The sequence below is a fragment of the Mauremys mutica genome, chromosome 2 (assembly GCF_020497125.1).
Source record: "Mauremys mutica isolate MM-2020 ecotype Southern chromosome 2, ASM2049712v1, whole genome shotgun sequence".
In the NCBI taxonomy this organism is placed as follows: Eukaryota; Metazoa; Chordata; order Testudines; family Geoemydidae; genus Mauremys; species Mauremys mutica.
The window spans coordinates 265619503-265741398 of NC_059073.1; the positions used below are offsets into that span (position 1 = coordinate 265619503).

The 121896-nt window shown below is 43.1% G+C and overlaps 1 protein-coding gene across 4 annotated transcripts; it reads right to left on the bottom strand.

The window, feature by feature from the left end:
• Window positions 1-22546: 22546 nt before the first annotated feature.
• Window positions 22547-119445, bottom strand: ZNF438 (zinc finger protein 438). 4 transcript variants are annotated; one of them, XM_045006921.1, is made up of 6 exons: window positions 119431-119445; window positions 116230-116314; window positions 115658-115726; window positions 51868-51924; window positions 28351-30223; window positions 22547-25435 (listed from the first exon to the last, which is right to left on the bottom strand). In XM_045006921.1, the coding sequence occupies exons 4-6, from the start codon at window positions 51893-51895 to the stop codon at window positions 24826-24828; spliced, it is 2511 nt and encodes an 836-aa protein (XP_044862856.1). In that variant the 5' UTR covers window positions 51896-51924; window positions 115658-115726; window positions 116230-116314; window positions 119431-119445; the 3' UTR covers window positions 22547-24825. The 4 variants fall into 4 exon arrangements, with proteins under 4 accessions (XP_044862856.1, XP_044862855.1, XP_044862857.1 ...); XM_045006920.1 differs by lacking the exon at window positions 119431-119445 and adding an exon at window positions 118664-118803; XM_045006922.1 differs by lacking the exons at window positions 115658-115726; window positions 116230-116314; window positions 119431-119445 and adding an exon at window positions 52847-53018.
• Window positions 119446-121896: the final 2451 nt, after the last annotated feature.

The window sequence follows — 121896 nt, forward strand, 5'->3', positions numbered from 1 at the left end:
CCCCCACAACCCAGACAGGCTGGGTGGTCTGCTGAGGTGAGTCAGGGAGGAGGTGGTGCTCCCTCCCTGGACCCCACTGTGTGGAGTTGGCACGAGCCCCACCAGTCCTTGAGTCCCCAAAATAGAAGTCAAACTACGCGTATGCCCAACAGTCACCCCCCAACCCCCAGCCTGGAGCCCCGAGTTTCCCACCCACCCCCGCTGGGCACTGGAGTTTTTATAGAATGTTGAGGGGGGCCTCAACAAGAACAAGGTTGAGAACCCCTGGTCTCTTGGATCTCAACTGCCTCTGCAGAGATACCAGCGTGGCCATCTCCTCTGATTCATCCGAGTCCAGAAACTGCTGCACTGGTAGCGACAGTGCCATCGGCACTGGGGCACCCCCGCCAGATGCTTGGAGGTGAGATGGCTTCCGGGACAGTGATGTAGACTCCTCCTCTGGAGTAGGACATCCCTCAGGAAGGGCAGGCTGGAAAGAAGCGTAGACTATGGATAAGGAAGGAATATATCCGCCGGTGTTACATAAGTCTCAGTATGACCTGGTATCCAAGGGATTCCCACAATTAAGTCTGATGGATCTGGTGCATCTACAGTGACCAGACAGTCTTTAGATAGATGAGGCAATATCAACAATGAGACCAGACCAGCACTCGTAGATGGAACCAGCGAACATCTATCCTGATGCTTCAGTACCGAGGTAACCGTTAGAATCAGCAGATCTTTCTTTTTAAGCATCTTGCCCTCTGATTTGGGGATCTTTATCAGAACCAGTTCCTTAGGTTCCATAGGCAAGATCTCACCCTACCAGGACAGACTCAAGAAGGAAGTCTGTTTCTTATGGACAGTCCTCAGTGGGATTTGTCCTGCCCATAAGAGTGTCCCCTACTCCCATGGGGAGTCCTAGAAGAACAGGGCTTAGATGCGGAGGGCTCCACTCCAAAGCATGTGCTTGGAGGGGCACTGCTGGTCAGCTGGAGCTAATGTACAGGGGGTACCCTGGCCCAGATTGGAGAGAGGCCTGATAGCCTTCTCCATCAGATGCTTCTGCAGGCAAATCGCCTGGGTTTCTCAAGTTCTAAGTGGGAAGGAGCCACAGATATTGCACTTTGCAGAGAGATGTGCCTCATCCACACAGTACAGGCCGTGTTGATTTTCATCACTGGTGGAGGATTGAGGGCAGACTTCTGTGAGGCATTTGACATGGTACTACATGACATTTTGATTAAAAAATGAGAATGATATGCAATCAACATAAGACAAGGTGGGTGAGGTAATATCTTTTATTGGACCAGCTACTGTTAGTGAAAGAGACATGCTTTCAAGCTGCACAGAGCTCTTCTTCAGGTCTGGGAAAGGTACTCAGAATGTCACAGTTAAATACTAGGTGGAACAGGTTGTTTACCATAAATAGTTAACACATATTGTAAGAGGCCATTCAAGGTGAAGTGGCCAGTTAATACCGCTGCAGTCACAGGGCAAAAAAGGGGGGTTAGTGGGTTACAGATTTCTGTAATAATGAAGACACTGGATTTGTGGTTTAAGATCACGATTTTCACTATCTAGCAAAGTTATGACTTTGTGATCCCAGGCTTGTCTTTTGAAGGTGTTATGCAGATTTTCTTTGAGGACAGATATAGAGTGATTGTTTGTGAAAAGTGTTTGCCCACGGGTGATATGATGTTCTTGTCTTTTATCATTTTTCTCTGTGTTCATTAGAGACCACATTGATAGTCTGGTTCTACCCATATAGTTGTTATTGGGGCATCTAGTGCATTGGATAACATGGCACATATTAAATGGATTAAAAAGTGGCTAATTGATAGGTCTCAAAATATAATTGTAAATGGAGAATCATCAGCGTGCATTTCCAGTGTGGTCCCACAGGGATCTGTTCTTGGCCCTAAGCTATTTAACATTTTTATCAATGAACTGAAAGAAAACTGATCAAAGTTTGCAGATGACACAAAAATTGGGGGAATGGTAAGTAATGAAGAGGACACGTCACTGGTATAGAGCTGTCTTGATCACTCGGTAAGCTGGGCTCAAACAAACAATATGCATTTTAGTATGGTTAAACGAAACATACATCTAGGAACAAAGAACGTAGGCTATACTTACAGGATGGGGGACTCTATTCTGGGAAGCAGTGACTGTGAAAAAGATTAATGAACGAGGGTGGATAATCAGCTGAACATGAGTTTCTAGCATAATGTTATGGCCAAAAAGGCTAATGAAATCCTGGGATGCATAAAGAGGAGTATCTTGAATAGGAGTGAAACCGTTACTTACAGTAAACTGTGGTTCTTCGAGATGTAATGCAGATGTATATTCCAAGTGGGTAGTGGAATACACATCTGCAGCTACTCGAAGAAGAAACAGAGATTATATTAACTCTATAGTTGGCACTGATGCGACTGCTGCTGGAATATTGTTCCATAATTCAAGAAGGATGTTGAAAAATTGGACAGGATTCAGAGATGAGCCACAACAATGATTAAAGGATTAGAAAACATGATATAGTGATAGACTCAAAGTGCTCAATCTAGTTAGCTTAACAAGAAGAAGGTTAAGGAATGACTTGATTACAGTCTAGACGTAGCTACATGGGGAGCAAATATTTGATAATGGGCTATTCAGTCTAGTGGAGAAAGGTATAAAATGATCCAATGGCTGGAAGTTGAAGCTAGCCAAATTCAGCCTGGAAATAAGGTGTAAGTTTTTAAAAGGGGAATTAACCATTGGAACAATTTAACAAGTGTCACGGTGGACTCTCCTTCATTGCAGTTTTAAAATCATGATTAGATGTTTTTCTACAAGATATGCTCTAGGAATTATTTTGGGTAAATTCTCTGGCCTATATTACACAGGAAGTCAGACTAGACGATCACAATGGGTCCTTCTGGCCTTGAAAACTTCCGATCTGCAATAGTGTCACTGGTAGCCAAAAGCTCCTCAGATCCTGAAGGAATTGCCCTGGGCCAACCTAGCAATAGCTCAGCCCCAGTGTATAAGACACTTAACTGGAGCCATTTTATGCCCAACAGCAGAACTGCTGGTTTCCTTTGAACTCCCAGGGGCAGACTTCCTGTAGCACTCGCACAGCTGGAGCCAGTTGTTCCCTGGAAGGTGGAGCACTCCTCTCAGCAGTTCCACTTCCAGAAGAGACAACTGCTTTCACGAGTACTGAGGCAGCACCAACTGGACTCCTCTACACATGGAACAGACTGACTCAGGTCCTCCCCTTCAGGAGTGGGTAAGTACATTACACAAGGAAAACAAGAAGCACCTCTGTAACCTCTTGAATTCTAATTCCTGCCACTGACTCATGTACTCCTTCTGAGGTAATTACCTTACTGGAATCATTAGTGAATTCCATCTGTTATCATGTTGTCCAAAGTCTTTGCTAACCTTTGTAATTTTGTGCCATCTGCAATTGTTGCTATCTCACTGTTCTACCCTTTCTCCAGATTATAAATATATTAAATGCCAGTTCTAACACCTGTCTTAACGGCATCTAACTATTAACTTCTTTCCCTGTTGAAAATTAAGTATTCATTCTTACTCTTTTTTTCCTATCTTAAGTTAATGGTTCATAATAGAACTTCACCTCTCTTCATACAACTACTTAGTTTCCTATAAAGTTCACTGGTTTCTCAGAAATTCCCCTTGTTCATTTGGTGTTGTAAACTCTTGAGTGGCACAGCTGTGTTGTGTAAATAGTTGCTATGTTCCAGAGGTAGATTAATTTCAGGAGTGAGCGAGAGATTCCATTATATTCCATTGATTTACACTGGACTACTCACAGTGCACAAAGTGAATCAGGGCCATACTTTGTAAAGTGCTCCAAATTTCCAGTTCAGGAGTGCACCTCTAACTAGGACAGCACTTATATGTGCTTAATTTTCAATAAATGGGACTGAAAAACCAGTACAATAGTCACATGGTAATGACTCCATCAGTACCCTACTGCATGAGTTGTGGTGTTGAGGCATATCAGCCCTCAGCAGCCTATTAAAACTATATGTTTTAGAAACAATGTTAAATGTTCTACTAGTAGAGCTGTACTCTAGTTGCATATTCTACCATCCAGTTAGTATTCTGGTACTTAGTATAGTGAGATATGAAAATTGGGAAGTTTAAAAACAGGAAATGTTGCTTTTACTTTATTTCTTAAAGTTTGGTACTTAAAAATAAACTTGGACAACTAATCACTTCAATTTGAAAGTCAACTAAGTACTGCTATTTGCTAAAGTTTCTGCAAGTCTTTGGAAGGATTTGGATACATTTCAAGATTTATTAAAACATTGACGTACTTTGCCTATTACAAAGATAGAGGACGAATGGTAGAAGGCTGTGCAGAACTGATACCAGAGAGTATTAAATCTAACCCTTGATATCCTGAATGGCAGGTAACCTGAAAGGTGAATGACAAGCTACTTAAGACTTCATTATAACTGCAACATTCATATTTTTTGACTTGATACCTCTGTCACTGTAAACTGCAGATTCAACTGCTTTGTAGACTTAACAGTGATTAAAATTCTAGCATCTATTTTCCACATCAAAGCCGTACTATCATATTAGGTCAGGAAAATATGCAAAAAACAAACTCTGCATATAGAATAAATGACAATTCCAGATGACAAAATTCACGCTGCTCTCTTTTCCTTCTCTTTCTACCAATGAGAACAGATCTTTTTAAATTTTCAAAAGCAAAACAATATTCCTCCAACTATTATAAAAACCATTTTGATAGCTCTTAATTATACTGTAGATACTTTGTTAGAGCTGCAGAATTATGAAAATCTAAATCAGGCACAATCACAGAGCATCACTTTTATCTGGAGGAAGTGGTCTACACTCACATAACTTGTAGGTATGAGAGAGGTTTTTTTTTTAAAGAGATTTCTTTATGTAGTGCTCACAGTTCACTAAGTTTTTATTTGGAATTGTACTCACTCTGGGATTCCTCAAAACATTGATTATATATTTTAGACACTCGCAGAAGATTTTGACCGTAGAAAAAACATCTATATTTTCTTTCTTTATATATTTATAATTTGAGTGCAGTAAACCTGAATTCCCATAACTTTGAGCTAGAAAGCTTTAAACATAAGAAGAGCTTTCCCATAACTTGTAACAGATCATCTTCAAAAGGACAAAACCCCATCCAATGCTGAGTAAACTAAACAGTAATACACTTTAAAAAAACCCTTTAAATCTAGCTTGTGGATTTACCATCTTACTTTCCTTGTATGCAACTGTAAAAAGGGAATTATTTTTCATAGCTGACAGTGGGTATGCTGAGCCGAGGAGGCATATAGCTCAAGAGACGTGACAGCATGCTTGAACTGTGCCTGAAAAATGTGACTCATCTAAATGTTGCACAGAAAGAGAGAGAGAGGATGAGTTTAATTGGTTCTGACTACAGAAGTCAGATCTCAGTTTTCTCTAGAGATGTGCATTGCAGGAAACACTTCCTGAACCTGGATCTTTTATAAAAGGCCTAATTTAATCATGCCTCAAGATCATTTTATAATGCAAAAATGTAGGACACTATTAGGAGATTTAATTATAATATTTTGTAACTAGTAAAAATTATGAAATGTTCATTATTAGAGGCCACAGAGTGAATTATTTGGGAGAACAACATTATGCAATGGCAAAACACAAAAGCAAAGTGGGTCCTTTACATTATACATTATACTATTATGCTCAAAATGAAAACATGGGAGAAAAATGCATTGAATAAAGTCTATTTACAATGAAGACTTGGAAAAAGACGGTTACTCACCGTAGTAACTGTTGTTCTTCGAGATGTGTTGCTCCTATCCATTCCAGTCAGGTGTGCGCGCCGCGCGTGCACGGCTCTTCGGAACTTTTTTACCCTAGCAACTCCGGCGGGCCGGCTGGCGCCCCCTGGAGTGGCGCCGCTATGGCGCCTGTTATATACCCAGCCGGCCCGTCCGCTCCTCAGTTCCTTCTTGCTGGCTACTCCGACAGTGGGGAAGGAGGGCGGGTCTGGAATGGATAGGAGCAACACATCTCGAAGAACAACAGTTACTACGGTGAGTAACCGTCTTTTCTTCTTCGAGTGATTGCTCCTATGCATTCCAGTCAGGTGATTCCCAAGCCTTACCTAGGCAGTGGGGTCGGAGTGAGACGTGGCGGAGTGTAACACCGCGGAGCCGAAGGCTGCGTCGTCTCGAGACTGCTGCACCAACGCGTAGTGGGAGGCGAAGGTGTGGACCGAAGACCAGGTGGCCGCTCGACAGATGTCCTGGATGGGGACATGGGCCAGGAAGGCGGCCGACGAGGCGTGCGCTCTCGTGGAGTGAGCGGTGAGGCGGCATGGTGGCACGCGAGCCAGCTCGTAGCAGGTCCGGATACACGCTGTGACCCAGGAGGAAATCCGTTGGGAGGAGATCGGCTCGCCCTTCATGCGGTCAGCAACCGCTACGAACAGCTGGGGCGAACACCGGAAGGGCTTCGTCCACTCGATGTAAAAAGCGAGCGCCCTGCGGACGTCGAGGGTGTGCAGCTGTTGCTCCCGAGGCGAGGCATGCGGCTTCGGGAAGAAGACCGGGAGGAAGATCTCCTGGTTGAGGTGGAAGGCCGACACCACCTTTGGGAGGAAGGCCGGATGTGGTTGAAGCTGCACCTTGTCCCCGTGGAAGATGGTGTATGGCGGACTAACCGTTAGAGCATGGAGCTCAGAGACTCGCCTCGCTGATGTAATGGCGACGAGGAAGGCTGCCTTCCAGGAGAGGTAGAGCAGGGAGCACGTGGCCAAGGGCTCGAAGGGGGGACCCATCAGCTTGGCCAGCACAAGGTTCAAATCCCAGGTCGGGGCAGGACGCCGCACCGGCGGGTACAAGCGGTCCAGGCCTTTAAGGAAGCGGGAAACCATCGGGTTGGAGAAGATGGACCGACCTTCCACGGATGGACAAAAGGCGGACACTGCTGCCAGGTGAACTCTCAAGGAGGAGACCGCAAGACCTTGCTCCTTAAGGTACCAGAGGTAGTCCAGGATGGTAGGGACAGGGACTACGAAGGGATTGAGGCCTCGTTGGTCACACCAGAGCGCGAACCGCTTCCATTTCGCCAGATAGGTGGAGCGAGTGGAAGGCTTTCTGCTTTCCAGCAGGACGTGCTGAACAGCTGCCGAACAGTCCCTCTCTGCGTGGGTCAACCACGCAGGTACCAAGCTGTAAGATGGAGGGACTGCAGGTTCGGATGGCGGAGTCTGCCGAAGTCCTGCGTGATGAGGTCCGGCCACAACGGAAGGGGGATAGGATCCCGAACGGAGAGCTCGAGCAGCAGGGAGTACCAATGTTGCCTCGGCCAGGCCGGAGCTACGAGTATGACGGTAGCTCTGTCCCTCCGAAGCTTCTGTAACACTCGGTGGACGAGCGGGAACGGAGGGAAGGCATAGAGAAGGTGATCCTTCCAGGAATACAGGAAGGCATCCGACAGGGAGCCCGGCGCGTGACCCCGGAACGAGCAGAACAGGTGGCACTTTCTGTTCGCCTTGGAGGCGAATAGGTCTATCTGGGGAAACCCCGACCTGCGGAAGATTGTGTGCATGACGTTGGGACGGAGAGACCACTCGTGGGAGAGGAACGACCTGCTGAGATGGTCGGCCAGCGTGTTCTGTACTCCCGGAAGGACGCTTCTAGGTGAATGGAGTGGGTCACGCAGAAGTCCCACAGGAGCATCGCCTCCTTGCAGAGGAGGGAGGAGCGGGCTCCGCCCTGTTTGTTCACGTAGAACATTGCTGATGTATTGTCCGTGAACACTGTCACACAGCGGCCTTGGAGGTGGGTGCAGAAGGTGCGACAGGCCAAACGGATCGCTCACAGCTCGCGGACATTGATGTGCAGAGCGAGCTCCTGGGGCGACCACAGGCCCTGGGTGTGAAGGTCGCCCAGGTGAGCTCCCCAACCGAGTGCTGAGGCATCCGTAGTCAGAGTGGCAGACGGGCGAGGAGGATGGAACGGGACTCCCGCACAGACGACCTCCGGGTCTAGCCACCAGTTGAGGGACTCGAGGGTTGGCCTGGAGACTGTGACCACCATATCGATGGGATCTCGATGCGGCCGGTACACCGACGCGAGCCAAGACTGGAATGGGCGGAGGTGGAGCCGCGCATACGCTATGACGTACGTGCATGATGCCATGTGGCCCAGGAGGCGGAGGCAGGAGCGCACCGTTGTGGTTGGGAAGGTGATGAGGTCCCGGATGAGGGAGACCATCGTCTGATGGCGAGAGCGCGGTAGGCAGGCCCGGGCCAACGAGGAGTCGAGGACCGCTCCAATGAACTCCACCCGCTGCGACGGGATCAAGGTGGACTTCTCGGTGTTGATGAGAAGACCGAGTCGCCGGAAGAGGGACAGTATGTCTGTCAACTGGCCCATTACCAGCCGTCGAGACTGTCCGCGAACCAGCCAGTCGTCGAGATACGGGTAGACATGTATCCGACGACGGCGGAGGGCTGCGGCAACCACTGCCATGCATTTGGTAAACACCCTCGGTGCGGTGGAGAGCCCGAACGGTAACACGGCGAACTGGTAGTGGGCGTTGTTGACCACAAACCGGAGGTAACGTCAATGGGGAGGATAGATCGCGACATGGAAGTAGGCGTCCTTCATGTCGAGGGCGGCAAACCAGTCTCCCGGATCCAGAGAGGGAATGATGGTCCCCAGGGTGACCATGCGAAACTTGGGCTTGAGCAGGTACTTGTTCAGCTCGCGAAGGTCCAGGATAGGACGTAACCCTCCTTTCGCTTTGGGGATGAGAAAATAACGGGAATAGAATCCCCTGCCCCGCCTGTCTTGAGGCACTGCTTCTATGGCACCCACGCTCAACAGAGTCTGGACCTCTTGTAAGAGGACTTGCTCGTGAGAGGGGTCCCTGAAGATGGACAGGGAGGGTGGGTGGGAAGGCGGGGGCGAAACAAATTGAAGGCGGTATCCCGACTAGACTGTTTGAAGTACCCAGTTTGTCCGTTGTTAATTGGGACCACGCCGAAAAGAAATGGGAAAGGCGGTTGTAAAATAAAGGGGTAGGATCCGGTAGGGAGAGTGATGGGCCGTCCTCGTGCGTCCCATCAAAAGGCCTGCTTGGACCCCTGAGGGGCCTTGGAAGAGGCCTGGCCCTGGCTACGCCTATTGCCGGAAGGACGACGGTGATTTGGAGCCGGTCGCCGGCTATTGTACGGGCGGTAGCGTTGTTGGTGGAAGGGCTGGGGGGGGTTGCTGCCGGAAGGACCTGCGCTGTGGAGCCGGCGTGTGCATCCCTAGGGTGCGGATGGCAATGCGACCGTCCTTCAGGGTCTAGATCCGGGAATCAGTCTTCTCGGAGAAGAGACCCTGAGTGTCAAATGGCAGGTCCTGTAATGTATACTGCACCTCCAGCGGCAGGGTGGAGGACTGCAGCCAGGAGATGCGCCGCATCGTCACGCCGGAGGCTAAGGTCCGAGCTCCAGAGTCCGCGGCGTCTAGGGCGGCCGTGATGGAGGACCTGGACGATTTCTTTCCCTCGTCCAACATTGCCAAGAACTCCTGGCGGGACGCTGTTGGCAGGAGCTCTGTAAACTTTGCCAGGGACGTCATGATGTCAAAGACGTACCTGGCGAGGAGGAGCATCTGGTTGGCGATGCGCATCTGCAGGCCGCCCGCCGAGTAGATCTTGCGGCCTAACAGGTCCATTCGCCACGCGTCCTTCGACTTAGGCGCAGGGGCAAGTTGACCGTGCCTCTCCCTGTCGTTGACCGACTGGACGACCAACGAGTCCGGGGTTGGGTGAGTATAGAGATACTCGTAGCCCGTGGGGGGGACTGAATATTTGCGCTCGACCCCACGAGCCGTAGGAGGGATGGACGCAGGCGTCTGCCAAAGTGTGGTGGCGTTCTTCTGTATTGTCCGTACAAACGGTAACGCCACTCGCACGGGAGCCTCTGCTCCGACGACGTTAGTGATAGGGTCCTCGTCCTCCTGAACCTCCGCCACCGGAAGAGCCATTGCCGTCGCCACGCGGCGAAGCAGGTCCTGGTGAGCCTTCAGGTCTATAGGCGGAGGCTCCTTGGTAGAAGCTCCGGCCACCGCCTCGTCTGGTGAGGATGACGAGGACAAGCCCTGGACAGCGACCTCCGTCGAAGGACCTGCGGACTGTTCGTCGGCTGGGTCGGGCTGTGTAGCCCCCTCGCGGTCAGGCTCCCGTGGAGGAGAAGGGGGCGGTCAGCTAACCGCCGCTTCTGGCACCCTGCGCTCGGAAGCAGGGGCTCTTGGGGACAACAGCACCCCCTGAGTCTCGTACTGGGCCCATGGCACCCAGAATCCCCACTGCTGTGCCCCCTGAGGTTGACCGTGTGGGGTAGGCGGTAGGTGAGCATTGCTGTCCACCGCGGAGGCGACCGACGCAGAGCGGGATGGCCATGGCGGTGCCGAGGCGCTGATGGATTGCGCCGTTGACTGAGGCAGTCCGGCCCCGGATGGTGCCGAGGATCGGTGCCGGTCTTCACGGTACCGGGACGGTGACCGAGACCAACGCCTGCCGCGGTGCCGGGAGCTCGACCGGTGCCGGGAGCTCGACCGGGATTCGGACCTGCGGTGCCGGGAGCGGCTGCGCGGGGAACGGTGCCGGGAACGGTGCCGGGACGGAGACCTCTGTCGGTGCCGACGCGACGGCGATCGGGACCTGGTGCGACGCCGGGAGTGCGACCGGTACCGTGATGACGAGCGGTACCGGGACTGCGACCGACGTCGAGACGGCGACCGGAACCGCGATGGCGAGCGGTGCCGAGATCGCGATCGATGGGACGGTGACCTGCGGCGGGACCGGGAACGTGACCGGGACCGGGAGCGTCGTCCGAGCCGTCTGTCCGGAGAGGGTGGCCGGAGCATCATGGCCGGTTTTCCTGCCGACACGACAGCCCGCGCCGACGGTGCCGGGGGCCGGAGGCTCGGTGCCTCTATGAGCTGTATTAGCTCGCGCGCCGAGCAGAATGTCTCCGGCGTAGATGGCAGCCGGGGCTCGACCACGGTCGGTGCCGGGGAGCGTGGCGGTGCCGGACTCGACGGCCCTTGCGGCGCCGGAGTCAATGGCCCGGTGCACGTCTTGTGCATGGCCACCGCAGGGGCTGCAGGTGGCGCAATCATCTTCGCTGAGTCCTCAGTGCGGGCCTTAGCAAGTGGCTTCGCCAGTTTGTGTTTTTTAGCAGGCGAGACCGAGCGGTGCCGGGTCTTCGGAGCCGCTGGCTGAGGCTGTGGGGCCGCGGTGCCGGAGCGGCTTGGGGCCGCCGGTGCGCTCTGCACCGATGAAGTTCTCGGTGCCGGCGCGGACGGTGCCGGGGGCTGGAGCGACGCCTCCATTAGGAGTTGTTTTAATCGAATGTCCCGCTCCTTACGAGTTCGCGGCTTGAAGGCGGAACAGAAAGAACACTTATCTGTTCGGTGACCTTCGCCCAGGCAATGGAGGCAGGCGTCGTGCAGGTCCCCGATTGGCATAGGCCTCTGGCACGATGCGCAGGGCTTAAAGCCCGGTGCCTTGGGCATGAGCCCGCACCGGGGGAGGAAAGGGAGGGGAAACCCCCCTTAACCTTATCCTAAAACCTAACTAACTAACTATCAAAAACTATCTACACTAAGTACTATATACAGAGAACAGTAGCGAGAGCTAGGGCAGTGGAGGACAGAGAGCACTCCACAGTTCCAACTGGCCGTCACGGGCGGTAAGAAGGAACTGAGGAGCGGACGGGCCGGCTGGGTATATAACAGGCGCCATAGCGGCGCCACTCCAGGGGGCGCCAGCCGGCCCGCCGGAGTTGCTAGGGTAAAAAAGTTCCGAAGAGCCATGCATGCGCGGCGCGCACACCTGACTGGAATGCATAGGAGCAATCACTCGAAGAAGAACAAATTCTTCTTAGGCAACGGGTGACAAGAGTTCAGTGGTTAAAATATTTTCTTGCTCAGTGAATAATGTTAAACATTTCAAAGTGCAAACAATTAGATACAATTAGCAGTCCTTGTTCAACAAAGCCCATAGAACTGCAAGCTAAGGAGCTTACATTATCCTCCCATTATAGGGTTAGACTGGAAGCATAGTTCATGGTTGATATGAATTGGTATAGAAACAGTATGAAATTTGTCCTGTACTCTTTTATCCAGCTACAGATTGCAGATAGATACACTAAGGGCTTCAGGCTTCTAATGTTTTCAATCTCTCAACTTACATAAAGACCTAATTTATCAAAAAGAAATAAAGGGGAAAAATCCATTCAGTGTTGAAATAGACCGACTGCCACCTGGATTGCTTCCTAACATAAGCAAATCCCAGTGGTAAAATTTAATACCAGATTTTTGTGCTGTACTAATATATCACTATCAGAAATTTGGAGTCCTATATGTGTTGTTAACCAGCCACCTTAATATGCTTTATAAGAAACTCAAACAATTCAATAATTAATCCAGTTTCCTGGAGGAACTCAGATGGTCATTGTCTGTTTCACGTTTTAGAGCAGCCATAAATATATTGGTACTATGGTAAGCACAGCTTTACATCACTTTAATAAGAAGTAAAGAAAAATAACTGTCCTGGAATACACTGTGTGTAGTTTGACATATACATTATTTTTACTAACACGGGGAGGTTTAAAAAATGCCATACATTTAATCCTTTTACAGTGGATATTTTTTCTTGATATAAAGACCTGGGAAATTCTGCCCTTGACAGGCATTAGAATACTTACCTGTGCAGAAATGGTAGTTTGTCTCCTGGTGTGCTGGTATCCCAACCATTTATCAGACTAGCTGTCTCACAAGGTAAAAATAAAATGGTGCTTGAATTTAACAGAATGCAATCAATTTACAAAGCATGGGCTTTAGTTTGGTCTAGTCAGAAGAGATAAGAAAAGTGAACTGGAAGAGCATCATGTAAAATAACACAGGAAATAAAGACTTTTCTTCCCTATAATTTTTTTTCATTTCTGAAAAATCAAAATACAGATTAAAATGAAGGCACCTCTGGAAAAAAACAAAACTTTTTTCTGCTTTATAGTTTACTGCAGTGATGCAATTCATCTTATTTAATATGCCTAACTGAAATGGTCTTCTGGAGACTGCTATATTTAAAATATCTTCTCACAAACTTTGATTAACTTGACAGAAAATATGGCAGATGACTTTTAATGGCAGGAAGGTGGATTTATTGGCAACAATGTCAGGGTTGCACTTAGCAAGAAATTGGCAGATAGTAGAAAATGGTTTGGACGGGATTCAGACTCCAACAGATGCAAGAGCTAAGGATTGTAAAAGGATTTATTTTAATAGATAAATAGGGTAGAAAATATTTACTTTAGTTAAAAATAATAAGTGCTTTAAATTAAAACATGTAGAAACTAACTTACAGTGAAAACAGACTGCACTGCTCCTGACATGTGATCAGATAGGCTCCCAAAGAGAAACACATTACCTTTAGCCCTGATCAGGTCATTTATTGCTTCTAGCTTATTGCTTTCCTTGATCAGTTATATATTGAAGGAGTCATATTAAAGGTGAAGCAGAGTAACATTATTTAACATACAGTAAAAGGTACTTCATTTTTATCCTAATTGGCTTAAACGACATTCAGGGCATTCATTATTCCTGAACTGTGACAGGATGGGCACCTTAGAGTCAGAAATTGCAGAAAAAGTACAGAACAGTCAGTGGCAGCACAAGCAATTGTACACCAACTGTGCCTTGGAAAAACCACTGGTTCAGGCCTTGTTTTTACCCACTAGGGTGGCTTTTTGCCAAAAATTTCTCATTGTTGCAGTTCCACCAGTTGTAGCCATGGCAGTTTTGCCAACTCTTGTGGTTTTATTGCCAAATGTTGTGATGTTTAATATTTTTAACCACCCCAGGTCATAAAACATCAGAATATCTACTTTCATTAAAAAAAAAAAAAGATTCTAGCTCTCATGGTTGCAAAGAAAACCTGAATGCTTAAAAACCAGAAAGCAAATAAAAGAGAACCCAAACTTCTTATTAAAAAACTGTATATTTTAAGCCAATCTCATGTTTTTGAGGGGCCTGACTCATGATTTTTGAGCAATTGGGGCTGCCACTACTTAGCAAAAGTGAGAGTGCTAATGTAGACAAAGTTCCAGCTAATGTCAGCATTTAAACCACCATTTCATATAGATCTGGTGGTAACTGCAGAATTAGATTTGGTGCTTAAAACATCATATGCTGCAATGGAGCCCTGACTCCATTAGAGCTGCCACTACTGGAGCTCAGTTGGTGATAATAACTTTGGATATTTTTACCAAGAAGCCTAGGATGGCCCATCCCCTAGTGCAAGTAGCTTACATACCTATACGGGCCTACACTAAAACCACAAACAAGGGAGCCATTCGTGATGTCCACTTTGCTGAGGCAGACATTTGATACTTAATAACTAAATATTTCATGTTTCAGAGTAGCAGCCGTGTTAGTCTGTATCCGCAAAAAGAACAGGTGTACTTGTGGCACCTTAAAGACTAACAAATTTATTTTAGCTATGCATCCGAAGAAGTGAGCTGCAGCTCACGAAAGCTCATGCTAAAATAAATTTGTTAGTCTTTAAGGTGCCACAAGTACTCCTAAATATTTCATGTAGGCCACAGAACAGGCAATGGGCCCTGTTTTAAAATTCTGTCAGAGTGGATCTGAACTACTGCATTGTACCCTCACATCTATGTTCCTGAGACAGCTCTAGAGAAATTTAGGATTGTACAGTCCAGCCTGCTTTAAAGGCACACAAAGATTACAGGATCCCAGCTAATTACTGTACCTCCCTCTGTCATAGCTATAGTTCATTTGTGACTCCTCAACTCGTGTTTCCAACTATTTCTCGCTATTTTACTTCCAGGAGACTTTGAAGGAGCTATTCCAATAATTTGCTACACATAAAAGTAACATTTTACCTTGACAGCAAGAATTAAAAGGTATTTTCCTCAATAAGGGTAAAAATTATAGTTCTCAAAAACCTGTACCAATATGAAAGGCTAGACTGTGTGAAGTGGGAAGGTTTAGTTGGAAGGTGCAGGGAACCTCCACCTCCACAGTCTCAGGACTGTGTACAATAGAACTAGTATAATTTATGCCAATCTTCACTCCGACTACTTTATTTCCATGTTCCTCCTCCTATCAGCAATTTTGCACCTTTGACTCAGCTCTTTGGAGCAATGACCATCTCTTCCTATATGTTTTTCTAGCACTAGCACAGTGAGTCCCTAATCTGGATTGGCTGCTACCACAATACAAATATTAATCAACACTCACATAAGAGAAAAACTAAGGGGGATCTGCATTCTGTGTTGGGCTACCAGAAAACTTAAATCTAGCACCAGATATGGAACTATTAGCTGAACACTGATCATGTGACTGAGGTGTGTGTATTTGGAAACCCCATGCACAGCCAGCACTGCAGAGTGACATGCCAGCCAGCAGTATTTGGTTTGATTTCCACTGCCCTGTTCATGCAGGGTAGATCACTCACATGCCCCACACAGAAGAATTTTGTCCCAAGTAGTGTAGACCTGGAAATATTTACTACAAATTAATGTGTTATTTTGACTATTTATTTTTAAAACAGTGACAAGTAATTTATAGCAATTGAAGCAATTTTTAATCTCTGTCATCCCAGTATAAACCTGGAGTATCTCCAAGGTAACTTCATGATAATTTCTCTAGATTTACCCCAGGTAAGAGAAATCACAATCACAACCCATTATTTCTAGGAAAAGTGAAGTGACAACACCCACCTGGAAAAGTTGGCCAGAAAAGTAAATGTGCATAGTCAGCCTCTTTCATGCTAAAGTAAACAGTGCTACACCATATCAATTTTCAGAGACTGAAGTCTAAACTAATAAAATTGTCACAGAGGTAAAAAAGCATATTATTGGTATTTACTGCAATTTTTGAAAACAAATATCAGCAAACTATTAGCAGCTTACTTAAATTTCTGAAAATTTTCTTAGTTTAACCACCAAAACCTTGCAATTTAGACTTTGGAACCTAGCAGAAGAGTCAGCCATACACAGGCAGTCACATGCTAAGGCCCCAATCCTGCATGTTGCTCTATGCAGGCAGATACTCATGTAGCGTCTCACCGAATACTACGTGTCTCTATGCAGATGTGTGTGTGTGTAGGACAGTGGGGTTTGCCCATGAAGACCAGCTTGCAGGATCAGGCCCCATTCATTATTACTAATCAAGAAAAAATGAGAACAGTTTAAGAAACAGAGGGGAAACCCCCAAACTGTGATGAATCAGCTGCAAAACTGTGCATTAAAATGAGAACAATCAACCTTTGCCACTCTTTTTAAGCTATCAAATATACTTTTCTCTAAGAGATCACAATTTTTCTTGTGTCATATTCAGTGCACAGACATTTTCACACTTCAGAGCTATAAGGAATTTGACAAGTAAACCTATTAAAGTTATAGCATTTTAATCTTTATGTTTGATAAACACAAACCAAAGTTGTACAGGTTTGATAATGGTAAATTCAACATTAGTTGAATTTATAGTTATAAATGTCCTTCCAAAACAAATGTATATATAGGTGGATGTATTGTAGAAATATAATAAACTACATGGTTGGGCCTAGATAAACCGGTGAGTCTCAAACATCAGCACCATCTGCATAAAGTTAAAACTTAAATCTACTCTCCTGAATTCCTGTTCATCCTTTTTATGACACTTTTTCCAAAAGCGCAGTGAATGGTAGATAAAATAAGTATCTAACAAGGCATGACAGTAGCTCAGATGGAGCTAAAACAGCAGAGATCTAAATTCTAATAAATAAATGAAGTTTAGCAATTATTGCCAGCAATCATGTCAAGCAGGCCATAGGAAACTGTAGTGGTGCAGCTGGAGAAGGGCAAGATTCTCCAAGCCAGGGAAGGGAATGGAACTCATCCAGCTTTGATTATTTATGGCGTGCTGATGAAGGAACAACCTTCCATATGAGGAACAGCTTTAAAGTTGAACAGTGAAGCTGAAACAGTTTTAGAAAGGAAGAAAACAAACAAAAAACAGAGTACAAAAAACTACAGCTACAAAAACAATGACATTCATTTCAATAATTTAAAAAATCGTTTATGTGCAAAAACAGATGTTAGCTTGTCCAACTTTGAGGTAAACAGCAAACTGTATTCATGACAACCACTTTGTTTAGCAGTAAATATGCTCTATTTAATGGTGCTATAAATTGGTTTCCACATATTGCTTCCGAATATTATCATATTGGGTACAAATTCAAAGCAAAAGCACATGTAAAGCAAAGTATATATCTGTAATTAATACTGAACTATTTTCAAATACCCAAAACTTTGTATTTCCTTGCACAGGCTATCATAATCATAAAAACCTGAAATTTATAAAATATGTCTCAACCTTTTTGTTTTAGTGTCTGATTATAAGCACTCAAGAGGACACTGAGGCCTGGTCTACACTAGGACTTTAAATCGAATTTAGCAGCGTTAATTCGAATTAACCGCTCAACCGTCCACACCAGGAAGCCGTTTAATTCGACCTAGAGGGCTCTTTAGTTCGAATTCGGTACTCCACCCCGACGAGGGGAGTAGCGCTAAATTCAACATGGCTATCTCGAATTAGGCTATGTGTGGATGCAAATCGAACTTAGTAGCTCCAGGAGCTATCCCACAGTGCACCACTCTGTTGACGCTCTGGACAGCAGTCCAAGCTTGGATTCTCTGACCAGCCACACAGGAAATGACCCGGGAAAATTTGAATTCCTTTTCCTGTCTGGGCACTTTGAATCTCATGTCCTGGTTGGACATCGGGGCGAGCTCAGCAGCACCTGCAACGATGCAGAGCTCTCCAGCAGAGGAGTCCATGCAATCCCAGAATAGAAAGAGGTCCCCAGCATGGACAGACCGTGAAGTCCTGGATCTGATCGCTGTGTGGGGCGATGAGTCTGTGCTTTCGGAGCTGCGCTCCAACAAACGGAATGCAAAGACCTACAAGAAGGTCTCCAAAGCCATGGCACTCAGAGGATACAGCTGGGATACAACGCAGTGCCGCGTGAAAATCAAGGACCTGAGACAAGGCTACCAAAAAGTCAGAGTGGCAAACGGACGCTCCGGAGCCCAGCCCCAGACATGCCGCTTCTACGAGGCACTGCATGCCATTCTAGGTGGGTCTGCCACCACTGCCCCACCAGTGACCGTGGACTCTGAGGATGGGATAGTGTCGACGGGCAGTTCCTCGGCGATGTTCGCCGATGGGGAAGATGAGGAAGGGTTTGTGGAGGACGACGCAGGCGACAGCGCTTACAATACCGCTTTCCCCGACAGCCAGGATCTCTTCATCACCCTCACAGAGATCCCCTACCAACCCTCCCCGGCCGTTAACCCGGACTCAGAATCAGGGGAAGGATCAGTCGGTAAGTGCTATAAACATGGAAACATTTATTTTTTAAAAAACAGGAATAAAAACTATATAAAAACTATATAAAAACTTTTCCATATAAAACTATATAAAAAGAAGGTCCACACATATAGGGATGGAACAGAAATCCTCCTGGGACACTTCCACGAAGCTCTCGTACAGGAGCTCGAAAAGCCTCTGCAGGAGGTTCCTTGGGAGAGGTGCCTTATTTGGTGCTCCGTGGAAGCACACTCTTCCGCGCCAGGCCATCCTAACGTACAGCGGAATCATTGCCTCCACCAGCATGGCAGCATACGGTCCTGGTCTGTGCAGGGATTCTAGCAGCATCCTCTCTCTCTCTCTCTCTGAGTGACCCGCCTCAGGGTAATCTCGTTCGGCGACTGCTGCATCTAATTAGGGCAATTAGTGTACTGTTACTATTGTGAATGCTTGACTTTTACTTTGCATAGCAATGACCTTCGTTTAACAGCCACGTGTTGGAGGCCGCAGAGGAAAAGCATACAGTGATCTTTCCCGGGCATAGCCGCGAGGGGCTGGAACAGGGTCAGACTTTATGCTTTCCAGATTGCCTTCAGCGGGAGGGCACAGCTATCCATTAACTGTTAAGCAGCCTATAGTGTAGTGCTTACCAGGCCTGGCTGCTACACGGATTCAGCTGTACCGCCCCGCTTGTCCGATCTCCTGTGCAAGACCGCAGCCAATGAAAGCGTATTCCGAAATCTCGAACTTGTCCTGAGAGCTCGTGAGACTAGGTGCCCTGTATGGTCTTGTTCACAGAAACTGAGTAGACTGTGTTTAGTGTTCGCAAACATGTATCTTTTCAAGGAAATCACTTCCTTTTTCCCATCACACAGCTGCGGCTCTTTCACGAACTGCCCCGGCATCCCCCTCACAGAGGCTGGCGCAGATTAGGTGGCGAAAGAAAAAGACTAGGGACGACATGTTCTCGGAACTGATGGCCTGCTCCAGAGCCGAGGCGGCCGAGCAGAGACAGTGGAGGGAGACCCTATGTCAGCACCAGCGCTCACACAGCGAACGGGAGGACAGGTGGCGGCAGGAAGACCAGCAGGCGACTCAAACGCTGCTTGGGCTAATGAGGGAGCAAACGGACACGCTCCGGCGCCTTGTAGATGTTCTGCAGGACCGCAGGCAGGAGCAGAGAGCCCCCCTGAACTGTATCTGCAACCGCCTTCCCCCGCCACAAAGTCCTGTCCCCCCCTCACCCAAAATCACAAGAAGGAGGGGCGCTAGGGGCTGTGAAAACTGTCACTCCACCCCAGCAGAGCGCCCATGTACCAAACAGCTCTCATGCCATAAATTTTGAGAAGTGCTTCCCTTCCTGGATCACCCAGTCCCAAATCCAAGTTTCATCCCCCCACTGTGTAGTTGAGTATTAAGAGTAGTTTGTTGTTATTCACTGTTTCCGTCACGTTTTCCTTGTCAGAAGACTTTGTGTGAAGGGGGGGAGGGGTTTTTTAATTGCATAGGACAGCCTCCATTACCAGGGTACAGACTTGGGGGCAGGATCAACAGCAGGACACACACAGACTGCAGTCACTAGGCACCAGGGTCAGTCTGTGAGGTGAATGCTGCCCCGGGTCAGTCTGTGAGGTGTATGCTGCCCCAGGGTCCTAGCGCCCGCCATCCACAAATGGCAAGGCAGGCTGCCCTTACCATGCCCTTCCACCCTAGCCACGAGCCTCTCCGATGCCCTGAGCCCCAGCAAGAGCCCTCATCCACGGACACATACTCACCCTTCCCACACACCCCTCACCCCTTCCTACGCCCCAACCCCCAGCCCAGAGCCTGCATCCAAACTCCGTCCCAAAGACGGCACCCCTCACCCCTTCCTGCAAACCCACCCCTTCCTGCACACCCACCTGCAACCGTCCTCCCCCCATAGACCGCTGTAGGAGCAGGAGTCTGTCATTCCTCTAGTGTAGAAGCGGTCTGTACATCAGTGCACACCGTACCCACCACAGTCTGCGTCCATGTTTCAACCCTTGAACAGGAATTCATAATTAAAGAAAACTTTATTAATAATCAGTGTTCCATTAAATTTATTTTAAAACGTGTGTTGGAAGGGGGGAAACCTGGAGAACGGGGTATGTAACCGCAGATCGAAGTCAACAGTCACTGAAACAGGCTCAGGTTCAGCTTCTCTGTAAATCAACTGGAGAGTCATAGGTTACCCTGCTCTCTGAGGAACCTAGCTTTCAAAGCCTCCCGGATGCACAGCGCTTCCCGCTGGGATCTTCTATCGGCACGGCTGTCTGGCTGAGCGTAATCAGCAGCCAGGCGATTTGCCTCAACCTCCCATCCCGCCATAAAGGTCTCCCCCTTGCTCTCACAGAGATTGTGGAGCACACAGCAAGCAGCAATAACAACGGGGATATTTTTTTCGCTGATGTCCGAGCGAGTCAGTAAGCTCTGCCATCTCCCCTTGAGACGTCCGAAAGCGCACTCCACCACCATTCTGCACTTGCTCAGCCGGTAGTTGAAGAGTTCCTTCTCACTGTCCAAGGCGCCTGTATAGGGCTTCATGAGCCAGGGCATTAGCGGGTAGGCTGGGTCCCCGAGGATCACTGTAGGCATCTGCACATCCCCAACCGTTATTTTGTGGTCCGGGAAGAAACTACCTGCCTGGAGGCATTTAAACAGACCAGAGTTCCTGAACACACGCGCGTCATGAACCTTGCCCGCCCACCCCACGTAGATGTTGGTAAAACGTCCCCTATGGTCCACCAGTGCTTGCAGCACCATAGAAAAGTAGCCCTTTCGGTTAATGTACTCGCTGGCCTGGTGGGCCGGTCCCAGGATAGGGATGTGAGTCCCATCTATAGCCCCACCGCAGTTTGGGAATCCCATCGCGCCGAAGCCATCTATGACGACCTGGACGTTTCCCAGGGTCACTACCTTTGAGAGCAGTTGCTCAACGATTGCGTGGGCTACTTGAATCACAGCAAGCCCTACGGTAGATTTGCCCACGCCAAAGTGGTTCGCTACTGACCGGTAGCTGTCTGGCGTTGCAAGTTTCCAGAGGGCTATGGCCACTCGCTTCTGCACAGTCAGGGCTGCTCGCATCCGGGTGTCCTGGTGCTTCAGGGCAGGGGACAGCAAGTCACAGAGTTCAAGGAAAGTGCCCTTACGCATCCTGAAGTTTCGCAGCCACTGTGATTCATCCCAGACCTGCAGCACTATGCAGTCCCACCAGTCCGTGCTTGTTTCCCGGGCCCAGAATCGCCGTTCCACACCATGAACTTGACCCATTGCCACCATGATCTCCACTGCGCGGCGTACCCTGCTTTGTGAGAGGTCTGCGCCACTCTGTGACGTCCTGTCCTCACCGCGCTGACGGAGCCTCCTCGCCCGATTTCTCAGCAGCTGACTGTGGAAGAGGTGGACGATAAGGTGCGAGGAGTTGACAACGGCCATAAATGCAGCGATGATCGCAGCGGGCTCCATGCTCGCAGTGCTGTGGCGTCCGCGCTGTAACCGACCAGAGAAGGGCGCGAACAGATTTCCCGCCGGCGCTTTCAGGGAGGGAGGGCGTGATTGACGGTTCAATGATGACAGTTACCCAAAACCACCCTCGACACATTTTTTCCCCCAGCAGGCATTGGGGGCTCTACCCAGCATTCCAATGGGCAGCGGGGACTGCGGGAACTGTGGGATAGCTTCCCACAGTGCACCGCTTCCAAAGTCGACGCTGGCCCTGTTACTGTGGACTCAGACGGTCGAATTAGTGTACTTAGTGTGGATACACAAATTCGACTTCATAAGGTCGATTCCACAAATTCAAGTTAAGTAGATTCGAAATAGTCTTGTAGTGTAGACGTACCCTGAGAAGTAGCTTAGAACCATGGTCTCATCTACCTTTAAACTGATGAAATATGAGGATCTTTTATGCCTCTCTGGCTTTTACCCAGTGTCAAGGGGCTGAATGAAGAGGGAGTGAGGATCTCATGGCTTGTGACGAATTCTAATTCTTACTTTAAAAGAAAAATCACCACAGATACTAATTTTATTATATAAATAAATATAATAAAATTAGTATCTGTGGTGATTTTTCTTTTAAAGTAAGAATATATAATTAGTGTTTGTAACTGTTTGGTGAACAAAAAAAAGGGTAAATGTGTGTGCTTGCCCTTCCATCTTGCTGGCTCTGTTGCAGCAGCATTTTGTCAAGTATTTTCTTAAGGTTTTTCCAAGAACTGCTCTCACATCACTGATGCTACTCCTGAACACAAGGAAGAGAACAATAAAGCTGTATCTATTTAAGCTCCTTTAAAAATACATTGGAAGGAAAGGGGATTTTTGGGGGGAGGGGGGAAATTAATATTTGCAATAAAAAAACATGAGCAGAACAGAAAGGAAGATTTTTTTATTTGCAAGGTTTTGGCTAGATCTTAAAACAAAGGGAGGACAAAAAAATTAAAACCCACGTCCTTTTAAACATGACATGGTTGTAACATCTTTAAATTATTATTTAATGAAAACAGAAAGTGATTGTTACACAATTTCCTTTGATGTGTTTTAACTATATAACTAGAGGAGGAATTATTCTTATATTCTGGAATTTAGTCTCAAAGACACCGGTCTAAGCAGTTTGAATTTGAAAATTAGCAAAGGCTAATTCAGAAGCGTCCTTCTCAGTGAAAACATGCTAATTCAGGAAAGAATACTTCTTAGTGTAAATACACTGTACTAAATGAAATATACTCCTTGTTTGAAAAGAAACACTCAACTTTAAAAGTATTCCTTTCTACATGTTCTGCACATGTTTACTTCACCTATTCAGTAAGAATACATGTGAAAGGTACAATATGGATACACGTTAGCATCAGAGTATGAACAGTTTTTATATCTCCACGCAGTAGAGATTTACAAGTCATCAAAACAACCCACCAGAACATAAAATAAAGTATTTCAGAACTAGTTTGGCACATGAATATAGTATCTTTCTGATAACAGTTAAAGTAATGAAACAACCAAGCATTTGAATCAATGGGAATTTTGGAGAGAAGTTGTCAAATTCTACAGGGACTTTTCCCCCTCGTCAAACAACTGCAGTTTCTGTGAGATTTTCCCTTTTTCTTTTCTATTTTATTTGGCTCCAGTCTCATACTTAAACACCAAACAGCATTATAGGACAAGGAATGTCATTCTAAGATATCGGCTTATCAAACTTTTACTGATGTTACAGAAAACACAGAAGAATCGTGTAATATCTTCCAGGATCTCACTATGAGAATCCAACACTTTTTAGGCCCTATCTTCCTATGTTCCCATAACCAGGCTAAAGTCTTGGACTTTTCAGAGTTTTAGCATGAGTATGTGCCTATCTCAGACTTTCTATGGATAATTCTTCCATGACTGCACTACCACAGGTACAGCTTGACAGATGGTAGAAATGGAGGAAGCAATAGGGTAAAAGGAGCACCAGCATTTTCATCATTGTGTCATCTTACCTCCTTCGAGCACTGTTAGACAACACAGCGGTGAGTACCTACGCCATTCTACATTAGTGTCCCCCAAAAAATCTAGGTGTAGATAAGGTTTTAGCTCATAGTAGCATAACTTTTAGGCAGTGTCTACATTGGCTGGCCAAACAATATGGGAAACCCATTTGGTCACAACAGACTTTAAACAAGGCTTATAGCCTTGATTGTTAGTGCAGAAGGAATCAAAGATCCAGCAGTGTGAAGGTTATCTTTACAATCAGAATATCTTTTTTTTTTTTTTTTAAAGAAAGTGTAAGTTCTGAAGACTTCTAGAGAAATCCATAGGAACTCCTTGGAGTTCATTAATACTTTTTCTTGTGGTTTTCTATTGTACCAGTTTACAACTGTGCTCCATATTTATAAGCATAAAAAAGCATGTACATTAAATCTTAACGTGCATCCAGAGAACTGAATGCATTTCCCATAAAATATGGAGGCACTGTTAAGACTGAAAATTATATTTTCAATCTGGTTTGTCATTCTGTACAAGAACATTTGTACACCATTACTTTACAAAGGGCAACATTAATGTCTCTGAGTACAGCATAATATAATATCAGTTCCTCCCTTTTTCTTCTTAATTTCAACCTCTAACATTCTGCATACTTGTTTCTGTGAAGGTCCTTGTGCATCAATATTAAGTATGGCATTATATAACAGGCTTGTGTGTATTATATATTATATATATGAAAAGGCCTATGGTGAGAATTAAGAGTTTTGTATTCAGCAAACAAACCTCAACTACATGTAAAACCACTGCAACTGATCACCAAAGAGAATGAGTGAAATAATTGTAAATTTTTGTGACACTGCAAATCAAACACAAATAAATCGGTAACCTTGGAAATGGAATACTTTTCTAGCTGAATTTTGCCACTGCTTCATTTTTCAGCATTATTAGAAAGTTCAATAACTCCCTGTTTGGAGAATGAATTAAAAATAGTCCAAAGAACACAGGGGTCTTCACAATTATGATGATTCTGCCAATGACTGAAAAGCCCCTCTTTTCTTCCAAATACCTGCTTGCATAAAATGCAGTTATAATCAGCTTTACACCAAATTTGAATTTTTTTATTTTGTGTGGCACAGCCAAAATTTTGCAACTCCTTTCCTGGTTCACTGTTACCTGATGGAATAATCTCACTTTTAGTTAAAGTATCAAAATTATTTTGATGAAGATATATTTGCCTTTTCAGTTTTGGAAAAGCATAAAACTCTTCCTCACAAGTGCCACGTTTGACTGGATTTCGTCTCTCTTTGCGCTGCTTCCAGAAATGAGCTGCATGTTTGATCAGTTCTTCCTGAGCTCCTTTGCCTCCCTGTAGAATTCCTTCTTTTACTCTTCCTGGGAGCTCCTCGCCATGAAAACACAACAAATGAAACTTCATCTCAGCAAAAGACTGTGCAGTAAACTGGCATCTGCCACATTTGATCTGTAATTTGACTTCTGCTTGACTCTGAAATAAATCTTCAAAATTGCATTTATTTCCCCTAAAACAGGAAGAAAAAAAAAGGAATATGTATGCTACTTCAATACTAGCCATGTTTGGAATTAGAATGGAAATTTCTAATCTTCTAAATTTTAAGAAGTGGAAAAGGAGGAGGAATTTATGGAACATTATATTTACTTTATTAAAACCAGGCATTTTTACTGCAATTAATAAAATATCTGGTTATAAGGACTGAGAAGAAAATAAAGTGATAAAATAGTAGGCAGTATGGGGTGAACAAAACAAATTATATGAAATTATACAAAAATTGAAGCAATCAGGAAAATAATTGTCTCCAAAAGCAGGTTTTGTAAAACTTTTACCAACTCCTAGATGAATATAAATGAAATGTTAAAACACAACAAAAACCATATGCCCAGCATATTTTGGTAACCCAAATATTGCAGCACTGTGCTAGTAAGAAGGAAGTGAAAATTACTAGACATTGACTTTCAAAAGAGAAATTCATTAGTCTATTTTCATTTATTGACATGAGAAAAATCCAAGTTCTTTTTTTTTTAAAAGGCAGAAATAGGAAAAATAGAATAGAATTTTAAAGTATTTTCGATTTTAACTCCTGAGGGCATTCTGTGCCAAAAAAATTAAAATTCTGCACAAAATATTTTAAAATTCTGCAAATTTTATTTGTCAAATAAATGTGGAGGCTCCAGCATAGCATTGGGGAGCACAGGCTACTGGCTGCACAGAGGTGGGAGATCACTGTGCAGCGCCCCTGGGACATGGACTTAGCAGTGAGGCTGCACCGAACTCTGACACAGCGAAAGGTCCCGGCTTGCCCCTCTGGGTGGGCAGGCAGGCTCAGCAAGGCAGGATCCAAGTGTGGAGGAGCTTACTGTGGGGGGAACCAGGTGTGGGTTGAGAGGGTTCTGTGTGAGGCAATCTGGGTGTGGGCGGCTCAGTGGGGATCCGGGTGCAAAGTGGATGCAAAGGGGTTTGTTGGGGGTTCTGGGTGCAACAGTATGGGACTCTGCAGTGGGGTCCAGGTGAAGTTGGTTGGGGCTCAGCGCGGGGAGGGGGGGGGGGGAAGTATCAGTGTGTGTGTGGGGGACAGAGCTCAGCAGGAAGGTCTGGGTGTGGGGGGTCCAGATGCTAGGGGAGTAGGGTTCAGTGGGCTGGGGATCCAGGTGCAGCTGATTGGGGCTTGGTGGGGTGGGGTGGGGGTGGTTCGCCAGGGTGGTCCAGGTGCAGGGGGAGTGGGGTTCATCGGGGGATAGGGGTTTCTGAGTGCGGGGGAGGGCGAGGCTCAGCAGAAGGGTCTGGGTATAAGGGGGTCTGGATGCCCAGGGGTTGGCAGATGGGGGAGCAGCTCCCTGTACAGGGACCCCCTCCCCATGTAGCTGAGGAGCGATGGGTGCAGGAAGCGGGGGAGTTTGCAGAGCTTCCTGCAGCCACGGTAGAAATCTGTGGGTGGGTCCGACCTGGCCCCGGATGCCATGCAGGAGAAGAGAAAGTCCCATCCCCCACAGCCCATCTATGACTAACAGCTGAGCCTGGAGTAGGGTAGGAGCCACCAGCCGGGTCTTCATCCATCCTGCCTCCTGTCCCACCTTTCCCTGGCTGCTCTGGGCACCCGAAACATACTGCTGGGGAGGCTCGCATGACCACACCTGCGGCTTCCCTTTGCTTCCCTGTCAGAAAGTCATTTTTCTGCAGGGAAACAAAGACATCTGTGGGGGACATAAATTCTGCACATGCGCAGTGGCGTAGAATTACCCCAGGAGTAGTCTATGAAACTGTTGATTATATAGGTAAAATATTTTAAAAATATATATTTTATAACCAGACAGTTAATATCCTTTTAATTTCTTTCGGTAATGGGATATCAAACATGAAAGATAAAGGAAACAGATGTACAGACAGACAGCATTTCTTTGATTTGAATAAGGTTTTTGACAGGGCTCCACACAACACTTTCCCATTGTAGCTAGAGAAATACGGATTAGATGGAATTTCTATGCAGTGATACAAAACTGACTAAAAAATTCAAACTAACAGGGTAACTATAAATGATTCATCGTAAGCTGGACAGTGAAAATGAATGAGGTGTTGCAGTGTCCACTTAGGTCCAATGCTATTAAAATTTTAATTAACAGTTCAGAGGATAGAGAAGTTACTAATCAAACTCACAATGGTATAAAGGAGAGAGGGGTCAAATTAAAACACAGTATAGTACTGACACAGTAGAGAAACAAAATGAACTTAATAAACTACATTTTAATAAATACAAATGCATAGTAATACAAACTAAAAAGTCAGCATTTATCCGACCATGGAAAGATTAGTTCACCACAAGATCATAAGGTAGGAGCAGGAGCATTTTCTACCTTCTATGACAGATAGTAGAAAGCAGTAATCAAATGCATGAATATGGACTAGGTAGCAGTACCTCTGAGAAGAACAGGGTAACAATACATAACATGGTAAATAGAGTACAAGTAAACAATGCAACACCATCTGATGTCTTGAAATGTGTCCAGTTTTGAATACCATTCTTCTTAAAAACACAAACTGGAAAGAATACAGATGAGAACAAGACTAAAAAGTAAGACTAAATATTAGGAAATACTTTTTAACTGTAAGAAGTCAAGGAATGAAAAAAAATCCCAGCTCCACTATCGGTTCTGGTATTATTTTAACAGGAGATATTCAGGACTAGACTAGACACCAATCGGTCAATGATAATTTAGGATTAATAAATCCTGATGGACTATAGGAGGAAAGGGATGGATTAGACGACTGATTAGAGAGATCTAACAAAATTTGCAAGCAGCTCTGAATCTCACCTTGGAAGAAAAAGTTAATAAAAATAATTTTTTTTGTAGTAATAGAAGTCCATAAATGACACAAATAATGAAATCATTTTCTTATTGACATTTAACTTGTATATGCACTCACCTCTCTATTGTTTCTTCTGCTCCTTTTATATTTATGTCTCTATTCTTTAAAGCATCTTGCAGTTGCTGTTCGCCTGTGGAGGGCTCGGTGCTGATAACAACCCTGTGTACTTCCTTCAGATGGCCAAAGTATACTCTTGCATGGCCAAATACTTTGGCACAAAACTCACAACACACAACTTTCTTGAGTCTGCCTTCGTTGTGATGAAGCTTCATGTGAGTGCTTAGGCTTCCTGAATGAACATATGTTTTCTGGCAAATTCGACAGCTATATGGCCGTCTATTTGTGTGTGTGTTCATGTGGTCCTGAAGATGGTGTTTAAATTGAAAGTTGTGGTTACAGACATGGCACTTATGCCATGGCTTAGGTACAGTAGAAAATAAATTTCTACACAGATCACTTTGTTTAGCAGAAGTGCCATCACTCTGCTTATAGCTTAAATATTTATTTGGAAGTGTATCATTTAAGAAAATGTCTTGTTCTATGCAGTCAGGAGTCTGAGTCTCTATTATAGCCGCAGAAGTCAGTGGAGCTAAAGCCTGCATAACTACAGGTTTTGGTCTGATACTACGGTATTTTTTAACTGACTCAGCCCTACTGCCTTTTGATTCATGGGGATCAACTTTTACTCTCTCTTTACCCTCTCTAAATTTATTAATGATGCACTTTCTTCTTTTGGTCTGAAATGCCAATATCTCATCTGGGGTTCTTCGTTTTCTGCCTCTTCTCTTAGAGGCTATACCATTCAATTTCTTTAGATTATCAACATCCAGTTTAGTGGCTGGACTGAAGGTATTTTCACGGGGGGCTTGTTTGGAGATTTGTGCAAAAGATATCGCTAGTAGTTTATCATAAACTCTGGTAGAAACATTAAAGGTTTTTACCAAAGGTGGTATCTTTTCACATTCAGGTCTTCGCCCAGGAGTAGATGCAGCCACAGTGTTAGAATTTTGTTTAGATTTACAGAACATTGCATTTTTCATTCTTGAATATGGCAAAATAGGAAGCTTTCCTTTTGGTGCGGACTGCGTCAATTGAACTTCACTGCCAAATATTGCTGGTGACAGGACAGTGACAGAATTTGCAGAATTCACCAGTTTTTCTTTAAGTTTCTCAGATGTTATGAATGAGCCTTTTGTGGCTTCAATAGTTGATTTCATGGAATGTAGATTCATTTTCACAGGATTACTTGGATTCATTGGCTTGAACAAACATTCCTTAATGACAGATGGTCCCGAAATACTATCTTCAGCAGTTTCTGTTTTGTTTAATAAAGGAGATCCAGATTCTACACAGTTGTTTTCACTGAGTAAAGTACCAACTGTAATTTCAGTAGAACCATGATCAATTAAAATAACTTGTTCAGATGAATCTGTAGTAGAATGAGCTTCAGGAAGGTCTCCAGTTGAAGTAGTCATTGCTGGTGTCTGTGATGAAATTTGTACCTTGCTGGGAATCTTGTTATGTGCACTTGAAGAAGAGGTTTGAATTGTTTTTTTGTCAATCAACAATTTATTTTTTACAGATTGATACCTAGGAATGGGTAGCTTGAGGTTTTCAGGAGGGGACACATTTGATTGTTGGATTCGTTGTGCTGCCAGTGCAGGGGTGATATGTGGTAAAGCTACAAGAGAAAAAGTTCCCTCACGACCAGCAACTTGCATTAGAGTATAGTTTTGTGTTGGCATTATAAGTGGTTTAGCGCTTGCAGATGAAATAGGATTAGTTTGTTCAGGAAGAACAGGTGGAAGACAAGACACCACCCCTGATGTTATAACTTTAGGTACCATCTTTGGTGCAATTGTCCTAAACTGACTTTTATTTTGAAAACCTTTTCCATTTCTTATTATCCCAGAAGAGGATTTCCATTTATCTGAAATAATGAAATAAAACACACAAACATGTAATATGATGTATAACAACTTTTCTTTTTTAGATTACTTTATCAAAAAATAACTTGTTTAGGAGGGATTCCATTTCACAAAAACTTACTAGAAATATCTGGGTATGTAAACCACCACTCACTTATGTATGGAACTGTTCACTTCTCATAGACAAACTGAAAGGCTAATAAACCTGAGAAGATTCAAGTAATGTGTTTGGCTATACTTAAGCCCATTCATTTTCAGTTTTAAAAGATTTTTACCGAAAAATTCCTGGGTTTTATAAAAAGTATTATTCATTTTTTTCTGATTTTTACCCTACTTTTGTATCACTCAAATATATTAAAAATAACTTGTTTTATTAGGAAAATACAATACATTGCATGAAATATATGTATTACGATAATACATTAGTCTGCGTGTATATGCAAAGCTGCCTGTTGAAGTAAGGCTACGTATTAATCTAGAAAATACAAACAAACAAACAGGCATGCAAGCTCTGAAGTGCATGTGCATCTGAGAGTGCTGACAAATCTCATGCCCACCACGTACGCATTTCAAGCTGTTAGCAGATAATGATATAAAGATTTGACACACTAAAATGGGAAAAAAATGAAAATCTATATCAGAATACGTTTCAGAACACAAGGAACAAAACAGGAGAAAGGATGAAGTTGACTGTATGCACTATGAATGGTGTTGCCCAATTATTAAATGTAAATATTTCTAAGTGTAAGTCTACAATAGTAAACTGTTTATTCAAATGAAAAATTTTATTTGGGGATTAAGGATATAATAAACTGATACATTCCAAGGAAAAAATTAACTAAAAGAACAACTGAAAATGAAGGGCCCTAGCTATACTTAACACCTGCAAACAAAAATGTTAGTTTCTCTTCATCTGATCAATAATTCTAAAACATTTTCCACTCTACATCATACACTCTCTTTATTTCCAGCACTTATCTTCATCAGCCTCTTCTACACTAGAAAAAATGGTATTAATATTCCAGCAATAATACTGCTGCACTGGTATTAGGAATGTTGTAAATGCTTGTGTAGACAGGGCTCAGGTGTTTTTGGTACCGTTGCATGAAAATCTGCTCAGAGCCGTTCCAATTGTTGTGGACTCTGTCTACAATAAGAGTAAAAAAAATTGTAATGCAAACACACCCTTTTTACCTGTCATGCTATCTTGCAATTCCTTTTTAACACTTCTTTAACAGAAACTCATCTGATATTTCAAAATTTATGGCTACAAAACTGTAAATGTAACTTGGGATAAAATGTTCTGCCAGCAAAAATTTATAATCACTCTTATTTCTGCCTGTTGAAATGATATGCACTTTGGCTGCATAGCACCATAGTTCCATTTAAAGCTATGGTTGTAGTTCTAGTCCCTTGTGGGACTCTTTTTAAAAAAGCTTTCCTCAGACTTTTGTAATGTTTTTACATGTTTTTACAATTAAATCACAGACATTTTAAAAGTGAGTCAACTCCTTTTTTAAAGTGTTAATAGGGGAAGAAAGAAAAACATGTTGATAAAGAATAAAGCTAATAAACAACAGAAGAAAGTTAAAATATACAAAAGGCAATGGACATGGATCAGCAGAGGCATAAGCCTACCTTTCAGGTAGTATATGGAAAGACATTAAACGTGCATTGCACTGCATCACTGCCATTTTCACATTGCAGCCTCATTGCCTATCAATAAATAAACTCATCTTCTGACACCTCAAATTAGCACAGCCTGAGGTTATTGCAGAAAAACTACTCTCACTTTCTAGGCAGGAGGATGAACCACATGTTGCTCTAGATTTCCTGCTTGCTGATTTAAGTCACTTTTGTTTAAATTAATCCGTCCTGTAACTTGGGATAGTTCTTGTCCAGATCACTAGATGCTCAGGTTCCAGAAATACAATCTGGTCAGGTCCATCACCTATAAGGTCCTAGGCCTTCAAGTAATATTGGGAAAAGAGCAAGGTGTGGTATTAGGAAAATTCAGTCTTAAACAGAAGGACGTCAAACAGAAAATGTAAAAAATAAAGTAATACTGAAGGCTACATGACACCAAAAATGTTCACAGTGAATTACCATGAAGTTGTTTAGTAGAGAAGTTTCTGTTATATGTACATCATTACAAATGTGCAAAGACTGAGGGTACATCCATACTACCCGCCCGGGTTGGCGGGTAGCGATCGACTTCTCGGAGTTCGATATATCGCGTTTCATCTAGACGCGATATATCGAACTCCGAACGCGCTCCCATTGACTCCGGAACTCCACCACCGCGAACGGCAGTGGCGGAGTCGACGGGGGAGCCGCGGACTTCAATCCCGCGCCGTCAGGACGGGGAAGTAGTTCGAACTAAGGTAGTTCGAGTTCAGCTACGCTATTCGCGTAGCTGAACTTGCGTACCTTAGTTCAAACCCCCCCCGCCAGTGTAGACCAAGCCTGAATGTACCTTTCTTCTAATACTGACAACTCTAACACTTTTATCCTTAGATAGCATATTCACCACATACACCTCTACCTTGATATAATGCTGTCCTCAGGAGCCAAAAAATCTTACCGTGTTATAGGTGAAACCGCGTTATATTGAACTTCCTTTGATCCACCGGAATACTGCTTTATCGCGTTATATCTGAATTCGTGTTATATCGGGTCACGTTATATCGAGGTAGAGGTGTATGTTGAACACCTTACCAATTCATATTAAAAGTTACACACATTATTTTTAAAAATACATTTCATTTTAATCTCCCCCTAAAGGCAGTAATACAGAGGGATTTTCACTAGAACCCACTATTTCCAGAGTCCCTGGGCACAGAATCAAAGTAAAAAACCTATTCTTAGCTCTTAAACCCTAAGCTCTCAGCTGTTAATATTATTGGTAGTATTCAGGCTTTTTGCTTCTTACATACAATTGTTGTTTTTAAGGTAAGATTTTATGTGGGTTTTGAGAAGAACTACAACATGACTATTTGGATTAATGTAATCATTAGCCCAGGCACATAATTCTGAGCTGTAGGCTAGATTCTGAATTTGAAAGTTAACAGTGTAGGTCAAAATGCCTATTTTATTTAATGACAGGAGATTAAAGGACAACTATATTTTTCTTTTAGGGGACAGAATCTGCTCTTATTTACTACGTTACCTTCACCATGTATAACAAGGAGTCTGGTGGCATTTTAAAGACTAATGGATTTATTTGGGCATAAGCTTTCGTGGGTAAAAAAACCTCACTTCTTCAGATGCATCAACAACAAGGCTATAGCAACACTGATGCATCTGAAGAAATGAGGTTTTTTACCCACGAAAGCTTATGCCCAAATAAATCCATTAGTCTTTAAAGTGCCACTGGACTCCTTGTTGTTTTTGTGGATACAGACTAACACGGCTACCCCCTGATACTTTTCACCATGTATGGATGTCGAAGAGTTTCTATACAACAGGCAGTTTTTGAGTTTATTACAGTATTCCACGAGATGGTTTCCATTCTCCTTCAATTCTGGCTTCCTCTGTGGACTCCGTCTTATTATCCCAAAGTCCCATTCAATGAAGTGCACATTCTGAGACGGATGACAACTAGCTTTTTGTTTGCAGTGATGCTATAGGCTCATTGGTCCCAGGTTATTAGAGAGAGAAGGTGGGAAGCCAATATCTTTTATTGGACCAACTTATGTTGGTGAAAGAGACAAGTTTTGAGCTTATACAGAGCTCTACCAAATAAGTACTTTCCCTTTGACTAAAGAAGATGACATATCAGAGACAAAAATCCCAATAACTCCTTGTGACAGACTGACAATATCCTGAACAAACTTCGTTGAATCAAGTTAAACTTTACTGAATTAAGTTTAGCATCTTTGGAGTTCACTGTATTACAAATGCAAATATTTATGAACTACTGTGGGATTGTATGGAACCTCTTTAGTAGGTAGTCAAGATTAATGCACTCTCCAGAAAGGACTGTATCTTCAGAGTGATGTGAATGTGAATTTTTAAGATTAAGGGGGTTTCTCTTGGAGGGGGTATATGCTAATATAATTCCTCTTTTTATCAACCCTTTGAAGCCTCCCCCTGGGGAGCGAGAGACCCACTGCACACTAATTATCTGCTTCTAGGAACTCCAGATCAAAGAGCTTTGATCTGTGTAAAAGGGTGGACTAAACTTATCATTTGAGTCTGTTTGTTCTGAGCTGAAGCTCTGATGAACTTATAATCACAAGGAAGCCCTTAAGGTGGGGTGCTGAAAGAATGTTCTGGCCAGAGCTCATGTGAGAGTTAGGAAGAACTCTGGTAAGCTTATTAGGATGCGTGTACGTTTAAAAATTTTTTTAATATGTTTTCTCTGTAATGCTTTTTACCTTAAGAATAAAGTAGGCTTGCCTAGAAAACTCCAAGTGGTAACTTATATCTGTAGGAATCACTCTATTATCAGTCTCTGAAGGAAAAGCAAGCGGATCTGTTTAGGCAGATGGCCTTTGTTGGGAAAAAGAACAGGAGTACTTGTGGCACCTTAGGGACTAACAAATTTATTTGAGTATAAGCTTTCGTGGGCTACAGTCCACTTCTTCGGATGCATTTGTTGGGAAATACACAATGAAGGCAACCTGGACACACCCTGGTTTGAAGGGAGTGAGATGAGGCTCTCCAACCAGAAAGGCAACGGCTGGAGATCTGGAAGCTGAATTGGGTGCTGTTGCTGGATCACTGAGGGGAAATACAGGTGGAGTGGCCCTGAACAGTCTAGGACCCAGGAGTCCAGAAATGTCAGGCACCACAAGAACTATTAATTTTGGGGTATGAGGCACCATTTGTGGAAACAGATGCATTAGATAGTGGGTATTTTTACATATTGTCCTTTTGTGAAACTCATGTATTTTCTTTATTGCAAACTTAGAAGACAGTAAAATGGTATTTATTAAAAGGAATTCTCTATACACTTCATCATTCTGAAGTGACAGTCTCATGAAGTTCTTAGCCAATAGAATAATAACTCATGAAACGGCCTTTAAAATAATGGATTTTTTTAATCAACTTTTCATATTACACAGTATATTGTAATGTTAAGCAATGATTTAGCTGAGTTTGAGACAGAGTTTCTATACAAACACTTTTTTCAACTGGTCATAATTTTATCATAAATATTCCTTCCAAGCTGAACCATCCCATGTTTGGTCTCAGTACTGAGTGCTGATTTTTTTTGCCAAGCTTGCATTAGATAGTCTAGTGAATAAGTGTGGGTTGCAGTCTCTTTGGTATTGTAATAGAGCCTTCAGAGAATCACACACTTATATCGCCTCCAGTGGGAATGTCTTTCAGTCCAGTTCCCCACCCGAGGATGGGTTTAGCTTCACCTCAGGTTTGCAATGTCTTTGCCCCTTTTGTTATCAGAGTGGGAGTGGGATTGGAACGAGGCTTATGCCTCTCCTGCAGCTGGACCAGTTGGTATGGGAACCTGGGTCCTCCGATGCCACCAGACACTGATCCAAGGCACGGCACCCTGGAGTGCCCTTGCAACCTTCCCTGGGTCACTTCCTATTATCTGTCCCTGCCCAGGGCTCCAAGTCCAAGTCCCTTACCCAGGAGCCCTCAGGATATGTCCGTCTTCCTCCCCAGCTTCCCCTTCTGAACTGAGTGGCCCCCATTTAAGCTTCCTCTCCAGTTGGAGCATACATTGCAGATCTGGAGGGGAGAGACTACCTGGGCCCAGTGCTGCACTCCTTTGGGCCCAGTGTGGGGTCTGCACAGATATGCAGAGGATACCCAGCTTTAGATTTCGCTCTCATGCAGCAGCTAGTGTAATTAAGATTCTTATCTAATAATAGAGAAACTGGAGCATCAAAGCCTGTCTCAGGTAGCCACAGCAGCAAATGGGACAACAGGGGGAGCTATAGGTAGCCTGCTAGAGAACAGATGTGACCCACTGCCAGGGGAGCTGCTGCTTTTCCATGGCTCCCATCATGGGCCATTTTACCTCTTCCAGGTAAAAGGGGGAACGCTGGACGCTCTGTCTCCTCCCTTGGCCTCCTCCCCTTCTTCCTCCTTTTCAGTTAGCGCTGGTGGTAGTGGCAGCAACAGAAAGATGGAATGGCAAGGGGATGGCTAGGGAGACACACAGGTGACACCAGTGGGAACTGTTCATAGGTAGTGCTGTGGGTGGAGACTATATGAATACCACAACTTATTCTTTTTTTTGTAATTTAACCAAGAAGTTCCTGAAACTTGCTATTTTACGTATGGCAGAAAGCGTCAAGCTGACAGAAACACAATTTATTGACAAATGTTAATTTTTAATGGCAACAACTGTATTATGGAAGTATTATATAAGAGGTAGGTATATGTAGATTGACAGGTAACGCAAAGAGCATAGCTCTCAATGTGTCAGGTGTGATAAGTTTTTTTTAATTGCATTTAGTGATAAAGAAAGCATGGCAAGCACTGTGGCCACACAGAGAGGTTCTGAATGACGGAGGAGTTCTGTGGAGAAAATAGTATGTGATCGTGTAATTAAAGGCTGTATCATAATGGATATGCACTAGGGGGCTGAATTAAATTGTATAAGCAGCCTTAATTCTAGCAATTCCTAACTTTCATGTGCTTGACTTTGCAATCTAAATAACGTTTTTAACTTTTAAATATATTTGTATTATAGTTGTGTCTGAAGATCCTGAGGGGGCCTCATTGTACTAGGCACTATACAAACACAAGAAAATACAGTCCTTGCATTGACTTGCTTACAGCTTTAAAAAAAAAGCCACATATCACACTTAGATACAGTACATAAGGGTGTGGATTCAAAACTGTGTGACAGTATGCATGTTAGAGGCAACTATGTCAGGTAAGGTACTATAGGAGTCCGTATTAGAAGCCATAATGTTCACTATTCTCATTAAGGAATTAGAGGAAGGCTTAAAATCAATACAGAATACACTTGATCCACACCAAAAGCAGAGGCACAGCAAACACACAAGAGGACAGCGCTAAGTGCTAAAGTGATCTGGAGAGATTAGCACAATGGATACATAGAATTAAATAAGATTTAAGGTTTATAAACATAATGTCATCTACTTGGAAAAAAGATGCAAACAGATACTAATTGGAAGAGAAATCATATAGACAGCAGGAAAACAGAAATAATTAAGGGTGACAATAAGTAAGAAATTGCAAGGAATTGTCCTTGAAAAAAATAAATCTAATATTTTTTATTCATATGTACTAAACAGATATATTGTATAATGCTATAATAAAGTGATAATGCTTCTATCGGTAGCTCTGTCACAAATCACCAATATCTAAAATACTGGGTGCTATTCTGGTCCTCAAAGTTTATGAAGGATATTGAAAAGCTAGAGAAAATACAGAGAAAAACAAATATATAAGAGCTAGCTATTATTATGTACATGTATAAAGATTAGAAGATAACATACAAGGAAAGAAAGCAATGTATACAATATTTAAAAACTCAAGGGGGACATGATTGCTGTATATAGACACACTAAAGGAAATAAGATGTGAAAAAAGATTATTCACAAAAAGGTAGTACAAGGAGGAAAGGGCTAAAATTAAAAAAAAAAAAAAAACTTTTAGACTATCATTTGGTATGGTTTTTTTGTAAAGCTTGAGAAATTGGGCATTGACATTTTTCTCAGGGTTCAATCATAAGCCCTCTTCCATAGCCACACGAAGAGTAAGGGGATTTAGGACTCTCTTCTGTATGGGCTATAAAGGAGGAGGAGAAAAGAGATCACCACTGTCAATGGGCTGCTTAGGTTCCAGCTCATGCAAATCGGACTTCCCCCATGAAACAAGGAGGAAGCATCAGACCATGACTCAGAGTAAATTTGATCCAGGACTTGTTACCTCTTACTAAAGTCGTAATAGAACAATCCTGTCCTGTCCCTACCTAGCTACTTGGTAGGCCATGAGTGCTGATAATGTAGGCCAACATCCAGGAAACTGGATGACTCAAGGTGGTCTCTTCTGGCCCTACTATCTATAAATTTTACAGAAGAATATGAGTTTTTGATGTCTGCATGAAATCAAGGCAGCAAAATAAAAAATATGTAGATATGCCTCTCTCATAGAACTGGAAGAGACCTTGAAAAGTCATTGAGTCCAACCCCCTGCCTTCACTGATTTTGCCACAGATCCCTAAGTGGTCCCCTCAAGGATTGAACTCACAACCCTGGGTTTAGCAGGCCAATGCTCAAACCACTGAGCTAAAAAGATTTGAGAGTTGGAGAAAATGTTTTACAGGAGATTTAAAGAGCTCAATCTGTTTAGTTTATCAAAAAGAAGATTGAGAGATGACTTGGTTACAATGCAGAAGTATCTTCAAGGGGAGAAAATACCAGGTACTAAAAGGACCCTTTCTTCTAGCACAAGAACCAATAGCTTGAAAATGAAGGACGTCAAATTCAAATGAGGAATCAGTGGTAGATTCTGCATCTCTTGATGACTTTAAATCAAGACTTGATGCCTTTTTTGGACGATATACTTAATACATATAAATTATGCTTTAGCAAAACAGAAGTTACTACCGTATTTTCCGGCGTATAAGACGACTTTTTATACTAAAAAACAACCCCCAAAAATCGGGGGTCGTCTTATACGCCAGGTATAAACAGCGGGCAGCCCAGAGCCCTCTGATTCCCGGCCGCGGCTGGGATTTAAAAGGCTCTGGGCTCCCCGCCGCAGCGGGCAGCCCAGAGCCCTCTGACTCCCCGCTGCGGCTGGGATTTAAAGGGCTCTGGGCTCCCCGCGGTTTCAGGCAGCCCAGAGCCCTCTGACTCCCCGCCGCGGCTGGGATTTAAAAGGCTCTGGGCTCCCTGCCGCAGCGGGCAGCCCAGAGCCCTCTGATTCCCCGCCGCGGCTGGGATTTAAAAGGCTCTGGGCTCCCCGCCGCAGCGGGCAGCCCAGAGCCCTCTGATTCCCGGCCGCGGCTGGGATTTAAAAGGCTCTGGGCTCCCCCCCTCGGAAGGGGGGGTAGTCTTATACGGCGAGTATAGGCCAAAACCTATGTTTTAACTGTAAAATTAGGGGGTCGTCTTATACGCCCAGTCGCCTTATACGCCAGAAAATACGGTAGGTTTTATACAGAGATAACTGGATAAAATGAAATGGCATGTGATATACAGGCTAAAGTAGGGTACAAAATATGTAGGAATGACAGTAGGTCATGGTGGTGGGGGAGTGGCACTTTATGTGAAAGAAAGCATAGAGTCAAACAGAGTAAAAATCTTAAATGAATCCAATTGTACCATAGAATCACTATGAAGAGAAATTCCATGATTGAATAGTAAGAGTAAAGCAGGAGGAATATACAACTGACAACTAGACCAGGATAGTGATGGTGACTGTGAAATGCTCAAGGAGGTTAAAGAGGCTAGAAAACTCAATAGTAATGGAGGATTTAAACTATGCCCATATTGACTGAGTACATGTCACCTCAGGATGGGATGCAGAGATAAACTTTCTAGACACCATTTGTGATAAATGAAGGGGGAGAGGTAGCTCCGTTTTAAGACACCCAGCCAGCCAACTATAAAATCCCTGTTAGTAGCTGTTCTCTACTTGCTTTACGTGTGAGGAGTTAAAAAGTCCATAGGTAAAAGGAAGGGAGTGGGCACCTGCCCAAAAGAGCCAATGGGGAGGCTAGAACTTTTTAAAATTGGGAAAAAAAATTCCCTTTGTCTGTCTGTGTTGTTCTCCTGGAGAGCAGGACAGGGCTGGAGCTATGCTGTAAAAGCTTGAGCCAGGTATGAAAATCATCAGATCATACATAGAACTACTCATTTGAAACCCCAGATATGTAAGTAGATTGTCTAGGAAGAAGCGATTAGGTTTATCTCTTTTACTTCTTTATGGCTTGGGGACTCCTCTGTGTTAACCCCAGGTGCTTTTGTTTTGCTTGTAACCTTTAAGCTGGACCTCAAGAAGCTATCTTGATGCTTAATCCCTGTAACTGTTTTTTTAAAACTTAACAGAAAGCTTAAATTCCAAATATATTTCCTTTCTTTTTGTTTTTAATAAAATTTACCTTTTTTTTTTTTTTAAAGAACAGGATTGGATTTGTGTGTCGTAAGAGGTTTGTGCATAGGTTGTTTAAGTAGCTGGTGGCAACAGCTGATTTCCTTTCTCAGTGTGTGTGTGCGCGCGCGCCCGTGTAAGTGAAAGGGCTTAAGGGTATCCCACATGAAGAAATTCCCATGTGTGCCTTCTTGGGTTCTAAAAGGGTTTTTTTGCACTTGGGTGGTGGCAGAGAAAAGCTGTAACCGTGGCAGTTTAATACAAGCCTGGAGTGGCCAGTATTAATTTTTGGAATCCTTGCGGAGTGGGGAAATCAGCCTTGACACCATTAATGACTAGCTTTTTGGAGCAGCTAGTCCTGGAACCCACAAGGAGAGAGGTAAATCTTGATTTAGTCCTAAGTCAGTCCTGAACCGCTTGGCAATAGTGACCACAATACAATTAATTTAACATCCTTGTGGGAGTGCAGGGGAAATACCAAAGAAGCCCACCACAATAGTATTTAACTTCAGCAAGGGGGACTACACAGAAATGAGAAAGTTAGTTAAACTGAAATTAAAAGGAACAATCACAAGAGTGAAATGCCTTCAAGCTACAGGGAAACTTTTTAAAAACACTATAATAGAGGCTCAAATTAAATGTATACCCCAAATTTTTAAAAAATAGTAAGGGGACCAAAAAAAATGCCACAATGGCAAAACAATAGAGTAAAAGAGGCAGTTAGAGGCAAAAATGCATCCTTTAAAAAATGGAGGTCAAATCCTACTGAGGAAAATAGAAAAAAAACAAACTCTAGCAAGTAAAGTGTAAAAGTATAATTAGTCAGGACAAAAAAACCCACTCAAAACTAACAGCAATATTATTTTTAAGTACATTAGAAGCATAAAAGCCTGCCAAACAATCAGAGGGGCCAATGGACAATCAAGGTACTAAAGGAGCACTCAAGGAAGACAAGGCCATTACAGAGAAGTTCACTGAAGAGGATGTAAGGGAGATTTCCAAATCGTTGCCATTCTTTTTAGGTGACAAATCTGAGGAACTGTCCCAGATTAGTCTGTCAACAGAGGAGGATTTGGAATAAATTGATAAATTAAACGGTACTAAGGCACCAGAGCCAGATGGTATTCACCCAAGAGTTCGGAAGGAACCCAAATTTAACTACTAACTATGATATATAACCTATCACTTAAATCACCTTCTGTACCAGATGACTGGTAGATAGCTAATGTGACACCAATTTTTTAAAAAGGTTCCATAGTACACCCACACCTTGAATACTGCATGCAGTTCTGATTGGCCCATCTCAAAAAAGATACATTAGAAATGGAAAACGTACAGAGAAGGGCAACAAAAATTATTAGAGTGTGTAAGGGCTTCCATATGAGGAGCGATTAAAAAGACTGGAACTGTTCATCTTAGAAAAGAAATGACTAAGGGGGGAAGGATAGCTCAGTGGTTTGAGTATTTGGCCTGCTAAACCCACGGTTGTGAGTTCAGTCCTTGAGGGGGCCACTTAGGGATCTGGGGCAAAATCAGTACTTGGTCCTGCTAGTGAAGGCAGGGGGCTGGACTCAATGACCTTTCGGGGTCCCTTCCAGCTCTATGAGATAGGTATATCTCCATATAAGAGGGTTTATAAAATCATGAATGGTGTAGAGCAAGTGAATAAGGAAGTGTTATTTACCCCCTCACATATCACAAGACCCAGGGGTCACCCAATTAAATTAATATGCAGCAGGTTTAAAAACAAACAAAATGAAGCACTTCTTTACACAACACACAATCAACCTGCAGCACTTGTTGCCAAAGGATATTGTGAAGGTCAAAACCATAACAAGGTTCTGAAAGGTATCAGATAAGTTCATGGAGGATAGATGCATCAATGGCTATTAGTCAAGATGGTCAGGTATGCAACCCCATATTCTGGGTGTCCCCAGGCCTCTGATTGCCATATGTTGGGACTGGACAACAGGAGATGGATCACTTGATAATGGCCCTGTTCTTTTCATTCCCTATGAAACATTTGGCACTGGCCACTGTTGGACTACAGAGTTCAGAGAGGTAGCCATGTTAGTCTGTATCAGCAAAAACGAGGAGTCCTTGTGGCACCTTATCCCAAATACATTTGTTAGTCTCTAAGGTGCCACAAGGACTCCTCATTGTTTTTGTTGGAAGACAGGATACTAGTCTAGATGGACCATTGGTCTGACCCAGTATGGTCGTTCTTATATTCTTAGATAATCTAATGGTCCCTTCTGACCTTGAACTCTAGAAAACTAGGACCTTAATCTCTGTGCTTCAGCTCCCCTTCTCTAAATTGCTGATAACACCACCACCTCATCTTATAGGTGTTAAAAATCAGGGCTTGCAGTCCCCGGGGCAACCTAATGAGCGTAGCTGGCCTGTAATAGGCTGCCTGGTTGGCTATGCCACCTAACTGGTGGAAAGAATCAGCAGATCAGCTCTTAAACCCAGCAGCAGTTCGGTGGCTGTGCAAAGCATTTGCTCACAGATGCATTAGCTCCTGTGCCTGCTTGTTCCCAGCCCTGCTCCTAACTTGGCCCCAGTCTTGGCCTAGTCTTACCTCATTCCGGGTAACCCAGCTCTGTACCTTGGCTCTGACTTCTGGCCTCTAACTCCAGCTCTAACTCTAACTCACAGACTCCTGACTGTGGCTCTGCATATGCCTCTGTCCCTGGGCTCCTATTCCTGGCTACCAACTCCTGCTCTAACCACTAGGCATGATTGCCCACGTCCTGGTTTCTGACAATAGGAGTGTTGTGAAAACAAATTCATTAATATTTGTGAAGCACTCATACTAAAGTGATGAAGGCCATAAAACAGCCCATTTGGAAATTAGTCTGAAGTATGAATAGTCTTCAGTAAATAAGGCATGAGACCACACACAGAACAATGAGGAGGAAACAAAATATTGAATAGCTGCTCATTAAGTGAGCGTCACCTATTCTGTGCACTGAATGAGGCAGCAGTACTGTGTGGAAAAAAAATAGTAACGCATAAATCCTGCATATGTATGGGGGGAATTAAGGTTGTTCAGGCAACCTTAGTTCTGGTATTTCCTAAGTTCTGAGTTCTTAACTTTGCAACCTTAATAATGTTCTTTTAACATAGGGGTTCTTTTTGTTTCTGTGTACGTAATTCAACATAGGTTTGAAAAATAAACTGAACACAACATTTAAACTATTGTTATAATACAGGGATAGAGAACAAAGATTTGTCATTAGCACGGAATCTCAGAGGTGCAGAATACAAATATGTACAGAAAACAGCACGTACTTAGGGTCATAGATGGAACAAGCTTTAAATAATTTGTTAGAATTCCACAAGTCAAAAAAAGAGCTCTTTTAGAGTTACACCAATTATCTCTGATTTAAGCATCAAGGTGCTCTCCAGGCTGAGGTATTTTTAAGCTGCTCAATATTTTACCGTTGAGAATAGCAAGGACTGTCCCTGGTTTAAGTCTGAATGAGGTAGGTGGTTTTTTTCCATAGAGGAGTGGAGTGATAGTGGATTACAAGGAATGATATGACAGTGGGGAACTTCCTGGATTCTCTTGAGTATTCATTTCCATACCTTTCTTCTTAATGGGTAGAATGTTGCAAAGAAAATATATTTTTTGTGTAGTAACTAGACTCCATTGAAACACACTTTCAACCTTAACTATTTTTATGGAAATGTTTAGGTTGGGAATAAATTAAATCTGCTTTTGGCAGAATCTATTCATAGTATCGTCCAGCACCACTTAAGTACTTTGGGCAAGTTTAGCCTATTTCCTGTCCAACCCAGTTTTTTCATGACATGTATCCTCCTTGCCAAGCAGATCTCGGCATATAACATGAGCTACAAAATTTATGCCCAACTTAATTTACACATGAAAAGTGAATTCTCAGTGAAGGCTAACCCTGCCTTTCTTGTTGCCTTCCTCTTTTGTTAGAAAGTGCCCAATGGATTCTGTTCCCTATTTGCAGTTTCTTTCTCCAGGCAAAGACTCCTCCTGACAATACCAAGTTATCCAGCCCCCAAAATCTCCAGAGCTTTGCTACCAGAGAAAGCTTGGCAAAGGACAGAATCTTTTGCCAAAAGTTAACACATCCAGTGTGGATAAACATTCATAAGATCTTTCTGTCTCATTGTTATCAACAAAAATAATGAACCCAAGCCATCATTCTGAATGTGTCCCTCAGAGAAACAAACCCTTGCACTAGATTTTAAATATCTAAATGTTTTGTATTTAATTTGAAAATTCATATCTGTGTATTGTTCAAACTCAAATATTTTAAAAATACATGAAGTGCTACCTCCTGGGGGACTTATTAATTGTCAACAGTTTGGACAAACATTTTGGGGGTCTGGCATAAAAAATAAACATTAAAATATTGCACCACATATTAGCAAATCAAAATTTTAAAATAACTCATTTTATACATATATAAAATAGGCAAATCAATTAGAGTTAAATTTGGTCGTTTTAAACAAAGCCATCTTTGAGCTACTGAATAGAGAAGTCTGAAGTCCCTGACAGGAAAAATCAGTTCTTTCTCTAAAATACCTTTGCTTCTAAGAATGGAGGGATCCATTGCCTGGACATGATTGCTGGGAGAGTGCTACTCATGTCACAGCAACAGGAAGAACTTGGAATGTACTTTTGGAGTGAGGGGATGGCAGAGTTGATTTCCTCCCCATCCCTACTGGACTACAACAACAATCCTAAGCCCTGCTGGAGATTTCCAAAGCTGAAAAGTACATAAACTTAGTAGAAACACTGCTAATAACATTATAGATAACACTATTAATAAAAAAAATCTATAAATTGTACAAACTTAATTTTATCAAAACCATTCTTATGTACAGGGAAAGTGTTCAGACAGAGGATGTTACATTATGATAAACTATAGAAAAATTAACTTATTTTTCTACTAGAAGTTCAAAAAGTAGAGGGCCTATAGAACCAAGTAAAAGTATCACTGAGTTTTCGTAGAGGTTTCTCTTGCCTGGTTTCTTGATTAATTATCCAGAGGTAAGAAGCCCAAATCTTGAAATTTGAGCTTGGGTTTTTAAACAACCATTTGCAGTGGTTAAAGAAAAGGTATAAGGAACCAAATCCTCTTGTATCATTTGATCATAGACGATTTTGAGATTTAAAAAGAAAGATTTCCCTTTTGTTGAAGGCTCAGCCTCTCATATTCTAAACCAGGGGTCCCCAACCCCCGGTCCGCGGCCCGGTACCGGTCCGCGGCCTCTTAGAAACCGGGCCGCGAACCGACCCAGTGGAGCTTCCGCAGGCATGCCTGCGGGAGCAGTCGTGCCTGCGGGAGGTCCGCTGCTCCCGCAGGCACGCCTGCGGAAGCTCCACTAGAGCCGGTGGCACGACTGCGGAGGGAGCGCTCGTCCCGCGGCTCAGCTGGACCTCCCGCAGGCACGCCTGCGGAGGGTCTGGCAAACGAAACCGGTCCCTGGACCTAAAAAGGTTGGGGACCCCTGTTCTAAACTATTAATTTCAATCTCTAATGGTTAAAATAATTGAGAAGTTTCAGATGAAATTTAAATGCCCTCAAATCAACTGCTCAAAACCACTTTAAGAGTGCTAGATACAAAATACTTAATTATTAATATCATTGCCATCTGTATCAGCTTCGGAAAACAGTCTGTGTAACCAGTAAGACATGATCAACATACAGCTATTCAGCCCTTATTTTTCATACCACTCTGACAATAAGAGAGCCGTGAGGAAAACTATATATGTTCAATTCAAATCATCAACAGGAGCTGGTGTCTATCTTCCACATCCAGAGATGCTGATATCAAAAGAAAAATATTGGTATTTTCCTGTTTGAAAACAAACAGTCTACCTGACGGAGAAACTGTTTGGTGGACACATTATCAAAGATATATTCAAAGATGTATAGTTCAGCTTCCACATGCCTCTGCCAGTTTGCAGCAACTGACTCTGTCAACCTTAAAGTTAGTCTTACGCTGAGAATACATGGGCCACAACTGTGCAGGAAGGGAATGACTGATAGCATTACAATTCAATTTTTTTAATCTTTCTTCCTCTTGCTTCTGTTCAGTTGTCACACAATGCAGGAGGTCATCCCTGGGGATTAGTGAATGACAAAACTGCTTTGGATGGACTATCAAAAGTTCTAATTGTTCAGAAGAACTAACTTAATGGATGGAGATGCAGCACCGGCCACTGAATTCATACAAGCATGGCACCAACATGAATGTGAACTAGACACACAGAAAGGTGGCTATTGAGAAGAACGTTTGAAAGAAAAGGTTGAAACTGAACGTTAAAATTGTCTCTTCTGGAAGAACTGCCAGTTGAGATTTCTTAAAATGAATTCCAAGAGGGATAAGACCCTAACTAGCAGTTCATTCCTTGTGAAGCAGCTGTAAATGGCTTTTAAAAAAGGACTATCAAGGTCACATCAACTTGGACAACATTCTGGGAGTAGAAGATATACTGAATAATATGGTAATTAATAAACAATGTGCTCCCTGACCTGCAGGAAATGACAGTGACCAGGTCTGAGGGATAAATGAAGGTAGAATTCTTGAGAACTGTGGAGCACAGAAAGGTCAAGTGGCGCCATTTCATGAATAAGTCATGGAATGTTTTCTGTGCTGAATCTTGCTTCCCTTAAAAATAAGCTGAGGATAAAATCTTTTTGTCTTTGTATTGAGTAAAAACACCCCCCAAAATACACCTGGATGATACTTCAAGTGTAGTAGGAGGATAAGGTCTCTTAATTCCAAAATATATTTTTAACATAGAAGCGCTGGAATAGACAATAGAATGAAGACAATGGGGAAATATCTTGACATTTTATAAAGTACACCTTCTTATATGACATTTAAAACCCTTCTGTCTAGAGTGGAACCAGTTCAGAGGAGAACAGAAAATGTTTAATTTACCAGTTAGGCTTAAGGCCTCCCGCGGCAGCAAATACACATTGTATGGTGTTATTTGAGTTGCTGAAAAAGTATGTGTGTTGACTTCCATATGGCAAACTTGGAAAAATGCTCACTGTTGCGACTTGGCCTGAAAAATGTTGAGAATTTTCCTGTTGTTCTTGTACAGCGGTTTACTATCCCTAATGGAAGGACTAGACTGCAAAACAGACTGCTAAATCTGGATGATTAGCGGGAGAACCTTTACTTATGGTTTTTGTAAATAAACTCAGTTCCACTGAACATGGCCTAGGTGATTTAACTTCTGAATGTGGTAACTACAGCTAGGATTTTTATACTTCTCTTGGATCTATTCCCTTTCCTTTTCTTCTTTTATGATAAGCAATTTCTTTGCAGTAAAAACATATAGTTTTGGCTGAGATTATACAAGACACTGACAACTATAGCCAATTTGGCTGTGACACAAAACATTAAAGTTCAAAGAAGCTTCACTATATTCTATATAGGCATGTCATTTTCCTTTCCAGACAGACATTCAGAGAACCTGCACCATATATTAGAATTAAAATCTCTCTGGAACGATTGTGATTCTGGTTAAGAGAAGATCTGAAGTTTTCAGAACATATGAAAGTTCCAACTTTCTGTGGGATCTGAACTTGGCTGGGTCTCTCTGGCACATGTACTGAAGGATCCAGTAGAAAAGAAATCAGACTACAGCATCTCCATGTTTACCTCTTCCTGCATGATTCCACCTATTTGGAAGGTTTGCTGACATTGGTAGACCAGTGGAAGCTGCTAGACCAACAGCTGCACTAATGAAGGATGTCACTGGCAGGTATGGTAAAATGGGAGGCTGGGGCTGCTCTAGGATACACTTTGAGGAAGGTGCATACATACTGTGGTGATAAGTGCTAATTTACTATACAACATAGAAGCTTTAGCTAAATCTACAGGAACCAGTAGGAATACAGAGTCAGCAGGCAGCCTTGTCAAGCTGCCCTAAGCAGCGAGGTCAAATATTGTATTTATTTGAAGTATCCAACAGTTTGTGACAGGATATTCTCTCACTCCCAAGCACACTGTTTTGGAGAGCAGTGAGCTCGAAACTGCTCTCTCTCAGACAAAGCAAGTAAACTGTGGTCAGAATACTATGTTGCAGCAGTCCAGCAGGGGGAGTCTGAACTAAAATAAAGCTCCTATTTAAGCTCCCTTTGTTGGTATGAAATGGGCAGTCCTAGCTCAGCAACAAAGTCCAGAACGATGCTCATTGATTATAAATCCATTCTTTTCATTAATGTGCCATCTCAATTAAATACAGCTGTGCAAATGGACAATCCTACAATATGCCAGAAACAACTGAAATTCTAAACTAAAAGTCTAGTAACTTTGTAATGCTGTGTTTTTACTGAGAAATACGATCTACCTTGAACGACTTATGACAAATCATACATAAATTAATTAAAATAAATTAATGTTTGAAAGTAATCTCTTTCAAAATGTATGTTAATATTCAATCTTTGCACATTTGAAACTTTTCCAAATCAATCAAGATATTTTGCATAACTTTGAGTGCGTATATGTATATTTTAAAGCATGACAGTCAAACTTGCCTGTTAAAAGTAAAAGTAATCTATTTAGAATCTTTTGTAAATAAACTGGAATTATTGTTCTGAAGTGGGACATTTTTGTAGTGTTTATGGTTTTTGTGCCAATATACTAAATGTGAAAAACAATGTGCCTTGTTTTATGAAAAGCATTAGTATGTTTATATGGATTTCTATTCTTGTTTGTGGCAGATATTTGAAAACAAAATATAGATGTTTGGCCAACACTCAAAAAATCTTTGTCAAACTTTCCTGCTTTCATCATTGCTCAGCTCATCACACAAGCCATCTGCATAAATAAAGATGTAAGCATCTGTTATATGGCAAGTGGTCTCAGGGGCAGATGTTTCTATCCTTGCATTCATGTCACTGGGCTTGGATACATTATTTGAACAGATGTACACAATCTGAAAGTGATGTGTCCCACAGTGAAACATCTCCAACTGCTTTCTATCAAAGTACATAAATGTTATTTGCACCTGCATTTATACTAATGATAGAAAGGCAGTGGGAGTTCTGACAAAGTTCTATGAAATACATTTACATGGTTAATTGAAGTTTGAGAGCTTCAAGCTCCAAATGACTCTACTGACATTGATATACACCTGAACTGAATTGTATAAATGATTTTTTTTTTAACATGAATGAATTGATGATACAGCCAGGCCCAGCAGGAATCCTGTGATTCCAGTTTACCATTAGTAATATTTTATGCATGGTATATTATAAAAATAATAGAAAAACATATGATAATATATTCCTGGATCTACCTGACCTGTTTCATGTTGTAAGACTAGTTCATATTAGCCTTGTTTAGAGGACAAGATTTATAAATCATGCATTTCCCCATCTGAAGCTTTGTTAGCCCTCCAACAGGCTGATAATCCACAATGGTATTTTGCATGGCTATTAAGCATTAGAAAAATCTCAGTTTCCAAAGTTAAGGGGACAAATAATACACTTGCAAGTGAAATTATGTGTATAATGTAAGATCAAAATATATTATGGTTTAATAATTTATGATGTTTCAGTAGGGATTTCAAAATTATAGGAAAAAATCAAAATCTAGCAAGTTTAAATATTCACCACAAAGACAATTCTTTTGTCACATGATCAAACTCCCTTTGAAAAGTTCTGTTAATAAAATAGTGTTTTCCTGACCAGTATATATGTGCCAGGCAGGAATACGTATCAAATTACAGTAGTACTACTAGTATTATGTAACAAACATAAGAGTGAGGGGTTTTGGTAGTCAGTCAAGGAACTTGCACTAACAGTTATTGCTGTGACTTTCTATAGTTGAAAAATAATGGGCACTTTCAATGAGTAGATTTATAGGCTGATAAAACAATAGTATATTGTGTGTGTAATTGACTGAGAGGTTCCACTTTCAATATCATTTGTTTTCTCACCACCTATTCAAAAGAAATGTATCTGCTTATCCTTGCACATAAATCATTAAGAACTGTTAATGTAATCATAGAATTTTCACAGTTCAACAGCGTGTTTAAGAAACAAATCTGATTTTTGATTAAAAAGGACAAAATGCTATTGATGGCAAAATACAATAGGTCACACCAAGACTAATATATTTTTAGAATATTACAGTTTCACACTGATGTAACTTTAGCCAGAGTCCTGTCAGCATTTCCAACATAACCCTTCATTTCCGAGTTTTATACCTAGGCTGTTATACTTCACTCTGGGCTGAAACGTGGCACACACCATTAGCCTGGGATGAATTTTTCTTTTAAAAACAATTTTAAAAAATGGTTCTGCAGTTTCCAAGTTTCACCAGGTTACGTTTTTTTCCTATTACTCAAATATGTGATTTAAAATATGATCAAATCCTTTTTATTATTTAAAAAAAACGATAGCAGAGACTTTTCAGTTTAAGGACCAAGAGCGCATACAAAACAGATGGATTTATTCAACAATAAAATATCTCTCCAAAGGAATAATGGTTCCATCAGGCCTAGGATCTGCCAATGGAGAGGAATTTACAGGACTACCATAATGGCATCTTCAGAATCTTTACAGCATTGAATAAAATATCCACTCTTTAAAAAATATCAAAATACAAACATGACAGTAATAGCTCTATACTTCCAGCTAAATAAGAAAACTATTTTTTTTAAATTAGCATGACCACTACAATGCATATTTAACAAGTCCCTTCTAAGCCACTGTAGACTATTATGGCCTATCATGTCACATACATGACACTTCTCTCAGGTTTTAATACTACCGTTAACAAGAATGAAATTCAGAAGTTAAAAACAATCTTTAAATGTTAGTTTTATGACCAAATTTACATAGAAAAGGAATTGACGTTAAAGATGAAAATGCATTCAAAATTCTCAAAATAGCAAAGATGCATTACAGCACATATATATACACCTACTGATATTGGGGGAGTCAAAACGGACACACGTTTTAACCCTACTGAAATACAAACTGACAAGAAAAGACTTTTGAAGGGACAAAGTAGAAATACAATAAAATAAATACAGGGACTGTCTCTCCTAAGTGCAACAATAGGCACATACAATATCACCAAGCATTGATCTCAGCATACTTGAATACAAGTTTACAATTAGTTTGTACTAGTTATGTCTAGTAACTTTAAAATGACTATAAAATAGTTAATAGTGTGGATAAGGTTTTGTAAAATTTTTCTTTCCAAATTCTACTATAAAAGTTCAAAGAAAAAAAATTCTAATAAGTGTAATAATCTTCAAATAACGTAGAACAAAAGAAGATCAGAATTATTTTCATAGTATAGGAAAGTACAGTTTTCAGCCTTGCTGAAAAAGCAGTTATTAGCTTCCATTTTCCATCATAGCTAGTGAATGTATATAAAGTACATCTACCAATTCTCTTCAATAACAAAAAAATCTCAACTATTCCAGTTGTAATCGTGATTTTAATACCTATGCACAAAATAAAGGTAGATTATAAATCTGAGCTCATTTTACTGTCGTTCTACTAATTTTCCACTACATTCCAAATCACAAAACTATAGTTTCTCATAAAATTGCTTAGAGCATATACTGTACCTTCAGAAAGAGTTAAAGGATTCTGCATTGTGCCCTCTGATAGTCACAGTAACTTTCCTGAAGAGCAGAAACAAATACAAGTATTTAAAATTCTTGATGCTATTTCTCAGATTCTTAAAAAAAAAAGCATCAATACAACACACTCAAATATAATATTGTGAACAGATTTACAAAAAGTCATTGATTTTTGGGAGGATCACTTGTCTATTTTTCTCGAGTTCTTGTTTATAAATGCAAGGGTCAACAGAATTAGCCAAAATACAGGCTATTTAGTTCTGAATGTAAAAGTCAACTTATTTTTCCCCATACCCTTCATCTTACCAAACCTAACTACTTGTACAGGTAGATAGACACATGAATGAACTTTCACAGGATACCTTTCATCTTGAGAGCTACGAAAGCATTTTGTGAACACTGTGCAAACAAGCAGCCACTTTAAGCACAACTATCTTTAAGGCCAATGAAGCTGACACTGTGTTCCAGAATGGAACATAAAAGCCTCACTGTGATTTTTTCTTGCTTGTAATTTTCCAAAAATTCCAAGGCATAAGGAATCAAAGCACTAAGCATCCACCTAAAGAAGTAGCTATACAAAGCAAAATAAATTATCAGTAAATCATACCATAGTATACATTAAGGGCATGACCCAACGCCCATCGAAGCAAATTGAAAGCATTCCATTTTTTCAGAAGACTTTGGACCAGGCTCTAAAGAACTAACATAATATGATTTATACATTACTTTTACTGCTTATTTTTCTGTTAATATTTTAAATGGATAGATTGCTATTTTAACTTACTTTGGTGCTTGCAAGAAGTGCCAGAGTAACAACTCTGGAAGCTGATATCCTTTGTATAACAGTAGTAACAGTAACAACAGTATTGTTATATTTCCCAGTCATGCCATGCTCCAATCTTGATTTGCAGGAGCTACCTCTAGAAATAATAGTTCAGTTGTTATGGCCCATTTAGTCACTTACTTCTCTAGTGAGACTTTCAACAAGGGTGCCAAGTGTAGTATTATACTTAATACTTATATAGCAGATAGACACCCGTGTACTAAGTAGAGACACTGCAGAAAATTTGCATACAGTCACGGAACAGTACTCAAGAGTGTTGACCCCAATCCTGATTTATGTGTGACTGTCCAAGTTTCTGATGGGACTCTACTGAAAAGTTTTCCAACCAACTCACTGTCATACCGTGGTGATATTGCATCACAATGCAAATGTAACTGCATCACAAAAATGCCAACAAGTTATGATGCCACGTTTACCCTGAAGGCTAAACATTTAACAGTGTGGGGAATCCTGCTTAGATGGTGGTCACTTTTGGTCATTAACTTCCTATGTCCTACAGTAAGTGTAAAAAGCTTTGAATCTCATTACCCTACTAATCCTCTGAATTATCCAACTCCCCCAATGTCATCAAGCTCAGTGGTTATGCATATATTCAGTCTTCAATTTTATTTTCAAAGTGTATTTGTATTGGTTAAGTCTTCATACATACAACCAAGTTAGCATTCATGCTCTTAAGGTTTTTAGTTTAGTAAAATACAAAGGGGCTCTTAGTCAAATTGTCAATAACACTCCTAGCATAGGTAGTCTATGTTGTTGACCTCCTCCTCTGCAACAGATGTTTCCAAGTGCACATGGGAGACAGAGTTAGCACACAAAAAAGAGAAAACAATGGTGTACCCCAACGCTTTCTGCTGGCACTGACACTTTTCAATCTATACACAAACAACTTCCCACTGACCCAATACTGTAAGTTCACGTATGCAGATTACATTTGCTTAAGCATCCAAACACAGTCATTCCCAGAACTTGAAGACACCCTAAATGCTGACTTGACTAAAATGTCCGAATACTGTAATCAATGGCATTTACAACTAAATGTGACCAAGACAGTTTTGAGTGTGTTCCATCTTACCACCACCAGAGCAGTCCAAGAACCGAATATCCTTCTCAATGGACATCACTTGAAACACAAATCCCACCCAGTCTATCTCCGAATAACCCTAGATAGATCTCTCATATCTTAACCACCAAAGAAAAACTGGGGTTCAGGTGAAGTTGCGCAACAACCTCCTAAGCAAATTGGCCAGCATTTCCTGGGCAGCAAATGCTCAAACTCTCTAATAGAGGACATCAGAGGAGAGAATGATCATTCTGCAGGAGAATACTGTGCTCCATTTATCATACATCAAGTTGGCTGACACACAACTACACTCACCCAACCTCATTGTAACTGGGACAGTTTGGCCCACACCAGTACTATCGCTTCCTGTATTAAGCAACATCATTCCTTCACACATTTGTTGTGAGGTTGCTAGAACCAGAATATTGAGAAGATCAGGGCAAACCCAAGCCTACCACTATACACAGACCTCTTTGACCGCCCAAAAGCATACCTGTTGTCAAGGCAACTACTGTGGCTGTGACAGTCTATACCTTGGGGAGCATCCTGGAAACCCCAAATTTCTCATTTGTATATTGATTGTGATCTTAAATATAAAGCATGCCTTGTAAGGTATCAGGGAAAAAGTTATGATCTGCTGAAAGTCATTTATTTATCCATATACCGTATATACTCGTTCATAAGCCGAATATTTTTGGTTAAAAAAAAAAAAGTGATGCATCAAATAGCGGGGATCAGCTTAGAAATGGGTCTAAATCAAAATTTGATGATTTTAAACACTATGGAATCATTGAATTGAATATCTAATACATTGTCATTTTGTTTACCTGGAGTGTCTGCAGGCCTGGAGCCCCTCGGCTCCCTGAGGCTGCGGTTCACAGCTCCCATTGGCTGGGAACGGCAAACCGCGAACACTGGGAGCTGAGGGGCTTCATGCCTGTGAATGCTCCAGGTAAACAAAACATCCAGGCCCGCTAGCGGCTTATCCTAACAGGCCAGGAGCCAAAGTTTGCCAACCCCTGAAATATAAGGTTGGCTTATGAAAGGGTAATACAGTTTTTGCTATATTTACCTAACCATCTTGTGGGGGGGTCAGCTTATAAATGAACGGGCTAATGAACGAGTACATACGGTATGTATATCATTAATGCATATGAAGTTATGAGAATCATGTTATATGGTTGTCACTAAAACATGCTGTAAATTGGGGAATCAACCAGATATTAGCTCCCCAGAGGCAAACAGCAAGGAAAGTAACCAACACCCGGGTGGGGTTTCAAACAGCCCATCAACAACCATTCTCCAGCAAGGGAGCTACAATTCAATGACTCACCTTCATGAAGCCACACCACAGGAATTGCTCAACCTTGTCTGGAGACTCAGCGATGCCCCCAGACATGCATGGACTTGTGTTTTCCAAGCACATGGAATGAGGATATAAAACAGACAAAGTGGAGATATACTGGGCCCTTCTCCTGCTCCCACTACACTGCAAGCAACTAAGATACTGAGAAAAAGACAAGACTCCAACAGAGGAGATTGGCCCGTGTTTAAGGAACAAACCTATATATTAAGGACTGCAATATCCAGTGGGGTGAGAAAACTGCTTAATCTAGATGTTGCCCAGTCTAATAGGGTTGAGAGTTTAGACTGCATGTTTATATTTCATTTCTTTTGGTAACTAACTCTGACTTTTTGCTTATCACTTAAAATCTACTTCTATATAGTCAATAAATTTGTTTAATTTTACCAGTGAGTTTGTATGATGCATAGGGCAAATCTGCTCAGGTTTTGCAAAGGCTGGTGTATGTCCACTTTCCATTGTTGAAGTGGTGAACCAATAAATACATTTGCACTGCCATCTTGAGCAGTGCAAGACAGTATATTCCTGAGGTACAGTGCTAGAAGCTGGGGGTATTTGGTTCTGGTGCCTTTCTCTGTGAGATTCATGAGTGGCTCTGGGAGCATTTATGCACTATTGCTGGGTGTGGGGCTCCACATGCTGTTGTGCTGCTGGTCACTAGCAAGGCATAGTGACAGACAGCTCAGGCTGGAGAGAGTTAAGGGGGCACAGCGGTCCCACAGTTCCAGGCTGCACTCCGGGGGGATCCCATCACAGTGGCCACTTGCCCTGCCCAGATTTCTCTGCAATGACGAAGTGGTGTGAAGAATGGTCTGCAGCTGACATCAGAAACCAGTCTCTTATAACTGACCCAACCATGCATGTACCCAGCTTTGATTTGCCACACCTCTCATGGACCCTTCTGAACTGATTTTTAAGCAGCCAGGGTCAATGTGCAACTAGCCTTCACACCTGAGGCCAACGAGAGGATCCCACACGCAGCTGTGGCCAAAAACAGATAATATCACACATTACTGATGACTGCCCTCTGACCACATTTGATGGTGGCCTAAAGGCTCTGCACTTTGCTGATGAGGCTGTTGCAAATGGGCTTGGCAATCTCAGGGGTGCAGGCTCGGAGCAGCGCTTACCTCAAGCGGCTCCCAGAAGAAGCGACATGTCCCCACTCTGGCTCCTATGCAGAGGCACAGCCAGGCGGCTCTGCACGCTCCCCTGTCCGCAGGCACCTTCCCTTAAGCTTACATTGGCTGAGGTTCCAGGACTATAGAAGCTGCGGGGGCAGCACTTGGGGCGGGGACATGTAACTGCTTCTGGGAGCAGCATGGAACAGGGCAGGCCCCCGACCCCCAGCTGGAGTGCCAGAGCAGGGCAAGCCCAGGACCCTGCTCTCTGGTGGGAGCTTGAGGGCTGGATTAAAACGTCTGGAAGGCCAGATGCGGCCCCCAGGCTGTAGTTTGCCCACCCCTGCCATAGAACTTCCCCAAAATAATTCCTAGCATAATTTTTAGAAAAATATCCAATCTTGACTTAAAATGGTCAGTGATGGTGAATCCACTATGACTCTTGGTAAATTGTTCCAATGGTTAATTACCCTTACTGTCAAAAAATTATACCTTATTTTCTGACTGAATTTATCTAGCTTTAACTTCCAGACACTGGAACAGGTTATACCTTTCGCTGTTAAACAGAAAAGCCTATTATTAAATATTTGTTCCCCATGTAGGTACATATAGACTGTAATAAAATCACCCCTTAACCTTCTCTTTGTTAAGCTAAATAGATTGAGCTCTTTAAGTCTATCACTATAGATAGTGTTATTCTCATCTTATAATCATTCTTGTGGCTCTTCTCTGAGCCCTCTCCAGTTTGATCAACATCTTTATTGAAGCAGAGTTCTGCCCATTTAGAGGTTAAAGAGCTCTTGCAAACCAAGTATTGCCCTGCAATGAGAGAAAGAGATCTGAGAATTTTTAATCTACACCAGGGGTCCCCAACCCCCGGGCCGCGGACCGGTCCCGGTCCCTGGCCTGTTAGGAACCGGGCCGCGAACCGAGAGCACACGGAGCTCTTGCGGGCAGCCCAGAGCCCTTTGAATCCCAGCGGCAGCCAGGAAGCAAAGAGCTCTGGGCTACCCGCAGCTGCGGGGAGCCCTTTGAATCTCAGCCACCGCCGGGAGTCAGAGGGCTCTGGGCTGCCAGCAGCGGCGGGGAGCCCAGAGCCCTTTAAATCCCAGCCGCGGCCGGGAATCAAAAGGCTCTGGGTTGCCCGCAGTGGCGGGGAGCCCAGAGCTCTTTAAATCCCAGCCGCGGCGGGGAATCAAATGGCTCTGGGTTGCCCGCAGCGGCGGGGAGCCCACAGCCCTTTAAATCTCAGCTGCAGCCGGGAGTCAGAGGGCTCTGGGTTGCCCGCAGAGATTCCCAGCCGCGGCTGGGATTTAAAAGGCTCAGAGCTCCCCACGGCTGCGGGTAGCCCAGAGCCGTTTGAATCCCGGCCCGCAGCCGCTGTTTGCCCCCTCCCCAGACCTCTGCCCCAACTGCCCCCCAGGACTCCCACCCCCTATCTAAATGCCGCTGGTCCTTGTCCCCCAATTGCTCCGTCCCAAGACCCCTGCTCCAACTGTCCCTTGGGACCCCAGCCCCTATCTAAGCCTCCCTTCTCCTTGTCCTCAACTGCCCCCTCCTGAGACCCCCCCCAGCTTTCCCCCAGGACCCCACCCCCTACCTGTCCCCTGATAAACATTTTCAACATCCTATCTTTGTGAAGCAGGGTTTTCTGCAGTGACAGCAACCAAAACGAGATTACGGAGTAGACTGGACATAAGCAACACACTTCGGGTGTCACTGTCTCCCATCACCCCCAGATGGGACCGTCTAGTTGCAGGAAAACAAGCTCAGGGCTCCCACTAATTCTGCATTATGGTCAGTTGTATAATTATTTCATTATATATTACAATAATAATAGAAATAAAAGTACAAAAATAAATGTAATGCGCTTGAATCGTCCCAAAACCATCCCACAGGTCCGCGGAATTTTTTTTTTCTACGAAACCGGTCCCTGGTGCCAAAAAGGTTGGGGACCGCTGATCTACACTATAGAAAGCACCACCAGGGTGCAAAGAGCTGTTCAGTATCAAAATGTATCACAGATATTCTTGGATTGATTTGAAATATTTAGGGACAAATACTGTGATACTTACTCAATATAAGTCTTGAATACATGCCTTTACTATAATGTAACCAATAGGTAATTTTTAGAGGCTTTGGCACAAAAAGCTGTAAGTACTTTATAAGATTAAAACAACAAAATTTTTCATTCTTGATATATTCTAAGGGTTATTATAATGCTTAGTCTTGTTTTATTCTGTGCTTTGCTTTACCATTATTATCATTGATAATGCACTTTGTATTTTACTAAATTAAACACCTTAAGAGCATGAATGTTAACTCAGTTGTATGTATGAAGAGACTTAACCAATACAAATACACTTTAAGTCTCTCACACGAATGGATATTCTCTAGTCCTCAAAACATTTTTGTGGCTCTTTTCTGCATCTCCAATTTTTCAACATCTTTTCTTAAAATGTGAAACTAGCACTGGACTCAGTATTCCAATATCAGTCTCACCAATGCCATATACACAGGTAAAATCATTTCCCTACTCCTACTCACTACTCTCCTGCTTATATATCCAAGGCACACATTAGCTGGTTTTTTTGCCACAGAGTTGCACTGTGAGCTCATGTTGCTTGCCCACTATGACCCCTAAATCCTTTTCAGAGTTACTGCTTTCCAGGATGTAGGTATAACCTGCATTGCTTGTTCCTAGATCAGGGATCGGCAACCTTTGGCATGTGGCCTGCCAGGGTAAGCACCCTGGTGGGCCAGGCCAGTTTGTTTACCTGCCGCGCCCGCAGGTTCGGCCAATCGTGGATCCCACTGGCCACAGTTCGCCGCTGCAGGCCAATGAGGACTGCGGGAAGCGGTGTGGGCCGAGGGATGTGCTCACCTTGGCATGTAGCGACGAACTGCGGCCAGTGGGAGCCACAATCAGCCAAAGCTGAGGATGTGGCAGGTAAACAAACCAGCCCGGCCAGCCAGGGTGCTTACCCTGGCGGGCAACGGGCCAAAGGTTGCTGATCCCAGTCCTAGATGTACAATTTTACATCTGGCCTAATTAAAATACATTTTGGTTGAATGGGCTCATTTCCCCAAACATTCCATGTTGCTTTGTATGGCTGCCATATTCTCTTCATTTACCATTATGCCAATCTTTGCATCATACATACATTTTATCAGCAGTGATTTTACATTTCTAGGTCATGGATGAAAAAGTTGAATAGCATCAGGCCTGGTACCAATCCCCGTGAAGCCACACAGAAACACACTACTAGATGATGATTTCCCACTGACTACTTTTTGAAATCTTTTAGTTAGCCAATTCCTAGTCCATTTAACATGTGATCTCATTAATATTGTATATTCTGCTAACTTGTTAATAAGAATATCATGTGGAAGTAAGTCAAATGCCCTACAAAAGTCTATCACCTCTATACAGTTACCTTTAATCGACCAAACCTGTAGTTTCAAAGAATTAAAACAGGTTTGTTTCACAAGGCCTATTTTCCATTAAGCCATCTTGACTGACAATTATACTCGTATCCTCTAATTCTTTGTCAACTGAATCTTGTATCAGCTTTTTCCATTATCTTATCCAGGACTGATGTCAAGCTAGGTCATCCCACTTGCCCTTTCTGAATATTGGCACAACATTAGCACTCTTCCAGTCTTCGGTACTTTGTCCAGCATTCCAAGATTTATTAAAAATGTACATCAGCAGGCCAGAGATCTCATCAGCCAACTCTTTGAGGACTCTTGGGAGCAAGTTATCTAGGCTTGCTGACATAAAAATGTTTATCCCTAGTGGATTTTGTCCACCATCCTCCTCGGTTACTTATGGACTAGAAAGTATTTCTGCATCCTCATAACATGAGTCCACCATTCTGCTTCTTTTCAAACACAGAACAGAAATATTTATTGGACATTTTTCTGCATCATTAAGTTTTATCACCACCATGTAGTAAAGGGCCCATACCATTGCTGAAGCTTTTAAAATTTGATACAGTCTTGATTCTGTTTTGCTCACCTTAAAAAAAAAACATTAAATAAAAAGGATCAAGATCTGGGCCTCAGGAACTTAGGATGGCTCCCTTGTAAGCTTATTATTGACTGGTTACAGAAGGAAAGAAGAAATCTATCATTAAAAGTTCAACTAAACTGGAGTCATAGCAATCTTTGACAGGACTCTACTAGAAGAAAAATGTACATCAGTGTCATGGAACATGTTCTATCAATGGGTGTTGCTCTGTAGTTTCCACAAAAATGAAAAGACAAATTGATTTCATTACTGAAAAGGACAAACTAGATTAACCAAACTGAAAAAATCCTAAACTACATCATAAATTAGTCTTTAAGAGGCAGTAGTACCAAGGAAGTAGAGTGTATGCACACCATAATTTAAAAGATAATTTAATGAAAAAAGATACCAGCAACTCTTTTTCTAAGTATGAAACGAGTGTCCTGACAGACGCTCTAACATCTGAATATCAGGTGAACCCAATTAACCTAATTTTTTCTTGTCCATACTAAGTGGTTACTTTAGTTGTTACACTATTCCACAAAATCCTTTAGGGTACTACACAGAAAACTATAAACAGGCTGTAAAGGTTATGACATTAATTTTGCTGTCATTCTCATGCCTTAAGTAGGCATCAAAACTCAAAACCTTGTCCTTTGGGAAGGAAGAGTCTGAAACTAATTATGGTACTTATTATCATAATATTATTAAATTAAGCCACTGTGACCCTAACTAAATTTATTCTTGGTGTCTTTTGTTAAAAGAACAAAGCTTCTCAAATAAAATGGCTGTACCTTCTAATACAGAGAAAATCATCAGTTCAGACTCCTGAAAGGAAGTAGTTAATCAAACCTTGCAATTTCACTCAGATTAAGTTTAATTATCAAACAATTTAAAAGTAGGCATATAAAAAATATTACGAGCTAATGTATTTATTACATAATTTCACTTCAGAAGTACAACATTCAAATGAAAAGGGAAATTTAAGACTGAGTGCAGTTTAGAAAATGGGTTATATTAACTACGGTCAATGAGGTGTTCATTAATACTTCAAGAAGTAATTTCAGTCATTTTATTTTTCTTAATTGTTTTCTTTCAAGTACTGTGTCATCTCATAGGTTAGGATTTTATGTAATAGTTGGAACTATTATCGCAAAACTGTTTGCATTGATTATTGGCTTGGGAAAAAAGGTAGCCTTATTTGTGCCATGCTTACACCTCTCTATGGACCCAATTCTTTTAACATTTTGCAAAGATTGAGACTGAAGTCAAGAGACATCACATGTGTGGAGCAAATATTATATCTGGCCTTAAATTATTAAAATACAATAGTAAAGATTAAACTACTGTTGCTGCTCAAAGAATGATCAAGTCTGCAGTAAATTTACAGATTAATAATTCTGCGGGCTCATGTCTTTTCAATCATTCATCACTGGTGTGTTGAGACTAATATAAACTCTCCCTCAGATGTTCCATAGGAGAAGCAGATCAATTCTAAGTATCAGCCCGTGAGCAGGGTCTAATCCAAGCAACAGTTACTGTAATAATTATCACTAGCTAATAATGAAATAAGTACGTCTTATCTTAATAGCATCACTTCACCATTACACAGGATTTTGTAATGATGCTTTTTTTTTTAAAATGCCTTTTATTACTGTTATGAGAAAACAGAGGCTTTTGCCTAAGGATCTCCAAACTAGAGTGTCAATTTCAAACTCTATAATAGGTGACTAGATTGTGTATTAGCCACTTCAATCTGTATTATGTAAAGATACTCAGCAAACTTCTGATCTCAGTTATAACTATGAGCTGCAACTGAAATCAATGACTGGAACTGCTGCTTGTAACTTTACTCTTCTTGTGCCCACTCATTCTTGGTAACTGTCCCATAGTATGATTCTTATCAGGACATAGATGAATTGGTAATTATGGATCTTATCCTGAAAGCTTTTTAAAAATATTTGATTAAAAATGTTTCTCAAAACTGATTTTTATAACATCTAGAAGTGAAGAAAGAGCATGGGGGGGGAGGGAGGCTCACACAAGTGAAAAAAACAGCAGGCAACCCTTTTATAAGCTCTTTTTCTGTATTTTGTTCATAAAGCTGAAAAAAAACCTTTCAGCTGAAAAAGTGACTTGTGCATATGTGCATGAAGAAAGGGATCAATAATACCGTATTGTCCCGAGTATAGGCCGCACTTTTTTCCCCTAATTTAAGTCTTTAAATTAGGGGTGCGGCCTATAATCAGGAACTTAAAAAAAAAAACAATAAAAATACTTAAAATCCCAGCCGCGGCGGGGAATCAGAGCGCTCTGGGCTGCCCGCCGTGGCGGGGAGCCCAGAGCCTTTTAAATCCCAGCCGCGGCGGGGACTCAGAGGGCTCTGGGCTGCCCGCCGCGGCGGGGAGCCCAGAGCCCTTTAAATCCCAGCCGCGGCCGGGACTCAGAGGGCTCTGGGCTGCCCGCCGCGGCGGGGAGCCCAGAGCCCTTTAAATCCCAGCCGCGGCCGGGACTCAGAGGGCTCTGGGCTGCCCGCCGCGGCGGGGAGCCCAGAGCCTTTTAAATCCCAGCCGCGGCGGGGACTCAGAGGGCTCTGGGCTGCCCGCCGCGGCGGGGAGCCCAGAGCCCTGTAAATGCCCGCCGCGGCGGGGACTCAGAGGGCTCTGGGCTGCCCGCCGCGGCGGGGAGCCCAGAGCCCTTTAAATCCCAGCCGCGGCCGGGACTCAGAGCGCTCTGGGTTGCCCGCCGCGGCTGGGATTTAAAGGGCTCTGGGCTCCCCGCCGCGGCAGACAGCCCAGAGCCCTCTGATTCCCCGCCGCGGCTGGGATTTAAAGGGCTCTGGGCTCCCCGCCGCAGCGGGCAGCCTAGAGCCCTCTGAGTCCCGGCCGCGGCTGGGATTTAAAGGGCTCTGGGCTCCCCGCCGCGGCGGGCAGCCCAGAGCGCTCTGATTCCCCGCCGCGGCTGGGATTTAAAGAGCTCTGGGCTCCCCGCCGCAGCGGGCAGCCTAGAGCTCTCTGAGTCCCGGCCACGGCTGGGATTTAAAGGGCTCTGGGCTCCCCGCCGCAGCGGGCAGCCCAGAGCGCTCTGATTCCCCGCCGCGGCTGGGATTTAAAGAGCTCTGGGCTCCCCGCCGCAGCGGGCAGCCTAGAGCCCTCTGAGTCCCGGCCGCGGCTGAGATTTTCTTTAAGTTAAAAAAAGTTAAAAATTTAATTTTTTTAAAATAGCACCAAACTTTAAGGGTGCGGCTTATAATCAGGAGTGGCCTATACTCGGAACAATACGGTAAAATTCCCCATCAGGCAAAGCCCATAAGTTTTTAATAACCACTTAAAGCACACCAAAGTAACTGCATTCTCATCAGATACACCTCTACCCCGATATAACGTGACCCGATATAACATGAATTCAGATATAACGCAGTAAAGCAGCACTCCGGGGTGGGGCGGGGCTGCGCACTCCGGCAGATCAAAGTAAGTTCGATAGAATGCGGTTTTCACCTATAATGCAGTAAGATTTTTTGGCTCCTGAGGACAGTGTTATATCCGGGTAGAGGTGTATGCAGATCTTGAAACAATAGACTATAATAAAACTGAAGATTGATTTTTATTAATTTCTCATATCAAATGACAGTATTTTAATCAACAACAACAGAAGATACTTCATCTAGTTTCCCTATTGCAGTAACCTAACAATGCAGAAAACTTGAGGTTAGGTTGAACAAATTTTTTAAATGTAATTTTGCCATTTGCTGGAAAGTTATCAGAAAAGTATTTCACAGGAAGTTACTCACCTTGTGCAGTAACAATGGTTCTTCAAGATGTATCCCTGTGGGTTCTCCAATGTAGGTGTGTCTGCATCCCTGCACTGCTGATCGGAGACCTTTGGTAGCAGTGTCTGTTAGGCCTGCACGTGCTGTCTCTCCTTGTGCTGTGCCACGAGGCTAGCCAGCGCACGCGAACTAACCCCCCTCTGTTCCTTCTCTCCCACAGAGTCATAGACAAGAGCTCTGAAGTAGAGGGGAGGAGGGAGGGTTGTGTAGCACCCATAGGGACACAGTTCTCGAACCACCATTATTACTGCACAAGATGAATAACTTCGAATAGTGTCCCTATCGATGCTCCACTGTAGGTGACTTCTGAGCAGCATCCCTTCTGCAGGGCTGGGACTTCTGTAACTGACCAGACTCTGATGACAGCCTAAAATGGCATCAGAGGCACAGTCCCCAGTGATCGCATAGTGTTCTGTGAAAATGAGGACTGACACCCATGTCACTGCTCTACAGATCTCTGAAATAAGGTCAGTCTCTTCTTCAAGAAGGTCCCTGTGGAGAACGTACGAAGAGAGTCTGGAGGGGTCATGTTGTGAACTTGGTAATTCTGCCTGATGGAATTCGAGACCCACTTGGAGAGCCTTTGGGCTGATATTGCTGAGCCCTTGGATCTTTCCACAATGGAGAGGAAAAGCCTAGGGGACTTCCTGAAGGCCTTTGTCCTATCCAGGTAGCAGGCAAGGGTTCTTTTGACATCTAGGATATGTAATATAGTCTCCCTGTTGTCTTGGTGAGACTCGGGTAGAAGATTGGAAGGTGAATCAACTGATTCATGTGAAATGGAGAGGTTATCTTAGGGATGAATTTTGTATGAGGCCTGAGAGTAACCTTGTAAAGAAAAGAAAAGAGAAAGAGTGTGTGTGAGTCGCATCACCAGAGCTGCTATCTCTCCGATCCTCCTGGCTGAGGTAACTGCTACCAGGAAGGCTATCACTGATATGTGCATCAGCAAATCAGGTGGCCATGGGTTCACAGGGAGGTCTAATCAGTCCTTTCAGTACCAGATTTAGGTCCCATATGGGGGTAGGAAGTGGAGGTTGAGGGAAGAGGTTTACTCTTGGGGAACCTTTTAGTAGTTGGGTGTGACAGCACTGAGTAGCTTTTTACAGGTTGGTAGAAAGCTGTTATAGATGCTAGGTGAAGCCAAAGAGATCTTAGAGATAGTCCCAACTGTTTTAGGGTCAAAGCATAGTCTAGAATATGCAGAAGTCATGGATGTTGGGGAGATTCATTGGGATATGCACCGAATCTGAAACCTGAACCATTTCTGCAGGTAAGTACATTGTGTCAAGGACTTCCTACTGTGTAACAGTACCTCTTATGCCTCCCTGGAACAGGAGCTTTCTAGGTGTTGGAACCAAGCAGGAGCCATGCCTTGAGGCAGAGAATATCCAAGTTTGGATGTAGTGTATGTCACAGAATATCAGGGTTGGAAGAGACCTCAGGAGGTCATCTAGTCCAACCCCCTGCTCAAAGCAGGACCAATCCCCAACTAAATCATTCCAGCCAGGGCTTTGTCAAGCCGTGTCTTAAAAATCTCTAAGGAAGGAGATTCCACCACCTCCCTAGGTAACCCATTCCAGTGCTTCACCATCCTCCTAGTGAAAATTTTTTTCCTAATATCCAACCTAAACCTCCCCCACTGCAACTTGAGACCATTACTCCTTGTTCTGTCATCTGCTACCACTAAGAGCCGTCTAGATCCATCCTCTATGGAACCCCCTTTCAGGTAGTTGAAAGCAGCTATCAAATCCCCCCTCATTCTTCTCTTCTGCAGACTAAACAATCCAAGTTCCCTCAGCCTTTCCTCATAAGTTATGTGATCCAGCCCCCTAATCATTTTTGTTGCCTTCTGCTGGACTCTTTCCAATTTTTCCACATCCTTCTTGTAGTGTGGGCCCCAAAACTGGACACAGTACTCCAGATGAGGCCTCACTACTGCTGAATAGAGGGGAATGATCACGTCCCTCGATCTACTGGCAATACTCCTACTTATACAGCCCAAAATGCCGTTAGCCTTCTTGGCAACAAGGACACACTGTTAACTCATATCCAGCTTCACATCCACTATAAGCCCTAGGCCCTTTTCTGCAGAACTGCTGTCTAGCCACTCGGTCTGTAGTCTGTAGCAGTGCATGGGATTCTTCTGTCCCAAGTGCAGGACTCTGCACTTGACACTAAACTGGGAGGAGTGGTAGATATGTTGGAGGGTAGGGACATCTGTAAACTTGCTGAGGGTGCAATCCACGCCATCCTCCAAATCATTAATGAAGATATTGAACAAAACCGGCCCCAGAACCGACCCTTGGGGCACTCCGCTTGATACCGGCTGCCAACTAGACATGAAGCCATTGATCACTACCTGTTGAGCCCGATGATCTAGCCAGCTTTCTATCCACCTTATAGTCCATTCATCCAGCCCATACTTCTTTAACTTACTTGCAAGAATTCTGTGGGAGACCATAGCAAAAGCTTTGCTAAAGTCAAGGAATAACACATCCACTGCTTTCCCTTCATCCACAGAGCAAGTTATCTCATCACAGAAGGCAATTAGGTTAGTCAGGAATGACTTGTCCTTGGTGAATCCATGCTGACCGTTCCTGATCACTTTCCTCTCCTCAAAGTGCTTCAAAATTGATTCCTTGAGGACCTGCTCCATGATTTTTCCAGGGACTGGGGTGAGGCTGACCTGCCTGTAGTTCCCCGGATCCTCCTCCTTCCCTTTTTTAAAGATGGGCACTACATTAGCCCTTTTCCAGTGATCCGGGACCTCCCCCGAGTGCCATGAGTTTTCAAAGATAATGGCTAATGGCTCTGCAATCACATCAGCCAGCACCCTCGGATTCAGTGCATCCAGCCCCATGGACTTGTGCTCGTCCAGCTTTTCTAAATAGTCCTGAACCCCTTTTTTCTCCACAGAGGGCTGGTCACCTCCTCCCCACACAGTGCTGCCCAGTGCGGTAGTCTGGGAGCTGACCTTGTTCGTGAAGACACAGGCCAAAAAATCACTGAGTACATTAGCTTTTTCCACATCCTCTGTCACTAGGTTTCCTCCCCAATTCAGTAAAGGGCTCACACTTTCCCTGACATTCTTCTTGTTGCTAACATAGCTGTAGAAACCCTTCTTGTTACTCTTAACATCCCTTGCTAGCTGCAATTCCAACTGTGATTTGACCTTCCTGATTTCACTCCTGCATGCCTGGGCAATATTTTTATACTCCTCCCTGGTCATTTGTCCAAGCTTCCACTTTTTGTAAGCTTCTTTTTTGTGTTTAATATCAGCAAGGATTTCACTGTTAAGCCAAGGTGGTCGCCTGCCATATTTACTATTCTTTCTACACATCAGGATGGTTTGTTCCTGCAACATCAATAAGGATTCTTTAAAATACAGCCAGCTCTCCTGGACTCCTTTCCCCCTAATGTTATTTTCCCAGGAGATCCTGCCCATTAGTTCCCTGAGGAAGTCAAAGTTTGCTTTTCTGAAGTCCAGGGACTGTATTCTGCTGCTCTCCTTTTTTCCCTGTGTCAGGATCCTGAACTCGACCATCTCATGGTCACTGCCTCCCAGGTTCCCATCCACTTTTTGCTTCCCCTACTAATTCTTCTCTGTTTGTGAACAGCAGGTCAAGAAAAGCTCTGCCCCTAGTTGGTTCCTCCAGCACTTGCACCAGGAACTTGTCCCCTACACATTCCAAAAACTTCCTGGATTGTCTGTGCACTGCTGTATTGCTCTCCCAGCAAATAATGGGGTGATTGAAATCCCCCATGAGAACCAGGGCCTGTGATCTAGTAACTTCTGTTAGTTGCCTGAAGAAAGCCTCGTCCACCTCATCCCCCTTATCTGGTGGTCTATAGCAGACTCCCACCATGACATCACCCTTGTTGCTCACACTTTTAAACTTAATCCAGAGACACTCAGGTTTTTCTGCAGTTTCATATTGGAGCTCTGAGCAGTCATACTGCTCTTACATACAATGCAACTCCCTGACCTTTTCTGCCCTGCCTGTCCTTCCTGAATAGTTTATATCCATCCATGACAGTACTCCAGTCATGTGAGTTATCCCACCAAGTCTCTGTTATTCCAATCACATCATAATTCCTTGACTGTGCCAGGACTTCCAGTGCTCCCTGCTTGTTTCCCAGGCTTCTTGCATTTGTGTATAGGCATTTAAGATAACTCACTGATTGTGCTGCTTTCTCAGTATGAGGCACACGGTTCTCTGTTCTGAGAGGAGGTGCAGGATGGCTGGGAGAGGGAATGGTGGGCATGTTGGGAGCTGTGCCAGGTAAGGGTAGGAGCAATCAAAATGATGTGAGCCCCGTCCCTTTTTATTTTCAGCAGGACCTTCGACAGCAGAGGAAAAGGAGGAAAGGTGTAGAGAAGGTCCTTCTCCCAAGGGAGGAGGAAACATCACCCAAGGAATGTTGTCCGATCCCCACTCTGGAGCAGTAGCATGGACATTTCTTCTTCAGGTGAGCGGTGAAAAGGTCTATGAACTGTCCCCCCATCATCTGAATAAGCTGTGAAGCACTGTTGGGTGTACTTTCCACTTGTAGTTGTGTGGGAATTTATGACTGAGACTGTCCACTATCGAGTTTTGTGTTCCCAGGAGGTAAACTGCAAACAGCATAACGTTGTGGGAGATCTGCCAATTCCATGGCCTCATCGCTTCTGCACATAAGGAGGGCGATCTGGCTCATCCCTACTGACTGATGTAGTACATACAGGCTATATTGTCTGTTAGGATCTTTGTGTGTGATCCTGTGATCAGCAGGAGGAAATGGGCACAGGCATTCCTGACCGCTCTTAACTTGAGAAGATTGATGTGAAGGGATATCTCCACGGGTGAGAATTTGCCTTGTGTCATGAGGCCATTTATTTGCACGCCCCACCCTATGAGTGATGAACTGATGGTGAAGATCAACAACGGTGTTGTTTGTGAGAAGAGGACTCCTTTGCAAACATTCCATTCAACAGTCTAAGGAGTTTCTGATCCTGGTGGGTGATGACTGGGATTTGTCCAGCCTGTAAACCGAGCTGAACCACATTTGGAGGCACTGCATGTGAAGCCTGGCATATGGTATTACTGCTGTGCCCACTGTCATATGCCACAAGTGTTGGAGGCAAAGCCTGACTGATATTTGTGGGATATTTTGAATGTTGTCCATGAGTGTGATTAAGCATAGGAACCTGTATTGAGGTAAGGCGGCTTTGGCCCCTATGAATTCCAGGCGTTGCACTGGTGTTAATTGACTTCTGGATGTTGATCTGTGGATTCAGTTCCATAAACAAGTATATCGTGACTTGGTGAGCCTCTCGGAGAGATCGGGCTCTGAGGAGGCAATCATCCAAGTAAGGGTAGATCATTATCCCTTGAGAATGTAAATGAGCAGCCACCACGAAGAGAATCTTAGAAAATACTTTTGGGGCTGATGATACCCCAAAAGGGAGCACTCTGTATTGGTAGTGGTTGTGTCCCAGAGTGAATCTGAGAAATTGTCTGTGAGCCGGCAAGCTTGAGATATGAAAATAGTCGTCCTGGAGATCAAGAGCCAAAAACCAGTCTCCCTGTTCTAATGTTGGAATGGTCATTGATAAGGTGACTAGGCTTGACAAACTTGTTGAGAGCTTTGAGATCTAGGATGGATCTCTCACCTCCCTTCCGTTTAGGTATTAGGAAATAACAAACATAGAACTCTTTGCCTGGTAGATTTTGAGGTACTGGTTCTATGGCTCCTAATTAGAGGCGGCGATCTATCTCTAGTCATAGTAAACTCTTGTGAGAAGGATCCCTGAAGGGGGATGGGGAAGGGTGTTGTGGAGAGAGTAGGGAAGTAAAATGGATGGAGTATCCAGTTTGAAAAATCTCTAAGAGACATCAGTCCGATGTTATGTGTTTCCAAGCACTGCAGAACACCACCAATCAGTGGCCAAATGGATGTGGAACAATGTTCAGCTGGGTAAATCGGGAGGAGTGACCTAACAATGAAGATTGAGGGCCAGATGGTTTGTGTTTAAGGAATTTCCCTTTCTTTTTTTGCAGCTCGTAGTGGCACTGAGGTTGGTACTGATGCACATGTTGTCTACGCTGGGATTGGGGACTAAATTGTCTTTTGTCTTGTATAGATACTAAGTGACTGGAGGGTAGCTCTGGAGTTGTTCAGGGTGTGAAGAGAGGTGTCAGTCTTCTTGGTGAAGAGCTTCGTGCCCTCAAATGGAAGGTCCTCAACTGTGGACTGTCCCTCTTTTGAGAAGCCCAACAAACGGAGCTATGATGCTAGTCACATCACCACAGTCATGGAGATGGACCTAGCCACCGTCTTGCCTGCTTCGAGGGCAGACTGCAGTGATGTCTTTGCCATTAGTTGACCCTTCTGGATAATGGCATTGAACAAGTTGCGATGTGCTTCTGGCATTTTTTTCCCCCAATAAAAGTCATTCATTTGAGTAATGTATATAATCATATTTTGCCATGAGGACCTGATAATTGTCGATACGGAATTGTAGAGCAGCTAAAGCATATGCTTTTGTACCCAAAAGGTCAAGGTGCTTCCAATCCCTATTATAGGGAGTAGCCCTTGACTAGTGTTGTTGGCCGTAGGAGTTGACAGCATCCACCATGATGGAGTTGGGTGGCAGGTGGGATAACAGGAATTCAGATACCTTGGCGGGGACATAGTATTTTTTGTCTACCCGCTTGCAGGTTGGTTCCACTGGTGCTGGGGTTTGCCACACTGTCTACCATTTGTTAGCCTTCTTAAGTTTACAGAATAGATGAGCACAAACTTTACACAACAGGTCTAAAAAAGGTCTAGTTTAATACCGGTTAGAAAAGGATAAATGTTCTTTAGACTGAATAAATTACAGGTGAAGTTCTTCAGATTTCCCTCATTCTTACATTTTCAGCAGCTCATATGATGCACACTTATGGCTTGTTGAAGACAGAGGAACAGTGTGCCTGCAGAGCTGTCTGGTGGAGCTGAGACGGTCTCAACTTCCAAGCTTTCAGTAAAGTTGCCAGAGAGATCAAACCACACAGTCTGCAACTGCAGATTCTCCCTTTTCCCTGTTGAAGAAATCCACAAGGCAGGTGGAACTTAGGGTATTAAGAGGTAGCAAGCCATATTTGGCAAATGAGAGGACTCTGACAGGTGGCCATTGAAAGTTGGTGTCAGATAAAAAAGGGAATAAGGCAAATAAATCCCTACCTAGAGGGAATTTTGATGGCTCTCTTTTGGGCATGAAATTTAATTCTGATCATTTAAAGAGAAAGCTGATCTGAAAAATAAAGAAGTTTTATCCCCAATTTATAAACACATTTTTAAATAATTTTTTACTAAAGTGCTATTGTCAACATAGATGCAGAACCAAACAGATAAAGTTAGATGGAGAAAGACAATTCTTGGAGTTGTATGTTTTTTGTTTTAATTTCTTTAATGCTCTGTTAATTTGCACTTTTTGCACACAACACAACCAATTTAGGAATAAATTCATCTTTGTGACCAATCTGATATACGATTTGAGAATGGTGGGGGTAAAGCGGTCTAACTTTTCCCTCTGTCTCCATGAGATTCAGAAACACTTAGGCAATGTCTAAACTACGGACCTTACAGCAGCACAGCGATATCGCTGCAGCTGCACCACTGTAAGGTCTCCGGTGTAGCTGCTATATGCTGGCAGGAGAGAGCTCTCCCGCTGGCATAATTAAACCACCCCCAAGAAGTGGTGGTAGCTATGTTGGCCTGAGATGCTCTCCTGCCGACACAGCACTGTCCATGCCGGCGCTTTTGTCAGTGAAACTTATGTCGGTCAGGGGTGTGTTCTTCTGGGTTTAGGGGAAAAAACCCAGTGCTCCCCCCATTTTGTGATGGTCTATGTCACTCCAAAACATTTACATGAACTAGAACATTTTTTGCAACTAGAAACATTAGACTCTAATTTCAATCTGTGAATGAAAACTGAAACTATTCTAAAAAGTTAAAAGGGAAGGTTTGAGAATACCAAGGTTGTTGTTATGCCTAGAATGGCAACAATATGAATGTCAATAAACTACATCATTTTCTTCAAGTTTCCATAGACTGGCATTTCATCTGTTTCCTTTGCAAAAGCTACCACAGTAGAGCTGTTTTTAACATCACTGGCTGTAGCCCTGTGATTGTTGCAGCTCTGCAGCAGTGAAATCCATCCTTACCACTAAATTGTGTTACAAAATCTCATCTTACATTTAAAAAATACATCTAGCTTTTACAGTTGTGAAGATAACTCTGAAACCATGAATCAAGTGTAAACCAATCCATTGTTTTCTTCCTGAGTCTGCAGACAGCCTGCAACAATAGCTCTGAAAAATGTAAATTGCTCATTACATCTCAGTAGGCTCACGGAATCTATAATGACAATCACGACAATACTTAACTGATTCAATTATGATCAACTTAACAGAAACATCAAGCTAATGTTCTTGACCCACAATCTCACATTGCCTCACATCAAAGTTCCTTCTAATTTTTTATCTCTGCAAAATGAATGACTACACAAGGTCTAGTTTAAAATCATCTGAACACACTACCATGTTTCCCCTTTTCCTCATACTAGCTTACCCTTTCATTCATTCATTCCATATCCAAATTCTTTACTGTGTCTTCTCAGTCACTCACAATCTACCTCACACACCTTCTTGCTACTTTCAAAAATAAATGCTACCACCAAAACAGAATTTGAAAAGTAGCATTCAAAGCAGTATTTATATTTTGTCCAACACATTTAAAATAGAATATGCCTATACGGGAAAAAAGTACAAGGACATTTTCTAATGACGTCTCTATTATTCTTGTATGTATTTCCTATTTGTTAAAATTAGTACAGACTACAGAATTTGTTGACCTGTCTGTCATATATCTGTAAACAAAAATAAATTAGTTTTTCAAAGGATAAAAACATTTTCAGATATTAAAATATGGTTAGGAATAATTTATAATGTTAAATATGACACACTTGTATATTAAAGCAATTTTTGTAAAAAAAAGTTTAGCTTTGAAAATTACCTCCACCTTTCACACATTTTCATTCCCTAATTCTTCTAATTTTCTCCTTATCCTGATGAACAGCAGTCATCAACTCATATGGCATATACATGCAAGATAAGTATATTCCTTTCTAATACCAATGCCATTTTCTGGATCCATCAGTATGTGAACTTGCACACAGCAATATAAATAATGTTTCCCATAAACCAAGCATTCACATTGCTTGAATAATAAAGCAAGGAAAAGTTAAGTTACATCATGGGAATAACTTTGGGCATGATCCTACAAGATTCTGAACACTCTCAGCACCCACGGACAGTATATTTTCACCACTTTACAGGATAAGGCCCAAAGTTATTGCCAGAAGTACAGCATATTGCAAAATATTTACAACTCTTAACACACAATAAATTTGGATTAGATTATAAATAGTAGTTGATTGAAACATAAGAAGACTGCCCAAGTTTTAAGCTAGTAGGGGGGGAAATACATCATCCGGGGGCAAACGAACGTATCAAGTTTTTTTTGGGGGGGAGGGTTGTTTTGGTTAAACTATGTATTTACCATAGCTTGGAAATGATTTCAAGTACTTTTTAATAACTTCAGTCATGTCAGACGATTTCAAGACTCTCTCTAAAGTTTGTTCTAATTCACATCACTCCTGCAGGAAAGCCATCTTTACACATAAAACTGAATTAACGCAACATTTAAAAGGAAACTTTCTACACTATATATTATGGAGTGAAATATTTCAAAAACTGCTTTACGTAAAGTTAGCTTGCAATGCTGATTTTGATAATAACAACATTCCATTTGTTATTCAGTTACTATTCCAAAAGTATTTCCAACTTGCTTTATACTGTAGAGTCTTTCATGCTGTAAACACACTGGGCTAGATCCTCACCTGGTGCAAAATGTTATAGCATTGAAGTCAAACAGGCAAAAGAAATAACCAGGTCAATGTAGCATTAATTCAATCTCACATGTCCCTAGCCCCAAAACTACTCAGAATAAAACCTAATTTTAGGTGCTCTCTTGTGGGAGAGGAGTTAAATGTTAAGGAGCTTGAGATGAAGAGAAGCTGCAAGAGGAAGAAACAACTTATGCTCACTTGCTACATTATGCATCCATTTTTCACTTGTACCTTTATTATAGATATAACAGAGGAACTAAAGATTAGGAAGGATAGCAGTACCTCAGAGAACAAAAGGCAAAATTGCCAAGGAGAAGAAAGAATTAAAGTCTACTTATCTGTTGGAAAGACCAAAAGCAGTCTTGTATTTATCTGCTATTGGCATCTTCTCCATCTTTAACAGCTGAATGAACTATTATTAAGAGATAGAAAGACATATTTCCGGTGGAAATATGCTTTAAGGATACTGCTGACTTATCCATCTGGATGTTGTTTGTGATGAGACAGACTGACCCAGACCATATAGCTGAAAGGACACTAAGGCCCAGATTTTTAAAGTTATTTAGGTGTTGCCATCCTCAATATTGCTTGCCTAACTGATTTAGGAGGCTAAATCATTTTCAAAAGGGATTTAGGCATTTAGGAGCCAAAAATCCCATGGACAGTTGATAGGTTTTAAGCATTTAGGAATTCTGAAAATGAGAGAGTCTCCTAAATCAGTTAGATTTTGCATTGCTTAGAACAGGAATGCCTAAATACCTTTAAAAATCTGGGTCTAAAAGCTTATCTGTTTTCCTAATTAACGGGTTCCTCTGAACATAACATTTTAAAAGGTCTTTGACATTATGACAGGGTCTATTTACATCACATTTGTGAGTTTAAGTGTAAAGACTTAAAGGTATATTTGAGATCTGAGCTCATGCCAGCATAAAAGACCATTAATAGCCTAAGAAAAAACAAATTTCTTTGCCATTGCACTTTGTGCACTTGTGCATTGGACTCCACAATTAAGGCATGAACTTCACCTATTCCTCTGGTTGATGCAATTGACAATACTCCAGATAAGTAGTAAAGAATCCTGTGGCACCTTATAGACTAACAAACGTTTTGCAACATGAGCTTTCGTGGGTGAATGCCCACTTCTTCGGATGCAAGAAGACCCACTTCTTGCATCCGAAGAAGTGGGTATTCACCCACGAAAGCTCATGCTGCAAAACGTCTGTTAGTCTATAAGGTGCCACAGGATTCTTTGCTGCTTTTACAGGACTAGACTAACACGGCTACCCCTCTGATACCAGATAAGAAGTGTAACCCTAAAGTTTTAACAGTTTCAAAGATGACACCAAAATTATCTCAAAAGCAAATGAATCATGGAAAAACATGAACCAGTTCTTCTGCTTGGACTTAATCATTCTGTGCCATTTAGAAAAGAAACTATAAAGGCCATTTTATCAGGACACTAACTTCAATTCTTACAAACAAAATGATAAAATATTGTAGGCCAGTTGTGTGAGATTATGTGCAGGGTTTAATTATCTTTTTTGACAAACTGAGCAATGAGTTTGGACATTTTTAAGGCCCTTCTACAAGTAGGCAAATCATCATGTACTGGCTATCTAGCAATCCAAAAACAATGTTTGAAAACTTGGAAAGGTGAATTTCCTTGTGCAAGACCTTTGACTCAAAACATGGAATCTTGCCCACTTTAGAGCTACAAAGTTGAATATTCAAACAGATTTTGCCAATTTATCAACTTTCACCTTTCTGACTGAAATCTTCTAGGTATGACCTGTGCCTAAAAATGTACAGTATTTAGAAAGTTTGAGCAACAGTGGTCCAGCTGTTTTCAAATGAGATAGATAAAATAGATAAGGATACCACATATGAAACTCAATAGCACATATCAAAAGATATCACTTCAAAGTATATATTAGCATTCATGAATAAAACAATAATTCAGGTACTGTTAATTTAGGTAGAAGGAGCTCTCTGCTACACTATGTAGAAGATCCAGGTTGGAAGGCAATTTCATGACTGTCAAACAAGACTCCAAAATGTGAGTTGTGTTGCTTCCATGGCTACCAACCCAAAGAGTGGTATTGATGGTAGACTTTTACAGAGCTTACTGAATCCTGAATAGATCAAGTACAAGTTCAACAAGTATCTGGCTGTGACATTAGTGGATAGAATGAAGGGGAAGGGGGTATGAAAGAAATAGAAGGTAATCATAAAAAATGGCCATATCTAAGAAACAAGTAATATTTTCCAATGCATAAGAAAATCTAAGTGCAGCTACATTCCAATACCTTTGATTTCCCTCCTTCTCGACATTATTAAAATTGTCAGTAATACAATGCAAATTATATTAAAATAAAAATTCACCCCAATTTTCTTCAACTAAACCCCTCAACTTCTATTTGCTGGCATTCTGAGGAGCAGATGGGACTCACCTGTGAACTGCTCACCAACAACTCTCCTAATTCAGCCAATGGCAATCATGTTAACATATGGCATGGCTCTTCCTTACATTGTAATGTACGGGGGGGAGGAGGGGGGTGGGGAAAGCACAGAACTATAAGTCATGATAAAAATCACCTTTATTATTTTGGTTCATGTTGAGTCCCTTTCCTCCATCTTGTGTCTGTATTTTGCCTACCTAGACTGTAAGCTTTTCATGGCAAGAAATCTTTTTTTCTGGATGGTTACATGCTTAGTGCAGTTTGTGTATGAAAACACATTAAAATAATTTGTTTCCTGTAACGGAACCAGTGAGTAAATATAATAGATTAATTCTCCTTTGTGATGTTAGGTACCAAAAAAAAAAAGTCAACAAGATTCAAATTATGAATTATAATCTTTTGGGTTTTTTTATACACTTATGACAAGACTTCATAGACCTCATTACACTAATTCACACAATGACTTGCTAAGAAAATTTGTTGCCTTTGCTACATCCCCACCACTCCTAAGTCTCATCATAAACTGTGCTCTGAAAGAACTAGAAACCTCAAATACTATCTATCTGTTAGAGGACTATATAACTAGAATGTCATCTTAAAATTCCAAGTAGCAAATTCACACTATACAGCACAGGTCGGCAACCTTTCAGAAGTGGTGTGCCGAGTCTTCATTTATTCACTTTAATTTAAGGTTTTGCGTGCCAGTAATACATTTTAACCTTTTTAGAAGGTCTCTTCCTATAAGTCTATAGTATATAACTAAAATATTGTTGTATGTAAAATAAATAAGGTTTCAAAATGTTTAAGAAGTTAAATTTAAAATTAAATTAAAATGCAGAACCCCCCAGACCGGTGAGCAGGACTTGGGCAGTGTGAGTGCCACTGAAAATCAGCTCATGTGCCGGCTTCGGCACGCGTGCCATAGGTTGCCTATCCCTGCTATACAGTATACCAGAGGTGGCCAATCTGTGGGTCTGGAGCCACATGTGGCTCTTCAGAAGTTAATATGCAGCTCCTTGTATAGGCACCAACTCTGGGGCTGGAGCTACAGGCACCAACTTTCCAATGTGCCGGGTGGTGCTCACTGCTCAACTCCGGCTCTGCCACAGGCCCTGCCCCCACTCCACCCTTTCCAGCAACGCCCCCGCCCCTTCCCCTAAACGTGCTGTGCCCTCCTTCCTCCCTCCCTCCTACTCCCCAGAGCCTCCTGCAAGCCATGAAACAGCTGATCAGGAATTCTGAGGAGGAAGGGGAGGCGCTGATCAGCAGGGCTGTTGGTGGGCGGGAGGCACTGGGAGCGAGGGGGGGAGCTTATGGGGGGCTGCTGACATATTACTGTGGCTCTTTGGCAATGTACATTGGTAAATGCTGGCTCCTTCTCTGGCTCAGGTTGGCCACCCCTGCAGTATACCCTTGCTATAATTCCCTTCACAATAGCGAACCTGGTCCCTCGATTCTACCTCCAGCCCTGCCACTGAGGAGGAGGCTGAGAGCTCCTTGGACTTCAGGGCTGCGAGTGGTGGGGTGGGGACGAGAGAGGGGGGGAGAACAGGACACTGATACTCTGACACATCCTCCGGCCCGGGGTGGGCGGAGGGGCAACAGCTCCTCCAATCCCAGGGCCACAGCCGGGGCAGACTTCTCCTCTGGCCCCAGGGCCAGAGGAGCAATCTGTTCTGCTGCAGGGATTCAGGTGTCAGCCACCCACCCTCCCTGCAGCAGAGCTCTTTCCCTATAACGAACCTCTGGCTATAACAAACAAATGGCTTAGATCCCCAGGGGTTTGTTATAGTGAGGGTGTATTGTATTTAAAATAATGCAGAATTCAGAATGCTATGTTTTACCCACAGATTATAGTGATAGTGCTTTAAATATTCAGTATTATTGTACAAACATCATTGTAAATAAAAACCCTAAACACAACTCATTTAGTCAAAATTATGCTCTGAAAGATCAACTATTTATTTTAAGACCGATTAAAAATAATCAGCTATGTCTACATGCAATGTTTAATAACAAATTTCTTTTACTTCTTAATATCAATCTTAAAATTAGATAAAAGAGAGTACATGCCTTATCTGACGCTGCTTGAATGGTTTGTATCCATGAAACCACTTTAACTCATTATTAAAGCTGGTAAGCCATTTGCCATATGGCACAAATGACAACCAATGAGAGACGGAATGGATATACTGCAAAGATTTAAATAAAAATATTTAATATTTGATAAATATTTGTGACCGAGTGCTGGGCAACAGCACCTGATCCAACACTCTGGTCACTGCAACTCCAGGTAGTTGCCTCAGAGCACATCTGACCATGGGAACTGATCCCAATTGATAGATTGGGATAGGCTGGATGGAGTTAAAAGGCTAATTAACTCATTAGCACAGATGGTGCCAAAGTCACAAGAAGTGCAACCAGGAGGAGGAAAGTGAGAGTTGAGTGAGTGAGAGAGAAAGAGAGCTAGGCTTGTAGACAAAGCCATGAGAGATTTCTCCCCTTCTTGGCTCAAGAGCTGAGGGCTCCATATTATTGTTGGTATGAAGTGACAGTCTGAAAAGGTGGTGGAAAAGAACACTGTAAACACGTTGAACAAAGTGTTTTACCCGAAGGTCTCTGAACTGTTTGTGGGGATAGAAATAGGTAGGACTGAGTCTGCCCTGCCACACTGTTCTTTAGAAATGAATCCCGGACAGCACAGCATAACTGACAAATACACATTTTTATTACGAAGAATATTCTTTCAGATAAACGTGTAAAGAATAAATCAAACAATAACCTTATCCTTGTGCTCTGCATTTCTTCTTTGTATTACTGTGTTATTTTTATTGTACAAATAATCCCTGCCAACATAACTACCACATCTGAATTTTCACCCATTTTGTTGTTTTACATACGTCAAGGACACGGAGTTTCAAAGAATAACAGACATAAGTATCCTCAAATCATTTTCACTGCAAAAAAAATATGAAATAAACATGTCAAAATTATCTCTGGCTATTCTCCAGGACCAGCTGTGACGCTCAGACAAAGTTATCCCTGGGAACATTTTTCTTGCTCTGCAGGCCTCCAACTTTTCTTTAGATTTGTTAAAGAATATGTATCTTGCTAATTCATTCAGCAAGATCTCAAGCTGAACACAACTGGACCAAATTAGCACTTTGATAAAAAATAAATAAGGGGTCCAAGGTGCTGAAAATGCTAGGTGCTCATGATTTTATAGACAGGACCTTTACCTCCAAGTCCTGAGAACTGTGTTAGGAGACAACTTGCTAGTTACAAATTCCATCTTTCTGACAGATAATGTCAGGAATAAGGGTCAGCAACACAGCTAATATCCATGCAGCCTCATCAGTACAGCTGGTCTGCTGCAGGCTACCTGACTGGCCAAGCTACATGGTTCGCTGGAGGGACCAGCAGCTCGCAGCCTGCTCAATGCTCATGCCCACTGCTTTTCCTGCTTCTGTGTTACTTTGCTCCAGCCTTGCACCCAGGCTTGCCTCTGTCCTGCCCCGGCCTTGAACTCTCTTGCCTGCTCCCCTGCTCATTCCAGTTCCTGACCTCCAGTTTAACCACTAGCTCCAACTTCTGACTACTAACTCTGGCTTGACCGCTGGCTCAGGTATCTAGCTTCTGATCTCCAGGTTGACCCTTGGCTCCAGCTTCCAACTACTGACACTAGTCCTTGGCTCATGACACCAGCTCCAACCACTAAGCCTGACGCCTGCTCTGACCACTACACTAGACCACCCTCACCACAATCAGCTGATAGATAAAACCCAAGTGCCACTTCTAGTGATTAAGTCTCCCAGGTAACTCTACTTCCCACTAATGGTATTAGACCCTCCATTTTGCCCAAACTAAAACTTTAGCAATTATGTTCAGACTTCATAAATTCTGCCTAAAATTATCCACCTATTAGATCTCATGCTTTTTTTCCTGCTACATTAAAGAACCATTTAGCATCAGAAATCTCTTCCCCCGTAGGTACTTACAGACTGAAAAAAAAATCACAACTTAATTTTGTCTTGGATATATTAAATAGACTGAGTTTCTTAAATCTCTCACCATAAAGCATATTTTCCAGATAACAAATCATTTTTGTAGCTCTTCTCTGAACACCTTCCAAAATCCTGTCACCATTCTTTTTGAAGTGCAAACTCTGGACCTGTACACAGTATTCTAGTAATGGTGATGCTGTACATAGAGGCAATATCACCCCTCTCTGGGCAATCTCATCTACAAATTTAACTACCCTCTCTATTCTGAGGACTCACAGATCCATCTCTCTAGTCCAGACTCATGGATGTCTAGCCATCAGCACAAGCTCAAAATGGCTAAACAGAGCTCTTAATCTTACCCTCCATGCCCTTCCTGCCACCTCCTTTCTCAATCACTGTTGATACCACCATTTGCCTGTCATTCAGCCTGGGTGTCATCTTCAACTCAGAGCTTCTCGAGATCCTCACATCCAGCTATGTTTAAATCTTGCCAATTCTTTTTATACAACATCTGTAAGACCTAGCCTTTCCCATCCATTCACACAGCTAAAACTTGTATCCAGGCTCTCACCATCGCACCTTTCAATTACAGCCACATCCTTTTCTCTACCTTTGACAAATGCAATCTTGCCCCACTTATATCCATTCAAAATCTGCAAAGATAGTTTTCCTAGCCCATCGCTTTGACCATGTGAGCCCTCTCTTTGTAATCCCTCTACTGGCTTCCCCTTCTCTATCACATCAAACATAAGCAACTTGCCTTCACTTTCAAAGCCAATCTCTACCCTACCCATCATCTCTCATTTACTGTCAAGATATCAACTCCTGCCTCATCACCCACTTAACAATTTTTCAAACAAGCACCTTCACACTTCCTCCCATTCTGCCTCTCATTCTTGGCAGGAATTTCCCATAAACATCTGCAAAGATACTTCATTCTATTTCAAACACTCCTTAAAACACTTTTTTCCCCCACAATGTCTATTAAAAAAACTTGACAACAGTTGGACCGCTGTATGTGGAGGTCATTGCTAACCATGCTGACCAATATTCTCATTGTTTCCTTATACTCCTTACCTAGACTGTCTGTACCTATCTTCGGTCTCATTTTATACTCAGATGATAAGCCCTTAGAGCAGAAATCATCTTTTTCTTCTGTGTTTGTATAACATCTAATATAACAGAATCATAGAATATTAGGGTTGGAAGAGACCTCAGGAGGTCATCTAATCGAATCCCCCCGCTCAAAGCAGGACCAACACAAACTAAATCATCCCAGCCAGGGCTTTGTCAAGCCAGGCCTTAAAAACCTCTAAGAATGGAGATTCCACCACCTCCCTAGGTAACCCATTCCAGTGCTTCACCACCCTCTTAGGGAAATAGTGTTTCCTAATATCCAACCTAGACCTCCCCCACTGCAACTTGAGACCACTGTTTCTTGTTCTGTCATCTACCACCACTGAGAACAGCCTAGCTCCATCCTCTTTGGAATCCCCCTTCAGGTAGTTGAAGGCTGCTACCAAATCCCCCCTCACTCTTCTCTTCTGCAGACTAAATAACCCCAGTTCCCTCAGAATGTCATATGTGCATAAGTAAAAGTGCCTTACAGAAGTTTATGTCAACATAATATCAACCAAACTTCATTGCATCAAAAAAAGATAGTTCTTTGATAAGACCTATTTTGCATAAAACCAAGTTGATTGGCATCAATTATGCTACCACTCTCTCTCTACTGATTGCATCTCATATCAGTCTTTCCATGATTTTCCTGCAGATCAATGACAGGCTAATTGGCCTATAGTTACCTGAGTCACCTCTTTTAGACTTTTTGAATATTGGCACATTAGTTTTTTGTTTTTTGTTTTTTTTACAGTCCTCTGGACCTTTCCCAGTGTTCCAAGGCTGTTTAAAATCAACATTAATGATTCAGAGAACTCCTTGGTCAATTGTCTTACTAGCCATGGTTGCCACTTCTGCAGATTTAAAAATGTTTAATAGCTGCTAATTAACATCCTTCCTCATTACTGATAGGATTGAAAGTATTTCATCATCACTGTAAAATATAATACACCATCCTACCTCTTTCTGAATAAAAACAAATATTTATTGAATACTTATGCCTTTTCTGTATCATGACTGATAATTATACCATCCTTGTCTAATATCGGACTTATAACATAGACAGGATTTTGTTTGATACACACACACAGTCCTTGTTGTCCTTAATTCTAAGGATCATAGATTTTATTGACACCTTTAGCTTCCCTTACAAAGCAGTTAGCAATGCATACTGATTATTTCCTATCAGCTTCTCCAGTTTTTCCATTTTTCAAAATTATTTTATTTTGTATTGGTACCTTTCACCACACCTCTTAACCAGAATGTTTTTTTAACCAAAGAAGCCTTCTTTCATAACTCAAAGAGCATATTTTGGGAGTATCTAATCTCTCTTGTGCATCTGTAGAGTAACATTATACACATGCAGCTGTAGGTCCATAAGACATTTCCAAGAACTCCCTTGTGACACTTGACATTTTCCAATTCACATTTGAATCTAAATTTGGGGCACTGCATTATGTGCTCAATTATCTGGATGCTCTCACCACAGTCACACGAATGGGAGTTCTTTGATTTTCCACTTTTGATTCAAGTAGCCACATCATTCATGGTTTGTTCAGATGTGGTTCAATGAAGTCCAAAGTCTGTGTGACAGGTTGAAACCAGGAGGGCAGCTTCTTGGGTTAGCAATAATGTGCTTGTTTGGAATGGTAGATGAAGTAGATGGCCAGATCCAGAAACATGAGGTTGTCACTTGCGGTACATAATGGTTTTTGTGATTTCAGGCATCGTTGGGAATGTAGCCAGATGGGAAGTTCTGCAGAGTCTTCAGCGTGTTTAAGTTCTCATGCTCTGGCTATATTTTAGCTGACAGCTATATGTTCAACATTTGCTAATACAAAAAGCCACGCTAAAGTTGTTGATTTCAAAATTCCCATGATGATTCATATGGTCTGGTTTGGTTGCCTAGCCACAAGATGCGTGCGGGATGGAAAAGGACAACCTTCACACAGTCCACCCTGTTAAGTGGGAAACCACAACTAAAGTCATCAAACCAGTAAGTGAATGTCAATTGTCGACCTCCTGCTCAAAAGAGCACAAAATAAGCATACCTTTTCAGGGTTTCTAATAAAGCATTCTTCACTAATTTCCAATTATCATTCACATTTGTATGTTTAAACATTTCCTGACACTTAATTTTGCTCTGAATTGTTTTCAGCTTTGGAAAATTAGGCCATTACTAGTTAAGACTATATTCTGTTTGCACATAGCAAATGAAATTAGTTTCCCATCACTTGCATCTATGCAATCAGTTGTTAGTTCAGTGATCAATTAAACTTTATCCATCAGAATAAAGTCTAATGCAGAATTATCCCAAGTTGAGTGTAATATTTTTGTATTAGAAAGTTGTGTGTGATTTTTAGAAATTGTATGGACATTTCACCGGTGGCAGCATGAGACCTCTACCATGTGTTTCCCATACTGAAATCCACATAACACGTTTTTCTTCCTATACATTACAAATAGATGTTTAAGTAGCTGCTCATCTTCTTCCATTGTGCCATGTGGACATCTATAGCAGACCCCCATCAGTACTCTGTCTTGTGATTTATCAATTAGCACATTGATCCTTATGCATTCTAGGTCCTGTTCTTCTGAATTTTCTGCACCTCCTAAGGGTACGTCTACCCTTCAAGCAAGAAGTATAATTTCCAGTTCGAAAAGATAATTACACTAGAATGCTACAAACGGTTTAGATCTAGAAAAAAGTCCTGAAATGAAATAGAATACTATTGAAAGTTTCCATATTAAAAAATAAAGGGGGGGGGAACAAATGTTTCCTCTGAAGGGGGGAGGAGGAATGGAGTCACAGTGGCTCATAGGTGCCAAAGACATTTATCACCTCGCTCTTATGGATATTTTTTACCTGTATAAATTTGCTTACTTTAGGGAAGCCTCTTGATATAGAGCATGTACATGTCAGCAATCATGCTAGAATCTTGCATATTTCTATTTAAGGTTAACCTGCTTCAGTGCTGATGACAAAGCTCCACTCTCAATTCCACTGACCTTAACTTAATGTCAGTTTTCCTCTTGGTGAATGCTTAGTTGCATGAATGACAACTGTCTTTATAGAGGCTGAATAGGTAAAACCTCCCAAAAATAAGTTTCCATAGTTTGACTACTTTGTGCCAGATAAATGTGTTATTTATAAGGATTTCAGAATAAGCTGCTTTCTTCAAATATTCAAATATTCAAATATTCAAAAGTATCTGAAAACCTATAGAAGAAAGACCAAATTCATTTATAAGGTTAAATGGCTGAACTTCTTTATAATTGTTTCTGTAATGCAAACTTTTGTACAGATCAATTTTATAAGTAGTTGAACAACATTTACAAGTTTAACCCTTTTATTTTAAATTGAAAATATTCTATAGAAAGCACAAGACTTATTACATTCAGTACCACACTAGACATCAAAAATGAAACTCTCCCTCCAGAAAGCAGCCATAAATATGTACCATATGGATTTCATAGCATATAAATCATGAAACAATTAATAAACTTTAAATTTGTTTTAGAGTAGGTTCCCTAAAAAGACAAACTAGTACTAAAGCTCAAGAAAAGACGGTTACTCACCGTTGTAACTGTTGTTCTTCGAGATGTGTTGCTCCTATCCATTCCATGTAGGTGTGCGCGCCGCGCGTGCACGGCTCTTCGGAACATTTTTAGCCTAGCAACACCGGCGGGCCGGCTGGGTGCCCCCTGGAGTGGCGCCGCTATAGCGCTAGTTATATACCCCAGCCAGCCCGTCCGCTCCTCAGTTCCTTCTTGCCGGCTACTCCGACAGTGGGGAAGGAGTGCGGGTCTGGAATGGATAGGAGCAACACATCTCGAAGAACAACAGTTACAACGGTGAGTAACCGTCTTTTCTTCTTCGAGTGATTGTTCCTATGCATTCCATGTAGGTGACTCCCAAGCCTTACCTAGGCGGTGGGGTCGGAGTGAGACGTGGCAGAGTGCAAGACTGCGGAGCCGAAGGCTGCATCGTCTCGGGATTGCTGCACCAATGCGTAGTGGGAAGCGAAGGTGTGGACAGAAGACCAGGTGGCCGCTCTACAGATGTCCTGAATGGGGATGTGGGCCAGGAAGGCTGCAGATGAGGCGTGCGCTCTCGTAGAGTGAGCGGTAAGACGGTCAGCTGGCACCCCAGCCAGCTCATAGCAAGTTTTGATGCATGCGGTGATCCATGAGGATATCCTCTGAGAGGAGACCGGCTTGCCTTTCATACGTTCCGCAACCGCTATGAACAGTTGTGGCGATTGCCGGAAGGATTTTGTCCGATGTATGTAGAACGCAAGGGCCCGTCGGACATCTAGGGTGTGCAGCTGTTGATCCCGACCCGAGGCATGAGGTTTCAGGAAAAAGACGGGAAGGAAAATGTCCTGATTTACATGGAAGGCTGACACCACCTTAGGGAGGAAGGCCGGGTGAGGCCAAATCTGGACCTTGTCCGCATGAAAGACGGTGTACGGAGGACCGGCCGTTAGGGCCTGGAGCTCGGAAACTCGCCTTGCTGAGGTTATTGCGATGAGAAATGCCGTTTTCCACGACAGGTGGAGCAGGGAACATGTAGCCATGGGCTCGAAGGGGGGCCCCATGAGCCTGCCCAAGACCAGATTCAGGTCCCAGGGCGGAGTCGGGGCCCGCACTGGTGGGAACAAACGCTCAAGACCCTTGAGGAAGCGAGAGACCGTAGGATCAGAGAAGATGGATCGGTGACCGACGGGTGGCCTGAAGGCCGATATCGCTGCCAGGTGCACCCTTAACGATGAGAGCACAAGACCCTGCTCTTTAAGCGACCAGAGGTAGTCCAGTATCGTTGGGATAGGGACGACGAATGGATTCAGATCTTTCTGGTCGCACCATATGGCCAATCGCTTCCATTTGGAGAGGTAGGTCGAGCGAGTGGAGGGCTTTCTGCTCTCCAGCAGGACCCGCTGAACCGCCGCCGAACAGGTCCGCTCCGCGTGGGTTAACCACTCAGGTACCAGGCTGTCAGATGGAGGGACTGCAGGTCCGGATGGCGGAGCCTGCCGAAGTCCTGTGTTATCAGGTCCGGCCATAAGGGCAGAGGGATGGGATCTCGTACCGATAGCTCGAGCAGCAGAGTGTACCAGTGCTGTCTCGGCCACGCCGGAGCGACGAGTATGAGGCGGGCCCTGTCCCTCCGAAGCTTGAGAAGCACCCGATGTACGAGCGGGAACGGAGGGAAGGCATACGTTAGGTGATCCGTCCAGGGGTAGAGGAAGGCGTCCGACAGGGAGCCTGTGGCGCGACCCTGGAACGAGCAGAACTGGTGGCATTTCCTGTTCTCCCTGGAGGCGAACAGGTCTATCCGGGGAAACCCCCACCTCCGGAAAAGCGTGTGAACCACATCTGGGCGGAGGGACCACTCGTGGGACAGGAACGACCTGCTCAGGCGGTCGGCCAGCGTGTTCTGCACCCCTGGAAGATAGGACGCCACCAGGTGAATGGAGTGGGCTATACAGAAGTCCCACAGTAGCATCGCCTCCGTGCACAGCGGGGAAGATCGGGCTCCACCCTGCTTGTTGACATAAAACATCGCCGTTGTGTTGTCTGTCAACACCGCGATGCAACGCCCCTGGAGAGTGGGGCAAAAAGCTTGACAGGCGAGGCGAATGGCTCGGAGCTCTCTGACACTGATATGGAGGGAGAGCTCTCGGGGCGACCAGAGGCCTTGGGTGTGCAGGTCGGCTAGGTGCGCTCCCCACCCCAGCTCTGACGCATCCGTGGTCAGAGTGGCGGATGGTTGAAGGGGGCGGAAAGAGACTCCGGCACACACGACTGCTGGGTCCAGCCACCAAGTGAGCGAAGCGAGTGCTGGCTTCGTGGGCGTGACCACCATATCAATGGAGTCGCGGTGGGGCCGGTACACTGACGCGAGCCAAATTTGAAATGGGCGAAGGTGCAACCTCGCGTACTGGGTGACGAACGTACACGACGCCATGTGGCCTAGAAGGCGGAGGCAGGAACGTACTGTTGTCCGTGGGAAAGCTTGTAGGTCTCGAACTAGAGAGACCAGAGACTGATGCCGAGATTGGGGCAGGCAGGCCCTGGCCAAATTGGAATCCAGGACCGCTCCGATGAATTCCACTCTTTGCGAGGGGGTCAACATCGACTTCTCGGCATTGATCATGAGCCCTAGACGTTGAAACAGGGCTAGGACCGTGGCCATGTGGGACGCCACCAGTTGGCGGGATGGTCCTCGGATTAGCCAGTCGTCGAGATAGGGGTAGACATGTATCCGACGACGGCGGATGGCCGCGGCCACCACTGCCATGCACTTGGTGAATACCCTCGGCGCTGTAGAGAGGCCGAAGGGCAGCACTGCGAACTGGTAGTGTGTATTGTTGACAACGAAGCGCAGGTAGCGCCGATGAGGAGGGTAAATGGTGACATGAAAATACGCGTCCTTCATGTCGAGGGCGGCAAACCAGTCTCCCGGATCCAGGGAGGGAATGATAGTCCCCAGGGTCACCATGCGAAACTTGAGCTTGACCAGGTATTTGTTGAGCTCTCGGAGGTCTAGTATGGGTCGTAGGCCTCCCTTCGCCTTGGGGATTAAGAAATATCGGGAGTAAAATCCCCTGCCTCGCATGTCGCTCGGCACCTCCTCTATAGCACCCAATCTCAGTAGAGACTCGACCTCTTGTAGGACTTGCTCGTGAGAGGGGTCCCTGAAGAGGGACGGGGTGGGTGGGTGGGAGGGAGGGGGCGAAACAAACTGGAGATGGTAACCAGACTCTACCGTGCGTAGCACCCAGTTGTCTGATGTAATCTGGGACCACGCCGGGAGGAAGTGGGAAAGACGATTGAAAAAGAACGGGGAAGGATCCGGAGGAGAGACTGATGGGCTGTCCTCGGGCGTCCCATCAAAACGCCTGCTTCAGGCCTTGGGGGGCCTTGGAAGGCGCCTGGGATTGGGTACGGCGATTGCCCGATGGGCGACGTCGATTCAGTCTGCCCTTGCGTGTATTGTCCGGTCGAGACCTGGACTGGTTGAACGGCCGAAAAGGCTGCTGTCTGAAAGGCCTCCGTTGTGTCGCAGGCGTATGCATGCCTAGCGTACGGATGGCAATGCGCCCATCCTTAAAGGTCTGTATCCTGGAGTCCGTTTTCTCCGAGAATAAGCCCTTCGTATCAAAAGGCAAGTCTTGCAGAGTATACTGGACCTCTGGCGGCAAGGTGGACGATTGCAGCCAGGAGATCCTTCTCATTGTCACCCCCGATGCTAAGGTCCTGGCTCCGGAGTCTGCAGAGTCCAGTGAGCCCTGAATACAGGACCTGGTAGCTTTCTTGCCCTCTTCCAGCAAAGCTGAGAACTCCTGCCTGGAGGATGTTGGAACCAACTCTGTAAATTTAGAGAGGGCTACGAAGTTATCGTAAGCATAGCGGGCCAGAAGAACCAACTGGTTCACTATGCGTAATTGGAGGCCGCCAGCCGAATATATCTTCCGGCCCAACAGGTCCATCCTGCGCACGTCTTTAGATTTAGGAGCAGGCGCAGGTTGTCCATTCCGCTCCCTGTCATTCACAGACTGCACCACTAGGGAGTCCGGGGCCGGGTGGGTGTATAGGTACTCGTACCCAGTCGGGGGTACCGAGTACTTCCGCTCCACCCCACGGGCAGTGGGAGGGATGGACGCTGGGGACTGCCAGAGCGTGGTGGCATTTTTCTGGATGGTCCGAACAAATGGTAGGGCCACTCGCATGGGGGCCTCCGTTCCGACCACATTTGTGATCGGGTCCTCGTCCTCAACGACCTCCACTACCGGGAGGTTAACAGCTTGTGCCACCCTACGCAGGAGGTCCTGATGGGCACGTAAGTCAATCGGTGGTGGATCGGATGACGAGGATCCTGCCACCGCCTCGTCTGGCGAGGAAGACGAGGAATGGGCCTGACCAAAAGGAAGTGGCTGAGGTTCGTCCATGGGGTGCGCAGCCGCCGCCTCCCCGGGATGTTCCGTCTGCACCGGCGGTGGTGGAACCTCAACCGGAGGCGATGGAGGGGGCCTGCTGACAGTGGCTTCCGGCACCCCTTGGACCGAAGTCCCCTGTCGCGGGAGGAAGGGGCACCCTGAATCTCGTGGGCAGCCCAGGGGGTCCAGAAACCCTATTGCTGGGGACCCGGGTCTTGACCTTGCGGGTCCGCACGGTAATCTGTGCCGGCGTCGTCGTGTGAAGCGACCGACGGCTGACGGGAAGGCCACGGGGGGGCAGAGGCGCTCAGAGACTGCGCCGTCGATGCCACTAGTCTGTCCGTGGACGGTGCCGGGTACCGGTGCCGATCGTCTCGGTGCCGGGAGCGGGAGCAGGACCTGCGACCGCGAGAGTAACGGGAGGTCGACCGCGATCTCGATCGCCGTCGATGGGAGCGGCTTCGAGAGCGGCGTCGGGAGTGGTGCCGGGAGCCGGACCTCCCTCGGTGCCGACGGTCCGGAGAGCGGGACCGGGACCTGGAACGCCTCCAGGAGTACGACCGGTACCGCGATGGAGAGCGGTACCGGGACTGCGACCGGCGCCGAGAAGGAGAGCGGTACCGGGATGGAGACCGGTGCCGTGACCTTGAACGGCGGGAAGGTGACCGTCTCCGGGATCGGGACCGGGAGCGGGACCTGGATCGCCTTCTATCCCGTGAGTCAGGGGTGGCAGGTCGTACCATGGCCGGTTTGCCCACTGACAGAACGGCCCGCACCGGCGGTGCCGGGGGCCGGAGGCTCGGTGCCTCTGTGAGCTCTATGAGCTCCCTCGCCGTCGAGAACATCTCGGGCGTGGACGGGAGAGGCAGCTCTACCACGGCGTGCACCGGGGAGCGCGGAGGTACCGGAGTCGACGGCCCAGCCGGTGCCGGAGTCGACGGTACCGCGCACGGTCCATGCGCTGTCTTGGACGGTGCCGAAGGCGCCGCTGCCGGCTGCTGGACCACTGGTCTCGCTGAAGTAGTCTCTACAGCCTTGGGCTTAGGCTTCCGTTTCCCCGATGGTGAATGGGAACGGTGCCGGGGCTTCGGTGCCGGCTGTTTCTTAACAGTCTTGGTACCGGACCGGCCGGGGACCGCTGGAGCACTCCTCACCGAGGACGACGCCGGAGCCGGAGGAGTCGGCACCGCAGGGGTAAGCGCCGACTCCATAAGGAGCTGCCACAACCTAATGTCCCGCTCCTTTTTAGTTCGCGGCTTGAAGGACCTGCAAATGAGGCACTTGTCAGGTCGATGTCCCTCGCCGAGACAACGAAGGCAGGCGTCGTGGGGGTCCCCAACGGGCATATGCCGCTGGCAAGCCACACAGGGCTTGAATCCCGGTGTCTTGGGCATACGCCCGAACCGGACGGGAAAAGAGGGGCTAAGCCCCCCTAATTCCCCTTAATCTAACTACTAACTACTCAATTAACTCAATTTAACAACTAACTATATACACTAAATACAAACTAGAACCAAGGTGAGCTAGTACGTGGAGGACGACAAGCACTCCACAGTTCCAACTGCCGTCACGGGCGGGAAGAAGGAACTGAGGAGCGGACGGGCCGGCTGGGGTATATAACTAGCGCTATAGCGGCGCCACTCCAGGGGGCACCCAGCCGGCCCGCCGGTGTTGCTAGGCTAAAAATGTTCCGAAGAGCCGTGCACGCGCGGCGCGCACACCTACATGGAATGCATAGGAGCAATCACTCGAAGAAGAACTATACAATATGGAAAAAGGAAAGTAAGTGACAGAGAGGAAAAATTAGAAAAATAATAAAAGTCAAGAAAAAAATTCAGGAGTAGGACAAACTAAATATATTTGTAATGCGAAAAAGTGAGTTTCATTCTAAGGATTTCTCAGAAGACAGTTTATAAAGGATCTGAGTTTTTTCTAGATAGCCCTTTCAGTTTACCATTACCTCCTGCACTCCTTTCACATAGCAAAATACTTTTTAGAAGTACAACATTCCAGACAGCAAGAATTTGTGGAGATTTGTATTTTGTAAACACACACAATTTTAAAAAGTACAAATTAAATAGGCAAAATAAAAAGAACCAGATAACTGTAAAATTTCTGAAAGTATTTTGTCTTCTCAAATGTCAAAAAGAGCACAAGATTTATTTTTCTTTGGCACAGAAGAACACCTGAACATCAAGACTAACACTGTGCTTATCTTTTTATTTAGCCTCTCTTTTTCCCCCCCCCAAAGACATATCCTCTAATTCAGGGGCGGGCAAACTTTTTGGCCTGAGGGCCGCATCAGGTTTCGTAAATTGTATGGAGGGCCGGTTAGGGGAGGGGGTTGTGACTCAGCCCCCACCTCCTATCTGCCCCCCCGCCAGACTCCTGCCCCATCCACACACACCCCGCTCCCTGTCCCCTGACTGCCCCTGGACCCCTGCCACCCCATCCAACCCCGCCTCTCATTCATGACGGCCCCTCCCAGGACTCCTGCCCCATCCCCCCTCCTTTCATTCCTGACCACTCCAACCACCCCTTCTACCTGTCCCGACTGCCCGCAGAACCCCTGCCCCTGAATGCCCCCTGCTGTCCCATCCAACCCCCCCTCCTTCCTGACTGCCCCCCAGGACCTCTGCCCCCATTCAACCCTGTTTCCCCCTTGACCACCATCCACACCCCTTGACCACCCCCTTACCACACTGCCTGGAGCACCGGTGGCTGGCGGCGCTACAGACAGGCCACGCCACCGCTACCGCCATGCAGCATAGAGCACCGGGTCAGGCCAGGCTGTGCAGCTGCACTGCCCCAGAAGCTCACAGCCCCGCCGCCCAGAGCATTGTGCCGGCGGCGGAGCGAGTGAGCTGAGGCTGCAGGCAAGGAGGAACAGTGGGGGAAGGGCCGGGGGCGAGCCTCCTGGGCCAGGAGCTCGGGGGGCCAGGCAGGACAGGCTGTGGGCCAGATGTGGCCCACGGGCTGTAGTTTGCCCACCCCTGCTCTAATTTGAAATCCTTGATTCCCAATAACATGCCAAGTCTCAGTACACAGAAAATTTCCCAACTGGATAATAGAAAACTAAGACTGTGAAGGAGCTATTTTAATCACTACACTGGCATTTTTTCTGCAGTTTCTGAAACTGAACTAAAAATGTAAATTATTAACCTGCCCACTACTGAAGTTGGCATGCTCTCTTCTTCAATTAGGGCATCTGGATTCTGGGAGCAAAAACTCAATAGTGATCAGTGAGTGATTCCCTTGAGAAATGAGTACGAAAGAAGCAAGTAAGAGTATGAGGTTCCTGATTCTGCATAAGATGATGTTACAGATATATTAGAATCATTTTGTTCTTTGCTTGCTATCAGTGTTTAGAGTCTAGTTAGAAATAAGAGTTACTTGGGATCTTGACAGTTAAACTGCTGTGAACGTTAAACAAAAATACACTGGATATATTGATGAGGTAATGGAGAGCAAGGGTTTTTACAGACTAGTTTTTTAAAGAGGTAAGACACTGCCCACCTAGTACCTTGTTCAACATTTTTTCTTCATTAAAATCCAGTGAAGCAGTAAGCAGAAAGCAGATTTCGTGAGGCTGGAAACATGTCTACTGGAGTGTGCAAAGTTCACAAAAACTGTTCAGAAACAGAAGAAAATGGAGCTATCAACATCTTGAGGATCAATGGCAAACCTATGACACTGATGGCACAGCCTTTCTTTTAGTTTCACATTGTAAAATAAAACATTGCAGTCTGAAAGGTGAAACAAAAATGAACTCATGCACAAGATTAAATTATTTAAGGATAAAGGGCAAAGACCTGCCTCCCTCCACTGGTATGGAGTGTCTTAAGTACAGCAGAAAGGCTAGATTTCCATTGCAAGGGGTGAAAGTGGAAGAAGCAGGCTGTAAAAAGGGCAACCTTCTTTACACCCTTTAATACTAAGGGAAAAAAATGTACCTCAGTAGCTCTGAGACAATATGAGAAAAACACTCTGCATCTTCTTTTTCACAGTCAAGAGGATCCTACTCAACACTGCCCATTAACCTCAAATGTAGCAGTACAGAAATTAGAGCAACGGTATCTCAAATATGAAGGTCCCAGGCCACATAAGGCTTTATAAATCAAAACCAACACCATAAACTCCACCCAGAAGCCAAAAGACAGCCAATCCTGTATACGTGGATCATCATGGCAGGTCTGAGTCTGATAGAAGCAAATGTCTAGGCTGCTATGATGGAACTGGGCATTTTTTGCCACCATGTTATTTGGCTTTCCATCATCATTTTCCATTGTCGTCTAGGACAGTGGTCACCAACTTGTCAATCGCAACTGACTGATCACTCCTGGACCCACGGCCAGTCGATCGCAATCTGCGGGTCGCTAAAAGTCCGGCGGTGCAGCAGGGCTCAGAGGCTGCCTCCCCGACATGACCCCATGGCATTCCATTGGCCGATGGGAGCTGCGGGGGTGGCACTTGCAGGCACGGTCCATGCATGGAGACTCGCTCCCCTCCCTCCCCCCCACAGGGGCCGCACACAGAGACGTGCCAGCAGCCAGCTGCCTCCTGGAGCAGAGTGGGGCTACGGCACTATTACACCCGATGTATGTGTGTAAAACGGTTTAAATGTTAGTTTCAAAAGAGCTATAAAAAAGAAAATGAGGCACCTTTGCCTTAGATAAGTGAAATGACTTAATCACTGTTGCTGTTTTATTTTAGGTATATTTATGCACATTGTCATAACAGTAATTTACATGTCTGCTTAAGTGGAGGGCTTGTACCCTTTATGCACGAAACTCAATTTTACATTTGTGTAGAAGCTTGAAAAAAAACACACAACACAAATTATTTAACTTAAGAATAGTTGTTAAATGTTTTCAAACAAATTAAACTTGCTTCCTGCAATGAATACTGAAAATGATGGGCTCAATTCTTTCCTGGAATGCCCTGGATCTGCATGAGTTAGAGAAGCTTAGGGCAGTTAGAGGATGCTTTAACTTAAACCAACAAAGGATCAGCAGAACCATCACCTGAACCCTTCCCTACCCAATACACCTTCTACTCAAAGAAGCTACCGTTAGTCACAATACAAAGGTAGCTGCTTTGAGTTTACTTCTACTTTTTGTGCAATTGAATTTCTAGAAAACATAAGACTAAGTTCTCCATTGTGCGTTTGCCTCTTTGCACTGGAAACAATTTTTAAATCAAGACTGGATGTTTCTCTGAAAGATAGGTTCTATGAATTAATTTGGGGAAGTTCTATGGCCTGTGTTATACTGGAGGTCAGACCAGATGATCACAATGGTCCCTTCTGGTCTTCAAATCTATGAATATGAATTACGTAAAAACAAAAACAGCAGCAGTCAATTAAATGGATAACAAGCTATAGATGTACAAAACATGAACAGATAAACATGAGACATGAAAGTTGTGTCCATAATCTATTATACAACTTTACTGATATTTAAATCAGTGATCGTCTATCTGTAACTCAGGGTATAAAAAGGGGACACAAAGAGGATTTCAGTCTCCAAGACTCTGAATCTAGCATCCTTCACCAGTACTACACTCATTTAAAAAAAGGCAGAAATAAGTAATAATCCCCTTTTTTCTGAAAACTACGCAGTTTCTGCAAAGAATGCAAAGGAAATGAAAATCCCACAGTTTCAACTAAGCACATTTATATTCTAGGCATCTTAAAATGATTTGCCAATTATATGGGCAAAAGTGAAATGCTACAGTTAAAAATCTGCCTTCTTTTGGTATCACAACCTGTTTTCCAAACTTGTTTAAGAAAAGAATCTTTAACGTGAACCAGAAATCAATCAAACAGGATTCAACAAATTCAAACCCCCCCACAGTTGATCTGTCAACTATTTGGCTGCAAAATCTGACTTTAAAAGACTAATGTGCTACCTTATTATTACTTTTAAAAGGGATTTCTTCTGGGATTGCACAGCAAAGGAATGAGCATTAGCCTATCTTACACAGGAAGGAGGAGAGATTTTTATCCTTAAAAACAGGAGGTTCGCCCACATGATCACCTGGGACAAACTTGGCCAGTGCAAGCAGGCTAGAAGGTTATAGGAGCCTGGGAATGTTTAACATCAAGAAAGTAATTACAGCCCAGCAAGATCAGAAGGAATTACACAGGAAATGTGAACAGTAACCCTTTCATGCCAAAAAAAAACAAAAAACCATGAAAAACTGAATTTTTCTGCTGCCAACCTATGACACTATACAAACCAACGGCAAAATGCAGGAATGGAAAAAACATTATATATTACTAGACTATAAATTCATAATGATGTGATAAAAGTGTACTTCCAAGAACAGAACAGAATCTTTGATCTTTCTTGTTACCATATATATGTTGTACCATTAAGAGTCCAGAAGAAACATGACAACCTTTCAAACACCATATTAGAAGGGACTGAGAGGTCAGTAGTATTTTTAGAAGTTTTTCATTTTATGCTGACCAAACAGTCTCTGCCCTAGAAGGTTGTTAAACATCTTGTTCTTATTCAATCAGGGACATTTTCCTTCCAAAATAAATAGTAAATTACCTAAGCAAAAATGCTAACTTTCTTATTTATCCATTCTATAAAAATTTAATCTCCCAAACTCCAAAATAAACCATGTAGCTCATAAGAATGGGTTCAAGCTGCCTTATGTATTGACTTCAGAAGAGAAAAGCTTCAATTTCCTGGAATCACAAGGAAATCTGAACAGTTTAACTATGGCTGCACCAAGTTACAAAGTCCTCCAGTGCCAACGTTTTTGGGGGTAGAGGGTGTTAGACCATAGATACTCTTCATTATGCCCCTGAGAATAATCGGAGTGGTAGTGGGCAGGAATTTCGTTCCTGTACCTTGCTGAAGGACTTGGCAAGAGCCGCCCTATGAGCCAACGCAGGTACTGCAGTTCCGGCCACTAAGCAGCAGCTGAGTGGAGGCGTGGCTGGGACAAGCAATATTGGATTATTTATACATATATTCATAACCCTATCTGTATACATATCTAATGACCATCAAGTTCAGAACATTGCAAGCTTTCATAAAATATCTTTGACGACATATTTTTATACAAAGGGGGGGGGGCGCGCGGGAAGAGGATAGCTCAGTGGTTTGAGCATTGACCTCCTAAACCCAGTGTTGTGAGTTCAATCCTTGAGGAGGCCATTTAGGGATCGGGGGCAAAAATCTGTCAGGGGATTGGTCCTGCTTTGAGCAGGGGGTTGGACTAGATGATCTCCTGAGGTCCCTTCCAACCCTGATCATCTATGATTCTATGATCATATACAACCAAGTTGCTTCAATTGCTACTCTTTGTGGTTCATCCCCTCTGTTCTCCCCTTGGGGTGTCTGGACCTGTCAGATCCCCCTTGCGAATTTGATGCTGGAGTTTCTGTACTTTCAGAGTTAGGAGTACACAACTGAGAACAATTCTAATCATGCAAGATGCTACTAAGTGATTTTTTTAAAGCTTTCTACTGCAGAAAAAAAATGCATTTCTCTGTATCTACCAGCAGGTGACACTGCAAGAGATTAACAAAAAACCCTATGGGGATAAAACATGAGATAAGAGTCAAGTATTAAAAGATTTTGTAGGGATTTGCTGTTAGAATTATTTATTGAGAGTCTCTTCTAGGTGTCATATTAAACAAAAACACTGTGCCCCTTGAAATAAATATTTTTTTTAAAAGTACACTAATTAGCTTACAACATTGATTCTCCCAATAACTGAAGCACATAGGATTGTTGTTGTTTTTCCCCCCCCAATAAAAGCACACCAAATCTAACATTTCAGGATAAGTAAGCACAGGAACGAAAGGACTGCAGGGAAGCACAAAGTGTTGCCAAAATTCTCATTTGAAGCATACATTTATATTCAAAGAAAATTATTTTTTATTTCTTCAAATTGTTATTAATTTTTGTCTCTTTGAAATGAATATTATTTTCTATTTCTCTAAAATTACAAGACAGAACAGCATCACCCTCTTGTCATGCATTTATAATGAACTCATCGTGGTAGCATGTAGGTGCCAGCATTGTAACATCTCTTGCCCTTTTCTATCCCTATCTTGTGGCCTACACTTTTCCCTCACTACCTCCCTTTCCCATGTATTCTTCTGTCAAAACCTCCTTCCTCTGCTCCCCACCTCCTCCTCCTGGTTTCCTCCTCCTTGCCCTTTCTGTGTCTCTTGGAATGTTTCCACTTCCCAGCCTCATATTCAGTGACATAGGAGAGGACTTTGAAGTCTACCCGGTTGCATGTTCAGTGGACCTGCCAAGTAAAACAAACTGAACAAAAAACATACCATAGAAGCACAAGATACAATGGCAGAGTACAAAGGATAGGCATACAAACAAGGCAGATGCGGTACAGGTAAGGGCCACCACCTCAGATGGCCAAAAAGATCATTGCTAACATTATGACCTGCATAAATAACTATATGCAAGTAATTCTGGGAGAAAATGGAAAGTTGAAACAATTTACTGTTGTATTTTCCACTACTTTATTGAGACACAGGCAGAAGAGAGCCAATTATCTTGACCATACATTCATTTTTTGGATGGAGGGCGTATATGTTTAAGCCTCCATTTCCCCTAGGTTATAACCTAACCCCACTCTAAGGGCTTATCGGGTGGACATTCTATTCCAAAATAAAAGTAACTCTATTCCAGAATAATTCAAACGCTTCCAAAGTGGAGTAATTATTCTGGAATAAAATTACTTTTATTCTGGAACAGTGTCGACCTGAGGAGCTATTCCAAAGTAGCTTATTCTGCAATTGCTATTACAGTCAATTTCCCCATATAGATAAAACCTTACTCTGCAACAAGTTTTCACTGATCAAGGACTAAATGGGACTTCATTCACAACACTTCAACACTGTTCCTGGTTCAAAGGGGTAGCTATGAATCTATGCAAGATACTCTTCTCTTCTTAGGCCTTTGTCTATATTAAGGAACTCTTAAAAAAAAAAAAAAAAAATATTCCCTCTGATGCTGTTACCACCAGCTTAGTTGTGCCAGTGGGAGCCTTACTGTGCATAAGGTTCCAACCTTTTCAATGGCTCAATGGGTTTAATTGATGTGATTGAAAAAACACTGGAAGCTAGGAGCCACTAGGGTTGTTGTCAGTACAACTAAATTAGTGGCACACTACAGGCAATTCTTCCTAAATTTCCCTAATATAGCCAATCTCAGAAGTCAAGTACTCCTTCCTGTACATCTCTGCTAGCTCAGGATCATAGAATCATAGGACTAATGAACCATGGTCTCTCATCTGGTAGTGCAGAGCACTATCCATAAGATCCCTAAGTTAGTCAACAGTACTTAAAAAATATATACAGCTTACTGTAACTCCTTAGAAGCTTTGAAATGAAAATTCGTTCTTTACTATTTTATTCCCTCTACCATGACTCACATATACTGATTTGTTAATGAAGGTTTGTTAATCAGTTCTGGAGTGCTGATATTGTTTTTTTTAATATTTAGAAAAAGAATTAGGGAGGGTTTTGTTTTATATCAAGAAAGAAAACTACGGTAGATGGTCTTTGAATACAGAAAAGAATGTAAAGAAATGTCAGCCCCAAATATGACTTACCTTAAGATATCATTTTAAAACAGGGTTTAAATTACACTACTTTATTTAAAAGCTGCTAAATTTTCAAACATATAGATCATTTCGTTTTTAATGTATAAATCCATGAAGCAACCCTTTCTGGAATGCCAACTTTCCAGCATTCTGATCAGTACTTCAAGGGAGGAGTTTGCCTTTACGTTAAAAGCTTTTCCCCACACCGCAATACTCAACAGCTTTGTAAAATATACCGGGTAACCACCAAAGACTGAATAAAAACAGGTATCTTGACATGAGATGCCTGAACAGAGTAAGGGAAGTTGCCAAAGAAAGCCTAAAAACATTTCCCCACTGAAACTCTCTCCAAGGATGTGCATTTGGGCATCCAGCATCAAGTAATACTGACCTTTAAAAACAAACAAACAAACAAAAAACCCTATTAATCTTTACCATAAGTATCCTTATTACTGCTTTAACATATTGGGGATGGTCTTTCTACTGTTTAATGTCAAATTATTATCTAATAATTATATATTTTGAGTGAAAGGTCTTTAACAATGAGTGATGAACATATGAATACACATTTTTAAAGCTTTGTATTGTATTGTCTGAGCTTATTACTCTTCATATAACAGAAATCAGAGATGGAAAGACCTTCTCGGTTACCTGGTCCATTCCATTCCATTACTCTGATATGGCAGGACAGTTGCCAACAATAATGTTCCCTAGCACTCTATACAATCTGGTTTGAAATGACCCAAGTAATGACTGTCTACTCCACAGTCTAAGAGATTACGTCAGGAAGCTTTTCTTGTTACTTGCTAAATTTTCTCTACTTTGATTCATCCCATTATTTCTAATTAAAGCCCCTTGTACAGTTCTACACACAGTTAAACAGTGTTTGGGGTTTTTTTTAAATAAATTTATTTCTGTTTTCTGAAATGAAGAGTTTCATGAAACAGGATGAAAAAGTATGCACAGTCAAGCACTTCCATAGTAAATAGTTTGTGAGACGTGAGTTCGCAGCAGATTTCTAGACTAAGGCATTTTTCCCCTTCTCAAAAGTTGGTCAATAAAATGTATCTCTTCGGTGAGATTATTTCCAAACCTAGAAGTACTAAAGACATACCCTTTCCTTGGGCAATATTTCATGCTCTCTCTCTTCCTCCACCCCATCAACCACTCAATGACAAATGCTACAAAATCAGAGGCAAACTCTCTACAGTTGACTGAATATTGCAAAAGGGGAGAAACAACACTGCCCATTTTCACCACTCTTGTGCGGAAAGATTACTTTTACCATTCCTGTTTTCAGAGGACAAACTAGGATTTTCATCCTCTGCCCATACATCCCAGAGCACTGAAAAACAAACAACAAAGAATGTCTATAGATTAAATCAAAGCCACTGCCATGTTACAATGCCAGAAGATGGCAATAAAGATTTAAGTTTACTAACAGTTTCTTCCAATGATTGCAGTTTTTTTCAGTCTTCATTAGATTACCTCATATTAGACAGCAGATTTATACCTTCTCATACGATCAATCAGATTGCAAATGCCTTGGGGTAGGGAATGCGTCCGTGTGCTTATTAAGTGTAAAGCACATTGTCAATGCCTAATAAAGAGGCACGAAAGCACCACATGAAGTGCTCAGAATAAAACTGGTCTACCCAGCTTTTGCAAATGCCTACTTCGGGAAATTGCATAGCATTAAATACCAATGAAAAGAGATTTAATGCTCTAAAATGTCTTAGTCATAACTAGAACATGCTTTATTTTGACTTCATCACAGACTCTAGCCTGGCTATAAAACAAGAAACATTTCCAGGATAATTTAACTGTATCAGTGATAATCTATTACATGTGAATGTCACAATTTCTTATTGCTGGATTCACGCAGACTGCGCATAAAAACTTTCTGACTTCCAAATTCTGGAGGGCATACAAAGCTTTACCAGAAAGCTTCATTTTCCAGCACATTTGTGGCCTTGTAGGGACAGACTTAGGTGGCAAAGATGACGATTTTTTAAAAATTGAATCCATTCCTTAATGAAGAATGTGCAATCTTCAACCCGCTAATCTCACTCTAGTAGGGTTCGGCAGTTATTGGTCAAAAATACTGATGTTCATGTGCAGTGAACTGTGTTTATGAAATTTGTTTAATTTTGGGGGGGGGGTACCCAAAAGCTTAATCCCATTTTATGGACTAATGCAGAACAAAATCTTTCTGTTTTTGTTGTTGTTTTTTGTTTTTTTAAAGGAAGCCATGCTTGAATTACAGAAATGCAAAAGGGCTCAAAACATTAATATGTTTCTAACTTAAAACCGTTAAGCAGATTTTGGGGGGGGGCGGGGGGAGATTGAAATTTGCTTCAAATTCAAGAAGTACTATTCCAGTTTGGCGTATGGAGCAAATTTTTACAAGAACCTTATAAAGTCATTAAAATTGGAAATAAGGGTACTTTATTGAAAATTAAACAAATTTAGGATTTTTAAAAACATAAGATTTGATGCACGTGGTGGGAGCACCAAGTAGCCTTTAAAACCATCAGACTGAATCATACATGTGAACTAATTCTTGGCATAATAAGCCATAACAACCACAATAAATCATAATTCCAAACAAGCAAGCACAGGCTATGTGGCAAATAAAATATATTTAAAACATATTTAAAACATATACAATTACATATTACACAAAAGACTAAAGCTGCTGACATAGCAAGCTGCCTGAAGATGTGACCTTACCCTTTGCTTGATTCTTACCCTAACTTTACTCTATTCATATGCAAAACATTCAGTGCTGGGCTCTTTTCCTTCCTCTGCCCTATTAACTTTGAATAAAAATAGAAGCAGATGATTATACACTCAAATGCTGCGCAGCATGAAAGAATCACAGATACAAGAAAATACAAAAAATGACTACTATAATACTTTGTTCCATTTCTTTGAATGGAATGGGCTTTAATACTTCATTGAAGCATGGCTGACAACTTTCAACTATATCTCATATGCTAAAAATCTTAAGCACTGGCTAAAACTTTTATAAAGGTTATTTACAGGGATCAAGATGAGCCTTCAAATTATGCATGAGTATCTGTGCCTTCACGTTATTAAGTGGAAAATTAGGTAAATTTAGAATATTTTACAGGAACACAGCCAATTACAATTGACAACAGTTCAAACAGGGCTCAGAAAAGTGATTTTTTTTACCATCTTAATACACAGATGAGTAGAAACTATCACTGTATTTGTACTACATTTTAGATTATTATACAGTGTCAATATAAATGGGATATCATTACAAATTATTAATGAGATACATGCAAAGAAATAACATTTTTACAGTTACTACGTTACCACACAATGTATTCCAAGAGGATAGGCAAGAGAGATGATCACTTAGGAACGTGAGAATTTCAAAGTTTCCGCACATGATCTCTGACTTTTAAATTGATTTTAAAAAATCCCCAGTTTTCTGGCATTAACTTTTCCCACAAAGAAAAATGCAATTGTTCTTCTCCCCTGAACAAACAATAGGCAATCTTGTGTCTCACAACCACACTAAGGAACTGTGACTAAAATAATTAACATAGTTGTTTTCCCTTATGATCATCACTATCTATGAAAACAGAAGATTCATAAACTTTGCCAATAATTTGCCATTTACAAAGTGATGATAAAGTAGATATTGGAGAGACTGCAGAAACCTTTATCTGCTACCTGCAAACCATAGGGAAAAATGTGTAAATTATTGGCTGACGCCTGTCTGCTGTAGTGATAGACTACCCTGGTGATTAATCCCAAACATAAAAAACATCTTGCCTCTGAAAGAGTTAAAATTACAGTTTAGTCACTGTTTAGCTGTTTCAAGTGATTTTACTAATGTTCTGTACAATCAGTGACAGAGTGGGATATGCACATCAAATTACACCCCCCATTTTTTATATATGGGAAACTCACATCTAAACTTGCCTAAGACATGGTTATTGAACAGCATTCCAGACTGATGCCCGCAGGAAGATGTTTGACACATGACTGAATGACCAGGTGGGATAAAAATTGAAGATTTTTGTGCAAAAGACTAGCAAAGTCACCACAGGTATTGGGACCTGGCCTCTAACTCCAGGAAACACCATCAAGTATCCATGGGCGGCGAGTTACATGGGCCCGTGGTGCCCAAGTTCCTGGAATATTCAGGGCTGGGGGCCCTGCTCCACCAATGTTTGGAGCTGGGTCTCTCCCTCAGCTCTGCCTGGAGCGGGCCCCGGCCCCCGCCCCGGAGCTTCCCTGCCTGAAAGAAAGCGGCACGTGCCTCTCCCTTGCCAGCTGCTGCTGCCTAAGGGCCATAGCACAAGAGCAGAGCTGGCAGGCTGAGGCAGCTGGCTGCTGCAGTACCTCAGGAGGGGGAGGCACACACACATGCTTTGCAGCCCTCCCCTGTCCCATCCCCTCCCCTCCTCCGACACTCACCTGGAAGAGATACGAAGGCGGCTTCCGGCCAGGAGACATCTGGAGTGGACCTCACTCACCTGAGCAGCTTCTGGGGCTTCTGAGAGTGTTTGACCCTGTGATCCACTCCTCCACAGCCCCCACTCCTGCCCAACGCTGGGCAAGGGGCAGCCCCACCCCCCAACCCCAGTGAGGCTACAGTGAGGGGCAGCAGACTGAAGCAGGGGAGGAAGGAAGCCACATGTGATGTCAGTCCTCTCCCTCCCAGCACCCACCCACCACAGGGGAGATGGGGAAGGGGGATTCCTAGACCTGAGCAGCTAGAGCTTGGGTGAATTTTGTGACAACCTGCCCTCCCCCCCCACCACCCCGCAGCCCCCACTCCTGTCCCATGCTGGACAATAGGCAGCCCCATCCCCCACCCCCAGTGAGGCTATGGTGAGGGGCAGTGGTAGGGGAGGCCATACGTGATGGCAACCCCTGCCCCAGTACCCACCATAGGGGAGGCGAGGGGCCCTAGAGGCATGTGCAGTGGCGCAGAGTGAGTATGCTGAGGGGAAGCGGGGGAAAGGAGGGGTCCCTCCCCCAGAGCTTGCTGCTGCCAGCGGGGAGAGGGTGAGGGTGCAGGGGAGTCCTCTCTGGCACTAGCCCTGGGGCAGCCTGTCTGCACCCCAAGCTCCTCATCCCCACTCCTACCCCACCCCAGAGCCTGCGCCCCCAGCACCCCAACCCCGAACCCCAGCTCTGAGCCCTCTCCTCAACTGTGAACCCCTCATCCCCAGCCCCACCCCAGAGCCCTCACCTGAGGGGAAAAACATTCAACTTAAATTTGGTGGTCAGTTTGGGGTATGAGCGTGTTTAGCACAATACGTGATTATTTTACACCCTTTAAAGTATATAAGCGGTTGTATACAGGTGTTCGAAGTGGGAATGTTCTTAATGTTTTCTCTGAATACTGTGTGGGTGCCTCAGTTTCCCCTATGCATTTCTTAAGGATCTAGATGGTGGGATAAGGGGGTGTGATTGTAGAGCCCTAGAGGGCCAGTGTGATGCTGTCTGCACAGAGAATGGCTGACACCCTGTCTCCTGGCAACTGATGGCCTGGGCCACTCTCCTGCAAGGTGCCAACTGAAGGTGTTGGAGAACAAAGATCAGGTGGCCTCTGAATGCCTGAAAAAGAGACAAAGGCCAGAGGAGGGGCTGGAGGAAGTGTCAGTGCCTGTGCAGACTCCCGGGAAGTGCACAGTGTGGAAGGGGATGCTGGGATGCTCTGGAACCAATCCATATGAAGCCAGTCAGGACTCTGGGAGAGCATGCCTCCTCTCTCTGAGCATACTGTCTCCACGGCAAGCAGCTTACACCTTCCTGGGTCTGACCTCGGAGCATTCAGCATGGCCTTCCACACCGTGCACTTCCCGCAGTGAGTCCACAAAGGCGGGGCTCCTGGGGAAGCCAGAGGGTCCTGCACCCCAACTTCACAGTCAGACGTGACTCTCAGCTAGTTGGTAAAACAGAAGTTTTATTAGATGATACAAACACAGTCTAAAAGCTTGTAGGTACAGAAAACAAGACCCCTCAGTCAGGTCCATTTTGGGGGGTGGGGAGCCCAGACCCAAGTTCTGGGCCTCTCCCCGTTTCCCCAGCCACCTCCAAACTGACACTCCCTTCAGCCCCTCCTCCGGCCTTTGTCTCTTTTCCGGACAAGGCGGCTAACTGATCTCTTTGTTCTCCAACACCTTCAGTTGGCACCTTGCAGGGAAAACTGAGACACCCACACAGTATTCAGAGAAAACATTAAGAACATTCCCACTTCGTCACAACAGGTACAACAAAATATAATATATCGAAGCAGGCGAGTGCTGCTTCTGGCTTTCCACTTTTAATTGACACTTGTAATCTTGTGGTGCTGACACACTGTAGCTTCATTTTATCCCAGCAACAAATTCTTGATTTGTAGGACTACTAATAATCAACAATGGATAAATTCTTAATAAAAAGTTACCCAGAGAAAAGGAAAAAAAAGGGTAATTCATCAAGTGATGGCCTGAGTTCGACACCCAGCTTTCAAACTGAAGTTATACAAAAGTAAGATGAGGCAAATCTACAAGATAAGAAAAAAAGAATTCTCAGCAATCTTGGCTATCAAGATTTAAGTGGTTGGAGTACAATAGCAAATTAAACAGATATTTTTGTTCAGTCTGCAAAAAGTGTTCTGAAAAGAAGATCTTAACATTTTCTACAAAGGCCAAACCAACATTTATTTCGTATGTATTTCAAGATTTGAGACGCGCATTGCGTGGTTTTACATCAAACGAAAAATCCTCCTGTCACAAGGAAGCAGTAATAAAGTATGCTGCTCTGCAATCACAGGTAAATGTTTCTGCACTAATGTTAGCCAGTTGCAGAAAACAATCACAATCAGCTAGGATTGCACTGCACAACATTTTTACCAGTGTTCAGTACCTAGCTCAACAAGGAATAGCATTATGTGGACATAATGAGAGTGATTCAAATTTGAGGCAGCTCTTGTTGCTACGCAGTACAGATTCTGAAGAAGTGAGACAGTGGCTTAATCACACAAAATACAAGTGGCTGTCACATGCAGTTATTAACAAAATAATCAAAATGATGGCAATGATGGTGCTAAGAAAAACTGTGCAAAAGATAAAGGCCTCTAAGTTTTATGCCACTGTAATGAATGAGACTACCGATTTGGCAAGGAAAGAGCAAGTACGTTTTTCTTTAAGGTTCTTTTCTAGTGAAGACTGGGAGATTTATGAGGAGTTTATTGGTTTTACCAAACTGACGCAATGGATGCTGCGTCTCTTTTCAAAATTGTGGAAGATACACTTCTCAGGTGTGATGATTGCCGGGGGCAGTGTTACGATGAAGCCAGCAATGTGCCCAGCAAATTTACTGGGGTCCAAGACAGAGTGGAGGATCGAGAGCTGAGAGCAGAATTTGTGCACTGTGCTGCACATTCCCTTAACCTTGCCACGCAGGATGCCCTGCATAATATTCAAGAACGTCATATGTTTTCAATGGTGAAAGATCTCATCAATGCCTTCAGGGAGTCACCAAAACGTATGACAGCATTCAGAAAGTTTCAGAGTGAAGGGGAACATTCTTTATGACCATTATGCACAACAAGATGGACACTAAGGATCAGTAGCATTAAATCACTGCTCCACAACTACAAGGCCATGATGAAATGCCTAGGTGAACTTAGTTACTCTTCCAATGAATTTGGCTTAAAATGTAGTGGATTCTTGAAGCAACTTCAATCTTTTTCAACGTACTTTACAGTAACAGTTCTTGTGAAGCCATGGGTTCTGTAGAAGAAGCTAATGCAAAAATTCACAGCCCAAACATGTCATTGACAAGCGTTCTGAAGAAAGTTGGCCTGCTGCAAGAGATGTTGAGTGGGATGCGTACTGACTCATCGTACAGTCATTTCTGGGAAACAACAGTAGAGAGGGCAAGAAATCTTTATTTAGATGATCCTACACTCCCGAGAAAACACAAGCCGCCGAGATGGCTCTACCATGGAAGCCTTCCTCACACCTTCAGTGACCCCAAAGAGTATTTTCATCAAATATATGTTGAGATCATTGATGCTTGCAAAGTTGCCACTGAACAGAGGTTTTCAACAGAAAGCTTTACATTCGCAGTAAAATTGGAGAAGCTTATAACTGAGGCAGCAAATGGCTCGAAACAGGACATTGTCCCAATAAGTGAAGCTTTCCATAGTGACATTAACACAAAGAAACTATTTCTTCATTTAGAAATGTTGAGTGATATTTGCAGATTGAGAAATTGCCAGCTTAATTCAGTGAGTGAAGTGAAGCAATTTCTAAAACAAAACGAAGGCTTGAGTGACATGTTGTCAGAAGTTACAATTCTCCTGAAATTATTCTATACAATTCCGACTACAACCTGCACTGCTAAGCAATCATTCAGTTGCTTGCGTCGACTGAAAAATTATTTGCAAACGACAATGGGCCACGAACATCTAAATCACTTGGCATTTCTGCATGTTCATAAGAACTCTACCTCTGAATTGGACATTGCAAGTCCCCTGGATGACTTCATTTCAAGAACCAAACAACGACGAAAAGTGTTTGCTGCCTCCTGAAGAACATCGCAAAAGAAGGGGCGATATTTGTTTTAATTTTAGAAAATATTTGCTTTTGAGAGTTATTGATCAAGGAGTATATGGTCGTTTCCGTATTCAAAAAAATTAATAATGTTGATATTCTTAAATATTTTTTTCTTATGATAGTGATACTGTGCAATAAAGAGAAACTTAAATGCTTACGGTTTCCAGTCCATTTTTACACTATTTAATAAAATATATATCGGCTTAAAAGCAGGGCCGGTGCAAGGATGTTTCACGCCCTAGGCGAAACTTCCACCTTGCGCACTCCCTCGTCCCCAAGCCCCCGCCCTGAGGCGCCCCTCCCCCCCCAATGGCAGCTCCCACCCTCCGGCAGCTCCCCACCCCTCACCCTCCGCCCTGAGGCATCCCCCATCCCAGCTCACCCCTGCTCCACCTCCACCCCGAGCACACCGTTGCTGCTTCACTTCTCCCAACTCCCAGGCTTGCGGCGCCCCCTTACTTGCTGCAGGCGGCCCCCCTGCCCCAGCTCCCTCCGCCTAAATGCCGGTGGCGACCGGGGTGGCTGAAGATCCGGCCGCTGCGGTCGCTGCCGAAGAAAATGCCGCCCCACAAATCCTAGTGCCCTAGGTGACTGCCTAGGTCGCCTAAATGGTTGCACCGGCCCTGCTTACAAGGCGGGGAGGGGATTACACCTGTTCTGGACACCACCAAAAATTATACAAACCTGCCGCTTATGCATGTATCTCAGTAGGATCATCCACTGAGCGCACCTGGGTGGTCTCATACTCCTGTTTTATAGCTTCTCCCTATTTGGGCTCTGATTGACTCAGTTTTCAAATTATGAATATTTATGACTCCACCCACCATAGAAACACTCCAGCTCATGGAAAAACACTGATTTGCCCAGTAACTACCAGCCTTTGTTTCTGGATGGTTCTGGGCACTTCAAGGAAATGGCCTAGCTCTCCCTCCTTGCATGTGCACACAGAGATATAAACAAACAGAAATCTGTTAATTTCTCAAATGCCTCCGTCTCTAAACAAATAAAATTCTGCAGTGCAAAAGGCATGTGAGTTACATGAGCAGAAGTCCTGGATTGTTATTAGTTCTTTTATTTTTCTGGGGGTAGAGTGGGGTTGTTATGTAACAAGAGAGAGAGCATGATGTTCAACCGGAAAGGAGCAATACTGGTCTCAAAGCAGGACACTGTGGGAAGAAGGGATGGCTCTGGTGTTGATTTCAACACCTTGGAACTGGAGGAAAAAACTGCCATGCCTGCAGATCGTCAAAAAGACCCTATTTGAGAATGTTTTAAAAAAATTCCTGTACCTCTGGATAAAAAAGGAACACATCTTCAAGGTAAACCATATAGCACAGAGCTGCAAGGCCTGGCTGTCAAAATGAAACATTAGGACAAACACTCCTCAGAAGGCAATGACTTTGAGAAGGAGAAAGATGTGGCCATGTCTGAACAATCTGGATCAATTGGGTAGTAAACTTATTTTTGCATTGTTAAAGAAATGCCTACCATGTCTTACTGTGCCAGTAAATGGTTATTTAGATTACTGTTTGCAGTGTTATAACCATGCTGGTCCCATGATATGAGACAAGGTGGGTGAGAATCCGAATCTGAACCAGAGTCACAGCCCAGATGCCAGAGCCAACGGTCAGAGTCAGAGGCCAGGAATCTGAGCTGAGGGTCAGAACCAGAACAAGGCAAGGCAGTGGCATGGCTGTGGCCAAGACAGGTGCAGGGCTGGAACAAGACAGGAAAAAGCAGGCACAGAAGCCATCACAGCCCTGGGCAAATGCTTTGAGCAGCTACCAAACTGTTGCTGCTGGCTTTAAGCCAATCATGCAGCCTACTACAGGCCAGTTGCACACATTAGGTTACTCTGCTGCAGGCACTGATTCCGAACAGCAAACAGCCAAGCATGCACCTGAATAAGCTATATACAAACTTCAGCAGCTGTACACTGATGTAACTTTCATTGACCAAAGGTGGTAGTGAAGACGTGCCCACCATGACTTCACTCATGGATCCTGCTAAGTCTCCCAGACTTGGTTAACTTCCTCTGCAACTCTTAAATCTTCTTGAACCAAATATACCTTGCCAGCTGCCTTCCTACCTCATTTATGTCTGCTACTCCTTGTCAAGTATCCAAGTCAGCCACAAGAATACCTTGGTCTCCTCCACCTCCCTTTCTCCTCTGATGTTTGTGGTTGTAGGGGATTGAAACTTTAATGAGTGCCCCTGGGCATTATCACCTCTACATACACACAAATGGCTTGGGTAGAGAAGGGAGTGCTGTTGAAGGTGCTGCCAGAAAAGTGAAGGACAAAGGATAAATTCCAAGACCAGAAGGAACCACTATGATCATTTAGTCTGACCTCCTGTATAACACAGAACTTCCCCAATATAATTTGTAGAGCACATTTTTTTTAAAACATCCAGTGTTGATTTAAAAACTGCCAGTATGTCTCAGCACATATATGCTTCCAGGCAATAAGTTGTTACATTGTTAATTTTTTTCAAAAGCCAACATTGTTCTTGAAAAACAGATGGTTCTGAACTTTTTAAACAGTCCTCAATTATAAAATGAAATTGTAGATTTGTTGCAGAATAAAAATAGTGTTAATGGACTAGACGATATACCAAATCAAGGTGAAGCTGCTATGCAATGAAATCATTAAAATATATACCATAATACATTCTGAACAATTCAATTGAAGAATCATTGCATTTCTTGTAATTGCAGTGCCATGCATCGTACAATGGTTTAAAATTAGTGACAACTCAAAATATTGCAGAAACCATTCTGTTTGTTTTTTACATAATTCCACAGATCAGTAATTCAACTCTTTCCAGATGCTAGTGCAAAGATTGTTTCCCAGGAAAATTACAAGTGTCTCACATCATGAGCCACAACCAGAAATGAAGAAACCACAACAGGGTGCAGCCCTGAATCATGTATCAACCTACTTATTACTATTTTCCTTTACATTACTGCAGTGGTTAAAGTACGCTGACAGTTGAATACAAATGTTGTCATTTTCATAGATTAGCTAGCATCCCTCCAAGAAAGCATCTTGGTATAGTGTCCTTATAATAAGTGATTTCAGATGGTAACCAATGATCCAAGGGCACTTTACAATTTAAGCGATGAAATAAAGTTCTCTCCTAAAGTGTTTAAAAGACAGAGTAAGCAAACATGAGATGATCTCTCAATTAAATATTTGCATAGTTTTGTATCTTTGTTTAATAAGAACATAAGTCGTTTGCACCACGGGTTAATTGTTCTATAGTTAGTGTTTTAGTGTAATTTGATTATACTTTTAATATTTATTAGCAAGATTTTCATCATGTTTCTCCCCAATATGTGATTATATCCTCCTACAAGGTTTAACTATGCTAAAAGTATCCATGACATCAGTTATTAAAAAAAAAACCCAAACCCTTATAATGTTGACTCAGTTGAAGCCACTTATAGGAGAGAACTCAGAACACCCAAAATACTGCTGTGACACCGAGTACCTCAAAATAACACCCTGGACTCCCATATTTACCAGTTATATATGGTTATGATACATTTTATACAAAGTATGCCTTGTGAGATATTGGAAAAGTCATCATCTGTTGAACATTACTGTTCTGTTGAAATGTATGTATCATTGCTGTATATGAAGTTATAAGATTTTAATATGTATTTGTTACTGAAACAAGTTGAGAGTCTGGGAAAAGGCCACAGAACAGGTCCTTAGAAATAACAAAGGAACTGTAAACACAAGCCTTACATGTCAAGTCTCATGTATAAAGAAAGTACAAGCAAGAATTTGCAATTCATACAAAGGACTGAGTGCTGTGCACCTAGGCAATGGGAGATGCCTAACCTCATGACAAAACAAGGATAATTCCAGCATCTGGAGGAGAGTATAAAATAAGGGACAGTGACATTATCAGACCACCTTTCCTCTCCCACCTATACTGAAGGCAACATGATCATTTGAAAGACAGAAACACCATGGAACTGGGGGAGTGGTCCTAACTAGAAAGTTTGTTCCAGTTAGCATAGATGGCTGCAGGCTTTTGGGTAAGAGAAACCTTATTGTTTCAGATTTGACTTTGCTTGGTAAAGTTTAGGAATTTGACTGTGTTTATCATTTTTTATTTCTTTTTGCAACCAATTCTGACTTTTTATGCTTATACCATTTATAATCTGTCTTTCATTAATAAACTTATTTTGATGTTTTATCTAAACCTGTGTGGTTTTGGTTGAAGGGCTTGTGGAATCTCTTCTCAGGTTAACAAAGGCTGGTGCATATTAATTTTCTTTGATAAAATGGTGGACTTATGAACTTGTGTTGCTTAGCAAGTAACTGAACAGTAAAAGACTGTACATTTCTGGGGTGCAAGGCTGAGACTAATGATATGCAGGTGTCACCCTAGATGTAATTCAAGAGTGGCTGGGCATAGCACTCTGGTAGTTATCTGAATGCTAGAGGTTGGGCAGAGTGGGAGCGCACACAGCAAAACAGAGCATAGTACATACCAGACTGGAGAGTTAAGGGGGCACAACGGTCCAATAGTCCAGATTGTACCCTGAGGCATGGCACAATTGTATTAACATAAATCACAGATGCACTTATAGCTGACATCATATGATATACTTATAATATGGATAATGTAAAGGTGTACATCTGGGAACAAGAAGGTAGGTCACACTTGCAGGATGGTGGACTCTATCCTGGGAAGCACTGACTCTAAAAACAAATTTCGGGATCTTTGTGGATAATCAGCTGAACATGAGGTCCCAGTGTGACATGTGGTCGAAAGAGCGAATACGATCATGGGAGGCATAAACAGGGAATCTTGAGTAGGTGTAGTTATTCTACCTCTGTTACCTGGTACTGATACAACCACTGCTGGAATACTGTGTCCAGTTCTGGTGTCCACAATTCAAGAAGGGTGTTGATAAATTGGAGAGGGTTCAGAGAAGGGCCATAAGAATGATTTAAAGGATTAGAAAACATGCCTTATAGTGACAAATTGAACTCCTTGAGTCGCTTTAGCTTAACAAACAGAAGTTCAGGGGTGACTTGATTAGTCTATAAGTACCTACACCTGGGGAACAAATATTTAATAATGGGCACTTCAATCTAACAGAGAAAAGTATAACACAATCCCATGGCTGGAAGCTAAATCTAGACAAATCCAGACTAGAAATAAATCATAATTTTTAATGGTGACATTAATTAACCATTGGAATGATTTACCAGGGATCATGGTGGATTTTCCATGACCGACAATTTTTAAGTCAAGATTGGACATTTTTCTAAAAGATATTGATCTAGGAATTGTTCTGGAGAATTTCTATGGCCTGTGCTAGGACATCATACTAGATCAGGGGTTGGCAACCTTTCAGAAATGGGGTGCCGAGTCTTCATTTATTCATTCTAATTTAAGGTTTCATGTGCCAGTAATACATTTTAACGTTTTTAGAAGGTCTCTTTTATAAGTCTATAATATACAACTAAAACTATTATTGTATGTAAAGTAAATAAGTTTTTTTTAAATGAAGCTTCTTAAACATTTTAAATTAAATTAAAATGCAGAGCCCCCCAGACCAGTGGCCAGGCCCCAGGCAGTGTGAGTGCCACTGAAAATCAGCTCGCATGCCGCCTTTGGTACGCGTGCCATAGGTTGCCTACCCCTGTACTAGATTATCACAATGGTCCGTTCTAGCCTTAGAATCTATGAGAGCAACAAAATAGCTGAGGCTAAACTATCTTGCTTTTCAGAAAGATTTGACCAGACTACAATAGCAGAGCTGCAAAGAACCAGGTACAATTCTCCAACACGATATATTAAATTAGCACTAACGACCCACGTAATACTGACCACACAGAGAAGGAAGGCAGAGAGGAAAACATGAAATAATGACATCTGTATTTAATTTCAAAATTTAAAAGGAACCATTACAAAATAAAAATTATTTTTAAGTGTGATTTGTATCTTTTATTCTGTTGGGAAAGGTTTTCACTTCACTCAGCCTAGGTAATGAAAGTATACTAATATGTTTCATGCTGTGGTTCTCACGTATTAACACAATACATTTGTGTTTGGGTCTCCATTATAGGGGAATATTTTAATTATGTCTCATTAAAATGTTAAAAATAATAAATAAATAATAAATAATAATAATAAAGTAACAAAAAAACCAACACATACAGTGGTCCCTTATTCAGCATTTTAAAAAAAATCAATAATGCAGCATTTAGTTCTGGCATGCAACAGCACAAGCCCAACATGAGTGCAGGCAAGAATAAACACCAATGCTAATCTTTTCACTGCTGCTGAACCATAAACATTTTTGAATGGACTTCTTGTGAAGGGGCACCACCTTGCTCCGGTGGTAAGGGGACTAACAAACTCTTCTGAGCTCATCCAACACCAACCAGGCACACCTGTAAGGCCTGCTTTGCCTGAATGCAGGGGGCAGAGAGTTTAAAAAGGGAAAACCTGCCACAGGGAGAGGACTGCTATACTTCAGAGACTGCTGACCTCAGATGGAGATCAGGTTCACTGCCCTTGGAGCTGCATGGACCAGTTGCAAAAAAGAATGTCTCAAGAGTAGAGGCTGGAGGTAGGCCTTAATTAAAGGCAACAGACCCACTGAAACATCTCCTGAAAGACTGGCTAAGAGACAGACTACCCTCACCTTTCTTTTCTGTCACTTGAATTACCCTCTCTCATAAGGGAAAGGGAGAAGTGCCTTTCTTTTGTTTGTTTTGCTTAGAGAACCACTCATTGATACAAACTGAAGGAGGATATTATAAGAAACTTAAAGCAGGGTCTGGTGGGAACTTTGGAAGGATAGGGGCTACCCTCACTCCTGAATACAAGGACCTCACAGTGTGGACTGGAGGAAAGTTTTTCTTATTACCTACTATATCCAAGATCACTAAAAAGCTAGACACCAAAAAAAGACAAAAAACAAAAAAACAAAACACCTGTGTATTTGAATAAAAAAATTTATGGATCAAATATATGCACAGTGAATCTTTCAAAGACATGACTTACGAGGAGCACATGACTTACAGGGAGAGGCTGAGGGAAGTGGGGTTATTTAGTCTGCAGACGAAAAGAGTGAGGGGGGATTTGATAGCAGCCTTCAACTACCTGAAGGGGGTTCCAAAGAGGATGGAGCTAGACTGTTCTCAGTGGTGGCAGATGACAGAACAAGAAGCAGTGGTCTCAAGTTGCAGTGGGGGAGGTCTAGGATGGATATTAGGAAACACTATTTCACTAGGAGGGTGAAGCAGCATTGGAATGGGTTACTTAGGGAGGTGGTGGAATCTCCATCCTTAGAGGTTTTTAAGGCCCAGCTTGACAAAGCCATGGCTGGGATGATTTAGTTGGTGTTGGTACTGCTTTGAGCAGGGGATTGGACTAGATGACCTCCTGAGGTCTCTTCCAACCCTAATATTCTATGATTCAAGGAAACGCTATATGTTCTCTAAGTTTAAAAAAAGTCTATGAAATCTGCAGTCTTTCACAGGAAGGCCATGTGTATGCTATGGGGACAATAATGGCATTGCTACCATGCCACAGCTCTGCTGGTATAATCCTGTAGTGTAGATACGACCTACAGTGACAGAAGGGATTTGTTCATCATTGTAGGAACATCAACTTCCTGAGGAAAAGCAGCTGGGTCAGTGGAAGCACATCTATACCAGGGGTTAGGTGAGCACAGCTACAGTGCTCAGAAGTATGGATTTTTCATACCCCTGAACGCTACAGCTACACTGTCCTAGATTTTAAGTGTAGACCAGGCCTAAGTATCAGACCAGGCCTAAGAATTAGCAAATTAAAATGTTTTGAAACAATACTGATTTTTTTTTTTTTTTTTTTTTACTTTGAGGTACTTACCTTTATTCATCCTGCTGTGTTACGGCCAATAAAACATTCCATCCATGTCAAAAATATCCCAGCTATTACCTTTAGTAAAATATAGAATATTGAAGTATTCTGGTCTACTGTTTATTCACAAAGGCACAAAATAATTCCTGGGCATTGTACAAAGGTACTGTGACATGTATTTTAGAAAGTAGTAAATACTGCTAAAGTAGAATCCCATTAAAATTTGTTTTCCTTAATGGTACTAACAGATATAATTGATTTTTAGTCTAAAACTACTTTTAATGTACTTTAAGCCTTCTAGCAAAATTACAGTAATAAGTACTTTGAATTAATATTGCTAAAAAGTTAAAATCTAAAGCATCACAAGTTTTTTCATTTTAAAAACAATACCTAATTTCTAATTCTATAGCTTCAATAATGTTTCCAGCTAAAAACTTTTCAAATTAACATGGCATTCTCGCAAGATGGTCACATACACATGATCTGACATTACACCCACCTGCCAGCAAAGAACAAACAAAACTAAGGGTTTTGACCTACATGTTTAAAACATTAAAATATTTCCATAAATGACACATTACCTCTTTAATGGCACACAAAAATCCATGAAACAGCTCAGGGTGCATATAAAGAATGTTCGAGTTTAATGTAGCATAATCATAACGCCTGTATGTTTTAAAAAAAAAAACAGTCAACTGTATTTTTAAAACGTTAAATGAAAATAAAGTCAGAAGTATACCCTATTTGCTTAATTGGCCAGTGTTCATGTCCTTAACAAAACTACAATAAATATAAAGGCTGCTCAAGAAACCAACATTTTTCTTCATACAGGTTTGGAAAAAAATATTTTTACATTATGTAATATATCAAGTACCTCAAATTCCATTATTCTGACAAGCACAGAGAAGAGTTAACATCTGAATTGCAGTCATACAGCAATACCATTTTTTCCAACCTCATAAGTCATCCCCACCCAAGAAAAGTCTTAATAAAACTATAATGCTATGTAAAAATATAAATGCACATTTTAGTACAGCAGCATACGTATTATCTTGCAAACTTAATGATACCAGTTGTATAACTGTCATCATAACTCATTTCCTCTCAGTCGTAACTTCCAGAAAAATTCTTTCCTGGCCAAAAATGTCCATGTTTGATGTCAGCCAAAAGGCTTTTGGGGTTTTTTTAAGTCAGAAGAAAATAAGTTACCACAGTAGGAAAAAAAATACACTTCTGCTTTGAGAGGAAATGTAAAATTTCATTCTGAATACAAATAAAGGGCTGAACGCTCAACTTCACACAGGACTAGCACTCAATGAGGTATAGCTGTGTTTGAGTTTGAAAAGGAAATACTGAGACAAGCATGGTCCAATTTAAAATCTGACATTGCACACAATTATTCTATAACTCCATAGTGCCACAGTATTTAAAGGCTAGGTGGTTAATGTAAATTGATGTATTATATGGAAAACATTCAGTTAACATTAACAATGAGAGCAAGATAGTAGCTGGGGGGGAAGCAAAATGACTGACATAAGAGATAAAAGTCTTCCAAGAAAAGATGTTGTATAGAATTTTTCTTCAGGCCTGGTACTGGTGTAGTTTTTCCACCAAAGCAAAACATTCAGACAATAAAGCCAAATTGTTTGCTTTTCAAAAGCGTTTAATTCCAACTCCCCTCCCACTGAATACACTACTACAATCTCTCCAAAACTGCCTCTTCAACACTCCCTTTTAATTCTTCCATTTTCATCTTCAGGCCTTCCTCCACAGCAACTATTATACTTGAAATTCCCTCCCATTTATTTTTTAGTGAAGTAAAGACTATATACCCTCCTTTATGTGAATTCAAAAACTGGTTGGTCTCGAGCTTTGCAACATGTATGAATGCTATGTCCCTTCTGATAGCATGGCACCACTGAAAATCCTTAGGCTTTAGAGGAAACCTTATAAAGCTGTAAAAGCCTCACACCCATCTGGTGGCTTACAAATAATATTTATACTTTATGGGAGAACTGTGTCTAGTACTGTGGTCCCCAAACTTTTCATGGTGGCACCCCCCCTACCCCTGTCCATGGTCCCTCACTGCCAGGAACCAGGGCTGCAACTGCGGGAGGAGGCATGTGGACAGGAGTAAGGGGGCTGAGCCTGGGGCCACAGCTGGGGGTGGGAGCAGGGCCACAGTTGGGAGCCAGTGCCATGGCAGAGCTGAGGTGGAGCACAGCCAAGTGGCACTCCCTTTCCATCTCCTGTGGGGGCTGGCCCCGGGCCCAGCCACACACACCCTGAATGTTCCTCGACACCCATCTAGGGAGTGCACCCTAGGTTAGAGACCACTGGTCTAGTAGATAATGCAGAGAGCTGGGTCTTGCAACAGACTAGCTCTGTAACCTCATACAGGGCACATTCCCTCTCTGTACCCCAGTTTCACCAAATATAATGCATCCTTGCTTCTCACATGAGACTTAATTCAGTACCATTTGTGAATGTACACCACTGTACAAATCTCAATTACTATAATTTTTAAATACTGAATGCTAACATAGTGGACTTTTCTGCATGTCGAGTATAAACTTGCATCTGATGGCACTATAAGTATATTGGAGCACAGCATGTTTCTTTTACATTTGCACATTATACACAACTCAAAATCTGACTTATACCAAGGTTTTTGTATAGCTGTATTACGGCTGGCATCAGCACTTTGGTGTGCATAGCAAGAACTCAGCAACTCTTAGCATTAGAAACTCAAATCTATGAAGGCCTATTCTACACCTATTCAAACTTCGGCAGAGCTAGCTATATTGTTCAGGGTGTGAAAAAGTCACATCCCCTGGGAGATGTGTTAAGCAGACAGAAGCCCCAGTGCAAACTGCACTATTGACAAATTCTTCTGCAGATCTATCGCCTCTTGGAGAAATGGATTTACTACAGTAACCAGAAAAACCCCTTCCGTCACACCAGCAGCTACACTACAGCTCTGCTGCAGCTGTAGTGTTACAAGTGTAGACATACCCTAGAACTCAAGCATGTTCTAGATGTGATGCATTTCAGTGTCACTGCCGGGCAGCATCACGCTGACCATATACAACACATGCATCGCTTGGAACCACTTCTAAAGTCACGCTGCTGTCTCCATGGGCGAACCCTGTTTACCCACCCACAGCGCAACCACCCTGCCCATTAGAGGAAACACAATTTGAAAATTGCCTTCTCAGACTTTAAAGTCCCGCTCCTCGGCGCCGCCACGCTGGGCGGAAGCGAGGCCCGAGGCGGCACCCAACCCCTAGAGGGCAAGCGGGAAAGTTCCGCCACGACCCAAACGAGCGGGAACAGCAAGGGCAGCACGTGACGCGGGCAGGGCCCTCTGCCGTCCCGCCGCGAGCCAGAGCGGCTGGGCGGCGCAGGACCTGCCGGAGACCGCTCAGCCCCGGCAGCGGCCGCGCGGACTCTGCCTCCGCAAGCGACAGCCGCGCGTCAGGAATTAAACAACCGGGCACCCCAGGGAGACGCCGGGCCCCGGGGGGAGGCGGGGCGGGGCCCTTCTCGGGCCGGGGTGTGTGTGTGGAGGGGCGGGCGCCCAGTAACCGGTCACGGCAGGGAGCTCTGCCCCCGCTCACGGGCGCCGCTTCCCCTGGCACCGCCCCCCGGGACCAGGGCCGGCGGGGCGGTGTCCGAGCGCGCACGCCCAGGAGCCGCCCCGCCGCCCCATGCGCGAGGCCGCCACGTCCCACCCCCCAGCCAGGACCCGTAACGCTAACGGCGGGGGGAAGGGAACTTACAGCTCTCCCTCTGCGTGCCTGCGTCATGCCGTCAGAGCTACGGCGCGCCTTGACGTCACGCCGCCCCCGCCCCGCGGCGGCCACCTCTTGTCTTTCCCCCTCCTCCACCAGCCACCCGCTTCTCCGGTACCTTTGTGCGCAGGCGCGGCCTGTCCTTTCTCGCCCTGCTCGGAGTTGGCGGGAAGGCGGGGCGGGTGTCGTGTCGCCCTCGCTGAGGGAGGGGCGGCGAGGAAAGGGCTACTGGGCGTGGGGCGGGTAGGCAGCGGGCTGAGGGAGTCAAGGAAAGTGGAGAGTAAGAAGGAGGTGGGAAAAGTGCAGGAGGGAAGGGCAAAGGGGTAGGACAGTAAAGAGAAAATAAAAATGTGAGGCTAGGTGGAGGTATAGGTTACTGGCAGCACATGCATAAGAGAAAGGCAGAAGGGGGGAGAGAGGGAAAAGTAGAGCCCCTTCTGAACAACCAGGCAAGAGGTGCACAATTTTTCATTAAGGCTGAATTTTTGCAAGCTCCACTACAAGCTTAATAACCAAAAGGCAAATACATTTTTATGTATTTGTGGTTTGATTATTTTAATTTCATACCTTTCCCAAACCTAAAGAAGAGTTACATATAACTCTAAAGCTTCTCTCGCCAACAGAAGTTGGTCCAATACAAGATATTACCTCACCCACCTTGCCTCTCTATTTTAATCTCAGAATTTTTAAACCAGTCTTGAAATATTTTTGTGTCTGACTCAAGATTTTTGAAGGCTCGGGGGCTTGGCGGTACTGTGAAAACACATTTATTTCCAACCATCAAAAGGAAGAGAAGGGTGGTAATGTTCGCTACTGGAAAAATATAAAATTGTGTGTTCAGCTTTCCATTGGGAATGATGTGAACCAGAATTCATTATTTTGAGTGCTGATACAACAGGTACCTGTATCTTGGCAGAATAAACATGGGGTGACCAAAACATCACTGTGACTGGCATCAAGAAGGCTATTTTTACTCATCTCTGAAACCAAAGTTATGACAAGATATTGAGTCATATTTGTGTTGTCACATAACCCTTTCATTAGACTATTCTGCCAGAGTATTCTTTGGTTTAACTGAAATTAAATTCTTAACCTAACATGCAGCATCAATGTCACCTACGATTAGTGTTTAATAAATGTATTTATTTTGCACCTTTCCTCCCCAATAATTCCAAAATGCTTTGCAACTACAGAACCATTGAAATACAACTAATTTTGTAGTGATGAGTGGCAATCAACTAACACACTACACTGCAGGGAGAGCAAATTTTGGAGCACAAGAGCAGAGCAAATCCTTACCTTTATGAATGTTAACTAATCTTCACTATCCAGGCCAAATAGATAGGACTTTGGATTTTAAATTCTCAAAAGAATTATCATAAGGTTCCAAAAAAATCTACTCTTTTTTTTTTTAGTTCTTTGTATAAATCATAGAAATCCAGTTGGAGTTGTTTAATCAAGACCATTACTGCAATCAATACAGGTAAATTATCACCAGACTGAACAATGAATTAGTATAAGACAGTTATTAGATGCCATCCAGAAAAAAAGATTTTCTTATGACATGCAAGCTCAGTCCTGCATTTAACAGCTCTTTGTTTTTTAAAACAGTGGAACAGTAAATTATTTAAATCTTAAAGTGGTAGAAGGAATAATTATAACAAGTTGTAGATCACACTCCTTAGGTTTCTTTAAGTTTCTGTGAAGCAGTATTTCAACAGTGACTTTTCTGGGTTTTTTGTTAAAGTTGTATTTTGTTCTTGTAGGACTTTTTTTTTGGTGGCATGTAAGAAGTCCTTTATGAGCACTTCTTGGTTCTCTATGAGTTTGTGGTTCTGAGTTTGGAAGAGGTCAAGAAGTCATGAAAGTGAAGCAGTAACTTTAATTATAAAGTTTTTTGTAAGTGAATTTGTCTTAAAAACAAAGTTGTAGAAGGGTGGAATTGAAGATAGACAAATCTTGGTAACCAATTAATGATTTATTGATTCACCAAAAGCAGCAACAATGAATGCCAGGGCACTTGATGCAAACATTATTTTCTATTGTTGCTTGTTCTACAGACCAAAGGGATCTTAATTAGACTTAACTGGTTACAATTTAGAATGCAGGGTTATCATAAAGTAAAATTACAGGGAGCACATCATCCATGGGTCACTTGTAAATTAATAAAGAACTCCATGTCATACTGTGTGAACTTATTTATTTAAAATTAAGTTTCAGTCATGGTTTCTGTGAATGAAAAATCAGTCTATACTATTTACATGAAATAGTTAGAAAATTAGTCAAAAATCCTTCAGGGACTAAAATGAATTCAGGACTTGTACAATACTAAAGCCTACTTTTTTTGTTTGGCAATGGAAGGACATTTGGAGAATTAAATCAATGCAATGAAGCCAGCACAGTAGTGCTTTCCTCATTACACCAGTACCAGCAGCAATTTCAAATACCTGGTAA

Bases quoted from the DNA above. Each gene is read 5' to 3' on its own strand.
- ZNF438 (XM_045006921.1), bottom strand. From the start codon at position 51,895: ATGCAGAATCCTTTAACTCTTTCTGAAG. The intron at 30,224-51,867 runs GTACAGTATATG...TCATTATTTCAG, and splicing joins TCCTTTAACTCTTTCTGAAG to ATAAATGGAAATCCTCTTCT. The intron at 25,436-28,350 runs GTGAGTGCATAT...TTCCTGTTTTAG, and splicing joins GCAGAAGAAACAATAGAGAG to GGGAAATAAATGCAATTTTG.